At 32.6% G+C, this 115875-nt stretch overlaps 6 protein-coding genes and 1 long non-coding RNA gene across 14 annotated transcripts; 4 read left to right on the plus strand and 3 right to left on the minus strand.

Moving 5' to 3' along the window:
* Positions 1–290: 290 nt before the first annotated feature.
* LOC7479055 (calcium-dependent protein kinase) lies at positions 291–5860 on the minus strand. Of its 3 annotated transcripts, XM_052452386.1 has the most exons (9): positions 4937–5858; positions 3289–3432; positions 3030–3182; positions 2821–2930; positions 1911–2078; positions 1701–1828; positions 1279–1378; positions 1112–1194; positions 291–554 (listed from the first exon to the last, which is right to left on the minus strand). In XM_052452386.1, exons 1-8 carry the CDS (start codon positions 5655–5657, stop codon positions 1120–1122), a joined length of 1599 nt encoding a protein of 532 aa, XP_052308346.1. In that variant the 5' UTR covers positions 5658–5858; the 3' UTR covers positions 291–554; positions 1112–1119. The 3 variants fall into 3 exon arrangements, 2 of the variants coding, with proteins under 2 accessions (XP_052308346.1, XP_002305576.2); XM_002305540.4 differs by lacking the exon at positions 291–554 and having other exon boundaries at positions 816–1194; XR_002981235.2 differs by lacking the exons at positions 291–554; positions 1112–1194 and having other exon boundaries at positions 1303–1378; positions 1701–1766; positions 4937–5860.
* A 13415-nt stretch (positions 5861–19275) lies between these two features.
* LOC127905231 (uncharacterized) lies at positions 19276–26353 on the plus strand. The gene is made up of 2 exons (XR_008059048.1): positions 19276–19945; positions 26321–26353. It is a non-coding gene; the product is annotated as an uncharacterized LOC127905231 (long non-coding RNA).
* A 13099-nt stretch (positions 26354–39452) lies between these two features.
* On the plus strand, positions 39453–48845 carry LOC7479056 (beta-amyrin synthase 2). Of its 4 annotated transcripts, none has more exons than XM_024599202.2 (18): positions 39453–39809; positions 40166–40351; positions 40894–40983; positions 41147–41344; positions 41477–41561; positions 41864–42030; positions 44693–44878; positions 45989–46102; positions 46216–46377; positions 46639–46761; positions 46849–46947; positions 47063–47119; positions 47221–47267; positions 47395–47538; positions 47627–47804; positions 47921–48001; positions 48207–48290; positions 48407–48845. In XM_024599202.2, exons 1-18 carry the CDS (start codon positions 39612–39614, stop codon positions 48527–48529), a joined length of 2322 nt encoding a protein of 773 aa, XP_024454970.2. In that variant the 5' UTR covers positions 39453–39611; the 3' UTR covers positions 48530–48845. The 4 variants fall into 4 exon arrangements, with proteins under 4 accessions (XP_024454970.2, XP_024454972.2, XP_024454969.2 ...); XM_024599201.2 differs by having other exon boundaries at positions 39455–39809; positions 44690–44878; XM_002304874.4 differs by having other exon boundaries at positions 39458–39809; positions 44690–44878; positions 46216–46335.
* Positions 48846–55059: 6214 nt separating this feature from the next.
* Positions 55060–56139, minus strand: LOC7458528 (uncharacterized). Its single transcript, XM_002305541.4, has one exon. The coding sequence runs from the start codon at positions 55970–55972 to the stop codon at positions 55319–55321; it is 654 nt and encodes a 217-aa protein (XP_002305577.1). The 5' UTR covers positions 55973–56139; the 3' UTR covers positions 55060–55318.
* Positions 56140–68753: 12614 nt separating this feature from the next.
* Positions 68754–78701, minus strand: LOC7479057 (uncharacterized). 3 transcript variants are annotated; one of them, XR_002981293.2, is made up of 3 exons: positions 78077–78701; positions 74904–76638; positions 68754–70152 (listed from the first exon to the last, which is right to left on the minus strand). XR_002981293.2 is itself a non-coding variant. In XM_024599060.2 (2 exons), exons 1-2 carry the CDS (start codon positions 78416–78418, stop codon positions 75079–75081), a joined length of 1902 nt encoding a protein of 633 aa, XP_024454828.2. In that variant the 5' UTR covers positions 78419–78701; the 3' UTR covers positions 74832–75078. The 3 variants fall into 3 exon arrangements, 1 of the variants encoding a protein (XP_024454828.2); XR_002981292.2 differs by lacking the exon at positions 68754–70152 and adding an exon at positions 74567–74830; XM_024599060.2 differs by lacking the exon at positions 68754–70152 and having other exon boundaries at positions 74832–76638.
* A 6462-nt stretch (positions 78702–85163) lies between these two features.
* On the plus strand, positions 85164–85535 carry LOC7479059 (uncharacterized). Its single transcript, XM_002304875.4, has one exon. It carries the CDS (start codon positions 85164–85166, stop codon positions 85533–85535), a length of 372 nt encoding a protein of 123 aa, XP_002304911.3.
* Positions 85536–101780: 16245 nt separating this feature from the next.
* On the plus strand, positions 101781–106916 carry LOC7458529 (uncharacterized GPI-anchored protein At1g61900). The gene is made up of 8 exons (XM_024598618.2): positions 101781–102257; positions 103414–103593; positions 103681–104286; positions 104835–105080; positions 105270–105281; positions 105585–105725; positions 105859–105903; positions 106846–106916. Exons 1-8 carry the CDS (start codon positions 102182–102184, stop codon positions 106914–106916), a joined length of 1377 nt encoding a protein of 458 aa, XP_024454386.2. The 5' UTR covers positions 101781–102181.
* The last annotated feature ends 8959 nt before the right edge of the window (positions 106917–115875 follow it).

The raw sequence follows: 115875 nt of genomic DNA on the forward strand, positions 1-115875 counted from the left end.
ACCGCATTCTTTAAAGTAAAGTATAATTGTTAAACCTAACTGTTCTGTAGATTAACTCAAGACACTTGCAACCTATAATGTGATCTAAATTAGATTTTAAATAAAACTAAAAAAAATATTTTTATCGTGTAAAAACCTTTTAAATTTACACATGTTTGTTATTATGTTAGTTATTATATTGTGTTTAATTTATCAAATAAAATGAATAATAAAATTCAAATTTGTCATTACATCATTAATAAAAACTCTAATAACATGTCAAAAATCATTCCAACCTCAAAATTTAACTATTAAATAAAAATCTAAAATATAATTTATATTATTTTTTAATTCTACAACTTCCACGTACACAAGTTTCAACTGTAGTGTGGCTGTTTTTGGTTGCCTAAATTCATTTTGATAGTTCCTGCGTTGGATAGCAAACAGATGCCACCATTGTCTTGCATTAGCTGGCAAGCATGGTGACAGGAAAGGTCCACAGGGGAGCAGGTTCTTCAAGAACAATCAAGCTTCTTGCTAAGTGAATCCAAGAAAAGTAGAAGGGTCAACAGCACCTTAAATTGTAGATTTTATTTTGCTGTAAACACACAGATCATGGGAAAAACTGCATATATTCCTTGGCCCCAATTGTAGACCAGAACTCATTGCTTCTGAAGTGATAAAATTGTGCTCCTTTTATCTCTTCCCACGTGATATCAAGTGTTAGTCCATCACAGAAATCTGATGGCTTGGTGGCGATTGATTAATTCCACCAAAGAGTTTGTAAAACGCACATAACAATAAATTCTCACTGCTATGCAAGGAACGAGGAAAACAGGCGGAAAAGCTCTCCCAGAGGAGATAGCAGTAGAGTTTATTCATTATCCACCATAATTTTTCAAGAGAGTGCAACTTGTTGGGAAAAAAAATAAAAGTGAAAAGGGAACCAGAAAATGGAACAAACAAGATACTAGATATGCACAAACATTACAACGCAAATCCGAGCAATCCGAACTTGTGCTCAAAGTTCAGTGTTTTGGATTCAAAATGGCATATTGGACAGTGTATTAGTGCATTCTCAGTGAGATTGTTTTGGTTCTAATGAACTCTCAAGTAATAGCTCTGCTCTCACCTTTAGAATTAATAGAGGCTCGGTGCATGCGGAGTTCCACTTCTCATCATTGCACAGAATTCTTCGTAGTTGATCCTCCCATCCTGTTCATTCCCGTGGTATTATTATTGACCAATACTGTTATTATAATATAAGTTACAAAAGTTCGAATTATAACGACCACTTACATTATCTGCATCCACCTCAGCAATTATTTCCTTAATGCTGGATTCATCTCCCATTCCGTACTCCTTCATTGCCAACTCTAATTCATCCCTTGTTATATACCTGTCATGAAATTTATAACAACGAACTTTTCTTGATTCATCTACAACACTGCCTTAAATAAGGCTGCAAAAGCATAGGTTCCTGGCACTGGCAGAATCTAATTTGCCCCATGTAATCATAAAATAGATAAGCCTTATTAGAGTTCCTTGGACATGTATAATAAATTATCAGTAATCACTTTTAAGTGCAAGCTACAAGGGATAAAGCACGAATGACACTCACTTTCGCATTCTACTAGTTCAAACTGATCAAACACCGGAAACATATAAAATCAATGATTTCCAAACAAGAAATGTGGTGAACAGGGGGGATGAGAACTCACCCACTGCTGTCCTTATCAAAGTACTGGAATGCTTTGTACAGGTGCTCATCTCTTTCCAACTTATATCTATGCATAGTGGCAGAGATAAACTCAATGTAGTCAATACTTCCATTTCCATCCACATCAGCCTGATTGCATTCAGGCTATATGAGAAAGAGGTACCGGACATAATCAGAAAATTCAGTGGTGTTAGGTCCCTCTATTACTTACAGCTTCCATGAGGTTCTTGACTTCAGCTTCAGAGAGCTTTGACCCAAGTCGAGCCAGACCTGTCTTCAGCTCTTCATAGGTGATGGTTCCACTCTTGTCGGTGTCCATGTTCGTGAACATTGCTTTAAGACCTTTAATTTCTTCTTCAGAAAGATTTTCAGCAATGACCTATGGGATTTCCAAAGTATACATTGTTATGAACAGAAGACCAAAAACAATCCAATATTCCCATATAGACTCTTATCACTCAGAACTTGGAAAATATATCTTAAAATTTCTGCTGCCATTAAGAAACAAAAAACACCTTGCACTCTTTTCAACTTTGGAAACAATTGCAGGATGGTAGTCCGTTAAATGTGTCCAATCTTGGGAAATGGTTGTCATGCATTTTTACATCGGAAATACAATGAGAACATTTTAAAGTCAAGAGAAAGAAAAAGGAATAGAAAACTTTCATTTAACCATTTCTGTTACCACCTATAGTTTATATGTTATCCAATCCCATTGAAATATACAAATAAATATACTATGAAGGAGAAAGTATGTCCTGTGCCTAGGGTCTCCAACTCTGAACTCTCTCTAAACAGAAAATCGGATGCAAAGGCCCAAGGCATTGGGTGACACCCGTTGTGTCAATAGGTGGTTAATAACTACAGAAGCAGAAGATATGAGCATATACACATGCCGAACGCTGCTAAATGAAATGCCAAAAGCTACAATAACTCTTCTTGATATATTTAAATAGTTTTTGCAAAATAACTTCTACATACAATCAACAAGGTTCATTCAACCATAGCACTTGTAGACACATAAGCAAATACTTTATAGAGGACAACCAAGAATCACAACACGGATCTTCAGAAAGAATCATAAGAGCAATAAGGGCATTTCAGATAAATTAAAAATTTACCTTCAAAGCAAGCTTCATCAGCTTATTCATTGCCCTGAATTGTTTCATTCTAGAGAGAACAGCACTGTCTATCGGTCTGTCAGCACCTCCATCCTTAATCCATGGATGCTCTAACCACACATTAATTGATGTAAGGCACAAAAGCATGCAAGTGCAGCGCAAAAGTCAGATGTGATACCAGAAACTAACCAAAAAATAAAGCTTCTTACCAAGAACTTGTGCAGAAGTGATTCGCTTGTTAGGATCCTGAGTCAACATCCTCCTGACCAGGTCTTTTGCACTGTTCGTTATCGAAGGCCATGGTTGACTTTCAAAGTCAATGTCTCCTTGTAGAATGGCATCAAATATTCCTCTTTCATTTTCTACAACACAAATTTAGTAAATTAAATTAATCCACAGTGGAAATCTAAAGCAATTTATAAGAGAGATTTTTTAAACAAATAACATGTGGCCAAAACTTGTTTTTACCAGCCCAAAAAGGAGGTACACCACTGAGTAGAATATACAAGATAACTCCCGCACTCCAAATGTCTATTTCCTTTCCATAACTGCGCCGCAATACCTCAGGAGCAACATAGTACGCACTACCAACTATATCACGGTAAACTTTCCCTGCAAAATGTTTTGGAAAAGCTCAGTCAACATAATAATTCGTGGTCAATTTAATGTTTGTAAGAACAAATTGATACAATCCTAAAACTTGAATGGAGTTTCAAAAGAGTAGCAAAGGTAGAAATTTGAAGATAACTGAGACAGAAAGATCATACAAACAAGTAAAATGAATGGAAGAACTGATGTAATTTGTTGTCAATTGCTAGTGCCAAAACAGCTTATCACATTTCTTCAGATTTGTCCACCCTACTCTGTTTATACACCTTATCTTCTCAATTTAGATGAGTCATACAAGGTTAAAAGAAGAAATGGAAAAAGATCACTAGGCATTTATTGATTGCCCAAGTCCACCAAAACCTCATTATGAGAATACCTGATCTCACTACAACCTCAGAATGCTCCTTAATAAACCTCTTGAGAAATGTAGTGTATCTAACTTCTTTTAATGCTACTGAAGCTAGCCTCACTAGGGTTACTCATGTCATAGACACAAGCAGAACCCCTTCATAATTATCAAGATGCAAAATAAGGTTGAATCTACTATTCTCAAATAGAAATCAGCAGGGGATAGCTTTACCAGAAATAAACTGACTTGTAAACGTAACTGCTAGCCAGATAAAACAGAAAGAGCAGGAAAACAAGTGTTTTACACTCCATACTTTTTAAATATCAGCTGAAAAAAGTAAAATGAACAGAAGACCAAATATAACTTCTTGTCAACTGCAGGCAGGAAACAGCCCGTCACATTTCCTGAAATCTATCCATCCTGCTCTATTTACATGCGTTACATTTTCCTCAACATAGCTTAATCCAAGGAGTTCAAAAAATAGTAAAAGAAAAGGATCATTTGCTAGTTTGTCTAATCTCACCACTGAGCTCAAAACGTCTTCTAATAAACAAAAGGTGCCGTTACAGTATCTGAAAAAATTTCTTGAAAGACATTGTTGCGAGCACCTTTTATGGCTAATCAAGCTAGCCTCACTAGGCTTTTACCCATAATAATAGTCAGAGGCAGAACCGCATCAAAATTAATAACATGCAGAATGTAGGTCAGGTCTGCTATTCGCAAATAGAAATTCAGTCGGAGGCTGGCTCCACCAAAAATAAATTGACTTGCATACCAAACCCGTGAGCTAGATCAACTTCAAAGACAGAAAAACAAGAGTCTTCTTTCTTACCAGAAAAACAATAAAAGGTACACAATCCAGCAAATAGGATATATCAACTGACCCAATTCTCTGTTTTGTAGTTGCTCATTCTAATAGAAAATATCCAATTCTATCACTTAACACCAAATTCAACAAATTAGAAACCAGAATTTGAACAACTCCAACAATGTTATGCAGAAAAATTCTGAAATTCACAAAACTAAAAGCACAAACCTTATACAACACACCAGGTTTTAACACAATTCTCAAACAACTCAGCGTAATGCAACATCACGTATATTATATGACCATTAACTGAACTAAAATGAAAAGCATAAAGGATTTAAGAAATTAACCTTCCTCGATAAACACAGACAGTCCAAAATCAGTTGCCTTCAGAGAAGCACCCTCATCTTTACTAGACAGCAAGAAATTCTCAGGTTTGAGATCTCTATGCATCACACCCATAAAATGACAAGCATGAACCACATTCACTATCTCCCTGAAAATCTTAGCAGCATCTCTCTCTGAATAATGCCCTTTTGCAATAATCCTATCAAAAAGCTCCCCGCCTGCACAAAGCTCCATAACAAGATGCACAGATTGACTATCCTCATAAACCCCTCTAAATTCCACAGTATTTGGCTGCCCTGACAAGTGTTGCATGATATTAACCTCTCTTTTAATATCATCTCCATCTTTCTTATTCACCAACTTCCTCCGCAAAATTGACTTGCAGGCATAACTATGACCAGTAGCATTCTCTGTGCACAAATAAGTAATACCAAACTGACCTCTACCCAACTCTTTACTAAGTGTATAGAGTTGCTTGATGTCTTCAAAAGGTTTTCCTAGTATAGTATCAACCTTTGGAACTGGCCTTGTTGGGGTTTTTTGCTGTGTCTGTTGAGGTCTTCGTGGTGGGCTTTGTGTCTGAATTTGAGGGGCTACGGCCTTTTGTTGGCTTTGATGATATTGAGGTTGTTGTTGCCTAGAATAACCAGTTGTTGATGGTCTATAAGTACAACCATTAGCATCTGGTCTTGGAGCTTTTTCTTTGCTACTAAAACAACCCATCTCAAGAATTGAAACTTTTTCCAAGAAATGGTGTTAAAGATTGACGCTTTGGATAAAAAAACGTAGTCAAGATATAAACTTCGTGAGAATTTGAGCAAAACCCAGATCAAGTTTTTGGGATTCGAAGGCTGAATCTTCAGAGAGACTCAATTTATATTAACGTGTTTTCTTGCAAGTTCTCTTCAAGGCTATACCATATATGAGAGTCTTTCAATAATTTTGTGTTTATATTATATCAGGTTAGATAGAAAGGCTGGACCCCTAAAGAAAGAGGAATTTAGGGAGGTTTATCGGTATAATTAATATTATTATTTTATTTAATTTTAAATATTTTAGATTTTACACTTTATTCAAGTGATTGTATTTTGGAGCATTAAACATGAAATATTTTCATTTTAAAAAATAAGATGTTTTTAGTTTAGTTTTTTTTTTTTTTTGGCTGGTGAGAAAAAAAATTAATGGCTTAGAGTTTTCTCTATATAGTTATTTTTAAATTATAAAATTATGTGTAATAACAAAAACGTTTTACAAAGATTTCTACTAGCACAATTAAGATTTAATATAATAAATTTATAAATTACTTTTATGGTAAGTAAATCATTTTTGTAATATAACAAAAAAGTTTTACAAAGATTTCTACTAGCACAATTAAGATTTAATATAATAAATTTATAAATTACTTTTATGGTAAGTAAATCATTTTTGTAATATAATTGAAGTAATAAGGTTCTTGCATGCAAATTTTCTGTTTTTGTAGAATTTTTCTTTTGTTTAGCAATAATGTAGGTTATAGTTTGTTTGACTCTCTCCTACCCACAAAGTGCACCCTGTTTAATTATTATTATTTTTTTTTGGCTTCCAGGTTTTTTTAAAAAAATATTTTTAATATCAATCTATCATAACTATTAAAAAAATATTAATTTAATATATTTTTAAATAACAAGTTTTCTTCTTCTGTCTATTCAATTTCTATTTTTTTTCTTATTCAATAAGAAACTATCCAAATTTTAATATGATTCAACTTGTTTTTTAAATTATGTTATATTTGAAAAAATTAAATTAATATATTTTTAAATGTTTTTTATGATTTTAAAATAATAATATAAAAAATAAAAATAAATCTAAAGAAACATATATTTTTAGTTAAAAAATATTCTTAAAAAAATCTTTTATCATGTGAACAAATTGGAAGATTAGGAGATCAATCACTTCACGTCAGGCACAAAGATTACAAAGGGTAAGGTGAAAGAATAAAGAAGAAAAAAATAATGAATATAAATCCATATATCTAATTATTTAACTAATAAAAAAAAGAGAGCAAATGATTGAATCAAATCTGTCCTGCAAATCACAAATCAAGAAGGATAAGTGGGTCCTTCTTTCATTTCTTAATCAAAGGAAATTATCTCTTAACAAATTGATTAATTTGTCATAAACATGCATAGATCTTTGGATTGTTTCTTAATACTGCCATAAAAATTCCTTCATAAATTATTTATTTTTTATTTTTTTGCTTCAAATTAATTTCTTTTAGATTAAAATATGCTAATATTAAAAATAAATTTTTTAAAATGAAAAAAAATATTATTTTAATATATTTTCAAATAAAAAATATTTTGAAAAACAACCGTTATTAATTAACAAATGAAAATATATATAATAAAGGATATCTTCAAACAAAATATCTTTCTTTAATAATTTTAAAGATATACATTTTACATGAATCTTATACTTTCAAATAAATTTAATAAACTTAATTGTCTAAATTAATATTGGTTCAAGATTTGAACGCTAGCTGGAGATCATAAAATAGTGATATGCCTCCCTTGAATCTTGATGTTTAAATCCCCACTCATCTGAAATATTATAATATTTGAATCCTAAAAATACATGGATAACATACTAATTAATTTGCTAGCTACAACAAGCACGATTAAATCTTGCCACGAATTTAATTTTTTTCCATGCATATAAAATTTTTGAATTGTCTTTATTATTTAATGTTCTTTTCCTTTTTAAAATTTTTGTTCCTTTTAAACTCCTCGATCTTTATCTTTCCATCTTTATCTTTATACTTAGGGTACATTTGTTTTTGTATTTTAAAAGTGTTTTTGAAAAAAAATATTTATTATTTATTTTTTATTTCAAATTAATTTTTTTGGTGTTTTTAGATTATTTTGATGTGATAATATCAAAAATAAATTTTTAAAAATAAAAAATATATATTATTTCGATTTATTTCTAAATAAAAAATATTAAATTAATTTTTTAAGTATTGTTTTATAATTTTATGGTGCTAATATAAAAATAATATTTTTTTAATATATTTTCAATTAAAAATGACTCTAAATAACATCATGCACCCATTATCAACACATATATTAAGGATTAACAAACTAAACAATATTATTTTAATGTATTTTTAATTAAAAATCACTTAAAAATACATCATACGTTAACAAACATACATTAAATATTAAAAAAAACTAGGTAGCATAAGACAGGCAAATTCATCCCGAGATTAACGTTTTTTAGTGTAATTTTCTTATAAAACTCAAATGAATTGTTATCCAAGTAGAGTTGCGTGCGGAAAATATATATATATATATATAACAAAAGATGAAATCCCAATCAACGACATAGCAAAATTCTAGCCTACCTAGTATGCTTTCCTGTCAGTCGTTGTACATGTCTCTCACCAAACACAACAAGTCAGTGGCTAGCTAGGAAACTACCACTTGTCTTATATTTGCTGACATAATTGAGAAATTCATGGCCTAATCCCCTCCATTTCTTTCTCTCTCTCTTTTTTTTTTTAGAATTGAAGAAATAGAAGAGATTTATCCTAAAATAGAAGAGATAAATATAAAAAAACAAAAAATATATTTGGTTAAAAAGATGAAAACAAAAGCATAAAATAAATTTGTATGAAAATATATCTCATATGTTTCTATTATCTCATCTAGAGAATGTAACTAAAGACAGTCTGAAAAGGCAATAAGGAACATGCCGCCATTTTGTTGCTTCTTTTACACTATAAGTCTATAACTGATGGAGAAGATCGCAGTCCAAAAGATAAGAATATGCATTTTCCTTGTAATCCTGCTCCCATCATTACAAGGAAGACTCAAGGTTAGTTATTTTTGTGTGCTTCTTCACAACGTGTGGAGCATATTTGCATTTTGTCCACTCATTTTTGTGCACTTATGGGACTTGTGAATATTCTTTTTTGTTCTCAACTGGGTGTCGACAACCGATTATTTTGATTTTTTTTTTTTAAGATATGATTTCATCCCTAGTATCGTGCTAATTTAGATTATCCTGCTTAACTAATAGTTCAGATTATGAAATTATGATAATTTTTTTTTAAAAAAAATTACAAAGCCTACTTCAAAAAAATCGAATATCGAATTATAAAATCAAAATACAAAATAAGTATAAAAAAGTCAATACGAATTAACTTTTCAAATCCATTACCCGGGTCATTAGACCAGAAGCAACACACTTGAAAAAACCATGACTCCCAATCCTCAACTAATAAAATGTTGAATGATGAAATTGAAAAAAAATATTTATACAAAAAAATCCAAAAAAAAAAAAAAAACCAATTAAAAGAATGATGATCAAAATAGAAATAAAAACAAATTGGAGGACAACTAATTTTTTTTATTTATTAAAGAGTGATATTAAAAAGAAAATTAATTTAGCAAAAGGACAATTAAAATAATAAGGATCAAAATTGAAACAAAAAATAAATTAGAAGATAATTATAAATTTTTGATTGAAGGGTTAAATTGAAAAGAGAAATCAATTTAATAAAATGATAAAAAAAATAAAAAAATAAAGATCAAATTGTAAAAAAATAACATATCACAAATCGAAATTGAAGGATAAAATTGAAAATAAATTAAAAATTTATGAAAGAGAAAAAAAAACAAAAATATAAAATATAAAATATAAAAACCAAAATTAAAATCTTAATAAATAAGAGGATAATTATGAAATTTTGCATGATAGCGTGAATTTCAAAAAAAAAAAAAAACAAAAGAAAAGAAAACATCACCGATATCACATTGTTATCACACTATTCAATAAGTAGTGTCATTGACTATTAAGGAAAGAGACCCTATACAATGTAAACACTTTTATATAGGAATAGTTATTTTATAGAATACATTCCATCATTATATTGTACACAACCCTACAAGTATAAATACAAAAGATGGCTGCTACCCTTAAGCAACCTATACAATTATACAAAACTATCTCTCAATTAAATCTTAACTTTGACTCTAAATGAATAATGTTTTTTCAAGCGATTTTAACTTTTGTTAATTTCTTTTAGACTGTAAATATTAATACAGGAACACAGAATATTCCTTGCAATATTTCCGATTTGAACTTTGAAATTATAGTCGACATATATGGGCTATCAGCTCAAGACTTGAAACGATAGTGTGATTGAATAAAAAGAGAACGAAAAAGGACAATGTGATCGATGATTTTGAAATCTGAACTAATTTTTATGGATTTAATTGTTTCTACATCAACATATGTTTTCCCCCCCTAAATACATCAATTCTATGAATAAATTGATAAATTTGCTTGAGATTCAAACATTAAAATAAAGTCTCAACCGTGAGAAAATAGTCTGAATAAAAAAAAAACAATGAATTAGGAGTACTCAAAAGTAAAAAATTAAGCAAAAGTAATGGAAGGCTATCTTCGGGGTGTTTGATGCTGTGATCCAATTATAATTTTAGAAATTTTTGAATTTTTTTAGTTTTATTTTTTTTATATCATTTTGATGTGATTATATCAAATTAAATTTTAAAAAATAAAAAGTATATTTTATTTTAATGTATTTTTAAATAAAAATCATTATCCGCCATACTTCTAAATAAATTTAAATAATGACTTGGTTAAAATAATAAACTCTTTTTACTATGTAAATTATCTCAAGAGTGCTCACAAGTCAATTAGAGACTATTTAGAAATACGATACAACCCATCTTCTTAAAAAATTTAAAAGCAACAAAAACATGTTTTTTCTATGTTTCTAAAAAGACGCTTAAGATTTTAGCTGAAATCGAATGAAATATCTATGCTTACCAACAATGCTATAATATGTTAGAGCTCCTTTCCAAGCATTGATGTAGTGAAAATAATTGTAAGTTTTGAGAAAAATGTCAATAGTTTGTGAGAAAGGTTTGAAAGAAGAACTGCAGCTCGATTTGAGATGAAATCTGGCAATAGCTCTAGGGTAGGTTCTGCCCCAGATAAGAGAGTTGGGATTGAGCTTTCCCTGTAAATCAGACTAGTCAACCGCGGGCCATTTGCTTAACACAACTCTTTCGATCATCGATGCTGACTCCACACTCCTCCCACTCATCTCAAATTTATAGGTGTGGAGATTATGGCCTCATTCATCAAAAGCAATAATTCCTTTAATCATGAGCTTAGAATAAGCCTAATTTTCTTTATTTCTCGGACCTTGGTGGAGAAAGATTGGTATTGTCTCTATTATTATCTCTTGGTACTAGATAGCTCCTTTTTTTTATTGTGCAATGAGATAAAGTGCTATGATAAGAGCAATATAGTCACCTTTTGAAGAATTAAAGAAGGAACCGAAGCTCTTTCAATCTCACAAATGCTAAAAATATTTTATGGAATGAAAGGGTATGAATTTTTCTTATCATTAGTAGGAGGAATTAGGGCTAGACCATAAGTTTCTTTGGACAATTTAGAGTATTTTTCTTATTAGAAAAGACTGTAGGTGTTCCTCTAATATAGTTCTTTGCTTTTAATTAGTTTGAAGTCCCTGCAATAATTGTTTGGTTAGAAAACTAGGAAGACAATTGTTTTCTCCTTTGATATAACCTATAATTATCAAAATCAACTACAGATAGAATTCCTTGCCATCTAGCAAATATTTGTTTAGAGACAATATTATTTACATCCTTTATTAGAATTTCTTTTGCATATTTGCAAGCAATTCTCAATAAGAATTTTTAGTTAATAAAACCACTTTCCAATTTAGAAATACACAAAACTATTAATAAGGTTTCTTTTTGAATTATGGAATAGTTTTGTTAGGCTTCATTCCAAAGTCTAGAGGTGAATCTCATGACTAACTATTGTTTATCATGAATCCTTTGCTTTAGAACTCCACCTTGCCCTACTTCTAAGGCATCTATTTCAACAATTTTGAAAGCACTAGGATTGGTAATAGAAAGACAAGGAAACTTTAGCTTTGGCCTAAATCCTTTTAACTTAGTGGTGTGTTCAAGATATTATTTTCTAAGCCTATGAAATAAGGGCTTAAAATCATGGATGATATTATTATAAAAATCTCACACATAATTAAGGCATTTAAGAAATCATTGTACCTATGTTTTATCTTCATTTGGAACTAATAAACAATATATATATTGCAAAAAAATTATTTTAGGTTGGAAGAGAATCATCTTTTTAGAAGATGCAACTGTGTTAGCCTTTTTTTTATATGTTTTTTAAAAGTTGAAAATCGGAGAATATAGTTGAAAAGTTTGTCAACTCTGTCTGGGATCGCCTTTCTAGATCATGGTATGTTATGCCTTATGTTGGTCTCTCTAGGGGATTCCTTTATGTTTGGAATCCCTCCATTCTCATTGTTTCTAATGCATCGGTAGGTTTGTTAGGGAGGATCTTGCATGTGGAGGGAAAATTGTGTGAATATAACGTTGACGGTGTTCTGTCCATTATTTATGCAAAAAAATGATCACCATTTAAAGAAAAAATTGTGGGAGTATCTGAAGATTTTCAAAGCCAATTTATCGATCCAAACCATGGTGCGTCATTGGAGATTTAGGTCGATACACTTACGGTTAGATTTTGTCAACTAGGGACCCAGAGGTCCCAGACCTTTTAGATTTTTGAATTGCTAGTGGTTGAGATCTAATTTCAGGAAGTTTATACAAGATTTTTGGTCTTTATCAATGCATTCTGAACATGGTAATAAGAATATTGTGAAGGCTGTTAAAGATTTGAAAGAGTGCTTAAGACTCTGGAATATGGATGTTTTTGGCAATATTGATGATAAAGTCAAGGCAGTTGAGCAAGAATTTGAGTTGCTTGAAGGATAGAAAGAACTCAAGACTCTGTTAGTTGCAGGGTTATCTAAAAGAAGGGCACTTTTGAATGAGCTCAGATCACTCTATCGTATGCAGGAGTCCATTTGGTATAAAAAATCTAGAGTCTACTGGTGCAATTTAAGGGTTAAAAACAATCGTTTTTTCCATCTTTCTGCAACTAAAAAGGAAAACATGAATGCTATTCTCTCACTATCCGCTAATGGAAAGATCATCTCAAAGTCTGCTGAGGTTAAGCTAGAAATTGTTAGTTATTACAAAAGACCTCTTGATTTAGTTGAACTTGCGACAATAAGTGATTCAGGACAGCTAGGTGTGAGTCTGTTATAACTAGATAAGAATTTGTCGTAGATAAATTATGTGGATGACCTAGCAGATACATTTATGAACCAGTAGGATAGGACAACGTCTAAGAGGAAATCTGGTTACACCAAACCAGAATAACACCTCAAAAAGACTATAAATTTTAATTTGATCGTTGGATCACGTTAAATTTTTTACAGGAGTTTTTAGAAGCTGTTTTCCGATCGTTAAATCTTTATGTTTTTAAAATCTTACCTTGAGCCCTAATTTTGGAAATTTTTGTGATTTTTCTTGTTATTTTCAGATTTTTTATTTTGTTTTCTAGTTAAGGTAGGATTTTTGATCTATATTAGGCTCTGTAAACCTCCTAACGAGAGAAGGACTGAAGGATTGTTATTCTAAAGAAAATAAAACCTACGAACTTGAAGTTCATATCTACAATCCTTTTCGCTTATTAAAATTCATGTGTTTTTTCTTTGTTTGTTGTTATCTTTAGCTTTTGTATGCATCATCTCTTCAAGTTGGAGAGAAGGGTCAGACCATCTTGCTCTAAAGTTGAGGTTCCAACAGATACCACCCTTCTCTTCCTTAACTTTGGAAGCTTCATTTTCCTTAAATGAAGTTTAGGTTTCTATTTGGAATTGTGATGGGAGCAAGGCTTCTAGTCCTGATGGAATCAACCTAAACTCTAAAGTTGAGGTTCTATTCTTGATGGCATTAACAACTCCTTCATTCTCCAGATTCCAAAAGTTGCTGGAGTAAATATGCTTAAGGTCTTCAGACCCATTAGCCTTATTGGGTATCTGTACAAAATCATATCTAAGGCGTTTGCTAGTCGTGTAAAGAGTATCCTGCCTTAAACTAATGGGGAATGTTAGAATGCTATCATCAAAGGGAGGCAAATTTTAGACAATGTTCTTATTGCTAATAAAGTCATTTGTCTTTTGAAAAAATCAAAGAAAAAAGGCTTTCTATTTGAAAAGTCAACCCAACCCAAGACATCTTTGTGTAAGAACTTTTGCAAGCCATGAAGACCTCTTTGTGATGTTAAGGACGCAGTTTGTGTTTAGTTTCTACCCCTCCATTTCAGGCCTGTAATCTACCATAGTGAAACAAATCGCTTTTACACGGATTCTAGAAAAGCACAAGGACCTTAATGAACAGCCTTAAGCACCCTTGGATTTATATTGAGCTTGATTTTAGGCTTAATATGCGCAGTCAAACCCAACCCACTCACCTGGTATCAAATCCACAAACATGAGTTAATGGTTATGGTTGGATTGCTAAAAGTCCAGTGGTCTTGTATAAATATAACATTAGATATATAGATTTCATTACCCAGCTCCACAAAAATATATGCAAGGCTACAGTAAAAGTTGGTTTTTAAAATATTTTTTATTTAAAAATATATTAATATAATTTTTTTTATATTTAAAAATTTATTTTTAATATTACCATATTAAAAAAATTTAAAACATAAAAATTTAATTTAAAACTAAAATAATTTTAAAAAAATCTCAAAAATATAGTTAGACGGTATCGCTAAATACCACACTAGTCTCCAAAGTTATCTCCCACAACATTAAATTGACAAGGTGAATCAGAATAATAAATTATTTGATTGTTAAGTAGGTATATTATTATTATTTTTTTAGATTTTAAATCTTATGATCACGGTTTTTGTTAAAATTCCAACCTCTATAATAAATTATTAAATACACTATGCGATCGATGTGGAGAGCATACTCGATTATGCGAATCAGATGAAAAAATAAAATTACATAGGAACCATCATATTTGAAGGGTTTTTTTTTTAACAAAGACAAACCAAAATGGCCATTTTATTTACCGACGCATGATAACAAATGAATTTAAAATTATTAAGAGTGTTGTTACCTATTTTTCGAGCTCCATGTTAATAAAACAAATCAGAAAAAAGAAAGACAACAGAAAATACAAAACAAATTGGAAAGATGTTGGAAGAAAATCAAAAAAACATATCAGTAAGAAAAATATACTAGAATGCCTAGAAAATGATGAAAATTGTTTGAGGAAGATCAAAATATACAAGATTAAAAAATTTAACAATGTTTTTTTCGATTGATAAAGGCTCTATTGACGAAGAAAATTCTATTTAAGGAGGAAAATTCAAAATTAGATATTTAAGGACTCAATTATAATTTTTAAAGGTTTAATTGAATTTATTGAGGGGTTAATTGCAAGAAAAAATAATTTTTAAAATCATTTTAGATTTTAATTGGAAGAAATTCAAATCTGGGGTTGAATTGCAATTTTAAAAAGTTAATTTGGTCAAATCAGAGGCTTAATTGCATAAATATTAAAGTTTGATGGGTAATTAAGGACTTGATTGAAGAAATCCAAAAACCAATGACCAAATTGAAAAAGCACATGAATATAGGGGTTGAAATTGACCAAATCATGAGACAAATTAAAGAAATTCAAAGTTTGTTGGTTAATTAAGGGTCAAAATGCACAAATTCAAAACAACAACCAAAATAAAAGACGGTCAACTTAGGGGTAGTCAATTGAGTTTGATAGGGGTGAAATCGCATAAAATTAAAAGTTTGGAAGCAATTATAGGTGCAATTAAAAGAAATTGAAAGAATAGGGACTCAATCAAAATTTTCCAAACCCAAATTGAAAACCCTAAACGACACGTCGTTCAAACTTAATGAAGAGAATATGAGTGACACATTGTTCAATAAACTGACCTCTGTTTTGATAGTGTTGGTTGATCGAGTTGACAACTTCAAACGAATGAATATGAAGCTACAGATCTTCAAATTGAGCAAGGTTGGATCCAAATAGAAGGTATGCATCCTTTCTGTCATAGGGCGACGTCGAACAACGTGCTAAATGCTTCCTAAGAGGTATTATTGGGAAGGAAAAGAGTTTTCAATTAATCATAAAATTATGATTATAAGGTTCTTGAGTCACCATCTAGTATTATGGTTACTAGAAAACCTATGGTATGTGAGAGTCCGGGAAATGGACTGGTTGTGCAAGGAGAAGATGTATCACCCCTAGTACACCTAACTTGGGGTAACTACATTGTTGTTTAATTGTTTTTTTAGTGAAGTTTCTATTTGTTGGTCTTTTTCTAAGGTCCAAAGCAAATATTTCTTTATGAGAAAGTCTCTACCTTATTGGGTGAAACCTTAACTGTTCTAAAATGTAAATTTTAGCATCGTATTTATTTTACATTTTGTATTTTTAATACTTGAGGGTATACTCTACTGTGTAGTTTTACACCCCCAAATATTAAAGTCTATAGCTAAACCCTGATATAAAATGAATGAAATGATTAGTGAAGTGTTTTTGATATTTTGGCCGAATTCTAATGGATAATCATAAACTAGTTATGATATCCATTTTACATTTCAAAACATGAGAAAGATGCATTTTTTTTCATATGTTCACACACAAAGGATCCTCAATGGGTTCTTATCAAGGGTTTATAACACTTCTCTCAAGATCAAGAGGTCATAAATGGATTCAAAACCTCCCAAAAACCTAGCAAACCCTATAAATAGCTCTTTAAGATCAAAGTTGGAAGAGTCTAAAAGGGGAGAAAAAAATAGGAAAATAATAATAATAAACCTAAATGTAAAGGCTCAATGACTTAACACAAAGATCCCTTAAGCTTTGAAATGATAGTAAGTTTGTAAAAGGCAAAACTTTTCAAATGAAAGAAAAAAGAGAGAGTAATTGTTCTAGGTATATTTTCTGATCCAAAAGGAGGCTCTTGTGGCCTGTTTGAGGTTTTTTTTTTATTTGTTTTTGTTTTATGTTTATGTTTACAAACATAGAAAAAAGATTTGAAACGCTTAGTAAGTGATATTGTATTCACCTCTTTGTTGTTGTGATTTTTATTTATTGTGTTCTTTTAAAAGCTTTTTTTTATGTTTTTGATATAATAAAGTTATCAAGTTGGTTTTTTGATATATAATGTTGTTTTAGTTTAACGTAAATAATGCATGTTGAAGCAAAAATGTTTATCCTAGGTTTGCTAGGTCTGTTTATGCACAAAATAGGTTCAAAAAAATCAATTTTGAATCCATATTGCATGGACATAGAGGTTGTTTTAAGTTGATAGTTTTTAGATTTAGAACCTCTTGCTTGATTTTGATGTTTTGATGTTGTTTGTTAGTTTTTTTTTTATTCAAACATATTTGTTTATGGTAATGCGACTTATTGAGATAAAGAAAGCATGTTTTATAAGTCCAAAATGCCAATTTTAAAGGGGAGTTGATAGTGCTGAGTTTATTGCTGGGTTTCTAGGCATGTTCTTCGTGTTTTTAGGAAGAATATTGTCTTGGACCCTTGATTTAGATCAATTTTGGTCTATATCTTTGCACATAACACTTTTTTATGCTTGATTAGTAAATTATCTAGGGTTTATTTGCATTAATAATAAGTTTTTTTTATGGAATTTAATCCTAAGGTTTTGATTTTGAATTGAAACTCATTTCGATAAAATCATGATGTTTAAATGATAATAAAAGTGAATGGATGTTAGATTATTGATCCTTGCATTTTTTACCACTAAAACATGCTTTGTTCATTCTAACAAGTCACACCACCATAACCAAATATGTTTGAATAAAAAGAACTAATAAATAATATCAAAACATCAAAATCATGCAATAGATTCCGAACTTCAAAACTACCAACTTAAAACAGCCTGTATATTTGTGCACTTTAGATTCAAAATGTTTTTTTAAACCTTTAATAAGAACTAACCAAAACTTAAAAACCTAGAAACATGCATCATCAAACACAGAAAAACATCATAACCTTGCCGTCACATTTGACATATTTCAAAATCACTTCATTTCATCAAAACTCATCAAACAAACATCACCTAAAGATTCAGGAACACCAATAAACAACCCAAAGAAAGATTTAAACAATAAAAACAATCTTTTTACATGTTAATCAAAATCAAAACTAAAAGATATCATAACACTAAAGTAAGTTCAAAAACATATTTAAACATGTAAAACAAAATATAGGTGTACCTTATGGACATCATCTACTACGCTAAATGAATGTTTTATACCTCTCAAGCTCAAATAATAGTTGTTGCCCATTGGTTCCTTCTTTTCCAAACTTGTTGCTTTTCTTTTCAAGTTGAGGAAATCCTTGTGTTAGGATCTTAAATCTTTACATTTAGAGTTCCTTTATCAATCTTTTCCTCACTTCTTTCTCTCTTTTTCTCCCGCCTCTACCTTGATTTTTCAAGGGGTATTTATAGGGTTTCAAGCTAAGATTTTTATGGATTTGATCAAAGATTGATCCCCATTCCTCAAAACTTGGCCATCTAATCAAAATGAGAGAGTTTTTGGTATGTTTACAGTTGTGAGCTATGTACCTCTGCTAGTTTTACAATGATTGTTTCACAATAAACTTGGTTTTGGAGATTTTGGTGGTTTTTCCAAACTTAGAGACCAAGGAGCTTATTTATGGCCATTTGATATTGAGAGGAACGTAGCCAACCTTTGATAAAAACCCATTGAAAAGGCTTGAAGTGTTAAACAGTGGCTGGAAAACGCGTCGTCTACGTTTAACCTTAAAATTAAGGTTTTTTTTTTTTTCAATTGGGATCTAGCAAACTTCAATTTTTAGTCCATGCTTTTCCAATTACTTTTAATTGCACCTATATTTTCCTCTCAAACTCTTAATTTCATGCAATTTCATTCTTATCAAGCTCAATTACTAGCCTCAAAGTTTAACGTCTTTTTCATCTTAGTCTTTGGTTTCTGATTTGTATATTTTAACCCTCAATTGATCATCAAACTTTTAATTTTCTTTATGTGGCCCTGATGTAACCATATTATTCGATAGTTTCACTCACATTTAACTAGTGTTTTGCCTATTGTTTTATGTATAAAATGCCTTGATATTCTTTGTTTTATGTTTTGAAGGCACCTTTAGATGAAAGATGCAAAAAGGAGTAAATTGGAGGTAATTGGCAGATTTGACCCTCAGTCGATGTTTTATGCAGAGCGTGAGCTCTAAAAGTCGAAACGAAGTGATTCCAGTGGCATTAGAAAGATAACATCCATACCTTTCTGGAAATCTAAGTCAAGAAAAATAAAAATACAAAGAGCATGGAAATCACATCCTTCAAAGTCCAAACTCGCATTCTGCCAGTGTTGACCTTTGTCCATTCAAAATTAAATATCTGGAGCTGTAGATATCCAATTGATGCAAAATTAATTTTTTTGTATTCCTGACTCAAATGCCTACAAACGCTCCAAATTTCAGCCAAACACGATGTCATATGAGGGAGATATGAGTTTTCAAAGATGACAACTGAATTCTGCCGGCAAACAGGTTTCGTGAAGAAACGAATCCAAATTACATCCCGAAGCATCAAAACCGACATCCAAGTTTTAATTTCAGCAATTTAGCTCCTCAAGTAAATCAATCCAGAAGGTCAAGGAAGGCAGCCACCAACCTCAAATCACCAACCACAAACCAGCCACCAGCCACCAGCCGCCTTCACACTACCACCATCTCTTGATGTTCACACTTGAACTTTGATTTTTCTTACTTACAATTTATGTATAAATAGGCAGCTAAGTTTATGCTATTAAGAGAGCCAAGAGAGAGGGAGAGAGAGTGCAGTAGAATCAAAGAAAGAGGGGTGGCAGCCATAAGAGAAGAAACACAAACTCTCCCCTCTACTACCCAGAAATCATGTATTCTTCCATCTTTAAGAGTAGTTGTTCAATAGATATGCAAGGCTAAGCTCGTTTTCTTGGTTGCAAGGACGCAAACACCTTCAGATTTCAAGAACTGTGAGATTTATTCTTCCATTTATTTTCAGTTTGTATTATGAATGAGTATGTTTGTTTTCCTATGCATATTTCCTATGATTGTTTATCTTAATTGCTAGAGCGGACTCTAAGTTATTATTGTGAACAATCTATTGCTAAGTTTGATATCAAAACCGGAGTTGTGGCATATACACTTGTGAAGCAACTAAGCTTGATAATTGTAGCGGAACTACGTTATTAAACTTAGGGAGAACATTCGGTCAAAGCAACACAAGTTGACAACTTGGTTGTTAAGATTAATGAATTTATCTAGATCTTAAGGCTGCCATTGGATTAAATCATTAGTGCGGACACTGTGATTGTTTGTTGGTTAGGGCTAGTTATACGGCGGATCCGTTAATTAACCACTATTAAGAAAAGATAAAAATTCAGAATATAAACTGGAGTTTCGTTTCAAGGATCGGTTCTGATTTCTGTAGGTGGATGTGTGCTTGCGACCAAGGTTTGTTTTCTTGATATATTTCAGTTTTAATTGATTTTGTTTGTTAGTTTAATTTCTACCATAGTTTAAGATCATTGCAAATCAAACCCCCCCAATTACATAACATATAGCATAAAAATCTGAACTAAACCTTCCTCGTGGGATCGACCCCTTGCTTGCTCTATACTATCTTGTGTGTTTTAAGCTAGGGTAATTAATTTGTGCGACCGCGACATCGCAACAAATTTTGGCGCCGTTGCCGAGGATGTAATTTTAGTTGATTCTTGTGCTTGTACTGTTATTTTTATTTGCTGTGATTCAAAAAAAAAAAAGAAACAGAATTTTTGCTTACGGCGGTACTGTTCACTTACGGCAGCGGTACTGTTCAAAACAGATTTTTTTGGTGGAATTAGGTATCGGCCTTTTGTTTCCTGAAGGGAAACAACGTTCTGAACAGGACTAGTGGTAAAACCACTAACCCCACCCTATCGAGGCCAAATTCCGCTGTTTTCTAGTGTTTTTAGGCAGTTTTATTTTTCCAGCGTAGAATTTTTGTACAATTTGCATTGTTTTCAATCTCTTGTGTGATTGGTTTATTTTGAGTTTTCTTGAAGATTTATGTCTGTAACCCGTTCTACTAATCAAAGTCAAGTGCAGTTGGACCTCGAAATAGAAAACACTTTACGCAGGTTACGAAAGGAAGCTCGCCTCAACACCATGGTTGTTGCACGACAACAAACACTCAAGGAGCTTGCTGCTCCTAACGTGGAAAATCAGCCACTGTGCATAAACATCGACAATAATGTAAACTTTGAGCTCACATCTGGTTTTATACATTTGCTACCAACATTCAATGGTCTTGCAGGAGAAGATCCTCATACTCATCTCAAGGAGTTCCATATGGTTTGCATTGGCATGAAACCGAATGGAGTTGATGAAGAACAGGTTAAGTTGAAAGCTTTCCCTTTCTCTTTAAAATGGGCAGTAAAGACATGGTTTTTCTCTATTCTCCCAGGTTCCATTGGAACTTGGAATGCCATGAAGAAGATTTTCCTTGAAAAATATTTCCCAGCATCTCGAGTTGCCAACATAAGGAAAGAAATATGTGGGATTCGACAATCTCATGGAGAGACATTTTCCGAGTATTGGGAAAGATTTGAGCAACTGTGCATTCAATGCCCTCATCATCAAATAACCGATCAGTTGCTAATTCAATATTTCTATGAAGGATTGATGCCTACTGACCATAGTATCATTGATGCTGCAAGTGGAGGGGCATTGGTAGATAAGACACCTGAGGCTGCACGCCAATTGATCTCAAACATGGCAGCCAACTCGAAACAGTTTGGCACTCGTGGAGATTTCTCAAACAAACGAGTAAATGAGGTAAGTGTTTCTAACCTTGAAAATAAAGTTAATGATCTTACTTCTCTTGTGCGTTCTTTGGCTTGTGGAAATGTACAGCAGGTAAAAGTTTGTAGCATATGTTCCTTACAAGGACATGCCTCAGATATGTGCCCAACAATGCAAGAAGATTACATTGAACATGCTAATGCAGTTGATGGAGCATTCAATGGACAACCCCAACGTAAATATGATCCCTTTTCCAACACGTACAATCCTGGATGGAGAGATCATCCCAACTTACGCTATGGGAACCCACCTCAACAAAGCAATCAAGGCCGACAATTCCATCCCCATGGATTTCAATCCCAACAGAATTATCAAGCAAGACAACCCCCTCCTCCATTCACAAACTCCAATGTTATAGGGTCGTCATCCAATGATGATCTTCGTGAGATGATGAAAACTTTGGCTTCTAACACTATGACCTTGCAGCAAAATGTCATGTCTTTTCAACAGGAAACAAGGTCAAGTATTCACAACTTGGAGAAGCAAATGGGGCAAGTAGCTTCAAGTGTAGGGAAATTGGAAGCACAAATGAATGGAAAATTGCCCTCCCAAGCATTGAATCCAATAGGGAATGTTAGTGCGATCATGCTGCGAAGTGGAAAAGAACTTAAAGAACAAAGGTCGAAATAAATTGAGATGGAGGAAGAAGAAGAGATAGAAACCGAATTGAGTACAAAGAAGAAACATCCTCCTCCTCCACAAACTGAAACAATGACCATTACTCCAAAGGTAACTCCTCACTCAATGAATTCCAGTTTTAAAACAATTCCACCCTTTCCTGTGAGTTCTTCTAATTCAAAGAAAGAGGACAAAGAAAAAGAGATTTTAGAGGTTTTCAAGAAAGTGGAACTCAACATTCCTTTGCTTGATGCTATCAAGCAAATTCCGAAGTATGCCAAATTCTTGAAGGAGTTGTGTACTACCAAGAGAGCTTTCAAATTGAAAGGTCACGAAACGGTAAGTATGGGTGAAGTTGTATCTGCTATTGTTCAAAAGAATATGCCTTTGAAGCAAAAAGACCCAGGTGCGTTTACTATCCCATGTGTTATTGGTAATGCTAGTTTCAAAAGGGCCTTGTGCGATTTAGGTGCATCCATTAGTGTTATGCCTAAACATGTTTATGATTCTCTTAGTCTTGAACCTTTGAATAAAACTAGCATTGTAATACAACTTGTGGATCGTAGTTTTGTTTACCCACTTGGTGTGATAAAAGATGTCCTAGTCAAGATTGATAGTTTGGTTATTCCATGTGACTTTTATATTCTTGATATGGAACATGATTCTTGTGATTCATCAAACAACACTCCTATATTGTTTGGGAGACCATTCTTGAAAACTGTCAATACAAAGATTGATTGTGGTAAGGATACTTTGTCTATGGAGGTAGGAGATGAAAAAATTGAATTTAATTTTCATGATGCAATGACATATCCTTATAGCAATGTTTATTCTATCACATGCTATGACCAAGTTGATAAGTGTGTACAACAATTTTGTGATTTTGATAGTAAGGATGGATTAAGCGTAGCTTTGAGCTATGGCTATGATTTTACGAAGATAAAACAGATGGAGAGGCATATATGTGTTCCCCAAAGGGTGTACCAATCAGCATTGGCTTTGCAAGCTTTTCAAACTGTCCCCCATGATGCAAAAGTCATTCTCTCCATCACGGACAGTGAATGGGTGGCGTCTATCCTTTTGGTACCCAAAAAGACTGGAACCACGTTTAAAGAGATACAAAATGATGCTTATGAGAATGCAAGGATTTACAAAGAAAAGACTAATAGTCTTCATGACCGAATGATTACAAGAAAGGAGTTTCATGTTGGAGACAAAGTCCTTCTTTATCATTCGCGTTTGAAACTTTTTCCTGGAAAATTATGCGCTTATTGGATTGGACCATTTGTTGTTTCTAATGTTTTTCCTTATGGTGCAGTTGAAATTACAAGTTTAGAAACCAACAAAGTACTCAAGGTCAATGGGAATCGCTTGAAACCTTTCTATGAAAGTTGGACGACAGAACTCACCGCTTCTGTAGAGTTAGCTGAACCAATCTATGAAGAATGAACATGCAACATGTCGAGCCAATGACATAAAACAAAAGCGCTTACTGGGAGGCAACCCAACAAAAAATTTTCAGATTTGCTTTCCTTTTCGTTATCTTTTATTTTTTTGTATTTTACTTTATATTTGTCATTCTCTTATATTCCTTTTCTTTTATTTCAACATTGAGGACAATGTTGTGTTTTAAGTGTGGGGTTATTAAGAGAATTTTGGTTTTCTTTGTTATTTTTCAAAAAATAAAATTATGTTTGATCTTTTGAACTCCCATTGGTTTTTGAGAATATGAGTATTATGTATGAGAATTAGTTGAGATAGATGAAGATATAAATCAAATGAATGAGTGTGCATGTCAATTTTAAGATTTAATTGTTTTAAGGATTGACTTTGAGAATATGCCATGTTGACTTTATAGTGTTATACCAATGCAAGCTTTTGAGCCTTCAACATTATATTTTTTTGATTGTGCATTCTTTCAATGATATGTATCTCTAGAACTTGCTTCATATCTTGTTGAGATTACATTCACATTACATATATACATGAAGATGATAAAGGCATTAGAAATTTTAACCACTTGAGCCAAAAAGCCAACCTAAAGCAAATTGTCCTTAGTAAACCCCTTTTGAGCTTGTTTATCTTTTCTTTGCTTTATCCATGTATAAGCCTTAACTTTATATATGTTTTCCTTTTCCCTTGGCCAAGGATTAGTAGAGCATATACTTGTGATATCTCATGGAATTATGGTTGGAAATAATGTGAAAAGAAAGAAGAAGTGATGCTTGATGAAAAGATGGGCAAAGTTGCCAAAGGTGAAAAACAAGAAAAAAAAAAGAAAAAAAAAGAACAACAAAGTATTCCTTTATGTTCTTAAGGTTTTATGTTGAAAGAGCTTGAAATCAAAAGAAGTTAAGCATTGGTGCTTACAGATGGAAAATTTATGTGTTTTGATGGAATATCTTGTTTGAAATATCATTTTTCAGAATGCTCTACTTTCTTTGGTTTGAACCTTTCCTTTTACTTTCTTTTTCCTCACCTTACCCCTAGCCCCATTACAACCGGAATATAAGACCTTTTGATTCATGCATTGCTTGTAATATGTTAGTAATGGAGATAAGATTAAAGAGCAAGCTTATGGTAGATTATATTCATTGATTGAATTTGAGAGATTTAAACACATAAGCCCTAAACACGTGAGTGTTGGAGTGTATATCAATGAGAGGACCTATCACTTTGGCATGGCATAGATTTCATTTAAATCCTGACAATTAATTGAGCTTTGAAGTTTGCATGTAAATGAATTCAAGAAAATTTATACTCTGTATCCTTCTTGATTGTATTCTTGTTTATAATGCATATATTCTTGGACATTGATGGGAGATTAAGAGATTGATCATAGTTATTTTCAATTTGATTTTATCTATCCTTTCTCGAGGACGAGCAAGAGCTAAGTGTAGGGGTATTTGATGTAACCATATTATTCGATAGTTTCACTCACATTTAACTAGTGTTTTGCCTATTGTTTTATGTATAAAATGCCTTGATATTTTTTGTTTTATGTTTTGAAGGCACCTTTAGATGAAAGATGCAAAAAGGAGTAAATTGGAGGTAATTGGCAGATTTGACCCTCAGTCGATGTTTTATGCAGAGCGTGAGCTCTAAAAGTCGAAACGAAGTGATTCCAGTGGCATTAGAAAGATAACATCCATACCTTTCTGGAAATCTAAGTCAAGAAAAATAAAAATACAAAGAGCATGGAAATAACATCCATTCCAGTGGCATTCTGCTAGTGTTGACCTTTGTCCATTCAAAATTCAATATCTGGAGCTGTAGATATCCAATTGATGCAAAATTAATTTTTTTGTATTCCTGACTCAAATGCCTACAAACGCTCCAAATTTCAGCCAAACACGATGTCATATGAGGGAGATATGAGTTTTCAAAGATGACAACTGAATTCTGCCGGCAAACAGGTTTCGTGAAGAAACGAATCCAAATTACATCCCGAAGCATCAAAACCGACATCCAAGTTTTAATTTCAGCAATTTAGCTCCTCAAGTAAATCAATCCAGAAGGTCAAGGAAGGCAGCCACCAACCTCAAATCACCAACCACAAACCAGCCACCAGCCACCAGCCGCCTTCACACTACCACCATCTCTTGATGTTCACACTTGAACTTTGATTTTTCTTACTTACAATTTATGTATAAATAGGCAGCTAAGTTTATGCTATTAAGAGAGCCAAGAGAGAGGGAGAGAGAGTGCAGTAGAATCAAAGAAAGAGGGGTGGCAGCCATAAGAGAAGAAACACAAACTCTCCCCTCTACTACCCAGAAATCATGTATTCTTCCATCTTTAAGAGTAGTTGTTCAATAGATATGCAAGGCTAAGCTCGTTTTCTTGGTTGCAAGGACGCAAACACCTTCAGATTTCAAGAACTGTGAGATTTATTCTTCCATTTATTTTCAGTTTGTATTATGAATGAGTATGTTTGTTTTCCTATGCATATTTCCTATGATTGTTTATCTTAATTGCTAGAGCGGACTCTAAGTTATTATTGTGAACAATCTATTGCTAAGTTTGATATCAAAACCGGAGTTGTGGCATATACACTTGTGAAGCAACTAAGCTTGATAATTGTAGCGGAACTACGTTATTAAACTTAGGGAGAACATTCGGTCAAAGCAACACAAGTTGACAACTTGGTTGTTAAGATTAATGAATTTATCTAGATCTTAAGGCTGCCATTGGATTAAATCATTAGTGCGGACACTGTGATTGTTTGTTGGTTAGGGCTAGTTATACGGCGGATCCGTTAATTAACCACTATTAAGAAAAGATAAAAATTCAGAATATAAACTGGAGTTTCGTTTCAAGGATCGGTTCTGATTTCTGTAGGTGGATGTGTGCTTGCGACCAAGGTTTGTTTTCTTGATATATTTCAGTTTTAATTGATTTTGTTTGTTAGTTTAATTTCTACCATAGTTTAAGATCATTGCAAATCAAACCCCCCCCAATTACATAACATATAGCATAAAAATCTGAACTAAACCTTCCTCGTGGGATCGACCCCTTGCTTGCTCTATACTATCTTGTGTGTTTTAAGCTAGGGTAATTAATTTGTGCGATCGCGACATCGCAACAGGCCCCTCTTTTGATCAATTTCAAATCCTGCATTCATACGCCGTTTTGTTTTGGTCCTTGGTTTTGGATTCCTTCAATCAAGTCCCTAATTGCTTATCAAACTTCAATATTTATGCAATTAAGCCTTTGATTTGACTAAATTGACTCTTTCAAATTGCAATTCGACACCCAGACTTTAATTTCTTCGAATTAAAGCTTAAATTGACTTTAAAATTTAATTTTTCTTGCAATTAAACCTTCAATAAATTTAGTTAAAACTTGAAAATTTCCAATTTAGTCTTTGAACATCTAATTTTGAATTTTTCTTGTCAATAAGGACTTCATCAGTAAAAAAGATACTGTTAAATTCTTAATTTTAGGTATTTTGATCCTCTTAAACCAGTATTTGAAAATTCCCTGGGCGTTCTAATATATTCTTCTTACTCTTGTATTTTTTTTTTAATTTTTTTATATTTTCTTTCCTTTTTTGAATGTTTTTGTTGGGCTTCGAAATGGATAACAATACATGGAACATGCTTTTTAAGCAGAAAATGAGATGTTGAATATGTAGACACTTGTTGATTACACTTCAAATTTCCACATAAATGATATCACCCAAACTATATTCCATTAAGCTTTCCAATGAGTTCCTATTGTGAAGAATATGTTTTCATAATAACAAATCCAAACCTAAAATTTCTTCTGCTATTTCTTTATGATATATACAAAATAATCACTACACCATTTTTTTTAAAAGCTCTACTCAGAGTTTGATAATCTAACCAAAAGGGGAATCTCTCAAATAAAATCTAAAATAATGGTTGTTCAGGCAAGGTAGATAGCAATAAGTTGTGTGTTTGATGTTTGGTGATTTAAGTGTAGTGGTAAAAAGGTTTGGTTCTTTAGGAGTGGAAGAGTGATGAAGTTGGCTTTGTGTTTAACAGTGAGGAGGTGGTGGATGTGGCTTTGGGCAGGTGTAGTTTTTATAAGAGGAGGAGAGGCCATTGGGAAGAGAGTTTTTTGTTTTGTATACAGGTTGCAAATGTTATCTTTCTCTTATTAGAAGGATAGATCATATGTTCATTAAATATATGCACGCATTTGATGACATTTTAATCTAACTGATAATTATCATGATATAATCATATCCACATAATATTAATTTGTCACTATCAAAGACATTCATCCCCTAATTAGTCTCAAAAGCAATTTAACGTAAAGGATTGAACCGAATTACTCTTCTCCTTATACAACTTGCCAACCCTTATGATTATTTTTCCTATTCTCCATATATTTATCAATCTTCTTCACTTTTTTAAATGATCTTCTCTATGTATATTTCCTCCCTCATTTGTTAACTTCTTTAATTAATTATTATAATCTCATTAAAACATGAATTATTTTTTTCACATACAGTTTGGTAGATAACATGATAGTTTGGTAGATAACATAATACCTTTTCCAAAAAAGAATGAGTCAAATATCTAGTGTGCTCATCTTCATATTGAATTAACCTCATTGCTCTTGCAAGTGTTTTCTTCTTACCTTAAAGAAATGGAATCAAATTAATAATGTGGGTGCAATATCAATTAGATAATATAGGTGCAATATTAATTACAATGAGATCATACACTTCACGTGCAAGATACAACCCCCTCCAGCTTCATTTTGAAGGAAAATGAGATTTGGGATGATATGGGAAGTTTCACTAAAGCTTTCATCTAAGGGTTTGGGTTTTCTGATATTCTTATGGGTAACTTAATTACATAGAATGTGAATGTTTTTGGGGTTGGGTTTAAGGATAAGAAAATGGCTTTGAGATTTTTAGTTAATAGATTTAATCTTGTCTTATTATGTGTAATTGAAATGAAGCTTGTAGTGGTAAATGAGAAATTAATTAACTCTATTTGGGATCGTAATACTAGATACTGGGTTGTTGCTCTTTCTGTAGGAATTTCAAAAGGTATAATATATGTTTGGGATTCTTCTTATCTTTATGTCATGAACATAATTGTGGATATGAATGGTAGAGTAATACACATTGAAGGTAAGTATTCAGTCTAGGGTCAATTGTATGATTTCAGTAATTTACATTTATAATGATAGTTGTATGAAAAAGAACTTATGGAAGCACTTCGTGAATTTCAAAGTCTAGGTTCTTATTGGGATATTTCAATAAGACACAACTTTTTTATTGTAAAGGAGAGTATGTTACTCATATCTGGTAACATGAATGCTTTTTTGGAGTGCATTAATGATTATTGTTTAATTGAACTTTTGTTAATGGGAAAAAAATTACCTGGTCTAGAGGCAACTCTGTAACACATATTGATAAAGCTTTTGTGTCTAGGGATTGGTTAAATATATTTTCTTCCTCGACCTTATTTGGTTTTGCTAAATCCATTTCAAATCATTGGTTAATTCATGTGAAGATTAATGAAGTTTAATTTTTTGATTGCAAGTGGATGAGGGCATATTGTCATCTAGTAATTTAAGATTTTTGGTGTAAAGCTATGGGTTCTTTGGGTGAGGAATATAAGGTTATTATGGTTGTGAGGGTGCTACAGGATGTCTTACGGGAATGAAATAAGGACTCTGTTGGTAACATTCAAAGCAAAATCAAAGTCTTGAAAACAAAAGTTAAGGCTCTATAAGGTACATAAAAAACCAGGAAATTGTATGGGGGGAGGGGTTACTCAGGGACAAGAAATTGTCATCTTAGGAGAAAGAAGCAAAAGGGTATCTTTCGAAGTTAGATTTTCACAAGGCTTTTGACTTTGTTATATGGGACTATTTGGATGGGGTGTATGGGTTTGATGATCGATGGAAAGGCTAGATCCATCAATATCTTTCTACTCTTAGAGCTTCATTTCTTGTGAATTATTTCCCTATTGAGGAATTTTCTATGGAGAAAGAATATAAACAAGATGTTTATTTTTTTTTTATCTCATCCTCTCTTTAATATTGATGTTGAAGTATTGAGTAGAATGTTGTTAAAAAGGTGTGATTTAGGACTTATCAAATAGATCTTCATTGGTTATGAATAGTCAAGCATTTCTCAATTTTATCATTTTTTTTTCAATTTAAATGTGGAAACGTATTGTGGATAAGATATGTAAGAGATTGACTTCATGGAAAGTGAATTTTTTTTCCAACCAATTTCATCAATTTTTTTCTTAATTTCATCATCATGACTTTTTACTGATTGGTCAGGTTGTTTTTGGATTGGCCGAGTCAATTGAGTTACATCGAGATAATTTTCACATGGTTTAATTTTAAACTCAGGGTAAAAAAATAGTTGGATCAGGAGATTTCAAAGTTGATCCACTAAGCCGAGTTTAATAACAATTCAAAATAGTTCTCTATAACCTAAGTATTTTTTGTTATGTTAAAAAAAATAATCTAACCTCTGCAACATAACATGAACTTATAAACTAGTAATTTTACTAAAAAGACATAAACTAACGTTTCTCATCTACATTTTATATGGTGTTTAGCAGCTTGCCAGCTTCTTACAAGCAATAAACTCTTGGGACTAATTGGTTTTAACATTGTGAGGTTAAGCCATATCTAGCAAGGGTTTGAAGGTTTAAGGACTGATATGTTGAATGAGTCATCGATAGGGGGTTGGTTTGTAGTTATCCCAAATAAAACATTACAGGTGGATCAACAGAGGCCGAAAGGTATAGGCGGGTTAACCTAGTTATTATTCGATCATTTTAATTTATTTTTAATAAAAAATACAAAACCCAGATCAACTGACCGATCAATTAATTGACTCGTTAAACCAAGAGCCCAAGCCTACATTACGTGCCTAATCAAGCCCTTTCTGATCAAAGGCAAGCAATTTGGATCGGTAGGCATTGCTTTCTCACGCAAACCAAATCATTATTCATGCAAATAAAATGAATGCTTTGAACACTGGTTCGTTGAAACCCTCACATTAAATCTTAAACCTTTTTGACCAACCAAGTGTCACTTTATATTTTTCACCAAAAACAAAACAAAAAGTTTTCATCACTTCTAAAAACCTCTCCATAGGAATCACTTGAATTTCTTTAGAATGAGTTTGCTTTGAATCGATGTCAAAATGATTTCTGTGTCTGGAATAGCTTTGAAATTCCAAAATTTCTGCATAAAAACAACTCCTTGTCAAACCTTCCTTCACGTAACCTCATCCCCGAACCCGAATTGAACACTTGGGGGCATGATCAAGCTGGGGGGCAATCAAAAAACTCGTGGTAGGGCTGGCTCCATGATTCTCTTTCTAAGAAAAATGTCGGGCAAAATTGACAACCCTTGAGATAAAGGGCGGAGGACAAAGAAGTATGATGACATCAAGTCCTTCCTAGAAGTCAAGATCACAAGATATGACTCGAGTAAGCAAGAGCGAAAAAGCCATCGATGTTTACTATCAACACTCCAACTTTTGAGAGAAGAAAGACACCATGAAGAAATGGGGACCTATATTTCTCAGGTAAGTATACATGCATATTGATCATAATGCATTGCTTTCAACATTGTCAGATCTGTGTTTCATCATCAACTTTTGGGTAGTGCGTTTTCTAACCCTACCTCATTTTGAGTGCGCCTTTGTGCCCTCACCTCATTTCGAGTGCGCCTTTGTGCCCTCACTTCTCAGGTAGTGCGTTTTCTAACCTTACCTCCTTACGAGTGCGTCTTTGAGCCCTCATTTCCTTTCGAGTGTGCCTTTGAGCCACCATCTTCTCAGGTAGTGCGTTTTCTAACCCTATCTCATTTCGAGTGCGCCTTTGTGCCCTCACTTCTCAGGTAGTGCATTTTTCTAACCCTACCTCCTTATGAGTGCGCCTTTGAGCCCTCATTTCCTTTCGAGTGTGCCTTTAAGCCACCATCTTCTCAGGTAGTGCGTTTTCTAACCCTATCTCATTTCGAGTGCGCCTTTGTGCCCTCACTTCTCAGGTAGTGCATTTTCTAACCCTACCTCCTTTCGAGTGCGCCTTTGTGCCCTCACTTCCTTTTGTATGCGCCTTTGAGCCACCATTTCTCAGGTAGTGCGTTTTCTAACCCTACCTCCTTTCGAGTGCGCCTTTGAGCCCTCACCATCCACTTGGGTAGGTCACCCATTACAACTCAACCATTCTCCATGTTTTTTTTTATCTGGGTAGGTCACTCATTACAATGAGACCATTCATCTACTTGGGTAGGTGACCCATTACAATACGACCGCTCTTTCTTATTTTCATTCTGGGTAGGTCACCCATTACAATGCGACCAATTCTTCATGTTTTTTTATCTGGGTAGGTCACCCATTACAATGAGGCCAATCTTCCACTTGGGTAGGTCACCGATTACAACTCGACCATTCTCCATGTTTTTTTATCTGGGTAGGTCACCCATTACAATGAGACCATTCCTCCACTTGGGTAGGTCACCCATTACAACATGACCACTCTTCCTTTTTCCCATTTTTGGGTAGGTCACCCATTACAACACGACCAATTCTCCATGTTTTTTTTATCTGGGTAGGTCACCCATTACAATGAGGCCATTCTTCCACCTGGGTAGGTCACCCATTACAATGAGACCACTCTTCCTTTTTTTCCACTTGGGCAGGTCGCCCATGAAAATAGACCAGGGTAAGCGTGAGTGTGTGGGCTGGTCGCCCCTGAAAATAGACCACTTTGAGTATGCTTGGGCAGGTCACCCATGAAAATAGACCACAACCAGTGTGAGTGTGTGGGCAGGTCGCCCCTGAAAATAGACCAAAGTGAGTATGTGTGGGCAGGTCGCCCGTGAAAATAGACCAGTGTGAGTGTGTGGGCAGGTCGCCCCTGAAAATGGACCACTTTGAATATGTGTGGGCAGGTCGCTCATGAAAATAGACCAGGGTAAGTGTGAGTGTGTGGGCTGGTCGCCCAAGATAATGTGATCATTCTCTTTTTTTCTTTTTTTCTTCTTTACAAAACTTACTACGCAAAATCTTTGCTTCGTAAGCATTGTAAAGAGGGGGGCAACTGTCATAACCCATTTTTGAGTTATTCCCAAATTCACATTTTTTCCTCTCTTAAAAAAAATAAAAATAAAATAAAAATACAAAAATAAAATAAAATATAACAGTTAAAAGAGAATGCCAAAACGCTCAGAAAATAGTCAAAATTTGGTTGAGGAGGTTTAAAAATACAAAAATTAAAGTTTGGCAGTATTTTATTGACTGATGATAGCCCTGTTGACAAAGAAAATTCAATTTGAGGAAGAAAAGTCCAAAATTAGATGTTGGTGGACTCAATTAAATTATATTGAAGGTTTAATTGAATTTATGGAGCGTTTGATTGTAAGAAAAATTGATTTTGGAGTTAATTTGGGTTTTAATTGAAAGAAATTAAAGTTCTGGGGTCAAATTATAATTTTTGAGAGTTAATTTGGTCAAATCAGGGGCTTAATTGCATAAATATTGAAGTTTGATGGCCAATTAGGGACTTAATTGAAGAAATCCGAGACCAAGGACCAAAATGCAAAACACGCGCAAATTGAAGGATTGACTTGCAGTCTGGCGCTTTGGCGCCAGTTTTCATTTAAATGAAACGGCGCGTTTTAGGCAAAACGACGCCGTTTCATGAATTTTCAAAAAAAAAAAAAAAAAAAGAGGAAAAACGAAACAGTGCCGTTTTAGACGGCACTGTTCCTCCTTCTTCTTCCCCTGGACACGCAACAGGGGAAGAGAAGTTTTTGTTCTTCTCCGTTTGTTTCTTCCTCTCTCTCGCTCCCCAAGTGCCCTGTTAAAACCAAAACCGGACGCCACCCGCACCTCCTCATGATGAGCAGACAGAGAAGTCGTGCCCCGCAAGCGACGCCTCCATTGGCCACCTCGGCCGACGCCACAGCAGTGCAGGAGACGTGCGCCCCATGCATGGGCAGCGATGGGACGGGGCAAGGTCGACCCCGCTCCCCCTTCCCCTATAAATAGTGACCCGAAAGGAAGAAGAAGAGGGGAGAGAACGACAGCAAACGGGGAGAGAAACCGAAAGAGAGAGAGAGAGAGGAACAACCGAAACAGAGAAACCAAAAAACCGGGGATATCGACAAGGAAACCGAGAGAGACAGTCGGGGAGAAGGAAGAAAAAGGATAAAAAGGAAAAACCGGCAGGGAAGGAAATGCCGACTGGTGTCTCTGCACAGTGGAGAAGAAGCGCCGCTGCTGTCACTGGGTCTCACCGTCATCGCCACAGCAGCGCCCCCGAGAACAGCCACCGTCATCGCCAGCTCAACCGCCCGAGATCACCGCCTCAGGTAATCTTCTTCTTCCCCCCTAGCCACCGGTCCTAATTCATCTTCTTGCCTGCAGAACGTGCACTGTGCACGTTCTGCATGCAAGAAGAAAATAATTAGCCGGTTACTGTGCATGCGCACAGTGACCGGCTACATGGGTTTCTTCCCTTCTCCAGTGGGCTGGAACATCAGCCCAGCCCGCGCGGCTGGGCTGAGTCCAGCCCCTTTTTTCTCTGGGCTGGAACATCAGCCCAGCCTGCGGCTGGGCTGAGTCCAGCCCTATTAACTAAAGGCTGGAACATCAGCCCAGCCCACGCGGCTGGGCTGAGTCCAGCCTTGTAGTTGGGCCAATACAACCCAGTCCATTTCATTTTTTTCTCCTTTTTGTTTTTTTGTGTTTTTTTTATTATATATATTTTTGAAAAATGTGATTTTCCCATGGATTTTTCTACGTCATTTTAACTAACATTGGTCTGTATTTTTATATCGTAAAAATACAAATCCGGTATTAAAAATACCTGGTTTTTTTCTTAAAAAAAAACTTTTGTTTTCATGCATACGGCCAAGTCTCTCAAAGCTAAAAAAATCATATCGTATTTTTATACAACAAAGAAAACTTAAAATATATATATATATTATTTTAGCATGCATTTTGGCTTTAATAACCAGTTTATTAAAGTCATGAGAACTTGGCCAATATTTCAAAAAATCAAAAACAAATATATTTTGTTTTGTTTTAATGTCTGGGGTTACGAATTTATACGTAAAACGTATTCCTGATTTTAAAAAGGTAGTTCTTTTATAGACATTAGGCCGGTTAGATTTTTACCCCATAAGATAAGAACCTCCTTATTGAGGAGAGCTTTTCTTGAACCATAGACGGACCAACATGATAAGACCTTAGATTTTTTTTATCAGACAATAAAACAATGCAGCTTACCTTAGGTAGGGTGTATTTGGGGTGCTAATACCTTCCCTTTACGCAATCAATCTCCGTACCCAATCTCTGAGACCAGTTAAGGTTCCTAGTGACCAAAATACTAGGTGGCGACTCCCATTCCATTTTTCACCGCTAAGAGACAAAGAATTCCTTGTCTCCCCACATTTACCAGATATATATCCATTACACTTGAGGGTGGACGATCGCCGCGACGCCGCACACGTGCGACAATAGTTGTGAACTGGGGAGGCTCTTGGCCGGTGGTTATTCTTTCTTTCTCTGTGTTTCTGTATTTCTTGTTCACCTTGCTTTAGTTCTCCCACTTCTTCGTTTCTTCTTCTATTTCTGACGGTGATGGTGTTGTTGTTGTTGACGGTGGCTCGAGGTGGCGGTGTTGCGAACTACAGACGGTGACATTGTGGTGGTTCTTCTGGTGAATGAGGTGGTTGTGCACAGGGAGTTGTTTTTGCCAGCCAATGATTCTTTCTCTTCATCTTTGTGTACGTTCCTCTTCCATTCTTTCTCTTCTTATGTGTCTTTGTTTCTCGCATCTCCTTCGTTTTTTCTCTCTCTGGTCCTCTCAAAATGTTGTTGCGTCTCTGTTTTCAAAACAATTTTCCCTCTCTGTTTTACTCTCTTTCCAAACTTTTCTGTATTTGTTTGCCATTAGGAAGGTTGGTCAATGGAAAACACTTTCCGGTCAACGAAAAACACTTTCCAGTCAAAGAAAAATTTGGTTTGGTTTCCAGGAAAGTGTTTTCCCTTTTGGCTGTGTGTTGTTTTCTGGAAAGTGGTTTCTGGGAAACCACTTTCCAAACTTTCCTGTGTTTGTTTGCCATTAGAAAAGTTGGTCAACGAAAAACACTTTCCAATCAAAGGAAAATTTGGCTTGGTTTTCAGGAAAGTGTTTTCCTGAAAAATTTGGGCGGAAAACACTTTCCGGAAGTTGTGAAAAATTTATAAATGTCATTATTTGCTGATTATATCAAATTTGATCCTCAAACTTTTGATTGCTATATATAATTAGTTTTGAATATTTATTTTTCAATTTCATCTCTTAAAATTTAATTTTTATATTAATTTTGGTCCTTATTTTTATAATTGCTATTTGCTTTTTCCTTATCATTTTTTTATTGAAATTTTTTATCTATCAAATTTGGTCCTCATTCTTTTGATTGTTACTTATTTTATTTGAAATAATTTATGAAATGTTAATTATTATTATTTTAATTTCTTCATCTTTTTTTTTAATTTTTTAGATTTGATCTCTATTATTTTGATTATTATTTATTTTATTTGAGATAATTTATGAAATTATATTTTTTTTCAATTTCATTCTCATTCAACTTTTTAATTTGCAAGATTTGTTCCTTATTATTTTAATAAACTTGAGAAAAATAAAACATTAATAAGTTATTTTCCAGCTTATTTTTCATGACATAACCAAACACTGGAAAATATTTTCTAATTTATTTTTCATTACACTACCAAACATCAAAAAATACTTTTTTAGAATTTATTTTCCTAAAATTTACTTTTCAAAAATAAATTACTTTCTAGCAAACATGTCTTAATTGCTAAAGAACTTATTTGTCACCTTATGACCTTATGAGGAAGAAGCAAAAATGATATCTTTTGAAGCTAGATTTTCACATGGCTTTTTACTCTGTTATATTGTACTATTTGGATGAGATATTGGCACGTATGGGTTTTGGTGATCCATCAATGTCTTTCTACTGCTAGAGTTTCAATTCTTGTTATGTCATTTTAATTTTTTTTAATAAAAAGTACAGAATTCAGATCAACTAACCGACCAATTAATTGACTCGTTCATCCTACAACATATTCTTTGTACTGGGTGAAAGGCTAGGTTAAGTACTGTAACTATACAGAAGTACTAAGATTTGAGTATGGGTATTTGGAGATGTGATTGTAGTTGTTTTTTTAAAGTGTTTTTTATTTAAAAATATATTAAAATAATATTTTTTTTATTTTTTAAAAATTATTTTTGATATCAGTGCATTAAAATGATTTAAAAATATTAAAAAAATATTAATTTAAAACAAAAAAATAAAAAAAATTAATTTTTTTAAAATATTTTTAAAACATAAAAACAATATATAAATGCGTTAGTTGCTTTGTTGGATGTTGTCATAATAAGACTATAAATGCTTTGGTTGCTTTGTTGGATGTTGTCATAATAAGACTATAAATGCTTTGGTTGCTTTGTTGGATGTTGTCATATCTATTCATTGACAAGATGTTATCAGCCAATTACTACAGTTATCAAAAGACTGCCAAGAGTGATAAATAGAGAGCGTGAAGTAATGAATTAGTGGTTGGATCATATAATTTATATGTACATTTATATTCAAGATTACACGTTTCCACTTCGGTTTAATAAGATGTTCCACAGACAATTAAAGAGTGACAGTGAATGGGTGGCTAGCTCAGTACTATTTCAGAGAAGAAACAAACAGAAAATGATAGATTTCATTGTAATTTATATGTACATTTATATTCACATGTCCACTTCGGTTTGATAAGATGCTCCACAGACAATTAGACAGTGACAGTGAGTGGGTGGCTAGCTCAGCACTAATTCAGAGAAGAAAGAGACAGAAAATGATAGATTTCAAGGAAAATTTATGGAAAAGAAAGAAATAGATGAGTAGGAAACAGTGATGATGACAGTAGATGCACTCAAATCTTTTCCATTTTATTTTATCTCGTTTGCCTTGCATGTTATTGATATTATAGTATTAAATTAATGATCAAGCTTTAATTTTAACTTATTTTAAAAAATCCAAATAAAAGACAAAGGACCGTAATTGACCTCCAATAAGATATAGATCCCAAGGCATGTAAAATTAAAATTTGATATAAAAATTTAATTTTTTTCATAATTCATCCATGTACTTTTATTGGGTTCCTCTCAATAAGAGAGGTCCCATGAAGATATTTTTTTACTTTCATTTTATCGTAAAAATATATTAATACTCATGAAATCTTTTCAATTAGTTTAATTCTTTTATTTTTGATATATTTAAGGGTGTTTTGATATAAAAATAGATTTATTTAGATTCTTAGAATATTTCTTAAATATTTTAAAATAAAATAAGAATAATTTAAAAATAAATTTTTGAAGTCACTATACCATAGTTTTTAAACCCGACCCGGTGATTGACCCGGTATAATGATCGGGTCACGGGTCAGATGGGTTAACCCGGGTCAACCCAGGTCAACCCAAAAAAAAAAAAAAACCTTATAAAACCTTACAATGCAACACCTTACTGGTTCAGGAGCAAATGTCAATGGCTGCCTCCTTTTTAACGTTTGCCTTGGCAAGCATGATGAATGGCCTGTGGGTAAAGGACATAGCTTGTCAGCTTTCTAATATCAGGATGGGATTGCTTGATTGATAGCACTTGTATATGTAGATGGTAAATTTTTGTATTTAAAAACTTACTTTCTCATACCAGAAGGGGAGAAAGTTAATCTCAGCATTTTGATCGTCAAAATCCGAGCGAATCCATGTTTTTGTGCATAGAAGATCGCGAACAAAAAATTAAAGAGATAACAGCAGCTTAATCTTACCTTCATTCGTAGAACTGAACTGAAGAGAGCCAAACAAGTAACAAGCTTGCCTTGAACTTAAATTCCTCTGCTCTTCTTTGCACCAGATATAGGTTTGAAGATTGAAGAAATTAGGTTTTCTGTCTTCAACTTTTCATGGTTTAAAAGGTTTGTAACGGTGGCGTTTTACTTATATATATATATAAGAAAACACAGCCGGGTCACACCCGGGTTCCGGGTCGACCCGCCGGGTCGACCGGGTTTCGCCGGGCCAACTCCCAGACAGGTTTTTACCTCCACCCGGACCGGTTCCAGGCCCGGGTCGGCCGGGTCGCGGGTCGACCTGCCAGGCCGGTCCGGGTTTCAAAACACTGCAATATACTCGAGTATTGACTTTCTAACCACCTTCAATGCCAAGTTCTTTACTTTTTAACAATAGTAAATAGTAATTAAATTTTTGCTTTGATGAAGGCAACTAACACTGGGATTTTCCTCGACTTCCGAGCAAGTTGCTGAAGGTTGATTGGATCATGCGGTTGCCAAAAACTGAAGGTTGATTGGAATAGAATTAAGATGAGATCAGCTATGAAAAAGGCTAGGGCCCAAGCTCCTCGCATTTTTTAACCGGTCATTTTAGAGGTCATTATAAATAAAATAATTAAGATTATGTTTAAAATATTATTTAATTAGATATCGTTCAATTTTTTATTTGTTTTCAAATAAGATTATAATGTCAGCCACGTTTTTTGTTCCGTAAAAAATTGACTGAAAATCGTAGTATGTATCTATAAATATAGTTATATTATTGACATGCATAGTGTTGTAAAATTGAAGCACAAATTAAAGGTCCAGAAAACCAAGTGAGAGTAGGCAATGTGGAAGCTTGAGGTAGCAGAGGGCCATGATGCATGGCTGCTTAGCACCAATGATTTTGTTGGCAGACAAGTTTGGGAATTCGATCCTGATCTTGGAACCCCGGAGGAACATGCAGAAGTCGAAAAAGCTCGAGAGAATTTCTCTCAGAACCGATTTCAAGTTAAAGCAAGCAGTGATGTTCTCAAGAATTTGCAGGTTTAACTTGTAGTATTCCTAAAAGCTGCATCCATTACACTTTAAGCAAAACTGAACCTGTTAGTTTCGGGGGTTTGCTCCATGCTTAATCTCTAGAGTTTCCATTTCATGTCATATTATATTGAAAAGTCATATCTTTCTTCTTTAATTCAAGCAATAACTGTTTCAAGCTAGTTGAGTCTGTAGTTCAATATATAGTTAGTCTAGTGTTACCCAACTAAGATCATATCACAAATTACCATTAGATTGAGTGATTAATTTTCCCTCCTTTTTTTATCTCATGAAGCTGTCCGAAGGGTCTTAGGCTAAATTTCATCTTATCATTTATTCTGTTTTCTTTGAGTTCGAAAATGCAGCTTATCAAAGAAAATGGGATTGATCTGAGTATACCATCAGTGAGATTGGGAGACAGAGAGGAAATAACTTGTGAAAAAGCAGAAACTACGTTGAGGAAAGCTGTTCGGTTCACCTCAGCACTACAAGCAAGGGATGGGCACTGGCCTTTTGAATTCTCAGCCCTCCTGTTTGAACAGCCTTTTTTGGTAAGTCCTGATTTAAGAACACTCATGCTAGCTAGCAATTGAAACCCAAAAAAGATCTGCTCTGTAAACAAGATAAATAGAGAAATTCATTATAAGAAATTAGAAAAATGCATTTTTAAAAATACATTTTATTAATTGATATTTTTTTAGTGTTTTTAATGATTTAATTTTAATATACTGATATAAAAAATAAATAAATTGCGTCACAGTAACAATCTCACAATAAGAACACCCCCAAAGCTTCCGTGGTTGGATTTTGATCTAGCAGATACTGGTAAAAGTTGCTCTTGTTTATCTTTCATCGAAGTCTTTTTGCTAAGCTTGGAAGTGGCTGCACTTGTCGTCCTTAATGTATTCTACACTTAATAATTAATTTAAACATATCAAGTTGAGCACTCCCTTGATATATTATCAAAATCTATTTTTGAATATCGAGGAAGCAGTAACCCTCAATTTATGTTGTAAAAGATTCTCATCTAATAAGGGATTGTTATAATTCATTAAGTGATGGCTAAGTGTTAAAAGATATGTTTGAAATGCAGGTTATTGCTCTGTACATTACAGGAACCCTGAACACAATCCTCTCACCTGAACATAAAAGGGAAATGGTTCGATACATCTATAATCATCAAGTAAGTACATGATATCAATTGGCGAAAGGCCTGCTTCTCCAAGGTGGCGAGTGCAAGGGACCGTACACTTCAAGTTTTAGTGGTTAAAGCGTGTTCACGAAAGATGGTTGAGAGGGGACTGGTTCCTCCATTATACTAATGATTAGGTTTACTTGATTTGCAGAATGAAGATGGGGGATGGGGCTTCCATATTGAAAGCCATAGCATGATGCTATGTACAGCACTTAACTATGTGTCCTTGCGTTTGCTTGGAGAAGAACCCGAAGGAGGCAAAGATGGAGTTGTGGCAAAGGCCCGTAAATGGATACTTGATCATGGTGGTGTAACAATGATATCTATCTGGGGAAAATACTTTCTTTCGGTGAATGAGCAAATTGATTTGAAATACTCAACATGAATATACAACACTAATGAAACTCACAAGTCAAATCTTTTTACGTATTTATTTTCCCATATATAAAACTTATAAGCATTTAAAATATTGATTTTGTAGTTCATTGGATTATATGAGTGGTCTGGCTGCAATCCAGTGCCTCCAGAATGTTTGCTTCTCCCATCATTTCTTCCTTTCAGTACAGGTAAAGAAGGTTTGAACTGCTATTGAGAGAAATTGTAATGGTAAACTCGACTAGAAAATTCAGTAATTTTTTAAAATGAACCCCATAGAAAACAGTTTTAATATTGTTTGGTAAATTACAATGACCTTCTTGTTACGACAATTACTCTTATTATTCAAAAGTACGAGTATTTGACATAAATTCTCTCAAGTTGAATAAAATACTACAAAAATACCTTTCACCATATTTACTCTATATTTTCTCAGATATTGATTGCTTTATGCATCTCCTCCCTTAATTATTTAATCACACACACAATGCAGGAAACTTATGGTGTTACTTTCGCACAGTTTATATTCCATTGGCTTACTTGTATGGTAAGAAATTTGTGGCACCAATAACCGATCTCGTTATATTACTAAGGGAAGAACTCTACATTCAACCATATGGTGAAGTAGATTGGACTAAAGCTCGCATCTCATGTTTGAAGGTAATTGAACTCTCCTTATATGATCACTGTCTTCGTTGTAACCATTAATATAACAGTTTGAATTTGTTTTACTGAAACATTGTTAAAGTGGGAATCACTTATTTTTAGAATCGAAATTTGTAAGTAAATGAAAATGAATTATTGGTTGACATTGTGAAAAAGAAAAAAAGATTTTTTTTATTTTATATAATAAAAAGTTGAAGAATAGCAAATAAGTATTAGCAAAGTAGTAAGGTTTAACCCACATGCATGTACTTGGCTTGCGTTTGGGTTGGCTTGAGCTTTGGCCTCGGGGCCTTGGCTTAGGTTTGAGTTTTTATTTATTTATTTATTTTGAATTTAGATTTGGATTTATTATAAATAATTTTTTGATTTATAAAAAAATATTTTATACACATTCATTTATGTTTTTTTAGCCCATTAATAAGGAATCTGAAGAGTTAGTTATCTTCTTTTTGAATTGGCTTTAAAGGAAAAATGTCTAGTTTTAAAGTTGAGAAATGTCAGGTTATTATTTCTTTTCATGGCGAGTAATATTTTAAGATCTTTAACAAATATGTATCTTACACGCACACTAGATTTCTTTATTTATTTTCTTTTTTATGTAAATGCATGCTAGGATCTTTTATACTTAACCTGCTATCTTTTTTGTTATATATTTAGCATGCATGATAGGGTGGTTTGACCTCACCACTAGTTTAACTTGATCAATTTATATAAAAAATGCATGCTTTACAACTTAAACTTTTATAATACCTTGTATAATTAACTCTTCCACAACAATCACATTAATTTATTTTATATAAAACATGAGATATTTATTAATTAATTGTTATAGTCATTAAGAACATGGCCTAATAGAGACAAGAGTTAAAAAAAAACTCAGATTAGTCATCAAACTTACTAACAAAACTAAACCCGCAATCATAAATTTCTTTTCATGAACTTTGAGAACACCATTGATTCTTGAAGGCATGGTTTGCCATTTGAAGACACATCACCATTCCACTTCAGCATACATATTGGAGGAGGTAGGCTAGAAGAATCGCTTCTCATATTTATCCTCTTAGTCCACATAAAAAAACCTTTTGATAAACAAAGTAAATCTGATTCAGTATAGCAGAAACTTTAATTACTACATTTCACCTACATAACAACCCAATGAAAAAGGGAATAATACAAATCATTCTAGTTTGTTTATTTCTCATTAAAAATCACATTATTGCGAGCATTCCAAACAAATCAAACTATATAAAAAAAGAACAAACATCTCATCTTTTTTTTTTTTTTGCATAGATCCATGTACCATGTCATTCCATAATGAAAAAAAATTCATCTAAAGATTGAAGTAAGATCAACCGTTGTTCTAACCAATTTACCATGTGAGACCACAACTTTCAAACCATCTCACAGTAAAGTAAAATATAAAACGCAGTTTCAATCTCCTTTTCACCAAAAAGATAGTTTAAATCATTACCTTATAACATATCTCTTTGATTCATAAAATGTTTTGTAGGGAATTTATTCAAGATAAAAACCTAAATATGAAAATCTACCTCAGAGGGAGCATCAAAGTAGCATATATCCAATAAAAAAAAATCTCTTGTCAAAAGAATTGACTCAAAAAAATAAATTTGACTCTTAATCGAAACAAAACCCTTTGGGTCTGGTCTTTATACTCTCCTATAAGCAACATTTTGGCATAAAAAAACCCCTAATAACAATTGCACTAGTTCATCTTCCTTTACCTTTTCTCGATCCCAAAGTCTTCTCCTTCATGATACAAATCATTTCCAACTGAAGTGATTCTAGGATCCCATTTTTTAAATCTTAGCATTTGGATTTTCACAAGCTACATAAAGAATAGGAAATCTAAGCATGGAGGCAAAATCTCCTAACCGTTTTGAAATCCAGAATTAAATGTCATTCTTAATTTTTACAGCCAGCCACTAAAACTGCCTTTATTGATCAAGAGAACACTCCTCCACATCATTGATAGTTCTACAAACACCACTCTAAATAATTGAAATAATTCCTGAAAACTTTGGCACTACCCCTCTATTATTAAACTGATATTTTATATTTATAAGATTCCTCCAATTATTGCAACATCATTATTATATCACCATAACCATTTAAACCATTTAAACAACATTGCCTTGATTTTGCCAGTATAGATATGACTTTCAATCCCTCTCCATCTCTCTTGACCTAATTAGAAAACTCTAAGTTACCTTTTTAATTTTATTTTTTTTGAGTATTCATATCTACACTCCATAAAAATCTTCATTGCATGAAGATAATTTTCTTTTCACTTTAAAAAATATCTTAAACATGGGCATATAATAAAGTGAAAGATTAAATGGTAGAGAGTTTATGAAACAGAGTCTTCCATCTATAGAGTCTTCCATCTATTGAAAAGAATCCTTTCCTTCCAAGTCCTAAGGCAATAATCACATCATTACCTTTACCACAATCATTACTCCATTTCTACCAACCACTTTACCATCATCATTGTATTTTCATGTCATTTATGAAAAACATGTTTAAAATAAAACATTTTACTTCGATTGGATTTTTATAAAATATTTTATAGTGCATCTGAGAAATATTTTTCGCAAGTATAATATAAAATCTTATGAAGTTGTTTTGGATGCAGAAGGATCTATACAAGCCTCATTCTCTTGTGGAAAATGTTTTAAGTAGTGTACTATATTACTTTGCCGAACCACTTTCTACACATTGGCCTTTCTCGAAGCTAAGAGAGAAAGCACTGGCAAAAGCAATGAGGCTTATTCGATATGAAGATGAGCACACTGGATATTTGACTCATGCTTCTGTGGAAAAGGTATCATGTTGTCTACCAAACTGTATGTGACTTTAGGGACATATAAAGCAAATAACCAAATTTAAGTTATAGTAATTACAGAAGGGATATAGACTATGTTGAAGGTTAATTTCTAGTTTTTTCAACTTTTGAAGTTATTTTCTCGATGAAACATCCATTGATTCAAAATGTTCACATTCCCAATAAAATAATGTTTTCGGGCTTTACAACATTTGTAATGCTTGGAAAGTTCTATAAATAGGATATACCTCGTTAAATTAATTATCTAATCATGAAGTCTTATGATGAAGTCGGGTAACTTCAAAAAATAATGTTACTCTTTACACAATGAGTAGGATATAAATTAAGGGAGCAGATGTATATGAGTACAGAAGATCAATTAAAGGAGTGAGGAAAAATGGAAATGTATGAAGTGGGGGAAGATAAAGAAGAATGAGTCTCTGAACCCTAGACCTTCTTGTTCTTTAATAGCCATGGCTGGTAAGTTGCATAGGAAGAAGGGTAGCTTTGTCTACTCGTTTCCCTCTGATAGCTTTAGAAATTAATTAGGGGATAAGTGTTTTTAATAGTGATGCATCAATGTTGTGTGGAAATGATGATATCACGGTAGCTACCTAATTCATTAGACTAGAGTATCATTGAGACCGAGTTTACGCCTAGATGGGGAACGTCTTTGTTATGATGGATTGATTCTTTGTTCTCGGTAAGCCTCTCGTGATCGGGCCTTGCACTGGTAAGGACCGGTGGGATATGTTTTACAAATGTATTATTGAAGTTCCCGTGCCATTAAGTAGATGGCCAAGTGAAAAAAAAAAAAATTTCAAAAAATACAAACCAAACCAAATCGAATAAGAAACAATAGAAAAACTAAAAAAAATAGTTGAAGACATCAGTTATTCCAAAGCAAATACTTTCTAGATCTCTGAATAAATCTTAACTGTATAGAAAAATCTACTTTTAAATTTTCTCTGCCCTATAACATGGGTGGGATATTATTGAAGATAATGGGCCCTAAGATGCACGCGTATACCGAGTGGAACACTAAGTAAATGGTTGGCTCAAATTCATAATTAATCATCTCATGCTTGGTTCACATAATAAAAATTTCAGAGTTTGAACATGATTGCCAATTGGGCTGAGGATCCTAATCAAGATTCACTCAAGCGTCACCTTGCTACAGTTCCTGATTACTTGTGGGTTGCTGAAGATGGAATGAAAGTGCAGGTTATCTGATCTCATCCACATTTATTAGAATATTTTTTTTCCAAGATCACTGGAAAGTGTAGGTTATCTGAATATTAAACGTGCTAATTGATTTATTTTTATTTGGGACATAGAATATGGGTTCCCAGCTGTGGGATTCTGTTTTTGCTACTCAAGCAATTATTGCAAGCAATCTCACTGATGAATATGGCTCAACTCTCCGAAAAGCCTTCAATTTCATCAAACTTTCACAGGTTGAATTTCTGTCCTGCAGGTTATATAAACCATATAACTTGGTATGTTAACCTTGTTTCATATTTATATTAGCATTGCCTGATAATAATGTAAAAATATGTATGTATTTGGTCTCCCATATTTCCTTTTTGTGGAGTAAGTTATTTATGTGAATAAATATCTATGAAAAGGATAGAATCCGTAAACTATTTTGGTTTAAGGTCGTTTAAGTTAATTCATTAAACGAATATAAATTTAATTTATCTATTAATTAGATATCTATAATTTTATTGTTTTATTTTTGTTTCAATACTAAATCATAGATCCGAGAAAACCCACCGGGAGATTTTCAGAGTACGTATCATCAAATTTGTAAAGGAGCATGGACTCTTACTGTCAAAGATCAAGGTTGGCAAGTCTCAGACTGCACAGCTGAGGCACTAAAGGTATTTATAATATTGAGCAACACCTTATAATTAGTATAATTTTATTATTGTTTTCCGCGTAACACAAATGATTAACAAATATTGCAGACTTTACTCTTGTTATCACAAATGCCCGCAGACATTGTTCGCGACACAATTGAAGTCGAGCAATTATATGAAGCAGTGGATTTCCTTCTTACCTTGCAGGTAATATTGAGTGCACTTGACCTGTCCTGTTAAATTTCAGTGTACGAGTGTTTGTGCGTCGCATGTCTATAAGGTCTTTGTTTCATTCCTCCAAATTAATTGTGTTTTATCCTAGAGCGAAAATGGTGGGTTTTCAGCTTGGGAGCCAGCAACGTCACCGCAATGGATGGAGGTAAATATTGCTTGGCAATTATACAAAATTTATATATATGCATAATAACTAACAACATCCTCTGAAACAAGAAGTAATTCTCTATTTTTCTTTTTTCTTAGATGTTTAATCCTACAGAAACTTTCGGTGGTGTCATGGTCGAAACTGAGTATGAAATTATCCACGTCTTCCTTACATTAACAATGTCTGCTGTTATTTGATTGTATAACTGTGTTCGCGAGCGCGCGTAGAAAATACATACTGACATTGTTGGTCATTTAATTTGGTGGTTTTAGATATGTTGATTGCACAGCATCAGTCACCCAAGCTCTTGCATTATTCAGTCATTTACATCCCGAATACCGGGGGAAAGAAATAGAAACGTCTGTGGTTAAAGCAACACATTACATCGAAAATGCACAAATGGCAGATGGTTCCTGGTACATTTACCTTCTCAAATGCAATTACTGAAGCTACGATTAGACACAAAAATTGTTGATTTGTGCACATGTAACATGCTATCAATAGGTATGGAAACTGGGGGATTTGCTACACATATGCAGCATATATTGTATTAGTTGCACTGGCAGCGGTTGGAAAGACACATCGCAACAGCGAAGTGGTGTGCAAAGGCTGTGATTTTTTACTTTCAAAACAACTGAAGTCAGGAGGCTGGGGAGAGAGCTACCTTTCTTGCCGAAACTCAGTAAATCATTTTACTTTAAATGAATGGTTTTGGTGATTGTATTAATTATGATTAGTTTAGAAAGAGAGACATGACATGTTGTGAATACATAATTATTTTCTTCTATGGTAATTCAGGAATACACACCGCTAGATGGAAACAGATCAAATTTAGTGCAAACCGCGTGGACAATGGTGGGTTTAATTCGAGCAGGGCAGGTTAGACATCAAAATATAAATACAGTAGTTTCAAAAATAATTTTATATTTTTTTCTAATACTATTACAAGGTAATATAGCAAAATGGATGATAGAGTATAAAGTTTAAAGCAATAGTAAAGTATACTTTATTGTAACAACAGTGTAACCTCGTTATGAAATCAATATCCAATATATATTTTTCCCAATTTATATTTCTTAAACAGGCTGAAAGGGATGCAACACCTTTACATCAAGCAGCAAGATTATTGATCAATTCACAGCTTGAAAGTGGTGAATTTCCTCAGCAGGTAATTTCCTCAGCAGCTTTTCTTGTGCAACAATTTAATCTTTTGATATGTATTCTCCGTCAACTCTAATTCTGTTCCTATATCTGTACTTAACCACAAAGTATTCTTCATAACAGGAAATCACAGGGGCCTCTGTGAAAACCTCCATGTTGCATTATGCTTCCTACAGGAACATATTCCCACTCTGGGCTTTGGGTGAATACCGTAAGCATGTGCTATTGCCTAAGCAAAACACTTAAGGTTACATTTGGTTGGTGTGGAAGTGATGAGCAAAGCACGGTATTTCGGAAATAAATTATAAGAATAAAACACTATTGAAAATCCTTTTTAAAAGATTTTCGAATTCAAAATAAATGCTTGATTGCGAGTTGATCGATAATGAGTTATCACTTCATTTCATCACTTCATGTATCGAATCAAATTTAATTGGTTTGTTATTTTTAAGTTCAATAAGTGGCGAGTTCTTTTTTTCCTGGCATTGTTGTTTAAATGTACGTTCATCCCGGTTGAGGATTTGAAACGTTATATAAATAGAGTATGGTACTTCATATATAATCAATGTTCCACTATTTGGTTTGTGGAAGTGATGAGCAATGTGATCTATTGGGAAATAGTTGTATTTTTTTTCTTGGTGTTATTGTTTAAATAATTTAATTTATCTATTTTCCTCTCCTCTTCAAGCAAGTTAAAGAATAAATATAGGTTATGTATAATGGGAGACTTGACTATTTGATAGTAGTCATCCTTTATATTTATATAAATATGGTTTTCATAATTGTAATTATTACAATTGCGTACTTCGTTTAATATACTCTTTCAAGCTCAAGCTGAATGAAGGTGAATATTCCGCAACAAGCTTGGATTAGAAATGAGTAAACATAGAAAAACACCTTTATTCCACAATTCTTATCCTTCTAGTTATATTGTAGACATATTTTAGCAGCCTACCTATGTTCTCATCACATAAGAAAAACACTTGGCTTCCACCATTTGGTTTTGTGGAACTGATGAGAAAAGCATAAGAACATGCATGGTGTTCGGGAAATAAATTAGTAAAAAAAAAAGTTGTGGAATTTTTTTATAAAAAAAATAGATTTTTGTAGTTAAGTTCATTATTTTCTAGGTATTGAAGTTCATTCCACCAGTTTGGGTTTGATGCTACGACAACACAAGTATATTCTGGACATCCTTACCTGGGTTGATATGACTTCCTGCAAACTTATTGATACTTTAGTCTTTACTTCGAAGGTTGACATACTACCAGATGCCTTGTTTTCTGATCCTACACGATTTCATCAAATCATGGGTGCTTTTCAATATCTCACCTTCACGAGACTAGATATCGGTTTTGCTATTAACAGAGTATGTCAGTTTATGCATGCTCCCACATATTCTCATTATGTCGTCGTTAAACGTATTATGTGTTATCTTAAAGGTACGACATTCTATGACTTCTATATCACTTGTAATTCTTGTTTTGCTTTACATGATTTTAAGGATGCAGATTAGGCAGATAGTATTGATGACTAGAAATCTACATGTGGTTACTTTATTTTCTTTGGTCAGATGCCGATTTCATAGAAGTCAGGCAAGCAACGCACAGTTGTTCGCTCCTCTACTGAAGCTGAGTATAAAGCCTTAGCAGACAGCACTATTGAAGTTATCTAGCTTTAGTATTTATTAACATATCTGCAAATTCCATCTACCTCTGCTCTTACCATTTGATGTGATAATCTTGGTTCTATTTATCTATCTGCAAATCTTATCTACTTATCTAGCTTCACTACTAAACATGTTGAAGTTGATTATCATTGTTGCGAAGAAAGAAATTCAAATTTGTTTCATCTCCTCTCACGATCAACTTGCAGATGTTTTTACTAACCCCTTTTTCGCTGCTTCGTTTACTGCTTTTCAATTCAAGCTCCGGGTTGATCCTCCAACCTCGGCTTAAGGGGGCGTATTATAGAATAATATATATAAAAATTACTGTAGGATTATTTCAATGTTGCAGTTCCTACAGTTACTGTCGTGTACTGCCTTATACATATAAATAGAAAATGTTGGGTAAGAAATAAGTTAAGTCATTCTATTATTCTCAACTATGAATAAAATAAACTACTGCAAAGATAATCCAAATGTTATTAATTAGTATTTGTTTAGAGTATTTTTACTGAAAATACAATTTTTGTTGTTGTAAAGATATACTTGGTATTTTAATTTGACTACATTTCAACACTAGAGGGATAAATGATGATATTCTTCCCTAACTAAAAATGATTATTACTCGCATTCTGCGTATTTAGTATTGTGATACAGGAAATTTTCAAAAGTGCTTTTTAATTGAAAATACATTAAGATATTTTTTATATTTTTTATATCAGCATGTTAAAATCATCCAAAAACACCTAAAAAGCATTAATTTGTTGTTTTATAAGGAAAAAAACAATTTAAAATATATCTTGAAAAGCATGTTTTAACGCTAAAAGAAATAAGTATGTACCTCCTTTATCTTCCCCTTTTTTTTCTTTGAAAAAAACAACCTTTTCTTTTTATATCTATATTGGACTACCACCCATTTAAGGAAGTGGACATCAAACTCTATTTATTGTTTACTTTATGAATGGAATTAGTGGTGTTCAAAAAATCAATTCATTTATAATATTTTTATTTTTTAATTTGACTCAACCTATTAAAGTTAAATAATGTGGATATTACAGATGACAGTTGGTCAAAAAACCTAATAAATAGATATCACAGGTCAAGTGTGGGTTAGGATTTTTAAAACTCGTTCAACCCAACCCAACTTGTATAACTCAATGAAAGTAACTCAAGTTCTTTGGATAAATAATATTTTTTTTTCTTTCTCTCTCTTTATTTTTTTCTCTTTCATATTCACACTCACAATATCTCTCATTCTCTTAATCTTTTTTTCTTCTCTTCATTCTCTGTTTTCACATTAATTATATTGTTCCTTTTGAAACTTGATTTGATGAATTGATAGTGCATTTTACAATTCCAAGAGATCATGAGAAAACAAATGAAGATTTTAAGAATCCAAATTGAACTTTTATTTTTTAGTCAAATTATAAATTCAAAAGAATTTTATAGTCTCTTCCTACTAGTTTATTTTTGTATCATATTGCTCCCTAACTATTTGATAAAATGGTTAATTGTGATTTTTATTTTGTTTTGCTTTTATGTGAAAATTATGATATTTTTTATATTGTCTCTAATATATATATTTTAGGAGTTTTATCCAATTCCAACAGTTGCAACCCAATATTTTTTTAGAATTGTTGAAAATAATAGAATTAATACACTTAAATATTTGTAATGTCCACAAAAGTTTTAACCCAGCCCGATATATCTTTTTATATAGAATTTTTGTATCTTTATATGTGAAAATTTAAGTCATTTGAATAAAGATTACAAATCTAAATTTTATTATTTGAAAGAGATAGACAAACATGGACAATATTTAACAGTTAAAACCTTTCATGACGAGGCATGGTAATTTGGCGTGTTCCTCTATTAATCTACTACAACAAGATACTCGTCTCCTTAAGTGATTTAATAGAGAAATCATATTTTAAAAATCCTTCCTTAGAAAATTTCGAAAAACTTTATTTGTCATTACTAAAACAACTAAATCTTGCTTGAAAAACTATGGTTTGTCAGATTTTTTTAAAATGTTGGGAGATAATAATTTATTTTATATCAATTTGGTATTAATGAAAGGGAAAAAAAGGAAAAAGTCTTTGTTATAAAAAAAAATATAGTAATAAAATTAAGAAGAAGAAGAACCCTTAAGGCTTATATATATATATATTAGGCTTAACCCAGACAATTGGGCTGATATATAGAAGGCTGGATTGGCAATTTGGCATCAAGTCCACTAGACTGATGCAAAAATAAAATAAGATATTAGCTAATAGCAGCTCGAAAAAGATGGATAAAATGTCAACATGTTATCACTATCACTAGAAATAAACTATAACATAATGTCCTTAATCACCAAGTCTCAGTCTTATGTTGCAGCCAGGTGTTAATGCTTTCAAGTTTGGAATTAACAAAAACCACACATTCTCAAACATCTCCTCCATCTAGTATTTTCTATGCCAGAGCATTAACCTTAAAAGGTGAAACAGGGTAACATAATTATTTGTTTTACCGTAGGTAGCTTCTGAGTTGAATTAGTTCTTTAATCTAATATAGTAATGATGATTAAACGGTCATGAATTTTAATCTCATCATCCTTATTTATTTGATAAAGATTAAACACAAGATAGTGTGGTTTTGTATAAATTTTAAACCCAAAAAACTTTCACTTGAGAAAGTATGTTAGAGAATAATATAAATTATATCTTGAAACCTTAACTAACAATTTAAATTTCTGAGTTAAATTGGTTTTTTAATATCTACTAATATAAAAAATTAATATATTTTTAACTGAAAATTACTTTTAAAAACCACCTTTCATCATACTACATAACAAACACACATTTGAATTAGGGTTTTGTTTATGGCAAATAATCAAATTTAATGATCACATCAGAGCCATCAAATTTCAAGTTTACTCTTTCTTTTTTTCAAAGGCTCAATCAGCCTTTCAAAGAACCCAACTGAAACTATATGCCACTTCTTCCATTAAGTACTTAAAGTGATGATGGGATTGTCAATTCTTTGTTTGAGGTCATGTCACGTGCATGAATCACAAGAGAATTGGGAATTTAAGATCATTGATTTTGGTGATGATCATGAAATCTTGTGGACCCTCTAAATATCCCACAGTCCTCTGGTGGTAGAGGGAGGGGAATTTATTAACATCACTAGAAGAAAAATAGTATATTTTTTTCAAAAATAAAAAAAACCAATGGCTCTAGGCTCATGTGAGCTGTGAACCCAATAAAAAGAGTTGGGTCCTTTTCTTGAAAAAGGTAAGCCATGATCAGGTGCAGACACCTCTGACCTTGTCAATACGTGACCCCATGGCCCCTCGCAGCATCATCCATCATCTTCCATTAAGAGCTAATTGTTTTTGCTTCTCTCCAGCTGCTGGTTTCCACAATTATTGTCCCAATTCATTTCTGTATTCTATGCCATATCCTCCTTTGTTTTCAGTTCTCTCGAAACCGTTTGGGCCATTGGTTTTTAACCATTCTCTCCAAAAACAAGATGCTCTCATCTTAGGTTGTTTAAGCCTTCAGAAGGTGCTATAGTGATTAAAACGGTATATTTCGTTAATTTATGGTTTTAAATAATATAATCTATTTTCAAAGTAAACGCATTAGATTGTATTAAAGAATAATATAAATTATATCTTGAAACCTTACCTAACAGATTAAGTTATTGGATTGAGATTGTTCTTTGACATGATATTATAATCTTGATAACCAAGCAGTCATGAATTTGAATCTCATCATTCCTATTTATTTAATAAAAATTAAGCACAATATAATATGGGTTTGTGCAAGTTTCAAGCTCAAATAGCTTTCACTTGAAGGGATGTGTTAAAAAATAATATAAATCATATCTTAAAACCTCACTTAACAACTTAAATTATTAGATTGAGATGGTTATTTGATAGATTGCAATAAAAAATATGCTTTTATGTTTGTGGAGAAAAATAATGTTATCATCAATTTTACAATTGGTATATTCGTTATTGTAGTCCATGATGTTTTTTCAAAGTATTTTCAATTGAAAATATATCAAAATAATATTTTATTATTTATTTATTTATTTGACATTATCAAGTGAAAACCACCCTATAATGTTTTTTTTTAATAATTTAAAAAACAATTTAAAAAAAACATTTTGAAAAGGCAAACAATCACTAAAACGATTCTCTTGCAATCAATTTTAGACTTAGTTGCAATTCATGTGCAAAATTAATTCAAAAATATTCCTTATTTTAATTAAAATATATATTAAAAAATCAATTATAGGAAACATTGTTACTTTATATCAAATACGATGCCAAAAATGTAACGTCGTGACATCATTAGCATATTTTGGATATCTTGAGGGAATAATTAAATAGCATTGAAAGATGGTATTCATAGGAATCATTATTACTCAATTTCTTGTATTTTTTATTTGCAATTTCATAGTGATTTTGAAATCATTAATGTCATGAAAGACTTCACCTTACCTTGAATCTCTTTATTCAAATTAATTACACATCATGTTCTAGAATTTTTCATGTTTCTTGTATATATAACCTATCAAACGAAGGTATTTCTCCTATTAAATACAATAATGTGACAAATGATTCATTTGGCATCACAATGATATAATATGATTCAATTAAATTAATATTGAATATATAGAAACTTTTTTGCAACTTGCTGATTACAAAACAAATGTCTTTTCCTCTCCCTTAATTTCTTAAATTTAAATGATAAGATTATTACATTAAACACGTAAATCTGATTAATATAAAAAATGTTATCATTAAAAATAAAGGTTTAGTCCCGTATAAAATAAACAAAAATTACTCCTAGTTATCGATAAAAAAAAAACAAATGCTTTTTTATACATAGGAAATTCACATATAAAAAATAAGATTATTATTATTATTATTATTATTATTGGTGACTAGAATGAGTTAGCGAGAAGTAAAGGGATTATAATTTGGTACTTGTATGTACTTAATTCCTTTTTCTATAAAGGTTAACAAATAAGCTAAATCTCCTTTCACCAGATTGGACAATTTTTTTGGGTCTATTTTTCCTTAAATTACGAACAAATGCCCTTGGCATTACTATTGTTGACTGAAATTACCAAATTACCACTTAGCAATAAATGGGTACAAATTCCAATCAAATGACAAGTAGAAGCAATGACAGTCTTACATCATCCATCATTCAGAATCATGCTCGAGCTCACTAGCTACTGAGTTGACTCATTTCAAAGCCGAATCAACTCGGCTGAATCATTGCCCAAGAAAAAATCATAAGCAATTTTTTTCTTAAAAAAAAAAAAATAGTAACAAGAACTTTGATTTCCATATATCTGCAAAACGATCAGCCATAAAACCCAGTTTGGCTCCACACCGCGTCGCGCACGCGACTCATGTCTCGGCCCTTAAGCGTCCGGCCCACACCCTCAACCACGGAGGCGCCACCCATCTTTTGACTCTGTGCATACTCACGTGCCAAGTACTCATGCGGGGGAACCATCTCGGACTCCTGGTCATCCAGCCCATCATCGGAGTCATTGCATGATTCGACCGAGTTGACTCGATAAATCTTGCTCCAATCGGGCACGTTCACGGGAGCTGACGTGGCCATGTTGCGGGGAGATTGCGATGCCACCAGGTCATTTCCACGAAACTGGTGCACAATTCTCGAGGAAGCTATTTTGTTTTTGCCAGAAGAAGAATCTTCAAAGGCCAATGATAACCCACCCATGTGGCGGTCATCTCTTGGGATCCTACGGCGGCCGCTGCTAATAGACATGTTGTCAAAACTATTTTCAAGATCAGTGCGTGGACTCCAGTTGGAATTATGAACACCACGGTCATTCCGATCAGCCGTGTCATCCACCATCGACCACACATCTTCCTCGCCTAGTTCCGACACGTCATTCACCATCGGTCCATGGCCGCTACCATAGCTATAACTACTTCCTAGCAATCTTTCACTGCGGCTTGCAGTTAGTCTCCTACCTTTGGCCATACAGTGTCATATAAATTTTAATGATAAGATAAAAACAAAAACAAAAAAACTTTGGGTTAGAACAAGAACCCACTTAGAAAAAATTGAGAATATATGACACTATATAGCCTTAAAGCAAAGTAAATATTGTTAAGAGTCCATGAGAAGGCTCTAACATAAGTGACTTTGAAGAAGGAGACATGTATATATAGCGTTTGTATTTCACTGAAAGGAGGCTCATTTCATGTGAATTTGGAGTTCATTTTGTCTTCATTTCATGACAATGGATGGTGAGAATGGAAGACGCCAAGATTGGCAATGAACTGACAGTCGAGTTGGATGTTTGGTGGGTTCACTTGCTTTTGGAAGCAAGTGAGGTGCATTTACCACTGACTGAGGAAAGAATATTTTTGGGTGTCGTTTGAGAGTCGAGATTACATTAAAAAAAAAAAAAAACTTTTGCCAAATTTGGATATTGAATTAGATTACTGCGGAGTAATTTACTATTTTTAGTCTTTTGGTTTTGATCTTACGGGTGGTAAATATTTCCAATGATTTCCAACTGCCAATATATACGACAATAGTGTCTTCTTTGTCTTGAATGTTTGAATCGTGATAGTTGTTAAATTCGATTAGGTTTAACAATCAATCCTAGAATTTTAGAATTCAAAGCTTAACATGGTATAGTATAGAAGATTTTAGTTAAATTGAATAAATTAACTCAAATAAATCTAGTTAAGTTCTTAGATCACCTAGCTACACATATATTCAAAGGTTTAATGTATTGTAAATTATATCAAACTTGAATTTGAAACATTGAATAATGATTAAAGCATGTTTGAAAGTGTGGTTGCGGCTGTTTTTTAAAGTGTTTTTCATTCCAAAATGCATCAAAATGATGTTTTTTTATTTTAAAAAAATTATTTTTGAGATCAACGCATCAAAACGATCCAAAATATTAAAAAAAATTAGTTTTTATTAAAAAAAATTGAATTTTTTGGAAATACGGATTGGCTCGCGTTTCCAAACGCTCTCTAAGTCCATTGTATTTTGCATATTATTTAAACTAAATCTAGTCTAATGTATTCTCCAAGTTATTTTACCTAAACCTTTTGATTAATGCAAAAAAAAATATTTTTCGACTTGGTCAATAGCTTTACTCTACATGTTTTTTTTTTTTTTTTACTTAATAATCCAAACAAGGCACGACAACTGAGGTGAATTTTTTATTCCACTTCGGATTTCATTCTCTTGTTTCAATGGGTCCTACTCTATGAACCCATCTTGTTTGACAATGTCTATTTACAATCCCAATTAGCTAGGCCCCACGTCCACGTGGGTAGTCACACTAGACCTCTTCTTTCTCTACGTGTCCATTCACAGCCAAACACGTGTACGCTTCCGATTGAAGTAGGTCCCACAGGCATGTCACCGTCATGCCACACGGACAGGCGGTGACCTAATACTAAAATTATGTATTAAAATAATTAGTAGCACTGCAAGATTTGGTGGGCTAGTCACGATAATGACTATAAAATTAAGCAATTATTTTGCATAATTGATGACAATAATATTATTAATATGATTAAGATCCATAAATGCATTGTTTTATCGGTCCAAGTTAGTTTGTGACTTGAATTTTTAATACGAGGTAAGATTTAACACCTATGATTATCGTTTCCAGGTATAAACTTGAATTCGGCTTAGGGTTAAAATAATATCCACTGGTGTGCTGATGGGTTATGAAAAAAGCAAAGTGTTTTTCGTGTCTTCTTGAAGGGCACATTGGGCGGTTGAGAATGAAAATGGTGGGGGGGCCTGTTATGGGCACCACAATCACTCGTCTTTTTGAATTGAACAAGAAACCTTATCATAATTCATGTACATTTCACAATCAATCAACAGTCCAAGCCCATGGGGATGCCAAAAATCATGACCACTTTCTTTACTTCTTGCTGCTGCTTGGGTTGTTCTTGTTCGTTTCACTGCTTGCTTGCATGCTGTGATGGTATATAGTACAGTGCTATGGTTGTGCAGTAGTATTATTGACCGATGTGGGATCCATTTTTACTGTGGAAAGACATGCTCTGGACCCATTTTTACTTGTTGGGTTTGCTAGGTGTGGACGCTGACCCAGCTCCAGCTGAATAGGTATTGGACCTATCAGTGTTAAAATCAGTATCCTATGCTCCCATTTGGTTGGCTACTACATGTTACCCGCACAGTATATTTTTTGGGATATTTAGTTTATCACACTTATTTATAGATTGGACCAGATAGATAGCCCGTGCGTTATGGTATGAATAAAAAAAAATTAAAGTAAAAAATATGTTTAAGCACACCTAGTGTGTTTTCTTTAAACAAGAAAAATCTGACAAATGGGTCATAGGCCTGTTGAGGTTCAACAAACCAATGTTAAAGAACAAAATTTAAAAAACATAATTAAAAAAGGATAAAAAAAAATAGCATGAGTCAAGACCATCAAACCTACAACATATGTCATAATATTAAGATAATCTCATATAAAACAAAAAAAAATTATGAAACTCAATTTGAAACCAAACTCAATATAGAAGGATGAGGTTAATTTAGGGTTAATTATGACCTTATTTAATGGTCTTTCAAGATATAGTTAGAATCATCTCGTCGATATCTTTCTAACGATATCAGGTGTATAAAAAGCAGATCCCTGGTGTATTCTGATGATCCTTTTTTCTTTTCATTTTTTTTCTCTTTTCTACCACATCAACTTATCTCTTTAGCTATTAAATCTTAAATTTTATCTTTTAGCAATTGGATCTTTATAAAATTTTGAGTTAGCTTTTGATAAAATTAATTGTTTTATATATATAAAAAACATTCATCACTACACAACCCTATTATTAATATTAGAAAATGAGGTTGTATTCGAAAGCTATTCTAATAGTGAGCGATTGTGTAAAGAATTTGTATTGAAAAATATAATTATATTAAAAATATGCTATTTTCAAAATATTTTTACAGCCGAAGTTATTCTCCTACAAATTTTACTAAACTATGTCAAAAAAAAATTAAAAAAAAACATTTTCTGTCACCTATATTTCTCAAGCTATGCCTGGCCTGTATAGTTTTGAATGAGAATCTACACTCACACAACACCATCGGATCACATTACCTCATGTTTAACGAAATGATCAAAACGTTCTGCCGAGCCTCGCCCAATGATCCCTCTGTTGTGATACAAGCAAGTGAGTTGCGGGGTGTCTTATCCTTGGAAAAACTGAGAAGCTTGACGTAAAATGTTGATGGGACAACATAAATTAAAGTGTTATACGATATCTTGGAAGGCCTCATGGCCTCCACAAGCTAGTAAAAGTAAAAGAAAAAAGCATTCAAGGAGTACAACCAAATAATCAGTCAGCAAACATGTCACAGTCATTTTGTATTATGGAAAGCCGGATATGAATAATAGTATTATTTTGTTTATATATATATATATATATACACACACCTACCTTGTATAAAATTATAATATTGTGTATTGTATACCCTTCACATATAACTCCTATATTCTCTAACTTTTGAATGCTCTGATGTAATGTGAAAATTGGGTAAATGAATTGAACCAGTATGCGATGCATCCAATCCAATCATGCATTGCCTTCGCTTGGATCTTTCTAATTTGTAATCCTGTTCGGCGGCTTTAAGAGATTCTTTAAAGCCATGTGCATGCGTGTGTGTGTGTGTATATATATATAATATTAACTTAAAGCTCAATGACTAAATAATTAACTCTTTAAACGAGAGGAAGTAGTTAATTAATTCTTTAAACGAGACCACAAACATTAATTTATAATTTACTATGATATGTCTTGTAGTAACAATTTCTTAATTCGAAAGTTAGTTTTTTAATGAAGCCATTGTACAATTCACGAGAGGTTTTATCTTATATCTTTTTTTTAAAAAATCAAATCCCAAGTTTTTATATAAATTGAATGTATTAAGAATGAGATTAGGGAAATATGCATCTTAAAAAAAGTCACCGATGGAATTTGAATCTAAGACTTCATATTGAATAAATCTTACGTTTTCACCTCAACCAATCCCTCGGAGGAGGAAATCGAATCTAAAATAATAATATGAGAATAAATTTAATTTTTTTAAACTTGATTTTTCCAGCAAAGTCAGTATCTTAAGATTCCCATAATATATATTTATTAAACAATCGACGGTTCATAAAGTAGAATGTAGAGGTACTCCATGGCACTCCCTAGACTTTGGATGACCCACCACTCGTGTCCTTACTCTCGAAAAACGACATCAAAACCCAATCAATCTTTGATAACATGCCCTTCAATTAAGAGAGTTGCGTTGCAAATTGGAGGAACCTGAGCTTTGGGATGGCAAAGACAAAGATTTAGGTAATCCTATTTGTTTGTTCCTCTTTTTTTTTTTCGAATCAGAATCTCACATATTACTATATTACTTATATTAAGCAGCAAAACCACCCAAGTTAGAAGTTAGTATCGATTTAAATGATTTAGTTTGATTAAAAAACTCAATCAAATCAATTTTTTTTAAAAAAATTAAACTAAAATAGTTAATTAAGTTTGGTTTTATATTTATTAAAAATAAATAAATTCAATTTAGTTTAAAAGAATTAATAGAAGGCTTCATCAATTAGGTAGACAATATTTTTTATTTATATATATATATATAGGACAATGTACAATAATTAATGTAGAGATTACAATACAAGATTAAGCCTATCAATATTTCCTAATTATATACATCTTTTAATTCAATTAATTTCAAATTAATTTTAATAAATATTATGAATAATTAGGTTAATTTGCTAACCCTATCATCCACAATCACCCTAATTATAAAACAATCCAAATCAACCTTAAACCAAGTATTCATTCATGTATTGCAACCCAAATATCTAAGATATTGTTTGAAATTACATTTTAAATGTTGTTTTATGAATAATTTTTTTGTTTAAAATTAATTTTTTTATATTTTTGAATATTTTGATGTGTTGATGACAAAAATAATTTTTTAAAAATAAAAAAAAATTATATTTCTAAATAAAAAAACAAAAAAACAACGTTTTTGTATGTATTAACTGAAAGGTTGAACAATAGAAATCAGGATTTGTAAGCACCTCTGGGTGGTTGTTCTTTGTTATGCAAATTGATTAATAAAATCAAAGGTTTTGGTAATGATTGTACTAGGGTGGATTACAGGGGGGATTCGTATATTGCTATCGATGAGTTAAGAAATTCTGAAAAGGTCACTGTGTATGTACTGATTAATTTAAATGGAACAAGTGGGTGTCTTGTCCGAAGGAAATGCCATAGAAAATGTTTCTGTTGGAGGCTTTGTCGGATAGTTAGGGTTAGGGTTGTCAAGAACTGATGACTCGTCAATGAAAGTTGGTTCTTGCACGAACTAGCTACACTAACAGATGATTGCAGTGGAAAAAGAAAAGGGACCTTTTACTGTCTTTAGAATCGAAATTAGATCCTTTGTACTTGCCTTTATAATTCGTGAATGACACTGAGTTTCTTTCCTTCTTCTTAATTACCACAGTATCATAAAAAATCTGCTAAAAAATCATTAAAATATTACAGTTTCTAGACGCGTGTAGGTCTAATATGAAATGCCTGTAATTGTAATTTTAAAGTCACGCATATGAAATCTACGGGTTTTAATAATATTTTAAGGAGTTAACTTTAGTTACCTCTTATATAATAATGTGTGAATAAATTTAATTTCTTGTATTTAAATTTTTGGTAATTGAATCTATGATCTTTTTATATCTATCAATAATTTAGAGATCCATTAAATTGGATTAATTGGCTTTACATGAAATTTAGTTGTAGTCTAAATTAGCTCGTTCGCATGTCTCAAGCTTCTAATTGAATTATTTTGAAAATACACAACAAAAGTTCTTAAAGAAAAAAAATATATAAAAACTGTTTTATAAAGAAATTAATTCGGGAAACTATTTTGAACGCGCGGTGTAAAAGCTAACCTCTTTAAAAATTTCTGAAAGAATTATTGAAAAAGCATTGACTTCTACAAGTAAAAAGCTCAAAAGAAAGTTTTAGTGTCATGAAAAGGGACACTTAAGAACCAGCTAGTGCATTGTCTATTGAAGCTTTTATGTACAAGTGAAATGGAATTTTGCAACCACGTGAGGTTTTAGGGCAATTCAATTTATTTTCCATGTTATCGTCTTGGGAAGGAGGTTGAAGAAACAAAGATTTGTGTATGCATGCCAGCACAATTACAAATAATTTATTTACAACTTGATCGAGAAAGAATTTAGTTTTAATACCTATATAAATGGTGACTCGAAGATACTCTCATAGTAAAAAAGCAAAAAGAAATTTTGCATTTTTAATGAAAAAATTATTTGGGAACTTCAATTATGAGTATTGAACCACAATAGTGTAAAAAAGAGTTTTTTTTTTTTTTTTTAATGAGAGACAAATCGGGGTGACATGAAGTTGAATTTCAATGAACCTTGAAGTGTAAAAAAGAGTTTCATTAAATTAAATTACCATACTCACAAAATAAATTTTATGTTTCCCAAATTAATATATATTGAAGACTTAGAGGGTTTTTTTTGTGGTTATAAAAGAAATATTTGAACTTGAATTTTTTTAAGAAAAAGAGGGATGTTAATGTTAATTAAGGTTTTTTTTAATATATAATAATCGAGATTTTATATCAAAGTTAGTGCCAAAAAAACTTGATTAATTAGAAAGAGAAAAGTTAGATAAAGAGAAGAAGAAAAGAAAAAGAAAAAGAAAAACTGAAAAGTTAGATTCTTCGAAATTTAGTTTGTTCATTGTAAGATATTTTCGGTATCTTTATATAGATCTAAGTCTGTATAAATTTTATTTTTTAAAAAAACTTGATTACTTTTACAAGACAATGATAAAATTGCGGGTTGCCGAAAACTCCCTATATATCACCAAATAATATGATCAATTGAATTTAGCATGCATCAACTGAATCCCAAGTCAATTCATAGATCTAATCCATGGTTTCATTGGTGTTAATTACGTTACAGCTCGCGACAATATGAGGTCGATGCAAGGATAAATGGCTTTCTCTATACTTCAAAGCATCGTTAATTAATTGATTAAGTTTTAATAAAGTTCTTACAGTTTGCACCAAATATCCTCATGTAATGCCAATAACATATCTATCTCGACAGAGCAATTATATTCATGGGTGACAAGAGAATTTTCCCTTTCTACGTAGGCCTAAAAGGACAAGCAGTCATGATCAAAGATCATCATCAAAGAGAGATGAGTCCCACCAGAACTGACACTCTTTGCAAATTGTTAACAATTTCAGTGGTGGCAAGCTCAGGTGGTAAGATCCCTTTTTTCTTTCTCCATGATAGGTTAAATTAAACAACTAATTAACTCATTGTTCATCTCTACTTTGGAATTGTTTCTTACAAGTTGGGTCGGCCACCCCCATTTTGAGCCATCTAGCTAGTCTCTTTGGTAACGGTGCCACCACACTGAGATAAGCTTGCCTTGATAAGAGTTTGATGTGATAAAATACCTCCATAGCTCATAGTTATCTTATCTATGCAACAAGCTTTGTAGTGTTGGCAAAGTCAAAATTGATGCATGCATGGTTTTGATGTTCTCCTCGTAATTAAAAAAAAATTGCACGATTGGAAATTAATCCAGGTTGGGTACCTCACTAGGGCTTCCTCAAGCATGATAAAGCTAGAAGTTGGAAGTTAAATTTGGGTTCAACATTTTGGGATAGTTACTCAATTTGAATTCAACGTGTAGGCTAATTAACTATCTTACAGAGTTGATAACATTATATATGTTTCACCTCCAGCAATCGCAAGTCCTTGTCTGCAATTTTCTGTATAATAATATGCATGAATAATTAGTTAATTTATATATATATATATAAAATCTGTCAAAAAACCATTTTAATTTAGAAGTTTGAACTTTTAATTAAGATTTTAAAATATAATTTATATTATTGTTTAACATAATTTTTTAATCTTTTATACTTGAAACTTACACATGATCACATTATTTTATATTTAATTTTTATTAATAAAAATAATAAAATAATAAAATTTAAACTCATAATCATTTAATTATCAATAATTTAAGTATCATTTTAAAGTATAAAGACTCACGTATTTACATGAAATGAAGAGGATCTAGATAGGGCCATTGCATTGAGGTGCCCTCTAAGCAAATCATGATTTCCTACCATTCATTAGCATTAGGGAATCGTTTTTATACAAGTAATCAAATAATGCTATTATGAACTCAAATTATTAATTTCCTTTTTAGTTCAATGATTCATGATATGTTTTATACTCCATGATGAACTTGATTACCATATCTTGGCTGTGATTAAAAAACAATTCGAAGGGAATCTTGCCCTTTCAAACTTTGGTGCAAGCTGGCCATTATTGCCATGCTATCCTCCCTAGTCCCTGCTATTAGTTAATCAGTCTATGATATGTGCATAAACTATTACAGGGATAGGAATACTATTTTATGATTTTCAAAAAATATTTCTGGAAAATATTAAATTAATTTGTTATATATATATATATATATATATATATATAGTTTTGATATTAAATTTTTTAATAAAAAATATTATTTTAATGTATTTTTAATTGAAGAGTACTTTGCACCATATTAATAAACACACAATTAGCATATTATTCAGTATTGTAATAACTTCTGTTTTTTGTATTGAGCTCATTCATAATTATATTTTAAATTTTAATTTTATAAAAATTAAAATAACTTGTTTTTGTTATACAAAAAGACATACTTTTTTATTTATTTTATTCGTAAAATTCCGTCTCGTATCATATTTTTAATCAAATATATATTTTTTAAACTTACTTCTATCAAACTACAACTAACAACTTTTTTAAAATCTAATTTTTTAAAATTATAACCACAAATATAAACTCACGTACAAATTGGTTATGCATAATTGAGATTTTCATTTCCAAACATTAATCATTAGATAACATTTGAGGACAGAAATAAAGGCTTAATTCAAAAAACTTTCGGAGCCTAAACTTGGTGGGTGTAGAGTCACTTTCAAAACGATAGGTGAGCAATTAATACATATAGCTACGACAATTAACTGCTCAACTTTCTTTAAGTTGCCATAACAGTTACCAGAAAGCTTGCATACTTCCCTTTCATGGGGTTACTATAAAGCCGGTCATGAAGTGCTCCTCCCACTTGCATAGGATGGTACCTGAAGGTCCTGAACTTGTGGTTCCAGCTATGGTGGCAGGTCCATTCCTTCATCAAGTGGAAATATTTTCACTCATCAAATTTTGACACTGTACTTCTTGTTTGGACTCAAACGAAGATAGAAATGATTGATTGATTTGGCTGGCATCTTTGTATTTGGCTAGCTCGCAGAGGTCACAGTGTCCCCAGCTTATGGAATCACAGTCTCCCTTGATAGCCCAATTTGCAGCCGCGTTTGTCGAAATTTATTTATTTTTATTTAAAATTAATTTTTTAATGTTTTTAATAGTTTCAATATACTAATTTTAAAAATATTTTTTAAAAAAAAGATTATTTAAATATATTTTAAATTAAAAAATATTTTAAAAAACAATTAATATCTCATTACAAAAGATGGGACATGACCATTAGGATAGGGATGCCTCAATTATGTTTTATCTTTGCTTTTTTCTTTAATTTGGAAATGCTTCATGGGATATATTGATGCCTTTTAATAAATCTTTACGTAATTAACGGGGTCATGGATTCATTAGGAGCTATAATTTCCTTGGCTTTCTATATTGTTGCATGTTTCTTCTATTAATAAAAAAACAAATTGTATTTGATTTCTTTACTAATTTTCTACTGATGATGATCAGATTTAATAGTTGATGAATGATATCGTAATTTGAACTAATTTGTTTTTACCATAATTTCATTTTTTTGCAAAGTATTTTTTGTCAAATAAAAAAACAAAACATGACATGTATATTCTCAAAAGAAAAAAAATGGGGTATTTTTTCAAAATCACATGTTAGATTTTTTTTCCATTTCTATCCAGGAAAATCTATTTGATATTTTGTAAAAATGAAGGTTTGATAAATAAATAAATAAATAAAAGTTTGGTTAAGTGTGTTGTAAAATCATTCATCAACTTATTATAAGTGTTAACACCTTTGACATACAGAAGTAGATGAATGTTTGATATTAAATAAAATTAGAATCATCCATCTATAATAAAAATATAATTTTTTTTAAAGATAATTAAAATAAAAGTTTTTAATAAAAAAAATTAATTAAAATTTCTTGTAATATATTTCTTGTTTTTGTTTTACCTAAATCAATTGAAAGTTTATATTATAAGTTTAAATTTAAGATGTATATTAGTTGAAACAAGATTTTGAGATAATTTGGTGAATACCCAAATTAATCAAGGAGGCTCTTCTGCTATTTATATGATTAAGGCATTATATATTTATTATGGTGTAACTTATCACATAAGATAAATCTATACAAGGAAAACATAATATTTTTTATTTCACAACACATCCCATAATACACCTCCTCAAGCTGAAGGTGGGTTATCCATGTGAAGTTTGGAACGTAAAGAAGCAAAAATAAATGACGCAAGTGGCTTCGTAAGCACATCGGCTAATTGATCTTTGGAGGAGATGAAGCGAATATGAATCTCCTTTTTAACCCCGTAAATTGATAATCAACCTCAACATACTTTATACGAGTAAGAAAAATCGGATTAGCAGACATATAAGTAGCACCCAAATTATCGCACCAGATAGTGGTAACAGAACTAGGAGAGAAATATAAATTTGACAAAAGATAGTGAAGCCAAAGAACCTTAGCAGTACCATCAGCTAAGGCCTTACACTCTGTTTCAGTAGAGGAGCGAGCAATAGTGCATTGCTTGCCAAATTTCCATGAAATAGGAGTATTACCAAGAAAGACAATGTATTCACCCGTGAATTTTCGATCATCAATACTTAGTCTAATCAACATCAGTAAAACCATGAAGAGATAAAGAAGAGTCACGAGTAAGGTGGACACCGAAGGAGGACTTACCTTTCAAGTATCGCAGTATACGTTTAATAACGGCCCAATAGCTCTTGGTAGAAGCATGCATAAACTAAAATACTTTGTTCATAGTATAGTAGATGTCTGGTATAGTAAAGGTGAGATACTGAAGAGTGCTAATAATTTGGCTGAAGCGAGTGGGATTTGAAAACAACTAACTAGATTGCAGATCAATTTTTAAAACAGAGGCTGGTGTATCGACAGGTTTACACGACGACATGCTCGTACGACTCAGAATATCAAGAGCATACTTGTGATGACTAAGCACGAGACCCATACTAGTGGGAGCAACTTCAATCCTCAAAAAATAATGAGCATTACCCAAATCATGAAGTTTAAACTCCAAACTCAGTAAAGTAATAAGATGTTGAATCAATTTAAAGTTATTATCGATAAGTAAGATGTCATCCACATAGACAAGTAAATAACATATATCGTGATACGCATTCAGAATAAATAAAAAGGTATCAACCTTTGAAGCCCGAAAACCAATAGTCAGTAGAAAATCACTCAGTCATGTGTACCAAGCTCGTGGTGTTTGTTTTAAGCCATAAAGAGACTTGTGAAAGCGACAGACATGAGTAGGCAAAGCAGAGTCAACAAAACCTGAGGGTTGTTCCATGTAAACAACCTCTCAAAGTGAACCATTGAAGAAAGCATTATGAACATCAAGTTGTCGCATCTGTCATCCTTTAGATACTGCAATAGTGAGAACTAACCGAACAGTAGTTGGTTTAACAACAGGACTGAAGGTTTCTGAGTAATCAATGCCTTCTTGTTGAGTGAACCCTCACGCAACCAAGCAAGCCTTGTAGTGGTCAATGGCACCATCAGCTTGGTGCTTGATTTTATACACCCATCGACAACCAACTATATTCATAGAAGGATCAAACGACACCAATGACCAAGTAGCATTGGCATATAAGGCTACAATTTCAGACTTTATGGCAGTATGTCAGCACAAATACTGATCAACTTCCTTAAAATTCAAAGGCTCAAGAGTAGAGGGAGACGTTACCCGTGGAGCTGAAGCTAGCAAAGAGGAAGCAGAACCAAAACTGATGTTGACAGTCTTCTATTGTCTAGGACGCAACACCATGAGATGATGTCGTGTTGGTGGTGGAACAGGGGACCGGTTAGTGGAGTTCTGTTGTGGAAGAGAATATGGTGAGAGATCCACGCATAAGTTTAGTCCTAGCAGTGACGAAGCAGAGTTCCTAGATGGGGAAGCAGAGTTCCCAGAAAGGGAAGCAGAACTTGGCGGCGAGGCTGGAGACACAACAACAGAGGGAGAATTCGACAGAGATAGTGTTGGCACCACATAACTTGAACTTACAAAATAATCAAGAGAGATAGATGGAGATGATGGTGAGGGGACCGACGGGTTATTGGGGAGGGGTGGTGTGGCTGAGACAATTTGTGTTGGAAAGATGGTGAGGAAGGGTAGGCTGGAGATAATGGTAAACAGAGAGGAGGGACTGATGGTGATATATGCAGGCGAATGGGCAGACTCATTAAATAGGAAAACATGTTCATGAAATCAAACATGACGAATTTAATTTATGATATTCACCACCCGAGTTAGTGTGAACAAATTTGATTTTGTGAGAGACCTGACATTCAACAAAGAATTGAAATTGATGAAACACATTGAATACATCTGATTTTACGGCAATAGGATAAAATCAAATAAATTTTATATGCGCATCCACAAATATGATAAAATATCAAAATTCTTCAGAAGATAGCATAGGAGCAAGGCCCCAAACATCACTAAAAATAAGTTTAAGAGAAGCAGAAGTTTTATGACATATAGGTCCTAATGACAAACGAGAGGATTTTCCTAACGGACAAGCTTGACTTTGAAATTTGAGATGACGAGAGTTACAGTAAACCTTTTTATTGGAAGCTAAAAGATTCAGAATACATGAACTTGGGTGACTGAGTTGACGATGCCAAATATCGGTGAAAGTGGGCAAGCTAGCAGACAGCAAAGCTTGCGGTAGAGATGTGGCAGAAGACTCTGAAAGGGCATAGAGGCCATCTTTACTCTGACCGAAAAGAAGAACTTCCTTAGCGATGAGATCCTTGACATAGAAAACAGAAGAGTGAAATTCAAAAGAGAAAGAATTTTCATTACAAAATTGTTGAACAGAGAGTAATATTTTTTTTTATTTAATTTGTGGAACATGTAATATATTAGACAAGGTAAAGACTCATTTTGGAGTATGTAAGATATTTTATGTGGTATTAGATATAACAAGTCCCTTACCATTACAAACATGTAATTGATCATTACTGAGATAGGGTTCTGTGTGTGTCATACCGGTAATATCTGGAGTAACATGGTGATTCACACCTGTGTCAGGAAACCAAGTTGTAGAATTTTCTGCTAACGCATCACTAAGTTGAAATCAGTGAGGGAGATAGGTCTGCCAGTTGCAGCTAATTCATCAAACAAATCTTTAGTGTGTTGCAAGTAGAGAGTGACAGTATCATCACCTTGTCGAAGATCCTGAAGAGAGCCATGCAATTGTATGATCCTAGGGTTTGATGGGGAGGCAAGAGCATGTTCGAGAGTGCTCCAAACACTGGCAGAAGTTGGACAATCGACCACGAGATAGAGAGCATCAATTGAGAGAGAGGACAACAAAGTGCTAAAGATGAGCTAATCTTGTTGTTTCCAAGTCAGAAACGCTGAGGAAGGGCTTGAATTGACCCTAATAGAGGCAACAAAAACAATACTAGACAGATCATGTGGAGAGAGCCATAGAGTCTAGCCGTCAACAAACAAGAAGACTCATTGACCAAGCATATACGACTTCATCTGCACATGCCAAAACAAATAATTATTGTTGATGAGTTTGGTATTAATAACCTGCTTGGTGTCGGAGAGGGGAATATGTGTTGTTGTCGCGGTAGAGGAAGTCATGGTTGTGTTGATTGTTGTTGTTCGTCCAGGAGCTGGAGAGAATGAATTTGGAGAAGAAAGGTTGACATTGATGCCAGTAACAGCACTAACCGATGGATCCATAGTAATAACCGTGACATGTCAGATTAGTAGTAGCAAGATGGCAAAAGCTGAATAAAGATAAAAGATAAATCACACAAAAGTTGAACTGCGAATCACTGTCACACAAAACAAACTAAGAAGAAGGAGATGAACATGCTTTAACTGATTACGTAGAATAACAAACATGCAAAGAATCTTGAAATCATGTTTACGGCAGAGACGAGAGGAACAAAGTCTGTGGCAGCTAAGAGAAAAACCTGTCAAAGGAAATCAGAGAGGCCTAGAATCACGTCTGCAATAGAGAGGTCAGGAAGAAGCTGAGCCGACCAGGTGAAGGTGAAGAAAGTGTAAATCTATTTTAGATAGAGAGGCTCTAATACCAAGTTAAAACAAGGTTTTGAGATAATTTGGTAAGCATCCAAATCAGGGAGGCTCCTCTGCTATTTATATTATTAGGGCATTATACATCTGTTATGGTGTAACATATTACACAAGATAAATCTATATAAGAAAAACATAATATTTCTTATTTTACAACACATCCCATAATAATATTGAATATCTTTTTTTTAATTTATGTGTATTGTGATAAAAAAAAATATCTATGATATGAGATCAATTATATTAAATATTTTATCAAATCCGAGGTAAAAAGAATAATGCGAATTTCTATGAGGTTAAAAGGTCTCTAAAATTATTTGAATAAAACACATATAATAGTGTATTTGTTTAAATTACATAATAAATATAAATAAAATCATTTTTAGAACCTCATATTTTAACAAGTCTTCCTATTTTTATTTCACACAATAAAGAGTCTTAAATTCAAAATCTCTTGACATGATTGAGCTGATTTTCTAATCTTCAGAAAACATTTTATTTCAAGAGAAATATTCTCTTTCTTTCCAACAGTTGGATGTCTGTGTCTAGTTTTCTCATCTTGAAAACCAACTCCAAGAGGATAAGAATATATCAACAAGCTTCCATGAAAGCCATAATTAATTAAAGAGATGTGGGTGTGAAGTGTCAGTATCAAACCCTAAAGAATTCTGGCTCTTCTACTTGTTCAAAGCTTTTTAGTTTTTTTCCACGACATTTTGTCTCCTGAGCCTCGACCCACCTCCCCTCTATGTCTCCTTCATAATGTTGTTTCCTTTTCTATTGTTGGCTTTGGGTCAACTTGGTAGGTGGCACTGTGTTTCGAGGAGAAGAAGAAGAAGAAGAAGAAGAAGAAGTCTTGATTGATATATACAGGCACTGTATAATGATTTAATTTCATTTTAGCTTCTGAAGTATATAAATTCTATCTTTTTTTTTTCTCTACAAAAGTATATATACTCTCTATCAATCACTTCTTGGAAAACTAACAAAAACACCTTTATATTCTACAAATTTTAGTTTTCTGCACAAATTAAACTGTAGTTTTAATTAATTTGTTCACATTATTCGTTTTAATATACATATAAAAATTGGATTTGAAAGGAAACTCGCTTCACAGAAAAAAGCACTAAAATATAATAAATGTGAAATTTGATCAAAAAAGAAAAATACAAAACAAAATTCGAGAAAAATATTGTAATAATACATAATCAACAAAATCATAAAATAAAATAAAAATGTAAATACAAAGTCACTTTTAAATTGAATTAATAAAAAAATAAAGAATGAAATTAAATGAACATAATATCTAACCTTTTGGCTACGAATAAGCCAAGGATCATTCAGTTTGCACCGAACATTTAGTTTTATATCAAAAAATAAAAAAAGAAAATCCTCACTCTATTTTAAGTTTCTCAACGTTATCATCTTATGAGAGCCAACGCATCTAATCTCATTGATGAAAATCATTAAACTAGTTATTAAGAGTAGTATGATTTTTTTACCAGATTGAGGTGGTCATTATTCTGGGAATAATTTTATCTTTTTACATTTTTAAAATACAATAAATAGCTTTTTTGAATTTTGAATTTAATGTTTTTAGTTATAATCAACATAGTTAAGAAGCGATTTGATATTTATATAAATATAAAATATAATTAAAAAAAAGTTGGCATGAGCAACGTACGCATCAGCACGTGGGAGACGCTCAGCCCTTCGAGCGGCTCCTCCTGTCAACTCAAAACCATCTTTTATTGTGTCGTTGGAAGCTCTGTGATGACTGCATTGGTGAGATGATTTGTTATTTGCAGTGCTTTCTTTTTTTCTTTTCTTTTCTCTCTCCCCTCAAAACTCGTGCTGGCCATGCAAAATTCCAAAGTTGTCCCCTAATTTATGGGGATTTCAACATTAATCCTTAATATTTTTTTTCAATTTTTGTTCTTGATATTTTTGTAAAATTCTGATTTATTTTTAATTTCATCATCCAATCTCAATTTTTAGGGTCCTTTTGTTGAATTGATTTTTGTTTTTAATTTCACCATTCATTCAAAAATTTAAAGTTGACCTCTAATTTATTTATTTTTATTTCAATTTTGATCCTCATTTTTTAATTGCTATTTTTAGTTTTGGATCCTTTGTATAATTTTTTATTTCATTTTATCCTTCAACATTTGATTAGTTAAGAATTAGATTTCATGATTTTTTCAGATAGAGTGTTTATGTTCTAATGACCTAGATCACAAGTTTGAAAATTTAATGTGGGTTAACATCGTTTTTGTTTTTTTACATATTTTTTTTAAGCTTTTATCATTCGACTTTGTTTTTTTTATATATATATAAAAAAATAGGCTTTATGATTTTGTTTATTTTTTTTATTAGATTATTCTGATCTCATAACCTAAACTATAAGGTTGGCTTAATATTTGTTGCCTTAATATTTGTTGCATAAGTTACATGTTTCGATGCTAACTCAAGTTGACATTGATAGGGATTATTTGTCTTTTTTAAAATAATTTTTTTTTATTTGACCTAGTCAGATCTATCAACACAAACGGAGTTATAATTTTTTAAAAAAAAAACATGTTTTTTTTTCTCTTAAAAAATAAAAACGACCTCACGGTGTAGACCTTATCCACAGCTAGGCTCGATGTTTCAGCTAATTTATTTTGAAAATAGCTAAGTATTTCCAACAAACATCAGTGGGCATCCCATTTTCAATAACAAGAGAGTTTGGGTCCCACTCCTTCACCTCGGGCCCTATGACATTGTCCATGTGTTACAGATCACAAGAACGGTATCAAGCACAAAATAAACAAGCCCATCTAACAGTTGGTCCTTCCATACAATATTTATTATTTTTTTAACGTAAAAACATATTTAAACTTTTATAATATGTTTTCTAATAATAAAAAAAATTGATCATTAATTTAAAATATAATAAATATTAAATATCTTTTTTAAATATCAATACAACAACATATTACATAATTTTTATTTCTCAAATATTAAAACGACATATTAAAACTATCATGGTTAATATATCAACTTTATAACCCAGATAATAAGATTGTAATAGCCCTATAAAAAACAAATCAAGATAATTATGATGTTCAATTTCTAAGATGAAATTGAAAAAAAATTAATTAAAAAAGGATAAAAAAACTACCCTAGTTAACTTGCTCAACTCGGAACCCGAGTCATGAGATTAGAATAACCCTATAGAAAACACATCAGAAAAAAAATAATTAGGAAGCTTGAGCTAATACGAAGGATGATATAAAAAATTCTATTAAAAAAAAAGAGAGAAAAAAAAAAGGAACAAAGCTCCATTTTCAATAGATTCAATGTTGAAAGTTGAAATTGAAAGAAAAAATATTAAATCGATGAGACCATGATAACTCCACATAAAACAAATTGAAAAAAAAATTACGAAACTCAATTCTCAAACAACCTAAAAACAAAAGGATGAGATTGGAAAAAAAATAAACTAAATAAAAAAAAGATTTGAGTCGTTGGAGGGTAAAATTAAAAAAAAAAACCAATTAAGAAAGAACCCAAAAAAATAAACAGGGTCAACTTGTCAAACTCAAGACCCGGATCATGAGATCAAAACAACTCATACAAAGCAAATCAAAAAAAAATTTACAAAGCTCAGTTAAAAAACAACTTAAAAAATGAATAGAATCAACTTGCGAAACCCGCAACCCGGGTCATAAGATCAGGATAACCCCATAAAAAGCAAATAAAAAAAAGTCATAAAAGGCAAATAAAAAAAAGTTACGAAACTCAATTTTCAACAAACTCAATATTAAAGAATGAAATCGAAAAAAAATCAATTAGATAAAGCAACAAAAAAAATTTAGTCAACTCAGGTTAATTTATTAAACTCGTTATCTAAGTTATAAGATCGAGATAAATTCATGAAAAAAAAATTTAATAAATTTTACTTTTAACAAATCTAATATTAAATGTTGAAATCATGAAAAAAAATTCTAAAACCATGAGACTTTGAGTTAAAAAAGAAGTATCCATTTCAATTTTAGAGGGACAAACAGTGACAAGCATGAACATGTATGCAAGTGGGGTGCAAAAAGGAGGCAAAACTATGTCCAAACAACTCTAGTTTTATCTGTATCTGCATGTTGCAGAATCTCACACATATCAATTTGTTCTTTCTTGGGAAAAGGGCCTAAAGTAAGTAAATAGAACTTGACAAACATAACAGCATCTTGCCCCCACCAGCATGAAAGCAAAAGAGAAAAAACTTGAAAACGAATGACTTTGGAAGCATTTATCTGACAACGCAGCGAGTGCATCCGAGTATAATGCGTTCTATCTTTAATGACTTGTATGAAAATAAGCAGAGTCCTATAAGGGCAAACAATTCATTCATGATATATGGCAATTTGTAATTTGGCAAGAGATGCAGAGAATATATTACCAGGGCTGATAATGATCGATGAAACAAGCATGCAAGAAGGTCGATCGATAGATGTCTGTCTACTTGAGGTTTACAATTTTCTCCCCTAAACTCCAGCATTAACGAGGCTTTTAGGCTGACGTTGTTCTTCTGGTTAGAACTGCTCAAACAGCAGAATTTTGGGAAGTTACTTCACCTAAGTCTTTTGTTTAAGAACACTGCGCAACTGAGCTTTCTGGCTTTCCATCCTGGCTTCCAAAAGCTTGGCCTTCAAACTATTCTTTTGGATGCCTCGGGACCATTTAAATCGCTTTTTAATTCCTTGAGTAACGTGTGGATTCACTGACTCTGGCGAGCTCCACTGCTCCATGGAATCTTGGTGCCGAAGCATACATTCCCACGACTTTCTTCTGGGAGAAGTCTCCTTGTTAGAAAATTTTCCATTCAAGGCCACTCCATTACTGTCATCTGCTGTTATCTCATAGCATTTGTTGTTACATTGGGCAGATCTTGAAAGCTTAGATATGGAAGATGCCCTGTGCATTGATTCTCCCGTTACCGAGTAGACACCACCACTTTGTGTGTTTGGAGAATTCTGAGCTTCATTCTCATCACATTCTCTTGCAATCTGCCAAGCATTTTTGCTTTGGCTAAGCCTGCTAACAGGGAGTTGATTCCCTTCATGGGAATAACTCGAACCTTGACCCTCAGCATGACTCACTGCATCACAGCCTCTTGCATCTTCTAAATGACGGTTATCATCATTAATAATAGTCGACCCTTGCTGCAAAGAATGGTAGTTATAGGCACTCAAATCAGAACTGGCAAGATGGAGTTTGGAAGCATTGCTTGCAGGGCTGCTCTTCTTGCATTCTTCAATCTCCCTTTCATTGTCTTCAATTTGCTTGAGTTCTTCATAAATAGAGTATATATCACTTAATTTTGGTGGGGCATAAGAAAATTCCTTGATGTCTTTAACATTTACCAATTTTGCTGCTTGTCTGATCAACTCGGCTTTCCTTAACTCATTCACATCCAAGGTGCCACTTCTTGACCTTAGAAAAGTTTCAAGGTCTGTTATTAATTTATTCATTTGGCAATCCTTGTCTTCAAGGGCCAGTTTTGCATCAATCAACTTCATTTGGACCCGTTCTTCGCGCCATACCTCAGCCATCTGCAACATCTTCCTCTCTTCTTCCATTTCTTCCTGAATCCTGATGGACTCAGTCTTGAATGTTTCAACTTCAGCTTTATCTTCCGCAACTTTATAGGCAAGTTCATTGCAAACTTCCTCCATTATTTCTCTGGCCTTTTGTTCCTCTTCATAATCTTCCCTGAACTGCTTTGCAGAGGATTTGACATTTGATAACTCATTGACCAATTTATAATTGAGAAGTTCCAGCTTTTGGCGTTTTTTTCTTTCCCTGCTTATTTGATTTTCACAATCATCTATAACTGCATGAATTTTCTGACGTTCGCTGCTCTGCCATGAGGTTCTTTCTTCTCCCAGCTTCTTCTGTAAGTGTTTGACTTTCTTCTCATAAGACTGGCACTCAGCTTCAAGCTCATGAATGCGCAATCGAGCTTGCACTAGTTCTTCTTGCATGGCAGAAGCAGACACCATAGCAACTTGATTTTCAAGAAGTTTTGTGTGGCTATAAAAGCTGCAGATGTCACTGAATTTTCTTGAGCATCTCGGTTCCCACTTCATTGCACCCTCCATGATATGCTTAGAATACAGTAACGGGGATTCAATCTAACCAAAAAAAAAAAAAAGAGGAAAGATAAAGAACACATACAAAACTGACTTCACCAGACTGAAAGTAAATGATAAAACCAGAAACCACATGGTAGATTCTGGTTACCAAGCAAGTCATTAATTGAAAGTACAATAAATAAATAAATAAAAACGACCTCTCTGTCTATTCTTTGGTCCAGATGTCATGAATACTATTAACAACACGAAGATGAGACGAGAAGATGGTAAGGGCATACTATGACAAAGTTCAATCTAATCAAACCATGGATAGATAACCTCCTATTTATGATATTAGCTAAAGTTGGACTGCATATCTGTATTCAGACATTTTTAATGGGTCCAGGCCACCCTATTGAGAAAGCTTAAGGTTGAGCAAGGAAACTGTTAAACAGTGATGTTATTGGTAAAGAATGCACGCCTTGCATAGGATCCATGCTTTGAATTGGACACGAATTCAGGGGTCCGTAAAAGATCCATTTTTTCTGCACCATATTCACTGCTAATGTGATGAGAGGGAAAAATGGTATTTACCTGCCCAACACCAGGCTGCAAGTAAAATACGGCATCATTCCAGAGTCTCAAAACTGTTATGGCAACAAAATGTGGATGGACATTCAAATAGAACATGAACCAATCCGCGCGAAACCAATAAGACCATTACATTATTAAGCTCAATTAAACATTAAGTACTCCTGTTGATCTTGACTTTGACGGAACAAGCCAAGCATCCAAGAATAGGGCAATGAGAATGCACAACCGCAAACTATTACTAAACAAAAAGAGATTCACGAGCTCAATCGTTGTTGCTAGATGAGTTTTAATCAGCCCAGATGCACTTGAGAAATAATCAGACAAGTTCATCATTTTTTTTCACACTTTATCAAGGTAATAAATATGTAGAATCAGGTAGATCAAGGCTAACTCATTATACCGGCCCCAAAATGAAAAAGAAAATCCATTTCGACATTTCTTTTGAGTACTAAGTGACTGCACATGGATAAAAAAAAGAAAAGAAATTGGGTAAATTTTCGTTGATGAGTAAAAAAAAACTATGATAGAAGAAATTATGACCTCCCTTTTCTTCTGCACTCTCTTAGCAATCTAGAGACTAGACAAATCAATAACAATCCATTAAGAAAAATAAAAGTGAACAGGCAATTATAAGAAAACAAGCAAACATATGGCCCATTGCATTCGATTGGTCACCTGAATCCTCAATACAACAAAGTGCTACCTGCCAAGTCTCTATCATGAAGAGAAAGAAAATATGCCAGCCAAAAAATAAATAAATAAAAAAGAACTGCTTGGACTTATTACGAGAAAATAACTGAACTTTCTCAGCAACCAAACATGCATTCAAGTAAGAAAATACACAATTTAATTCATTCACAAAAAAGGGTCAAATTTTAAATCAAAACATTAATAAAATACATACCTCTAACCCCAATTCATCAGTTTTCCCATATTTCAAGTTCAAAGCTTTATCACCTCCACCACCACCCGCCAAGCATAGGTTCCACAGCCCAGCCGCCAGCTTCCTAGCCGACACTGCAGCCCTACTACCACCAACACCAACACCTCCCTGTCCGGCCGGCTTCACTCCGCTGGCAACACTGCCGGAGGCGGCGGGGTGTCTGCTCTTGTTATCATCTTGAAGAAACTTCCAATGCAAAAAAGGGGTTGGCGGGATTTTGAGCTTCCGTCGAACGGAGCCGGTGGTGTTCCTCCGCCGGCGGCGGGGAGTGGCAGTGTTGTGGGTCCCACGTGTGGAGTTCATATCTTGGTCTTAGAAAATTGTGTACTTGATTCCATTTGAAACACCAAGAAGGAGAGAGAGAGAGAGATTCAGTTCTAAGATTGGAAGAGATGGTGAAGATGATCAGTTGTCAGAAGGAACCGAAAACATAACAGGCTCGAGTTTCCAAGTTTCTGTTCTTGATTAGGGGGGACTGCTGTTTCCTTTAGATAACGTGTGCATGTGTTTTGTTTTCTGTTTTTTTCGTTACTCTTAGCATGTATTCTGCCCCGATAAAAGTATGCTATTCCCCTAATTTTTCCCATTGTTTGCAAATCTGTTCTTGTCATATGTACTATTTTGAAAAAAGACCCGCATATATGTGTGTGTTGATATGACAATTATTATACAAAATTCTAAATGTTGTTCGTAAAACACTATGCACTTATTATTTATTTATTTTTAATTTTAATTTTTAAACTTTATTTTTGCATGATTGTATTTTTTAGACTAAATTAAAGTACAATCAAATCAAATTTTCTATTTAAAAAAAAATAAAAGACAAAAGATGAAAGTAAAAAATATCACAATAGACAATGATTTCACAAATCTCACAAAAAAAAATTTAATTTAGTCCTTAAATTATTCAAATTATACATATTCAGTTTCTCAATATTTGATATATAAAGTTTTTTATTTTATTTTTTAGTTATTGGTTTGAAAAAAAAGAGAGGGAGAGATCATTAAGTTCCAACAATATTAAAAAGCGAAAATCAACATTAACATTAATTCCATCTATCTAAATAATTGATCTCAACAAATTTTATTTAATAAGAAGAGTGCAACTTAGTTGTTTTTTCATCTTAAAAGTATCTAAAAAATAAAATCTAAATTCGAGAAGATTTTTAATTTTAAGTTCAATGATTTTTTAGGTTTTTAAAGACCATTTTATACACATATTTTTTAATTTATTTAATTATATCATTTTAGCTTGCATTTAGAATTTTTTATATAAAAAAAACATATCTAAAAAGTCAGTGTATTTATTTTTTATTAAAAAAAATATTCAACCCATAATAAACTGCAAGTCAGATAGCTAGTGTTAATCTAGAATTGATGCGGACATGTTATGTATCTATCTCATACAATATAAAAGCAGCACTAAACGTGTAGGGATGATAATTTAGGGGTACATAAAACAATTGATTAGTTGAAAATTTATTTAGAAATTTTTAGGAAAAAAATTGGGATTGATTAGATTTAATTTAGTTTCATATTTGAAAAATCTAAATAACCAAAATAAACTGATTTATTTAAAAAATAAAAAACCAAAAAAACCTAGATTCACCACATCAAATCATGTCAAGGAAGCCCAACTAAAAGATATATGGATTGCTTTAATTTTTTTTAAAAAATAAAAAATTCATTTCAATTATTTAGTTTAAGCTCATTGTTTAATTCGGTTATTTAATTTAAATTTATTTTTTAAAAATTTCAGCTTGGTTGGATTTTATTTTTTTTCCAAAATGAACTGAACAAATTGATGCTTAATTATGATCATCACCAATTGTTTTTCTTTTGTTATTAATTTCTTTAGAAACCCAAGCAAATAAAAAGGAAAAATGATAAAGGCATCATTGGTATTCTTTTTTGTATTGTATTTGAAAAGAGAAAAAATCAAATGATTCAATTCATAGCAGTGTCTAATGTTCTTGCATCCAAATTTAATTTTCACCATTTCAAAAATAGAATTCACGGAAGTATGAGACAAATCAGCAAAATGAACTCGTATTCTCTTCCATGAATACCCCAGTACTGTTCCAGCCACCGTCTGCAAAGCAGTGGGATTTAAGATCTCACAGATAACTGGAGCAAAAGGGTTCATCATTAAGATCTGCACATGCATGTCTCAGACTATTGAATTTCAAAAAAGGCAATAATTAATCTACTGTTTTTTAAAGTAATTTTACTAAAAAAAAATCATCAAAATTTTTCAAACTCTCATTGCACGAGTTTGCGTTACCTTGTTGTCTGCAGTTGCATGTTCAACAACAAGCATAATGGATTCAGGAGACACGGTAAGGAAGAACCCAGCAATGCAGAAATATTTTGCCTTCTCAGATGTTGAAAAATGACCAAAAACTAAACAAACTACTGAAGGCAGAAGCAGAGAAAAGGAAATGGAAGGAGCACCAAATGCCCAATTTTCTGGCCTCTTTAAGTGCTCAGATTTGTGACAGTTTGCAGCGGACAATTTTGCAACAAGCGGCCTATGAACAGATGCTGCCATCTCCAACAGGCATACCCTACAGATGCTAAGCAGGAAACTTGATAAAATGTAGATCTAGGACCTAGTGTTTGCGGGTTCTTAATCAAATTCTTCAACTTATATCCATTGGATTTTGTTCGTGGATCGTGTCCCCAGTGAGAAAGTTGTTTTGGGAATTGGATTTTGTGAGAAGAATTTCACCAGACAAAATCCAATGAAGAGGATAAATCAACTTCCATGGATTTTGTTACATGATCGTGTTCCCGTGAGAAAATTGTGCAGATTTACATTTATTATATGCAAGAGTAAAAATATTTTTTGTCTAATTTCATTTGTCCCATTGACTACATGAAATGTTATAATTTAATCTTTGACTCCCCGTATATATTTTGAAAACAAATTTAAAATAATGTGTTTTCAATAAATTTAGTCATTTCATTATTTTTGTATTTTTATTTAATTTTTGTGTGTTAAAAACTATGAAAATCATACAAAAAAAAACATATAAAAATATAGCTAGAATTGAAATTGAATCAATAATTAAATATCACAAGCAAAAACAAAGTTTGAGAACTTTTAATTCATAAATGAGAATTTCATTGAAGAAAAATAATTGAATTTGACTTTGATTCGTAAGATTAGAAAAATCAAAGAGCTTGATCAAATTAAAAAGTAAGACTTATTTGAAAAAAAAAAATTTAATTAGATTAAAAATTAAATATCACAAGTCAAAACAAAGTTCGAGAACTTTCAAGTCATAAATGAGAATTTTATTGAAGAAAAATAATTGAATTTGATTTTGATTTTGATTTGGCTAAGATTTGCTTGACCAAATTAAAAAGTAAGATTAATTTGAAAAGAAAAATAAAATTTAGAAGTTAAATTAGCTAAAATTACATGATTTTTTGGAATTAATAATGAATTTGCAGCAAACAACTAAATTTAAAGATTTAAATTGATTATATTATTGAAAAGAAAGAAAGGTGATTTAAATTAATAATGAATTTGCAGCAAACAACTAAATTTAAATATTTCTTGGGTGCTCGGTTAGATCCAAGCACCCAAAAAATATTTTTTATCCATACTGCCTAAACCATTGAAACACTAACACCACCAAATTCATCTCCAAGCCCAGCCTTCTCTCATATAAACTTGAAGACGATAGCCATTATTCCCAACCCCTGTCTCCAGACAAAACCCAGACATTCTTCTCCTCCTCTGGCGAAAGCCCCACTATAACAATCACCCACGAAACCAAAACCTCATCACAGACCCATATTCCCTCCTTCCACGCCAGTATCCGTGACCCATCTCCTCTTCATTTCACAAATCATCCATGGCTGGCGACATCCCTCTCATCAATGTCAACCCAGCGACACTACGCCACCGACGACGGCAACAGCTTCCCAGTAGCAGCTTCTCCACATCTCACCCGAAGCCCCTCTCAAACGGCGGCGCCTCCCATGTCTCCCTCTCACAACAGTTCCCGAAAACAAGAAGCCCTAAACTACCACAAAGAAAAATCCCAAATCAATTTCTTCACAATCGGTTTTTTTAGTTGCTTGCAGGTTTCTTAAATAGGCCCGTGACATGCACGTGAGTTCAAGTTCAGCGATTTTAAATCGGCAAGCGCGCGAGTGGCACGCGCGATGCGTTTCGTATTATTTTCCAACGATTTTTTGTGTTTTAAAAATCAACCCAATCTCATTTTTACTTTTTTTTTTTATGGGTGCAAAATATCCATTTTAAAAATGATTTAAATGAGAAGGCTCTTTTTTTTTTAATAGAAATTGATGTCAAGGATCTTGCAAAAAAAAAAAATCTTCTTTTTTGGGGAATTAAATGTTAATTTTTTTTTTATTAATAACCAAAACCATAAGTTTCATTTTAAAAGAAATTAGTGTTAAAATTTTAATTTTAAAAATAACCAAATCGATAAGTTTTTACTAGAGATCGAAGTCAAATTTTTTATAAAGCAATTAAAAATTAAATAAAAAATAAGCTAAAAACAATTAGAATAATTAAAAATAATAAAAATTAAAAAAAAGCACATAAAAAACATAACTAATGCTTTAATTTTCCTTAATATATACCGACTTTGAGCCCCAACTGACATTACATTACAGTGTAACAGAGGAAAACTAGAATTTTTTAAACCTAAAATTGAAAACAAATTTAGGCTTACCCATCAAATTAACTCTCATGCATTCTATGTAAACAAAATCTCGAAGATTTCTCCTTCTCTTCTCGCTTAGCTAATGCTTTGAGATCTAAATAATGATTTGAAACACTTGATTTCATGTTCATGTTCTTCGACAAGGATTGAACAAGCTTTAGAGCACGCTCAGATGAATCAGATCATACTTCTCGATCCATAGCAAGAGAAATGAGAACGTACAGGATGACTGCAGGGTTTATTTGTATATAACTAATGACATGCACGTGGCGAATTAACTTCTAGCTGTCTGTTTGATAATTCAAATTTTAAATTAAGAAACGTACGTAGATAATTCTGATATTCTAAATTAAGGTACGCAGATGACTAGGAAGAGGAGGGTCAATCTCTAGAAAAAACACTTCTTATGATTCTCAAATTTGGATGCTGACTATCAAATCAATTTATTATTTTTTTGACCGGCTTGCTAGCCAGCTTGCGTAGTTATATATATAGAAGAAAATGTGAAGCTCACCAATTCATCATTTATCAGAATAAAACTTAGTCTCCATCTGAGCTAATCGAATAAATAAAAAAATCAATTCATGATCACTCATTTATGGCTAAATTGCTCATATTTGCTCTAAATTTAAAGTTATTTGATAATTAATTTCTATATTTTTAATTTTACTTTACTAATTACATGTACTTTAATATATTTAAAATCAAATCTATCATTTTTTTTAGTTTTTTTTTACGGAACTAATTATAAATCTTGTAAATAACGAAAATAAATTAAAATTTCAATATCATTATTTAATTCTCTATCCAAGATTTGTTTTTTAATTAAAAAAAAAACTAGTTGCCTAAACCCTCGCTATTCTTTGTCTAAAAAAAACACTAGTACGCCTTAAATCTCTTCTTTTTCGTCTTCTTTTTTTTCAAAAAACAAATCTAAAACAAAGATTTCTACATGGTGAAACTAAAATTATGATATTAAAATTTTCTTCTAGCAAGAATTCTGCTGAATGGCTATAATTTTTCATTTCTCTATATTTTCTCTACATATAATAAAAGGCAGCCGCAGATACAATTAATATTGCCATGATATCATGTATTATAAGTTTAAAATATTTTCTTTACGTAAGTAATTAAAGAAAGCATGCCTTCAACTACCAGCTTGACGCATGGCCATCTTGTTTAAACCATATATCTCCATAGACGTTTTTCTCTTCTTCAGCTTAATCATTAATTTCTACCATTACAATGGGCCGGCTTGAAATTAAATTCTAGATAACTTCTCGATCGTGAAGGAAAATATCTGCAGGTTTGACAAAAATATCACAATTCTTACAAGAAAAATGTGTTATTGCTCCAATTTCTTGTGCGTCAATGTGCAAAACTCTTCATGGCCACGTATTATCTTATACATAGTAGTAGGTTAAGAAGGAAAGTGACAAATTCTATAATGTTCTTAGTTTTTTTAAAATTCAATATGTAAGCTTACTGCGATGAGATCTTAATCCAGAATAATTCAAAAAAATAATTTAAAAATTAAAAATAATATAATTTTAGTTATTTAAAAAGAAATCAACAGGTTAAGAATTGAGTTTTCGAAGTACAAGCTACGTTAATTTTTCTTTAACTACATCCGGTCTAAACCCTAAATTCTAAGAATTGAATTATTATTGTACGAGGAAAGCACGTACTTGTAAATTAGGAGTTGAAATGTGCTAGCCTCCAAGTGGAGAAGGAATCGAAGCTAGGTCAAAGATACCATTTGCAAAAACAAGTTCACACCTGTCTAGCCCAAAGATGCCATCTAGAATTCAGTTCACACCCTCCATCTTAATCATTTAGTTTATTTTATTCATAAAATCATAATCAATTGAGTGATTTGGATCTGTAAAGGAGGATGAAACAAGTCAATACACATAAAATATCAACAAGAAATAAAAGTTAGGTGATGAAGCCATGTATGATTGAGCTAAGCTGGCCTATGCCTACCCGATAATTGTCAAACATGTCACCGACATGGCTAGCTTGCTTAAGCTGTGGAAGCCGATTTGCTGATTTCATTACACGACACGGTTATTGCCATTGGTTGCTTACAATCTACATTGCTCTTTCTGGTCAACAAACAGCCTCTTGCTTTGCCACCTATGACCATATCTCACCATGCCCTACATGGCCCGTGTAGCTTCTTGGAAATGAGGCTAGCTGGCTGGCTGGCTAGCCAGCCACACATTTCTACTTCCCTTCTCCCATCTATAAATAGCACGACCTTTCCTCGTCCAAAATCTCTCCTTTCATTCATTCATTCAAGATCTTTTATTATTCTGCAAACCTGATCGATAAACACCATGGGAAATTGTTGCAAGAGTGCGTCGTCGTCGGTCGTATGGGCCGATGACGATTGGGCGTCAGTGGCACATCACAAGCATCATCACGCTGCAATGTTTGATGGAGCTGATGACCATGAAGAACATGGTACTAACATGGAGAGGCAGAGGCTACTGGGCACAGGTTCTTTGTCTTCAGGGTCTACTAGGGAGGTGAAGATTAGGATTACAAAGAGGGAGCTAGAAGAGATAATGGCAAGGGTTAGTATTCAGGGATTGTCCATGGAACAAGTCCTGGGTATGCTGGTAAACTCTACTGATCTTAAATTTGAAATGGATCTTAATCATAAGCACTGGAAGCCTGCCTTGCAAAGCATTCCTGAGGTGAATTAATGGATTGTTCATATAGAAACCAAGTTCCTTTAATTACCCTCCTCTATGTTTTTGTTAGGGGAAGTTCCCAAATCCTTGAGGTATATTTGTAAATTAATTTAGGAAGGCTGGATATTTGATAATGTTCATGTACATCTACTCCTTATTTAATTATAAAAAAATATTTTTTTCCTTTTTCATGGCTTAATTAAGCCAAATAAGATATTATCCTACAATTAGTGGCCTGATCCAATCAGTTTTTTTTTTTTGGGGGGGTGGGGATGAAAAATGGTGGAAAACTTCAACATGCATGACTTTATCAACATAATTATATATACTTATTATTACAACATCTCCGGGCATTATTTAAGGCAGCTGTCTCTTTTAATTTAATTAAATTAGTGATTTGTAATTTCTGATTTAAAAGAGAAATGAATTTAAGACATAATAAACTCCTTAACTCAAGGGTGTCTTTAAAAGCTTAAAAAGCAATAGCAAATATTCAGTCAATTTCAATTTGCAAAGGTTTGAACATGCATGTGAGCAATCAATTGATTTTTTTTTTTTTTAATTTTTCCTTGACTTGTTATTTGGATTTATTTTCAAGTTTGAAAGATGAGGTTCCGTGGAAGAGAGAACCATGCAAGAAGTACTAAACTAGCTATCGATGCGTAATCTGAAAGCATAGAAAAATGGAAGTGCATATGATTTAGCCCAATAATATTCTGTGTGTGAGATTACTTGAGAAAGTATGGTCCAATACTTGAAACAAACATAAATGTTGATGCGCGCATGAGTAGGGATATAGTAACATGTATACATGGATTAATTGAGTTTATATTATATTATTAATTATATCTTAACTTATTGTCTTGATATTTCTATTAATCAATTAAAATCATCCAAAATAACAAACGGAATATTCAATTACTTGTTAAAATTGTTAACAAAATTTATTTAGGGTTTGAAATCGACTTTCTAGAGCGACTTGGCAATATCGGTTGCACTGTCACGCGTGGTCACATGCATCAATGACGTGTGACGTGTGGTGGCACACAGAAGGCTTGGTTGGATGCGCGGCTCCTTCCTCTTCATTCCTATGTCAGTGGTGAGCTTCATCGCCACTTATAGGAGGAGATCGGTTGCCCAAAGTTTCGGTTTTCTCTTCTTTCTCTCTTATTCCTCCATCTCTCTCTCTCTCTCTCTCTCTAGACAGAGATGTTACTGTTGTTTGCTGCTGGTTTGGGCTAATCAGTGATGGTTGTAGCGGGTTGTGCGTGCGGCTAGGTGTGGAGGAGAGATTTTTTTTTATCTTTGATGATATCTATATCCATCTGTTACTTAAGAGATAAGACAATATATATATATAAATTCTGTAGGGTGTACCTCAGTTGGTTAGACTTCGAGTTTTTTTTTTATAAATTATTAGTTCGAGTCACATAAATTTTACAGTCATTAAAGATTTGCATGAACGTTAATTTCAGGGTCTCGAAAGATTAATTAAAATGCATGTAAATTGATTCGAATATATATATATATATATATATATATATATGAATTCGAGAGAATATTCATTGATTAGGGTTAAATCACCGTCCATGTAACATGAGCATTCAAAATGAATTTAGTCTTATTAAATATTACTTTAATAAAAATATTCACTATTTTTTTTTTTGTCTAAACTAGTCCCTAACACACTACAACATTATCCAGTTTTACCGACGGATTAATTCCGTCGGTGACAGCAATGCAATCCGTCGGTGAAAACAATACCGACGGTCTCACCGACGGAATTAATCCGTCGGTAAAACAGTCGTCGGTAAATCCCATTTCCGTCGCTAAATCTGTCACAAATAAAAAAAACCACTCACCGACGGTAATACAGACGGATACGCGCGCCAAAAAAAATTCCCCGCGGGAACATTACCGACGGGCAATCCGTCGGTAATTTTAAGGGTAATTACCGACGGAAAATCCGTCGGTAATTATGGCATGGCTTGTAATTTTGTTGCAACTCTCTGTGTAATACCGACGGATAATATCCGTCGGTAATGCCGTCGGAAGTTAATCACCGACGGATAATATCCGTCGGTGATGCCGTCGGTAAGGATGACATGGATGGTAATTGTTCGGCAACTCTCTGTTAAATACCGACGGATTGCCCGTCGGTAATGTTCCGTCGGTATGTATTTGAAATATATAAAAAAAATAATTTATTAATTGTAAAAAACCTTAATAAACAAATAAAAATGCATTAAACATTAAAAATGTAAAAGTAATAATATTCATTACAAATTTAATGTGTTTAAAAAACAAAATTAAACTAGAATAGCGGCGGAGCTGGAGGAGGAGGCGGAGGAGGAGGAGGAGGCTGGTTGTTCCCGGGACCAAACGGCCAAAAAGAAGCTGCACAAGTATCGTCACCCATCTTTGATCTCATCTCCATGACTATTTGACGGAGCTCATCATAATTCGTCGAGAGTTGTTGATATTGTTGTTTCAACGCAATGAACTCCTCAGACTGGGTGTTCGATACTGATGGAGAGCTTCCAACAGTTGAGACACTACGAGTCGAACGCAAGTTGTCAGCCGTAGTGTTGGAGAGCCCGTAGACCCTGTTTTTATCGGGTCCACCAGACGATCCCGCCTCCATCCACAAATCTGGATCGAAATCTGGATGGGTCGACGGATTGTCCCCATATCTCTCCCTCAACCGGCTATTATAGGTCTCCTGAAAATTTCATCGGTAAAAAAATCATCAAATGCAATTCAAGATGCAATTCAAGAAAATAATAACTTACAAAATAAAATGAATGAACGAACATACCACGAAGTGCTGAGCACGGTTGTCCACGAACTGCTGCACCTCTTTTTGGCGGTCTTGACTCCGCACATGCGTCTCTAGAAACAGCTCCATTGGACTCGGTTCACGTCCAAGAGACGCAGCCTGTAAGGAAAAAATAGGTTGAAAGTTAAATATATTATAAGGAACGACAAATTAATTAACGATATATTTCAATAAAATTAATCTTACCATCCGCTTTGCATGTGCGCTGAATGGGACGGATTCGCCAGTGTGCGTGGTCACCGAACCATAAATTTGCCGGTTCCGGTTGTCGGTGCCAGACTGTGAGCGCCGTGAGAACCGCTCTGAGGTCACGTGCTCAATATATGCCGTCCATATTTCCCCCGAGATGAATGGCGGTTTGAATTCCTGCCAAACCGCCACCTCATTCCATCCTTCAAGACCGTTATCCCTCGCATGTCTTTTTGATTTTTTTTGGGTGTCATACCAAAAATCACGCAACCTACTTCCATAGTAACAAATTAGAATTTAAAACATTAAATTATAAAACAAAAATAAATATTATTTTCGATGTTACCTAGTTGCCGCATGATTCTCCCATACCCTCCTCACAACATTGTTGTCCGCCCTATCCCACTCAAATTTGTTCTGTGTATATAAATAATTCATATAAAATAAAAATAGTACAAGATATAAAATTATAAAAATCATTTATTAAAAATAAGCTGGAAATTAAAAATTAACACCGACCTGAAATCGCTTAAACCATGCATCGATATTAGGTTTCCACTCAGGATGTTTGGAAACCTGGCTCCATTGAAACAATGGAATCTCCATCGACGATTTAAACGCCAATGTTATAGTCCTTGCAGCCTCAATGTTTGTGAACCTGAAATTAAATAAAAGTAGTAATTAATATTAATTAGTTGTTCATAAATTATGTTATAAGTATATAAAAAAAAAAACTAAAACCTAAACAAACTTACATTGAGAGGTCATCCTTCCATTGTGCCTGGTACTTGCGGGTGAATTGACCCCGCTGTGAAGGCACACCGCTTCTGCGCTGTGAAACCGCGCTAGAAGAGGCAGCATCACAAGTTGGCGTAGATTCCTCGCCGTGATCAGCACCTAAGGATACGTTCTCCTCGCTGCTAGAAGAACTAGCTGCAACCGTCTTCTGACGACGTGCTGTAGATTTCATTCTACGCATCTACACAAATGTATACGAATAATTACATAATTAACTTCGATTATTTAAAAAAAAATCGACAGAGTCTCCCCTGTACTGGGGGGTCCCAAGTTGTCGACAAAATCATATTACACTTCCAATTTTATTTCACATCCCGATCCAATGATCCTGGATCTCAACCCAACTCATCATCATCAACACAACATTTTATTCAATAACATCATATAGAATTACAACTATGAACATTCATTGTTAAATTGGTACTTAGAGTTACAAACATTAGATTAAAGTCATACATTCAAATTTACGGATATAAACTAACAATAATATCCTAAATTAAGATAAACTAATTAAATGCAATTCTATATATATAAATTAACATTTTTAAAATAAATCAACAATAACAATTATATTTATAAACTAACATTTTTAACATAAATTCAACAATAACAATTATAGCAATACAAAAAATAATATCCTAAATTAAGATAAACTAATTAAATGCAATTCTATATATATAAATTAACATTTTTAAAATAAATCAACAATAACAATTATATTTATAAACTAACATTTTTAACATAAATTCAACAATAACAATTATAGCAATACAAACAATAATATTCTAAATTAAGATAAACAAATTAAATGCAATATATATATATAAATTAACATTTTTAAAATAAATCAACAATAACAATTATATTTATAAACTAACATTTTTAACATAAATTCAACAATAACAATTATAGCAATACAAACAATAATATCCTAAATTAAGATAAACTAATTAAATGCAATTCTATATATATAAATTAACATTTTTAAAATAAATCAACAATAACAATTATATTTATAAACTAACATTTTTAACATAAATTCAACAATAACAATTATAGCAATACAAACAATAATATCCTAAATTAAGATAAACTAATTAAATGCAATTATATATATATAAATTAACATTTTTAAAATAAATCAACAATAACAATTATATTTATAAACTAACATTTTTAACATAAATTCAACAATAACAATTATAGCAATACAAACAATAATATCCTAAATTAAGATAAACTAATAATTAAATGCAATTCTATATATATAAATTAACATTTTTAAAATAAATCAACAATAACAATTATATTTATAAACTAACATTTTTAACATAAATTCAACAATAACAATTATAGCAATACAAACAATAATATCCTAAATTAAGATAAACTAATAATTAAATGCAATTCTATATATATAAATTAACATTTTTAAAATAAATCAACAATAACAATTATATTTATAAACTAACATTTTTAACATAAATTCAACAATAACAATTATAGCAATACAAACAATAATATCAAAACTAAAAAACTAAAATTAATAAATAAAATTAAAAAACTAAAAAACACTACACAACACACAAAATTAAAAAACATTATATCAATTCAAAATAAATTTGGGAATAAAAAATGCTTACCTTAATAATGTGTTGAATTTAAGATTTTATCTACAAACAATATACAAAACAAAGAACACCAAAAAAAAAATCATAATTAAAATAAAAAAAATACAAAGATAAAGAAAAAAAATACATACCTTTTAAAAATAAATGAGAGAAGAAGAGAAAGGGAGAAGAGAAAGGGAGAAGAGGAGAAGAGAAGTGAAAGGGAGAAGAGGGGGAGAAGAGGAGAAGAGAAAGGGAGAAGAGGAAGGGAGAAGAGGGGGAGAAGAGGAGAAGAGAAAGGGAGAAGAGGAAGGAGAAGAGGGGGAGACGGTGCGGGGGGGCTGGGTGCGGCGGTATATATAGGTCATTTTCCGACGGAATTACCGACAACACTTAATTGCTGTCGGTGCAATTAATTTCCGTCGGAAATTAATTGAAATGCGCACCAAAAAAAGTTCGAAAATCCCGCCAAACTTTTCGATCCGTCGGTAGTCCGTCGGAAATGCCGTCGGTGATGGTGACATGCGCGGTCCATCGGTAATGCCGTCGGTATGGGACGTCGGAATGTCGTCGGTGATGTGCAGACGGACACGTGTCAGACATGCGTGCGGAAAACCCGTCGGTGATGCCGTCGGTATTAGCGTCGGAAAATCCGTCGGAAAGACGTCGGTGAATGTGGCAAAATCCTGTAATTTTTTTGCAACTCTCTGTGAAATACCGACGGGTTATAGTCCGTCGGTATATCCGTCGGTGAAAAGGTAAATTTTTCTTATGTTTTATATGTAACCCTCTCGAAAAATCTTGAATTGCAAACTAAAAAACACACACGACACAATAACAACGGCTGACCCTTAAAGAAGAATAAATATTTCATGTTTCAAATTATTACATTATAAAAATAAGGCTTTATAACATGTTTAGTTAGTCGGAATTTTCATCTTCGTCCTCCATTGAATTGTTATCATCAGCTTCATCGCACTCTTCAATTTCGTTATCATCTTCTTCAACAACATTCTTTTTTCCACTAGTGGAGCTCAGAACAACATTCAACTCCTCTGCGTCAACATCAACAAGACTATCGTTGAAAACGCGAAAATTCAAATTTTCTTCTAAGTCAATCGACGGAGCAACTCGGTATGGTTCAACCAACTCACTAGCTTGAAAGACTTCATCTATCACACTTGTGTCTTCGTTCTCATCCTGAACAACCTCGACACGACCCTTGGGTTTTGTTTTTAAAACGGATAACCAATCAACTCTTGATCGGTCCTTTCTAAAAGAAGGGGTGTATGTGTAATAAACTTGTTGGCATTGCTTTGCGAAAACAAAGACGTCGTTTACGTTGCGGTGTCTAGCTTTTGAATTGATTTCAACGAGACCATAGTGAGGATCTACTCTGATTCCTCTGTCAGTTGTGTCATACCAATAACATTTGAATAAAAACACTCTATTTTGCTCGCTATGATATTGCAGTTCGATGACCTCTTCCAATCTACCGTAGTAGTCAACTTCAAACTAACTAGAAGTCGATCCCTTAATACAAACACCGCTGTTGTATGTCTTTCTTCCATGCCCGTATTCTTCAGTATGAAAGACATATCCATTGACAAAATATCCATTATAGCACTTGACTTTTCTTTCAGGGCCCAGACATAGTAAAGACAGTGAAATAGCAGCACTACCTCCCATTTGATAAACCTAGCTTGTAAATTAAATACAACAATAATCAATAAACGGATATTATGTAACATTGACTACAATTAATTACATTGCAAGAGATAATGAGTTTGTGCTAGGACTTACATGTGTTCTAAACCATGTGGCAAATTGTTCATCTTGTAATTGAAAGATCTGGGATTCGGTCAGCTGTGAGTTATTGGACAGTAAGTATCGTCGATGTTGCCTGCAAGGTTGTTCCAAAGTATATGAGTGTATGGTATCACAAAACATAAATAGTACACTATTGACAAAGTTTAAGTCGAACATCTACTTACTTAATAAAATGTCTCAGCTCATCACAGTTAAATAGGACATAATTGTGTGCTTGTCTGAACTCTATTTCAAACAAATATCTTCCCCTCACGGCATTTTTAGGTGTGGGTCGTCCAGGATTGGAGAATATTGACAAGTTCCCACTTGAATGCACTTCACCACCATCATCATGCCGTGGAACACGGTTTATCCTCGTTCTCAAATGAGGTTCGAAATAGTATGAGATAAATGTTGAGATCTCCTCAACAATATACGCCTCACATATTGACACCTCAACACGCGCCTTGTTCTTAACCTTTTTTTTAAGATTGAACAAGTACCTGCATATATATATATATATTAATAAAAAATTATCAATTAAAAACATTAAAATAAAAATAAAAACATTTAATTATAAATGTCATAGCAACTGTAATATCTAACCTCTTGAATGGATACATCCATCTGTACTGGACCGGTCCTCCAACTTTTACCTCAAACGGTAAATGTACGGGTAGATGCTCCATTGAGTCAAAAAATGATGGAGGGAATATCATCTCAAGTTTGCATATTGTCTCGACGATATTATTTTCAAGCCTCTCAATGTGATCAACATTCAACTTGCTGGAGCATATATCTCTGAAGAAATTACTAATCTCCGTTAGTGCATCCCATATCCCCTTTGGCAACAAATCACGAAAAGCTAATGGGATGAGTGTTTGCATAAACACATGGCAGTCATGACTCTTCATTCCATATAATCTGCATTCCTCCGTATTAACCAGCCTTGATATGTTCGAGGCATGTCCATCGGGGAAACGCAGACTCTTAAGCCATTTGTAGACTAATAGTTGTGCGTTTTTCTCTAGCACGAAGCTTGCTCTTGGTTTTGCGACCCGTGACCCATCACAAACCAACTCCATATTTTTACGGTTACAGAACAGCGCTACATCCAATCTAGCCTTGATGTTGTCCTTTGTCTTCCCCTTCACATCCATGACGGTGTTGAAAATGTTCTCAAACACGTTCTTTTCAATGTGCATGACGTCAAGGTTATGGCGGAGAAGATTGGTCTTCCAATAAGGAAGCTCCCAAAACATACTTCGCTTCACCCAATTATGGGTCAAACCAAAACCAGGAAACTTCTGCTTACCTGATTGGAGACCAAACACAATTTCACCGTACTCTGACACAACATCAAACAATTCTTCACCGGAAAGACGCGGGGGTGCAACATCATTTTCAACCCTGCCAACAAAGAAATCCTTTCTGTTCTTTCTGTACCTGTGGTTATGTGGCAAGAAACGACGGTGACAGTCAAAAAAAAAAGCTTTACCCCCGTTTGTTAGCGTGAATGCCTTGTTGTTCTCCATACAATATGGACATGCTAGCTTTCCATGCGTGCTCCAACCAGAAACCATTCCATAAGCTGGGAAATCATTGATAGTCCACATCAAAGCCGCTCTCATAACAAAATTTTGTTTCCTCGAGATGTCATAAGTCAAAGCTCCAGAGGACCACAACTGCGTCAACTCATCAATCAACGGACGAAGACAAACATCTATATTCCGCCCCGGACTGCTCGGACCTGGTATGACCATAGATAAAAACATGAACTCCGGCCTCATACACATCCCCGGTGGCAAGTTATAAACCGTCAGTATGACCGGCCAACAAGAATAAGGAGCAACAAATGACCCGAATGGATTGAATCCGTCTGTACACAACCCAAGACGCACGTTCCTTGATTGGTGCCATGTCATGTGCTCGGTCATCTCGGCATTTTCAAGGTAGTATAACATGCAGAAGTTAGGGCATATATCAATTTTCTGGTATCCTAAACCGAGGGGTTTCATCATGGACTTGGCAGCATAGAAGTTCTCTTTCAGCCTGTTCCCTTCAGGTAAAATGCTTCTCGCCCATTCAATAATCTTGTCATAACCGGCCTCACTCAACCCGTGATCTGACTTGATGGTGAACACCTGTGCTACGGCTGATAATTTATTGTGGTTCGTGCAGCCATCCCATAATGGTTCGTCAGAATCTCTCAACAAATCAAAAAACCTTGCTGCATCTGCATTAGGTTCTTCTTCTACGATTGGACATCCCCTGACATTATCTTCACTCATTCTCATTGCATCCATAACCATATTCCTGTAAGGATTACTGTTCTCATTTCCAACTTCATGCATGTTACTAGCACTAGAAGTTGACCCAACCACCTGTTCTTCCATGCTCTCATCAGGAACAAATAGTTCTCCGTGAGCATACCAACACAGGTAATCTTCCATGAACCCTTTGGTTAGAAGATGCATCGTTACAACATCTTGATGCAGAAACTTTAAATTTTTACACTTCCTGCATGGACACCTAATACCGCCATCAGTAAAATTCCTCGGAATAGATGTTGCGAAATTAATAAAACCCTGGACACCGTTACAATAATCCATCCTCCGCAATCCTTGGGGTGAGTTCTGATACATCCATGAACGATCATCCATGACTTCTATTGAACCTCTATAAAACATAACAAAAATATTGGTTTTCCCCGACATTATCCAACAAACTAAAACAACACTTATGTTAAATATTCATTATCAATTATCAACTATCAACGTTCATACATACAAATTTATACATATATAAATTTACAGAATTACTCACAACTTCGAAATATAATTGATAACAATTAAACAAGACACTTAAATAAGCTATTAATTATTTATTTCATCACAACGACACATTTAATTCGGTGTAATTCAAACAAAATTTCAACAATTTACAAACAAATATAATTTGACAAAATCTAAAACAACCTATAACAACTACAAAATTATACATTCATACTACAAGTTTCTTTGACAAATAACAATTAAACAAGTACAAACGTTAACAAAATACATATACTAAAACAATAAAATTCACAATTAAATATTAAAACTAAAAAGGATAGATTTACTTACAAAAAAATGATAAAATCTACAAGAAACGGATATTGTGACCACGTACAAGATATAAGAAACTTGAGTGCTCGTGTTGAGAATAGTGGAGAGTTTGGGATGGGTGTTTGGCTGCAGTTTGGGAGGAGTTTGGGAGGGGAGAGGTGGGATGGGAAAGAAGAAGAAGGAGAAACAGAGGATGAGAGTGTCGGCAGATGGGTGCATATAATGGTTTTTTCCGACGGAATCACCAACGGATTACTTCCGTCGGTGATGCCGTCGATGAAATCGCCACGTCACTGTACGGCTATCACATTTTGAATCCCTCGGTACTTTCCGTCGGTAAAATCGCCTGACGTCACCATGCCGTTGCGTATTTCCAGACGAACTGTATATGCCGTCGGTGAAATCGACGGTATATACCGACGGACATATTCCGTCGGTATCTACCGACGGAATTACCGACGGAATGATTCCGTCGGTAAATACCGACAAATTTTGAGACGGACTTATATCCGTCGGTATAAATTACCAACGGAATATTTCCGTTGGTAATTCCGTTGCTTTTCTCCGGTTTTCTGGTAGTGACAATTAACAGATTTGTCCTTGTTAATTGGACTTCCTCTAGCAAACAAGCTAGATGTCATGCTCGCGCGATGACGCGAGTTTGTGGCATGTTTGTGCGTTGTTGTGGGTTTGTGGAAAAAATTATTAAAAAAAAAATCTTGCAATCCATAATGTTTTGAAGGAAAAAACTACAAAGCTAAATTCTCAACCAGCTTAATATTAAAAAAAACTAAAATAAACAAAGATAATTTTGAAAAAAATCATAACAAAAAAAAAGGAAAAAACAAATCATGCAGGGAAACACTGTAGCAATCTATAGTGTTTCATGAGAAAATCTATATTTGTAATTCTCAACCAGCCCAATATTAAAAATAATAAAATCGATAAAGATAATTTTAAAAAAAATCATAACAAAAAAAATCATGTGGGAGAACACTATAGCAATCTACAGTGTTTAAAAAAAAACTACGAAGCTAAATTCTCAACCAGCTCAATATGAAAAAAATAAAATTAACAAAGATAATTCTGAAAAAAAAAAAAAAAAATCATATAAAAAACCATGCGGGGAAACACTGTAGCATTCCACAGTATTTTTTAAAAAAAAACTACAAAGCTAAATTCTCAACCAGCTCAATATTAAAAAATAAAATCGACAAAAATAATTCTGAAAAAAAAACACAAAAAAAGAAAAAAAATGAAAAAAGAAGAAGATAATTTTGGGGAAAAAAAAGCAAAAAGAAAAAAGAAAAAAAATGGGAAATAAAACATGTGGGGAAAGTTAAAGCTAAGATAATTTTGAAAAAAAACATATGGGAGAACATTATAGCAAAACAAAAATCATGTGGGGAAACATTATAGCAATCCATAGTGTTTTTTTTTAAAACATATGAAACAAAATTCTCAACAAGCTCAATATAAAAAAAATAAAATCGACAAAGACCATTTTGAAAAAAAAACATTCATAAAAATAAAGAAAAAAAACCATGTAGGGAAACATTGTAGCAATTCATAATATTTTAAAGGAAAAAACTACAAAACTAAATTCTCAACCAGTTTAATATTAAAAAAAAATCGATAATTTAAAAAAAACACAAAAAAAAAAAAAAAAAAACAATCTTGGAAAAAAATGAAAAAACACTTGTGAAGAAAGCTACATAATTTTCCCATATAAAAAAAAGAACATCTTTAATAGAATTACGTACTGGAGTTTAACACAAAATAGACATGGAATGCAAAGTCTAGTCTTATATTGGGCTTTTGTTGGGCTTGAATTGGGCCACCTTATGTTCAGCCCATTAAAATTAAAAACCCTATATTTCAATCAATAGACACTTAGGCCTCGTAACTTTGCCTGACTTTCCTAGCCCAGCTGTAATTACAAAAATATAAACTCTATGTATATCATTTTTTATTAGGTTTTTGACATGTGAGGATGTGTATTATTCAGTTCTTAAATAATATTGTTTTTTTTATAATATTTAATATTTTTTTTTAATTATTCATAAGTAAATAGATTTAGCATTTATTAAATTAAAAATATTTGAATTTTAAAACTTGAGTAGTTTTTTGTAAAGCTAGATAGTTTTATGGATAGTTTTCTTCAAATGAGTAAAAAGTCATATAAATAAAATAAAATATTTTCATAAAAAATAAGGATTCAATTTAATAATTTGATGAGCTTTGATGCATTTTATTATTTTTTTTAATTTTAATACTGAAATTGAGTCATGACATGTTATGAGTTAACCCACTTAGCTTAACTAGGTTTATAATTATAATTTCAGCAAGACATATGTATTTTGTTTTTGCAATAGAAATAATATTTTCAAAATTTTAATTTTTTTTTTTTGCTTAAAAAACACTAGACAAATGATAGGAGATTAGACTACTCAGGAAAACAACTTCTAATCTGGTCATAAATGCCTAGAAAACAATTGCCAGAAAAAACCCCAACCCACCCCACCCCAACTAGACAACCAGCTACACCAACCACCCAAATTTCATAACTATCAAGAAAATTATTTACAAATAAATTTTTAAATTTAATAAAAAACTCTTTCAACATAGAACTTATAAAAATTTCACATCAAGATAAGATTATTTGATGAGTACTCCATCTCATTATCAATCCTTTCATGTATTTTATGTAAGACTTACCACTTTATAGTCCAGAATATTAATGATTAAATATTTAATGATAATTTTGCATTTTGAAGAGGTTGCATTTCCCTTACTATTAGCTTTAAAATATTTAGGGTGTTTGGAAGTATTGCAATAATTTTTTTTCAAAGTGTTTTTTACTTAAAAATAAATAAAAACTAATTAATAATAAATTTATTAATCTCATTACCCTCACTATTAGCTTTCAAATATCATATGAGATCATTAGCTATTCATAAAAATTGACTTAAAGGTATTGTTTGGATGTTCTAAGGTAAGATTTTACTTTAAAATTAACAACAACAATAGTGAAAATCTCAAAACATTTTATGGAATTTATGTTTCTTTGAAATTGCTTGTTTAATTTCTCTTTCAATCATTGAAAAATATTTAAAATTATAATATAAAATATATAATATAATTTGAAAAACACTTTGAAAAAGTTTTTTTTTCGTAGATGATAATATTTTCAAATTAATTTATATGTCAATCAAAATTAGATTTTTTTATTTAATTGATTTTAAATGTATATCTTTTATATTGATATGAATCAGGAATACAATTTTTTAAAAATTAACTCAAAATAGTAAACTAATATATACACACACACACACACTCACACATAATTCAAATAATAATTATACTAAAACGGATGAGTGATTCATTATAGTCCCGACATATTTTTTTATTCTCCGCTATATATAGTGTGGTAACTTTTTTGTCATTCATGTGAAAATTTGCTTGTCTTTAAACTATGAATATTTTTGTCTTTTTATACGATGCCCTAGACATTATGGATTTGTTTGAGGGTATTTTGGTTGATTCAATATATTTATAAATAGTAGAATAATCAAAATACCCCCAAGTGTAAAAAAATAAAGGGTTATGGGCAGGAGTATTTCAGTATTTGTGTTTTTTATATACAATAGAATTGCACATGTACCATTGGATCCAAGAAATTTAATTCATTTGGGTCAGGGGTATTACGATCTTTCAGCCTCGGGTTTTTTTTCATTGTTAGTTTGGTCAAGTGTAGTTACGTAATTAACCATTAAAATAATATTTTTAATTTGAAAAAGCTACTAGCAAATGTAGTGCACGCGCTAGTGCCTTGGAGCCGCCCACACACTTTGGGCAGCGCGTGCAGCGGCTCCAGGCGTTAGAAAATGAGCTTCTATTGTCTCATGTTATTCCTCGTTGTCTCATTTTCCATTTGGAGTGGCATGTGGTGTTCAGATATTGCTTGTTTATCACCAATAACCCCCTTTTTTTTTCCTTTTATTTCTCTTTCCTAACTTGATAAATACACAATGATCCTCATTGTTATTGGTACTTTAGATTTGGTCTTTTTAGTTTTGATTTCTGTATTTTTTTTTATTTCCCTTTCGTTAAAGTTTTTTTTTTCAATTTAACCTTTGCCTTTTAATTTCTTTAGATAATGTTTTTCAATTTAGTTCTTCTACTTTTAATTTTTTATTTTGTCCTTTGCCCTTTTGTCAAAGTTTTTATGGCTTTTAATTTTATGTTTTATAGTTTTTGTATTTTCAATGATAATAATGATTCCAATTTGGCCCCTCTTCTTTTATTTGTTTGTTTTTTGTTGTTGTGTTTTCTTGGTCTTTTTGTCAAAGTTTTTATAGTTTTCAATTCTATCCTTCAAATCAAGTTAATGACTTTTATTTTTTCAACAACAACAACAAGAATAGTAGTAATAATAATAGTAATAATAATGGTAATATTAATAACAATAATAATGATGACGATGATGCTAATAAAAATAATAATAGTAATGATGGTTATAATAATAATAGCAACATCAAATAATAATAAAAATAGTAATGATGATGATGATGATGATACAAATAGTAATGAAAATACTAATATTAATGATGATAGTAATAATAATGATGATAGTCACAACAACAACAACAACAACAACAACAACAACAAATTAGTGATGATAAAAAGAAATATAATAGTTGTAGTGATATTAATAATGATACTATTGTTTCCATTAATAATGATAGTAATGATAATGATAATAGTGATGATATTAATAGTTGTGATAATAATATTGATGGTAGTAATAATTTTGGTGGTAGTGGTCGCAGCAGCAGCAGTAGTGATAGTAACAATAATAAATAAAATTACTGATAGTAATAATTATGGTAATAATAATAACAATGATGATAATTATAATAATAACTAACCATACCTTCCCTCATGATCTGACTTCTTTTTTCGAGATACTTTAACTGCCGAGCGGAGCAACTCGAGTTAGACGAGAGGCGGGGATGTAATTTGGTGGTGGTGATCGTAATAATAGTAGTAACAATAGTTTGTTATGATGATGATAATAATAGTGATAATTGTAATGATAATGATAATAATAATAAAAACGATAATTATGATATGAGTAATAATGATATTAGTAGTGATAATGATGATGATGAGAATGATATTATTAATATTAACTGAAGTAGTAGTAGTAGTAATTATTATTATTATTGTTATTATCATGTGAGGGAGAAGAACAATAATGATGATAATAAAAACAATAATAATAGTAGTGGTGATAACAATAGTAACAATAATAATAATAATAGTGATAATGACAATAATAATTGTTTTTAAGATAGTAGTAATAATAATAATAATAATAATAGTAACAGTAGTAGCAGGCAGTAGCAGCAACATTAACAACAATAATAGTGATTTTAATAATGATAGGAATAATAATAGTGGTGATATTTTTTTCATTAATATTAGTAGTAATATTAATTTTGATTTCTATTTTTTCAATTGTTATTTTTAAATTTTTTTATATGATTGAATTTTTTTAAATTTTAAATTTAATATTTAATTTATTAGAAATTGAACTTGATATTTTTTTTAGATTGAATATTTCAAGTCTAATGACTTGGATAATAACTTAAAAAAATTAACATATATATTTTTTTAATTTTTTAATTCATTCTAATTTTTATCATATAATTTAACACGAGTTTAGTAAAATGTCTTATCACACATTTATCGTGATAGACTTTTAATATTCGTTTTGTATTCCATTTCAATACCGACCCCGCAGCAAAGGGCATATAAACTAAACCTAATATTAAACATAAAATATATAATTTATCTTTCGTTTCACAGAAGCCATCCATGCCAGTATCTAAACTATAATGCTGGCAAGCAAAGAAGTGGAGAAAGGATAAGAAGAGGCAATTGATGGCATGCTAATGCCACTGCACACTAGAGTTTTAAATCTCACTTTCGTAGTTATCTCTAATGTTATGCGGGGCCCTATGCATGAGCTAAATAGTGAAGACACTCTCCTTGTCTTTAGTGTACAGTTATTGTGAAACTGCACTTGTCCCCACACACTTATGAGTTATGACTTATGACTTATGACATTAACAAGCTTGCACATTCATGGCTTCTTCTCTCTTCAGTAGACACCCACTGTTACCCTTCTCTGAATTCCAAGTCACATACTTTTTATCACTAACACTTGCTTTTCACTTCATTTAGTTTCTTTTGGGCTTCTTGCTGTCCTTTTTTTTTTAATTTTATTTCAGTGGAGGAATGAGTGAAGGGGTGTCTCTCAAGGTGAAGCTGAGTCTGAGTATGGTTTTTGTGGAGGTGTTTCTTTTGATTTTGAGTGAGTATTTTAGCTCTCATTTGCTGTTTTATGGGTTTTGTTTATTTTTGCATGATCCGTGAGTTTTCTCAGTTGGGTTGTTTCAAGCTGATGTTTTTGTGGAGTGAATGTAATTGGGTATTGGTAATTTTATGGTTTCCCATGAAGGGTTTGTGCAAATGGGGTTTCTGGAATCTGTTAATTTAGTGGGTTTGTAGCCTAAAGTTTTAGACTTTGTGTAGGGTTATTGATTTGATGTTAGCTGATATGCAATATTGACTCTTTAACTTATTGCCCTTTGTTGTGTTGCTTTATCTCCTGTTGATAATATTAAAGCTATGATCGTTGTTCGAGCGTAGTGTGTCTTTTGCTTTGTTTTTGGTAATGTATAATGTGATGCGGTTCTAGGTTCGGTGCTCATTTAGGTTTCCTTTCATATGCACATGAAAAGTAAAGAAATAAGATTTTTGTCAGGTTTGGAGTGATTTCAATTAATGTGATTATTTGGCAAAATTTGCTTTAGTAACTTGCTGCTTGGAACATTGGGTGTAATTGTAATGTGTTTCTTTTATTCTTGATGCGATCAACTATACCTGCCATTTTGGCGAGGAGTTGGCTTTCAAGTTGTTAACATGATTTAGGTTCTGTTAAAGCATCTTTTGCTTACATGATTCTGAGAAAAGCAATATTTTTGTTCCTTGTACCCAACTGATTGTGTAGTTTTATATCCTACTTCAGGAGAATCATTCTTTAACAAACATTATGATCAGGGGAGAGGTCAGGTTTTTTTTCATATCTTTGGGTATTTGTACTTAGTATGGTGATTAATGTTAAGAAAATTGGACAGGGATCTATGTGGCTGGTGCATGGGTGATCGGCCATGTAGTGCTTCATTTGTTTATAAGCTATGCTTATCTTGCTGCATTACATTTGCTCTTGGAAATATCCTTTCTAGCCTGTTTTTTCTGTATACAAAACAATCAAGTATTATGCTTATCATGCTGTATTACATTTGCTTTAAGTATTCGGATTTCTCATTGGTTGTCTGATTGTAAATTAAGATTCAAATGATCCCTTTAAATTGCATTTGATTTTCAAGAGTGGTTGACAATGTAGTGGTGCATGGATGCTTTTATTTTTTCATATGCTTCACAATGAGCCCATCCTTCTGCTATAGGTCTGAATGAATGTCACTGCAGCCCATTCAATAATCATGGAGGCTCATTGTCAACTGACAGAAGAGTGGATGGTTTTCTGCCTGAGATCTCTCCAAATTCAGCTCCTCAGCCCCTTCTTCCTCTTCTTGCACCTTCTCCTTTCGCACCTTTCACAAACATTACTATCCCAAAGTTATCAGGTTAATCTGGTCAATATTTATTTTTTGTGGCATTTGAGTTGAAAGGCCCAATTTTGTTGTAAATATGGTGATGTCATCTTTTTGTAGGACAATGCACGTTGAATTTCACTGCTGCTCAAAGTTTGATGAGAACGACATCAACTGATTGTTGGTCTATTTTTGCGCCATTGCTGGCTAATGTTATATGCTGTCCCCAGTTAGAAGCCACCCTTGCAATTCTTATGGGCCAATCCAGTAAAGATACCAGAACTCTTGCTTTAAATGAGACTGTTTCAAAGCATTGCCTTTCAGATATCGAGCAAATTTTGGCTGGTCAGGGTGCAGAAAGTAATGTGAATAAGATATGCTCAATTCATCTATCAAATCTCACTGGAGGGTCTTGCCCTGTTAAGGATGTCAATGAATTTGAGGGCACTGTGGATTCTTCTAAGCTTCTTGCTGCCTGCGAGAATATTGATCCCGTTAAAGAATGTTGTGATCAAGTTTGTCAAAATTCCATATTAGAAACTGCTACAAAACTTGCACTAAAAGCTTCTGAAGTATTGATCATAGCTGGGTCCCATGGTTTAACTGAGCACTCAACAAAGGTTGATGATTGTAAACATATTGTACTTCGATGGCTGGCTGGTAAACTTGAGCCTTCCCGTGCAAAGGAGGTTCTCAGAGGACTATCTAATTGCAAAGTTAATAAAGGTGAGTTTTAAAATGTGGATGTCACAAACTTGCTTTTCTCTTATGGCTAGAAAGGGCATTTGTTCAGTTGCGGGGAATCTTGTGATGATTGCATGCATGTGGCACATCTGTGGATTTTCAAATAATTAGTCAAGTATTCTTCTAATAGGTATCTTTTGACGCCAAAAGTGATAATGTATCTATTAGTGTGCATGCAAGCATGTAATATGCTTCAGCAATCTGCATCTTAAATGTCTTTTGATGTCTCTTTGGTGCTTTGTGCAGTGGCAGTCTTGCCACCACTATGCACATGAAGCAGATTTTCATTGAAGGTGCTAGTAGATCCTACTTGTCCTTTTGTTGAAAGTAATAATGACATCTTTGATTCTTTACAAAAAATGCTAACTTTCCATATGAGATGTGCCGCTTTATGTTTGCTCATTGTTAGTATTTTTATGGGGGTTGGCACATTGTTCTTGATTCTCGACTTTACCTAGACCACGATTCCTTCAGCGGGCCTCACCAGTAACTGTTCTTTTCTCATTTTTTTTGTGTGCTTTCTGCTTCAGTTTGCCCTCTGGTTTTCCCTGACATGAGACATGTTGCAAAGGGCTGTGGGAATGAGATTAGTAACGAGACAGAATGCTGTCGTGCCATGGAGAGCTATGTGTCTCACTTGCAGAAGCAGAGTCTTATAACTAACTTGCAAGCTCTGGATTGTGCTACAACTCTAGGAATGAAGTTACAGAGGTCTAATATTACAAAAGATGTTTATAGCCTTTGTCACATAACCCTTAAGGATTTCTCCCTTCAAGGTTGATATTTTCACTGTTTTTAATAATTCATTTTTTCTTTAGTGCCCTCTCTCTAATCTCAATTTCCCTCTCTCGATACACTGTTGAGCGTTTTCTGTCAGACAAATTTAAATCAGATACTAATGCAGGATTCTTTTCTTATTTTGCTATTTTGATACGATTCTGGTGATTGACAATGGCACACCTCAGTTGCAAAACAAGGTAATATATGTACTTTATGGAACAATTCTATGAAATTTTCATGTACTTTATGGAACAATTCTATGAAATTTTCTTTATGTTTGCAAACTTAGAACCCACATAAGCATGCCCAAATTATCAGTGCCCATTGAGCACCTGACAGAAAATCTGATTTCAGCCTTGGGTATTGGGCAGTTGATTCTAACCAATTCTCTTGTGTTTGTTACCATGATTAGCGTTATTTGCACAGAGTATCTGTAGCTTGCGTTATTTGTATAGAATTGAATTTAATTTCTTTGCTTCATCCACTTCTTTTCCCTTTAGAGTCTGGATGCCTTCTACCAAGCTTGCCGTCAGATGCAACATTTGACCATTCCTCAGGGATCAGCTTCATCTGTGATTTGAATGACAATATTCCTGCTCCATGGCCGTCAAAGTCTCAGTTATCAGCACCGTGCAATAAAAGTATGTCCCAGTCATGACTGTTAGTTCGTTGGATGGTTCTTCATTTCATAGTTGAAGTTATTTTGGCTATTTAAGTTCTTATTTCATCTCTTCCATATTCTATGATGTTTACCTGAACTTATTTGATTTGCAGCCATCAAAATCCCAGCACTTCCTGCTGCTGCAAATGCTCAAAGTGGTAAGAATATACTTATGCTCATGCTTTCACTAGAATACCACTATCCAGAAAATGAAAATAATGTGTTTAACCATCAGAATTCATAAAGCTGGCTTTGGGATGTTAAAAAAACCATCCTATTGTAATATTTGCATTATCTGACTCGACTTAATCTGTTAAAATCAGATACTATCAATATTACAGATGATAGCGGGTAAAAGAACTTAAGAAATGAATATCACGGGTTAGGTGGCGGGTTGGGATTTTTGAAGCCCGGTCAACCCAACCCAACCCGTATACCCTATACTTCTTTTGTCTTTATATTTGATAGCTGTAGATTGAGTATTTATTTTTATTTTATTCAGAAATGTTTCGACTTCAAAGTTCTTGGTAGTGGACTTTCTATTATATTTCTTTAACGTAACAAAAAAGGTTTGTCGCTTTATTAGAGAGGAGAAGTGAGGTAACTAGAATTTAATGGCGGTGCAAAATATAAAAATTAGACCTAACATTGTGGGTACAATGGCACCTACAATTCATATTGTAGGTTTGTCTCTAAATGTGGACCCATAATATCCACAAAAAATCTAGCCCATCCCAAGATATTCAACCCGCTCGGGTCCAAAAAAAATTGAATGGGTCAGGTTTACAATTTATAAAATATTAGAAGTTGGGCTGGATACAACTATGAGTCCAAACCCAACCCAACTATATCTATGAACACTTAGTATGTATGATCTTGAGTCCTGCAACTCTTTCCTTAAGCAGTCATATGATTGAAAAGTAGGAAGAGGCTGCTGTAGTTATAAAATAAACTGATTAGAGTTACGGGCGCATAAACCTCATTGATTGTTTCATATTATTTACAAGTATCTTTGATCTTCTGGCCTTTCATTTTCCTCACCAAGAACGATTTTAACTTCACAATGGCCTCTACCTGACTAAACATCTGTTGCTTCACAGGTCTTTACAATGAAGATGTGGTAATTTATGTGCTGTTTGCTGCCTCAGCTGTTACCATGATGCTCTTGTAGTCTTTTGTTTGAGCCATTCCTGCTTCCTCTCGGCATCAAGAATGCTAGCTTGCATGATACAAATTTTTTATTTGTTACTTGTGAAATGAGGGTAATCATATAGAAGTTAGATAGAAAGAGGTCTCGCATGCCCGACTCTCGTCCAAACCAAGTGTACCTGGGAGAGTCCCAATCTGGTATGAATCAATCAAGCTTGCTTTTCTGATTGTACTAATTCGTGATTCTTGCACGCTTCTTGTAATAATATTTTTTTGTAAAGAAATGCTAGGAAAAAAAGAGAGATAATATTGTATGTAGCAAAATCAATATAAGATGTTGTATGTACCCCTATTTGATTGTACTTTACCATGTAAAAGAATTGGATTGCCGATCAGCTTGAGCTTACCTTGAACGTTTATTACATTCTTAAATAGCAGAACCATATGTAGATGCTAAATTATCTCTGCACTGACAGCATTGCTTAGAATATAAATCTCATGTCAGCAAAAACGAAGTTGTATTCTGATTGGGTTACATCTTGTAACGCTACATATAGAGATATATTGACAGCATTGAAAACAAGCTTTGATTCCTTATGGTTTACTATCAGTTATGGGCCTTCGAATTTGCCTTTTGAACTGGTAAGATCGTCTTGCTCTTTCAAGATGATTTCTTAAATTTTCTGCATCTCATTTTGGTCTTTGTACTCGTTCACTAGAGGTACCATGTCACAATGTTTACGCACATGGAAATAGGCAAGGTGAGGATGCATTTTGGTTAGCAAAAGGGACTATATGCGACGAGATTAGAATATCGTTTAGAAACACGATATAAATCATGTTTCATGAAAATTCAAAAAAAATTTAGTTTAAATTTAATTTCTTTTATAATTTCAGATTGTAAAAATATATTATTATAATGTATTTATGAAAGAAAAACAATTGCTGTTATATTTTTTAATATAGCAAAACAAGTTAAATGTACCTAGAGTTATGTGTGTTACCTCTAAGCCTCGTCCATGAAAAAAAGATAAGATGCGAGGTGAGGGGATGGGAGGTCTACCTCCTCCGATGTCCTGAAAAAACCTGGGTGAACAAAGATCCATATTTTTTTAACCTTGAAGGTTGCAGCTCAACTAATTAGTTTTTAAGTTTGCTTTTTAAAGATCATTAGTTCGAGTCTCATAAATTTCAGGATTACTGAAGAATTATATGATCATTCGTGAAATTAGTTAATTCCATGCATGTTAGGTTAATGATTTATATTAATAAAATAAAAAAAATCAAGTCTCTTTGTTTTTGAAATGCATTTCCCTCACAAGGAAATGTATGAAAGGATGTGCGACATGCACATGGCAGTAAAGGCCCTAGTCCCCTAGACCATTCAGAAATGTTTAATTCTCCAAGATGATGAAGAGCTGGTGAGAAAAGACGATAAATGCGAAAGATTACCATCAATAAAGATGACAGATGTCGGGTCCCTTCCCTTCTCCTAGTGAGGGATTTGCCATATTCGGCCCCTTTCTCAAGGCCTCTAGAAAGAAACAATTTGTCAGTAGTTGTTGAATATTTCTTCAAGTAGATGGAAGCATAAATTCTAGCACATATCACATCTAGCAAGGTGATGTTTCGGCCTACCAAAAGTATTGATCACTAACAATGGTCCATAGTGTCGAAGGCTTTACATTGGCCGTTGGTTCTCCTCGCCTCGCACTCCTCTCAGGATATAACAGTAGTTATTTTTTAAAATATTTTTTATTTAAAAATATATTAAAATAATTTATAAACATAAAAAAAAATTAAATTTTTTAAAAATTAAATTTTAACAAATCTCTATTTCAACCGCATTGGCCTAAATTCATAAATAAAAACCTCTTGAATGGTTTAATAAGAAAATGGAAGGGGCAAAGGAAGAATGTGTTGACATTCTAGATAAGATGTTACAGGCATACAAAATGACTTGAAAGCTTCCATAGAAGAACCCCATTCCTGCTCAACACTAAAGCCACGATCCCGACTGAAATAGGGTGCTCTAATTATAAGGTATAAAAATAAATGGGAGAAACAGACAGGTAAGAAATGAGAATCAACTTGGACAAAAACCTGTTCGGCTGCGGCTGCTACAAACAAAAACTTGACACTACGAATATCTCAAAAAATATTATCATTGAACCTAACATGGCTATTTTAAATGAAAGGTGTGTTAATGCAAATTCTTCTCTCAACTCCAAAATACCATTTAAACTTCTAAATAGATCATTCCCGGTATATGAGAAATTTGCATACGCAACCTTCAACTAGAGAGACAAACGATGAAGAATAAGCTCAAACATTGTATTCCAAACTGACATAATATCCTCAAAAACAAGTTTGTTCCTCGCATTTCAAATTAATGTTCTACAAAATCCCATAAGACTATATAGTAAGTGTTCGTCGCTAGAATCTACCTTTTACTAGATAGCTCCATTGCAAAATAACATGATCGATCAACAGACTCTGGCATGCACCAACTAATGCCAAACCAATTCATGAAACGCCGCCAAAGACGCCACGATGCATGGCAATGAAGAGAAAGGTGAGTCACAATCTTTATGTTAGTATTGCAGATAGGGCAAGTAATTGCTTGACTTAGATTAAACAATCGCCTACGTACAAGAAAAACCCTTGTACTATATAATCCGATGTTGGAGTAAAAAGCCATAAGAACATTTTAATCTTTGAAGGAGCAAATCCTTTCCATAATAGTTTAGTGAATGTGAATGTACTTGGATACTCTACTTTATCAAGTAGTTTACTGTAAGAGTTGACAGTATGTTGTACAGTGCTTTCAGCTGCCCATTGCCTCAAATCCTTTTTATATGTACGTAAGCTGACCCCATTTAATAAGACAATAAGCTGCTGAAGTTGTGATGTATCTGAAGATCTAATTAATCGCCGATTCCATCTAAAGTTCCAGTTCCAAGAATCTGTCCTAATATCCCCTATTTCCACCAGTGTCTCTATTTTTGTGGTTGATATTTCATAAAGTCATGGGAAACAAGATTGTAAAGTCCCTGCTTCTAGCCATTTATCTATCCAGAAACCTTGAAATAACACTTATTCTTTAAGATATTTGAAGCTGCCGAATCAGAGTTAATAATGGAATATATTCCTTTCCAACCATGAGATAATGCAACACTGAAAACTGGAAGGCCACCTTCCATTGGCAAAAGAAGGCTTATACTCCTTTTTATTTGACATGGAATTTAATCAACTCTTCAAGAAAATGCAAAAAAATAATATATATATATATATATATATATATCCTACACATAAAGGAACAAAATCATGTGCTAAAAACTTGGAATAATTCTTTTTGTGGTGCTTTCCATGCATAAAAGAAAACATAAGTGGCCACCTTTTTTATTTTTTGGTAGCAAAGTTGTGAATGAAATCCTCTATTCTTTAGAACTCTTACTTCATCAACATGGGCTAAACTTACCTAGCTCAAATTCAATGGCCCTTTTTATCTTCTACTATTAATGTTGTTTTGGTTCTATCCTTCTACAACACAATCAGTTCCACAAATTACAAATAGCGTGTTAGGCACGATCATTTTCTTGTTTCAAACAAGACTAGCTAGCTGGGTGTCATAGAGGAACCATTCCATGATCAAGAAATTGGGAAAGATTGCAAATTAAGCAATCCCTGGCTATTCATCATCGTCCATTTTCACATCTATATCCAGATATCGCAAGACATATCATGCATGGTTTTCCACACACGTCCTAGAATCGAACCTTATATATGCAAAAGTGTCAATGACCCTTCAATATGGAATTTCGAAGTGATCCCTTTCTCACTAGTTGCAAGCTTTTTTTATGTCACATTCATGGATTTCTTGCAACAGCTGAGAATATTGTGGCTTTGGAATTCTACGTCATATCAAGAATGAAGAAGAAAACCATATCGATAGTGGGGGATAATCTATAACTAGAATAATGGAATGGCTAGAGGAGTAAGTGCTTTCTCTTTTCACTAAAAGAAGTGTTCATCTGCACACTTTTTCTTTCATGACAGCAATTAGAAGCACGGGAACCCTCCATTTTCATCGCAAGGCATTTAATTTTTATTCATTTTTAGTCTTTAATATATTAGACTTTAATCAATATGATTTAGAAACAAAGTGTAAAATTTTCCTCTGAATGGTATAATTCTCTAAATAAACCGAACAAAACAATGGAAAATATTTAAGGATATGATGGAAGGACTCGCTTGAAAATATTTGATACTTTATAGATCTATTGGAGATGTTTTTAAGTTTATGGATCCAATTCAAAATTAGTGAATATATAAATTGGGGACTAATCTGAGGGTTTCCAATGATTTCATTACAAATTAGGAGAATATTATGATGTTCCCAACAAATAGTAACTTGAGTTTTACATGTTCGTTTCCAATGAGATGAGCACTTAATGCATGGATGGAGAGATTCCTTTCATTGATGATAGGATATAAAAGTGTGTGTGTGTGTATATATATTTTATGGCAAAGCTAAGTTTGTTCCCCGAAAGCATTTTTTTGAAAAATATATTTTTTTAAAATATGATTATTTTTCAGTTTCAGTTGTATAATGAAAAATGAGTTGAAGACTATTTTTTTTAATATTTGATCGTTTTGTAAAAAAATAATCTAAGAAATAATACATTTTAAATTGTTAATTATTTTAAATAATAGAATTTTTACTACTATCATATCTAAATTATTTTATTAATATATTAATATTTATATATAAGAATAATGAATTGTCATACTATTTTAAAATTTTAAATCTTTAATGAAATTTGTTTTTCCATTCAATCCGAAAAAAATTTACTTTATTTAATTTTAATTTTTCTTTTAACTATAAATTAAATTCCATTGACCAGTTTTTCAAAATTCGATTAAATATAAAAAATTTTAAAAAAACTTTCAAGGAAAATCCTTTCTGGCAAACAATGGAAGACATAAGTTTATTTTTACATTACAATAACAACTTGAGTATTTGATTTAATTGGTAATTGGAGATATAATATCTTAATCAAGTAATCCTAAAAAATTTATAAATTAATTTCTGTATAAAGTAATAGAGGGCTAGCTAGTACCTAATCCTTCAATCACCATACTGTACAGAGCACCAGTTTTGACACCAAATCACATCAAATAACCATCAAATCAAAAGAATTCATTTCACACTCCCAGATAATATCACAATTTTAAAAGTATTCAAACAAATCAAATAATTTTTTGTTTTGTTTATATATATGAAATCTAAAACGCTTTAAACACATGATTTTTATGATAATGGTTGGACACAACTATGGAATCAATGAACTTCTAGTGATGATACCTTTTGTTCCACTAACTAAAATTGATAAATAGCAACATAAATGCTGATAAAAAATATATTTTATTGGTAATTTCTGACATAAATAAAGATGGATAATTTCCGTTGATAATTGTCAATCTGAATAAATAATTCCCACAGTAATTACCAATGCAATTTCAAATTGATTAGAGATAATAAAATATAAAAAAATTTCCATCCACGATTCTGTTGAACATTTGACCCGTCAGAGTTTTTCAACAGAATTGTCGATGGATATTTTGTTAGAAAAATTAAATGAATTAATTCATGACATTTCTCTCTTCCCTTCATTTTCTTTTTATTTCTGCCAAAATAATCAACATCCCCTCCTATTTTCTAACAAATCCAACCACCATTCTCACAAATCTGGCCACCCCAAACCGTCAACGTCGATCTACATATCTATCAATAGTGTCAGCATCCCTCTTGGTTTAATTTCTTGTGAAGTTTCACTACACCGAGTGAGCAGACCCATCCGTTTTTTTGTAACCCATTAAATTATGTTCCAGGTTAATTTTTTAAAATTTCTTTGTAGTATTTGTAGTTTGCTTGTATATTCAAGTGTTTTACAGGTTTTTCCTAGATAATTTTATTGTATTACTGTATGATTTATATATTAGAGTTTGTTTGAGATTTGACAGAAATTGATTTTATTTTTCATTTGATAAAATTGAGTTTGATTTTGTAACTTAGGTGTGTTATAACTAAAAAAAAAAAAAATGAGTTGTTTAATAGGTACCAATTAGATTTTGTCAATTTTATTCTCAAGTTGGAAATTTGGGGAAATTTTTATGGAATTGATGATAATTAAGATATATTAATTTAGCTTGAATAAGTTTGAATTGAAAAAATAATGGATAATTAGTTAGGTACCAAATATTTGTTGTTAATTTTATTGTTTAGTTCACATTTTTATGCAAAATTGAATTTGTGTAAAAAAGATAATTAGTTATTGGATTGTTAATTCATTTTTAATAAAAAGTTGATTTTTGAATTGATATACATTAATAATAAATGTTGTCATCAATATTCTATATAAGTTTCATTACTAATGGATGATCGTTCTTGGATATATCAAAATTCTTGTAAAAGGTTGTATAGGCAAGATTATCTTAAAAGGGTTGAGGGTTTTATTAATTTCATACTTTTTAATTGGAAGAATATTAGTGAAGGTAAAATTAGATGTTCATGTATGAGGTGTGAGAATAAAAAGTTTTACCTTAGAGATGTTGTGATGATACATCTACTTAAAAAGGGTTTGTTGGCGCTCTAAGATTTATCCCTTCAGAACAAGGCCTATTAGATACAAGCAACACTTTTGCCTTACTATTCACATTGTTAAAATACTTAATCATTGTTTGACATTCATCTACTTTAAGTTTTCCATGCATATATAATACATCTTCTCCTTGGATCCAACTAAACTTTGACTCAAGTTGCTTGATTACCATAAAGAGAAGGATCATGATTAATAGATATTAAATTGATTTAGATGTGATGCTTCATTGTGTAATAAAATTTAATTTGTTTTGGACAATTGTTGGTGATTTATAATTCTATATTTACTTTTGTATAATTTTATAGATATGTTCATTGTTTCAATAATTGCATGAGTATTTTCATTTTGTTGTGGTTGTGAATTTAATGTGAGAAATTGTTGGATTGAATATGCTTGGTGGTGTTATTGTTGTATGTTTAGGTTGGAAATGAGATTATAAAAACTAACAAAAAAATTCCTTAATTGCTGACAAATTCAACGACAAAAATTAAGGTTATTTTTTATGGAATCATCGATGAACTTTTCATTTTTGTTAGAAAGTTACAGAAGGCTTTAGGTTTACCAATAAAATCAGCGAGAGACTAGTTCATCAGAAATTAAGATTTGTATTTTTAGAAGAATCGATGATGAACTTGTAATTTTTGTCGGAAAGTTATAAAAGGTTTTGGGTATTCTGTTAGAATTAGTGACGGACTAGCCCATAAAAATAAAGGTTTTTATTTCTGACAGAATCGGTGACAATAAAAAATATTGAATTGAGAAAATGTAGCTGCTTCATCGAGTTGTAATGTCGGTGATCGTGAACATGCTATTAATTTAGGTGTCGAACATATAGAGACACCTTCTGCACACATTACCAACCAAGGCTCATTCAATGTGGGCTGAAGAGCTAGAATCCCTTTTTCATAAGACTTTTATATAAGAAAACTTATTGTAAAATGGAAGATTGACCACACATTTTTTTCTCACTATTAAAGTTATTTTTTGAATTATGTTATTTTAAGTTTTACATTAAATAAAAATGACTTTGATGAATTAATTTTCAGGTTTACCAATACTGAAATAGTTTGTTTGATCACAATGCAATTTGGTAAGTATCAAGCAACATTATGATGGAATAGGCAATGAAATATTTCTGATGGAATCAATGATGAAAAATTCCATCGGCAATTAAGGTGAATTTTCAACAGAATATGAGTTGGAATATTTCACTTGTAAATAAGGTTGCCAACAAAGTTACCGATGGGAAATGAGCGAAAAAAATCTATTTTTTGCATGAATATTTTGTCAGCGATACAGTCAGAAAAAGAAGTTGTTGATGGAATCGATGACAGAACAGCAATTCCTGATAATTATATTGTCGACGACATGTTTTTGTCAAAAAATTTGTCGGTATAGTAATTGTCGATAGAAGTTTCTCCTTAATTCAATAGAATATTCTATCGATTTTTTCTGATTTTATAATGGTGTTCAATCATTGCCTTGGTTAGATCATATTTTACAACATTATGTTCAAATTTTATGGTGGGACTAGATGGTATGCAACATCATATTCAAGTTGGAATAGATGTATATCTTAAATCATGGCTATTGAATATGGTCTAACAGACCAACACAAAGATAGTGTTGTATGATAAAATTTAAAGAGAGTGAAGAACATTAACGTTTAAAGTTCTTTCTTTATTTTTATTTTTACAAATATTTAGAGTTCTTTGTGTTTACACTAAATGAAAATGACTTTGATAAATTGATTTTCAGGTTTACCAATATTGAAGCAGTCTGTTTCATCACATCTACGACAAAACCATCGTTAAAAGAACAATTGTTTCAACGGAGTCAGCTTTAAGATCATCCTAAACTGATGAATATGATAGATGGTTAGTGGAGAAATCTTAAGATTAGATAAATAATATATAGTTTTTTAAAAAATTTAAACCTAATTCAAGTATATTGCCAGTGACATGTTTTCATTGACACTTTTGTTAGTATAGTAATTGTTGGCATGTAGAAGTTTTTTCTTAACATCAACAAAATATTCCATTGACTATTTTTAATTTTCTAATGGTGTTCGATCATTGCTTTGGTTAGATTGTATTTTACAACATTAGATTCAAATTTTATGGTGAGACTAGATGGTATATAACATCTGGTCCATGTTAGGCTAGATGTGTATCATACATAAATCATGGTTTATTGAATATGGTTTAACAAACTAACACAAAGACGGTATCGCAAGATAAAATCTAAAGAGAGTGAAGACTATAATGTTTAGAGTTTTTTCTTTTATTTATTTATTTTATAAATGTTTAGAGTTCT

The sequence above is a fragment of the Populus trichocarpa genome, chromosome 4, assembly GCF_000002775.5.
Source record: "Populus trichocarpa isolate Nisqually-1 chromosome 4, P.trichocarpa_v4.1, whole genome shotgun sequence".
NCBI lineage: Eukaryota > Viridiplantae > Streptophyta > Magnoliopsida > Malpighiales > Salicaceae > Populus > Populus trichocarpa.

Excerpts from the sequence above, each read along its gene's own strand:
- LOC7479055 (XM_052452386.1), bottom strand. The coding sequence starts at position 5,657 with ATGGGTTGTTTTAGTAGCAAAGAAAAAGCTCCAAGACCAGATGCTAAT. Across the intron at positions 1,829-1,910 it reads TCAAGAACCTCATGGAAGCT|GCTGATGTGGATGGAAATGG; the intron begins GTAAGTAATAGA and ends GAATGCAATCAG. Across the intron at positions 1,195-1,278 it reads CTGAGGTGGATGCAGATAAT|GATGGGAGGATCAACTACGA; the intron begins GTAAGTGGTCGT and ends GGGAATGAACAG.
- LOC7479056 (XM_024599201.2), top strand. The coding sequence starts at position 39,612 with ATGTGGAAGCTTGAGGTAGCAGAGGGCCATGATGCATGGCTGCTTAGC. Across the intron at positions 46,762-46,848 it reads GCACAGCTGAGGCACTAAAG|ACTTTACTCTTGTTATCACA; the intron begins GTATTTATAATA and ends CAAATATTGCAG. Across the intron at positions 47,268-47,394 it reads GGTGTCATGGTCGAAACTGA|ATATGTTGATTGCACAGCAT; the intron begins GTATGAAATTAT and ends TGGTGGTTTTAG.
- LOC7458528 (XM_002305541.4), bottom strand. The coding sequence starts at position 55,972 with ATGGCCAAAGGTAGGAGACTAACTGCAAGCCGCAGTGAAAGATTGCTA.
- LOC7479057 (XM_024599060.2), bottom strand. The coding sequence starts at position 78,418 with ATGAACTCCACACGTGGGACCCACAACACTGCCACTCCCCGCCGCCGG. Across the intron at positions 76,639-78,076 it reads CTGATGAATTGGGGTTAGAG|ATTGAATCCCCGTTACTGTA; the intron begins GTATGTATTTTA and ends TTTTTTGGTTAG.
- LOC7479059 (XM_002304875.4), top strand. The coding sequence starts at position 85,164 with ATGGGAAATTGTTGCAAGAGTGCGTCGTCGTCGGTCGTATGGGCCGAT.
- LOC7458529 (XM_024598618.2), top strand. The coding sequence starts at position 102,182 with ATGAGTGAAGGGGTGTCTCTCAAGGTGAAGCTGAGTCTGAGTATGGTT. Across the intron at positions 103,594-103,680 it reads TACTATCCCAAAGTTATCAG|GACAATGCACGTTGAATTTC; the intron begins GTTAATCTGGTC and ends ATCTTTTTGTAG. Across the intron at positions 105,726-105,858 it reads ATCAGCACCGTGCAATAAAA|CCATCAAAATCCCAGCACTT; the intron begins GTATGTCCCAGT and ends TTTGATTTGCAG.